Source organism: Lepidochelys kempii, chromosome 9, assembly GCF_965140265.1.
Source record: "Lepidochelys kempii isolate rLepKem1 chromosome 9, rLepKem1.hap2, whole genome shotgun sequence".
In the NCBI taxonomy this organism is placed as follows: domain Eukaryota; kingdom Metazoa; phylum Chordata; order Testudines; family Cheloniidae; genus Lepidochelys; species Lepidochelys kempii.
The window spans coordinates 1,561,108-1,689,739 of NC_133264.1; the positions used below are offsets into that span (position 1 = coordinate 1,561,108).

General features: G+C 41.5%; 1 protein-coding gene across 7 annotated transcripts; it reads left to right on the plus strand.

Annotated features, from left to right (window-relative positions):
• The first annotated feature begins 14,196 nt into the window (after positions 1-14,196).
• ATP13A3 (ATPase 13A3) lies at positions 14,197-119,916 on the plus strand. Of its 7 annotated transcripts, none has more exons than XM_073358999.1 (34): positions 14,197-14,672; positions 20,266-20,373; positions 47,396-47,492; positions 50,219-50,392; positions 54,420-54,590; positions 55,011-55,081; positions 61,930-62,010; positions 66,626-66,695; positions 67,692-67,826; positions 71,740-71,812; positions 74,691-74,822; positions 75,865-76,044; positions 80,119-80,276; positions 81,029-81,217; positions 82,388-82,449; positions 83,333-83,483; positions 83,996-84,112; positions 85,225-85,242; positions 85,357-85,510; positions 85,601-85,721; positions 90,298-90,422; positions 93,170-93,348; positions 94,690-94,812; positions 94,901-94,980; positions 95,901-95,943; positions 96,050-96,159; positions 97,784-97,880; positions 99,151-99,223; positions 100,977-101,154; positions 102,644-102,831; positions 104,062-104,150; positions 107,746-107,826; positions 113,592-113,717; positions 115,401-119,916. In XM_073358999.1, the coding sequence occupies exons 2-34, from the start codon at positions 20,366-20,368 to the stop codon at positions 115,596-115,598; spliced, it is 3,852 nt and encodes a 1,283-aa protein (XP_073215100.1). In that variant the 5' UTR covers positions 14,197-14,672; positions 20,266-20,365; the 3' UTR covers positions 115,599-119,916. The 7 variants fall into 7 exon arrangements, with proteins under 7 accessions (XP_073215100.1, XP_073215096.1, XP_073215099.1 ...); XM_073358998.1 differs by lacking the exon at positions 14,197-14,672 and adding an exon at positions 19,307-19,460; XM_073358995.1 differs by lacking the exon at positions 20,266-20,373.
• The last annotated feature ends 8,716 nt before the right edge of the window (positions 119,917-128,632 follow it).

Here is a 128,632-nt window from a genome sequence, read left to right on the forward strand (position 1 = left end):
CTGTTTTTCGACATGTGTTCACGTCCATTCCAATACCCTCCCTATTATCCCACTGTCGGAGTAGCTGGCAAGAAGAAACTGAAGGGGGGTCGGGGCGGCAGGGCCGATATTGAGCGCAATGAAGGCACGACTCCAGGGAGTGCCCAGGCCAACCCTACTGGTACTGCTAGGGAAATCTTTCATCTGTTGTGTACGTGGTGTGCACACACCTGATTGGAATGGACGTGAACAACACATCTCAAAAAACAACAGTTACGAGAAGGAGAGTAATTGTTTTTTAGAAAGATTGAAAAATAGATGGATTTTTTAAAAAATCCATGTATAATTTTAGTATTTCCCCAATGTGAAAGTCATGCTCTAAAATTGGACTTTACAGTATTCTAGGGATCAGAGCCTTATTTTTGTTAGAAGATGGAGGATAACTTCTCCTTACCTGTCAAAGTATATTACTAAACAAAATTCATTGCTCAGGATGCAGAGTCAATCACATACTTTCTCTCTGCTGGATAACTAAAACTAATTTTATTTACAAAACCTAAACAAGAAATGCAGGTAAATATACCTTATGGAATTTTGCTAGCTAACCATTCCAACCCACAGAGACATTGAGACCCCACTCTTGTGAAACCTGAGACCCAAAAATCCCTTCCAGAGCCAATAGATCACCTGTGCCAGTAGCAGATGAGAGAGGCAAAAGAGGGTACGAATGTTAGCCCTTGTTTGGAGATGAGTGGAGAGAATTGTGCAGCATCCAAAATCCTCTGTGTCCACAGCATGACCCAATCACATGAGAGAAATGAGACCTCACACAGACAGTTGAACTATACTGCTTGTATTTCTTCTGCTCTTGGACAACTTGCACAGGTGTTAGAATCAGGAGACTATATCTTCCACCCTTCCCTCCTGGCCAAGGCTGCTTGTTAAGTAATTTTAGTTAATGTGCACTCAGTTGAGCTGTCTCCACGTGATGCAGAAGTTGAAAGCGAATTAACTGGCCAGTTAATACATATTCTGTAATCTACTTTAAAGTGTATTAAGATTGTTGTGTTTTGAGTTAATGTGGACTAATGTAGTTGCAGAGATGCATGTGGCTGGAACCCAATACACAGATATAAAACAGACTACGCAATAAATGGCTGTAATTGTTCACGTTATTAATGGATGATGAGTCTGACATGTACCGGCTCAGGTGTAAATTAAGTTGAGTGTTCCTTTGGAGCTGACCGATTCTCTACAATCTTTTGGCATGTACTTTGGGATAGCAGATTGAACCTTTAGTATGGTCTAGAACAGCCTTTTGTGGGACTTTAGTAAGACTATTGGATGCAGCCTAGCACACAGATCTAATTTGAGACATTTGATTAGTTGTGCCCATTAGACTCCCTTATAACTGACTGGTAATTAGTGGCCAGTACATCATTGCTGGCAGCATTAGATGTGCTGGACCCTGCAGTGTGATCCATGGCAACATCTGCAGTCTTCAGAGATACAGAAGGTGGTCCAGACAACAGTTGAGGACCTCCCTTTTGAAGGTTGTGACCTGTTTAATGCAAAAACAATGTAACTCTGTACTCTCTGAAGGATTTGATGGCCACTCTGTGATCCTTGGGAGTCTGTATGCCAGCTCTTAGGAGAAACCTGGCAGGGTCACAGAGTTACTTGAGACAGTAGCTATCTACCTATTTCAATGCAAAAAGATTCCTGGAACCATGAGGAAGAAAGAGAGGTTTCAACAAAGGAGGCCTTCTGGCTGTTTGCCTGCAGGTGTACAGCTGCCCATCTCATTACTGCAAAATTGATATAATCATTGAGAGCGGCACAGAGGATTTGGAGAATCTTTACCTTCTCTCTCTCTCTCTCTCTCCCAACCCAAAATTGTTGGCAAACAGATCATTCTCCTATTCTGACCTAATATAACTGTCAACTCAGCTCCTGACATTACCTGTCTCACCCACTGGGATCTCTCAAATGAAGGTTAGAGCCTACATCCAGACCCAGCTTTGTTGTATCTGGCAGAGTGGATGCTGGCTGGTTAACTATAATGAGAAGAAGCTGCTCTGCTGAAGTCCAGCATTTATTGTTCCAGCACTGGAAAGACTGAAGTAGGCTGACTTATGCAGCCAAATGGAAGAGGTTTTCTATTTAGACATCTCAGTGCTACCTGTTTCTCCTAGGGTTTGTCTATATTGCATTACAAGCCCAGAGTTTTACCTTGCTTCCATCTGCACACAAATGTCACTAAATCCAGGGTTCAGATTTGGGATCCCAGAACTCCACAGAAGTGGAGGGTCTGAGCCTGAGTCAAGCTGGGACCCAGGATTCAAGCCTTATTGCTTTGCAGTGTAGAGACAGCCTCTCTGGACTCATGCTCTGGGAATCCACCAAAAAGTATCCCACAATCCCACAGATCAACTTTCTCTGTCCTTTGGACAGTCAAGTTTGGCAGACAGTCATGTTTTCCCACGCTGCACCACAAACAAAGGGCTGGAATGGCCAGATTTTGGGAGGCGCTAGGAAGTCTGGGATATGGGCGGTGGGACTTAGGCTCTTATAATACAGTGTAGAAGCTGGAGCCCCAGTTTGGGACCCAGGCTTCAACAATTCTTAACTTGGGGTTACAAATGAGAGTAGACTTCTCAAGCCCTAAATTAACAAACCACGGGTTTGCTAGCTTGAGATTTATTAACCCTGGCGTACATAGCAGAGTAGACGTACCCTAAGAGACCCTGATTCCTGGTATTCTGGACTGTCTGCTGTCCCTACTGAATTCAGGGTTATCCGTCAACACCATGTGGGTACACCTAGTAGCATCAGCACATCATTCCACTGCTCAGGATTACAACATAGTTCCCGTTGCTAGATTCCTTAAGGGAATCCTTCATGAGTTTTCCCCATTCTGAGAGCCCCCCGCCCTGAGATTTTTAATGTAGTTTTATCTGGGTTATTGGGTTCTCTTCTTGAGCCCCTAGCAATGTTGTCACTACAATATCTATCAATATGGCCTTTATTATTATTTATTATTTTTTAAGCTATACGAACCCATTCAGAGTGTCCGAGAAGTACAGGCATTTACGGCTGGTCCCCCTGACACGTTTGCGAAGGATAAGGTAGTCCTTAGGCCTCATCCTAGGTTTTTACTTAAGATTGTTTTTCACTTTCGTTTGAATCAGATAATTCACCTGTTCATTTTCTTTGCCAAGCCCCACTGCAACTAAGGGAAGGCTAAACTACCCACCTTTGGTGTAGTTAGGACTCCTGACAGAACAAAGCCATTCAGGAGTTTCCCCAGACTGTAGCATTTGCAGGCAGAGGGAAAGACTGACTAAACGGGTTCTTAGTTGCCTTAAATCATTCTACGAGTTAATGTGACTTTATCTCTTAGACAGGTTAAAGCTTACTCCACCATGGGTCAGGCAGCTTCTGCGGCTCTCCTCAGAAACACATCAATTTCAGAAATTCGCAGGGCAGCTACATGAGGGTTAATTCACTGTTTCACACGGCATTATTTCCTCCTGAAGATCTGATGCCTACTTTGGCAGAATTATCCTCTAATCAATATGTAAATACACACAAGGTACTCACCTGCTGTCCATGAGGTTGCTGTTTGTAAGTCATCAGAAGTGGAGTATGTGTGGCCAGTCACTCAGAGAAGAAAACTGTTACTTACCCTACAGTGTAACTGGTTTGAAATGTGTTGCCTGCATGTATTCCAAAACCCGCCATTCTTCCCCACTACGACAGTCCAATAACACCTGGATTCTGTATTGGCAAAGGAACGGAGGGGCAGTTGGGCTCATTATGTCCTTTAGTGATGGTGTGCAAGCTGAGCCAAGCTGCAGGCATGAGCCCAATAAATACTGCTGGCCAAAATAATTGGATTTGGTGTACATGTGCACAGAGTGGACAACATGATCTCAAAGAACCACAGTTATTGCAGGGTAAGTAACATTTCTTTTAGGTTTGGTATTAATAGTAAATCTGTAGAGCTCATGCCCTAGTGGTATAGTGTCCCTTAAAGATCTGGGACGTGTGGATGTGCAACTGAAGGGATGGTCAGTTCCTAGTGTCTCATCAAAAATGAGGAAAAATACTCTATTTTAGAACAATTTGCCTTGCAAGTCTCATAGTTTGTTTCTTTTCCTTTATTCTTTGTTAGGGACATCTGCCTGTGTTGTCGTTTGTTTGTTTTTAATGGAATATTTCAGTTTTCATGATGTAGTTGGTGGTATTTAACAGGTTTCTTTTCCATGGACATGCTTACTTTCTTGCATCAAAATATATGGTACAATAACTAGAAAGTTACAGAAAATACATGCAGCTTTTCTTGTGTTGACTTGCAAGGACCAAATGTTATCAGGAAGATATCAGAAATTCCTGTCTGTAATCTGAGTTTATTACAAAGCATTGTCAGAAACTGTAATAGTGCAGTCACTTTAGCACTTACAGTATTCTAGATAGAATATTGTATTCTTTTCCCAAAGAACCACAGTGATGGAAAAGACCTATTATGTCACCCAACCAAGCTCCCAAAGGGATAATTCATTGTTTGTTTGTATTCTAATAGCACCTGAAGTCCTCAACCAGGATTCTCCTTCATGGGTCACATTTTTACCCTTCATTCAGATCATCCAATGGTCTTGATGAAGGGAGTGTAGAAGCTATTTGTGTTAGTCTCTAAGGTGCCACAAGTCCTCCTTTTCTTTTTGTGTAGATCAGTGTGCATCTTATTTTTAAAAATAGCCTCCAACTTAACTTTTCTCAGGATTTCAAGTGCTCAGCACCTCTGAAAATCAGACCCCAGATAACTCAAGTTGAGAATAACAAATAGAGGTGTCCAAATATAGAGGTTGCTTTTGAAAATTTAACTATGGATTGGTATCCCTGGGTGAATAAGTTATTAATGTGGACAGCAGAGAAAGAACCTTACTGTCCTCTGTGTTTCAGACTGTTTTCAAGAAGAAAATTTTTTGTTCTAGCAGCAGCAAAGGAATAAAATTCCGTCTTTAACAGAGCCCATGTGAAGAGGAATTTCTTTCCTCCTGCACACAAGTTTTCTAAAGTTAGTTAGCCTTAGAACTACAAAATCCTTATATTAGGGCAGTTAATATTTGTAAGGACAGTTTCACTACATACACATTTGAGTATGAGGAAGAATTTAAAAGAAGTGGACTTGTGATTAATAGCTCTCGTTCTGAAAGAAATAACTATTCCAGAGCTGAAACTGAAGGGCCCCTTACCAACTGTAAGGATTCACTAGTTTGGTGATAGAAACTGCAACAAACTCAGACTGTTAATAATTCAAGTTCTGAAGTTTTAATATTTCAGTTTTACAAAAGGTGATTATTTGCATAGCATCAACAGCATGAGGTACTCCACAGATGTATCCACTTACATAAATAAACAATGACAGAAGTCAGATTTAGAAATAACCGTTTAAAGGTGGGGATGAAATGTGAGTATTCCAGCAGGTTTCTGTCAGGATTTAATTCCAGCTGGCTGTAAAATCTAAGGCTTGGTCTGCATGAGAAAATTAGGTCGGTTTAACTACGTTGGTGAGGGATGTGAAAAATCCACACCCCTGAGCAATGTAGGTAAGCCGACATAAATCCCTACCTAGACAGTATGCATCCGATGAAGTGAGCTGTAGCTCACGAAAGCTTATGCTCAAATAAATTGGTTAGTCTCTAAGGTGCCACAAGTCCTCCTTTTCTTTTTGCGAATACAGACTAACACGGCTGTTACTCTGAAACCTACCTAGACAGTGCTAGGTCAATGGAAGAAGTCTTCTGTTGACCTAGCTACTGCCCCTCGAGGAGGTGGATTACTTATGCCGATGGGAGAATCCCTCCTGTCTGCATCAGTAGCGTCTACACTGAAGTTCTAGAGTGGCAGAGCTGTGCTGCTGTAGTGTTTTAACTGTAGGCAAGTCCTAATTGTTTAAGATGAAGGATAAGTTACTGTTATGAGCTGGGTGAAACCCTGTTATGGGTTAAAAGAAAAGGAGGACTTGTGGCACCTTAGAGACTAACCAATTTATTAGAGCATAAGCTTTCGTGAGCTACAGCTCACTTCTTCAGATGCATGCATCTGAAGAAGTGAGCTGTAGCTCACGAAAGCTTATGCTCTAATAAATTGGTTAGTCTCTAAGGTGCCACAAGTCCTCCTTTTCTTTTTGCGAATACAGACTAACACGGCTGTTACTCTGAAACCTGTTATGGGTTGAGTTAAAATCACATTGCGATTGGGCGTGAATGCCCCTTTCAGTTAACATACCTATTAGGATAGATTAATCACAGCCCCCTCCTAAGACAAAGCTTTTGGACTCTGTGTGTGTGTGTGTGTGTGTGTGTGTGTAAACCTTGGGGCTGTAAGCTAAGAAACTGCTCCATTGGTTCTTGTTTCCTCCTCTGTTTGGAGAAGCAGTGCTCTGTACATTCCTTGCAAATAAAGAAGATTGCATACAAGAAAATATCAGATTCCGTCAATTTCTACTGCCAGCTGCAACATCCCAGGGCCTTGGACTTTGACTAGCTGGTTGGGTGAAAAAGGGGTAATGTTACTTAACTTCTGAAGCAAATCCAGATTTGTATGACTACTCTGAATAACTCAGAAGCAGCTAGATTGACCATGGCTTGAACCTTGGCAGCAATGTGATGGCACTGAGGGTAAATTTCAGCATGATGAGTCAGATCTGTGTTCTCTTCCTGTCTGTCAGAAACTTGCACTCTGGACATGTACAAGTGACCTTTTCCTCAGTTTCCCCATCTGCAAAATGAGGCTATTTTCCCACTTCATGGGGCTGTTGTGAGGCTAAATTATATAATCATAGCCATATACATTCCTGTAAATAAGTAAATTGTCATCATCAGCAATCTCTCAACTGATTTATGGACTGGTATTTCAGTGGCTTTTTACATACAGTAGAACCTCGGGAATGGAGGTTGTTCATGACTCTGAAATGTTTGTAACGCTGAACAAAAAGTTATGAACATTAGCTTAATACAGCTTTGAAACTTTACTATGCAGAAAAAATGCTGCTTTTAACCATCTTAATTTAAATTAAACAAGCACAGAAACAATTTCCTTACCGTGTCATTTTTAAAAAAAACTTTCCCTTTATTTTTTAGTAGTTTACCTTTAACATAATACTGTATTTTCTTTCTTTTTTGGGCGGGTGGCTCGGTTGTCTCTGCTGCTGCCTGATTGCATGCTTCCAGTTCCAAATGAGGGGTGTGGTTGACTGGTCAGTTCATAACTCTGGTGTTCGTAACTCTGAGGTTCTACTGTAGTTTGTTTGCTTACATTTAAAGTCTAATGTGGTGGTGGTGAAAGACAAAGGGGGTAGCTTCAGCTAACAAGCACATAAACTGTGTATAACTTAAACTATATAAGCCTACTAGTTTTAAAATGTATAACATTCAATAAAATGAATGTTTACAGATGTTAAAAATGAGCTATCATCACTAATTCCCTTAACATGTTATTTGAGGGCTCAGTGTGCTAGGCGTATATTGAAAAGACAGCCCCTACCCCAAAGAGTTTACAGTCTAATTAAGGTGAACATGACCCACACTTCAGGGTATCAAGATATCTTTCATATACTTATGTTGCCGGCACCCAGTGCCAGAGGCCAACAACAGCAGGGGTTCGTTGCCCGGTGTGCGTCACCCAATAATCACAACGGGGTGGAGAAGCAGAAAAGTTTATTTGTAGCTGCAAACAAGGTACAGGGAGAATAGAATCTCAAATCCTGCACACAGAGCAGGAAGTTACACAGGCTTTTATACATTCTTTCTTCAGCATACTTATCCAATAGCAAGCTGCCCTAGGTATCCATATAGCCAGCCAATCCAGTTACCAGCTAGTTCCCTTGTTCTCTGTACCATCTGTTAAACCATACATAAAGCTGCTTTATTCAGCATTGTTCTTCCATATCTACCCTGTTTGGCCTTGCGGGGGGGGGGGGCAGGCGCAAGGACACTTGGGCCTAGTGTGAGGGGGCTTCATCGACACTTGTGGTCTTCCATCCCGTCAAGTTACCTAGTGGTCATGCCCAGTGTCCCCAACACTTAAATTTAGATTACCTTGGTTTGAGTGGGTAAAGCATTCTCTTAATGGTAAATGTAAGAGGTTTTACTAAAGTTAAAAACTTGTTTTCAGGATTCTAGAACAGAAAAATAGGGCATGTTTAAAATCAACTAACACACCATATAGTAAAACATATTACACATACTGTAATCTGTGCAAAAAAAGTCTTTTACTCATCTTTCAGATTTGAATGCTGTGGTGCGGCTGTGTGTGTATTATAGTACCGTGACGTCGTCATTTAGAAAATATACATTACATTTACTAGTACAGAAATAACATTCTATAGAACATATAGGAAGCCATGTTCTTTCTTGCCCTTGGAGTTTATGATCTAAATGTCAACAGCAAAACTACAGTTATCAGTTATTGTCCCTGGTTGTTTATCTTGTACTCTTTGTGATTCACGATGGACCTTCTGATTGGTGCAAATTAGTGAGGCTTTATGGTATTTTAACAAAACTATTGCACCTCGCTAAGAAGTCTGAGCTGTGGATATCTTTGTTTCTAAGAGTTAGTGACATCACACGTACCATAGAAAAGAGAACGCAAATGTGGGAGGGAGGATTAAAATCACACCTGGTACCATAAATGTATACAAAGTATTTTAAAACATCTGACAGTTTCCAGGTGCATATTCCTTTGAGAGGTCATCTTTTCCTGCCTTGAGTTTATAGATGGCTAAGGAGGGTTTGGGATTGCTGCACCCTCTCCATTAACTTTTTTCTTTAATTTTTGAGTCCTTCTGTTGGATTTTATTTTGTTGAAACTAATGTGAATCCATTGACTTCACTGGAGTTCCTTCAGATTTATACCAAAGTATCTGAGCTCAGGATCTGTCCAATAAGTTCTTTAAGTTCAAATGAAAAATTTAAAGTTCTCAAAATGACACATTGTGAACGACAGCTTGTACACCGAGAGTGACAAGTCAGTTCATTTATTTTCATCAATACTGTTCCAGCTGATTACAATTGTTAGTTTATCTGTTCACTTGTGGAATCAGATGAGTAGGTTTAAAAATGTAGTATTTTAGCATCACTACTGTTTTAGATTGTAGTTGGATTTGTATAACAAAACCCCAACCTCTGCATTCCAAACAATAAATTTGTTAATGCATGTCAGTTTATAAAATAGGCGTTACAATCGACTAGTTCTTTCAGATAATTGCATTTGGTACTTGTGATGGTTCTTTGCTTTGGCAGAGAAATCAGGATGTCTATGGCTCACATATCTCAAGATCTCATGGAGGTGCAAATTTTGTCTAAAATCTTATTGGAATACCACACTAATTAATTTTTGTAAACTGTGCCAATGTCCTTTAGAAAATTACAAACCAGTTTTGTTTTTAGCAGTGACTTTGGTTTACCTTATAGGGTATGTCTATACAGCAGTTAAACACCCATGGCTGCCCTGGGTCAGCTGGCTGGCTTGCGCAGCTCGGCTGTGGGACTGTTAAATTGCTGTGTCGACATCTGGGTTTGTGCTGGAGCCCAGGCTCTCAAACCCTCCCCCTCACGGGATCCAGAGCTCAGGCTCCAGCCAGAGCCGAACGTCTACACAACAATTTTTAGTCCTGTGAGCCTGAGCCCTGTGAGTCCGAGTCAGCTGACCCTGGCCAGCTCGGCCATGCCACGAGTCTTTTACTCCAGTATAAATGTAACCTAAGGTTGTTTGCCTGCTCATCACAGCAAACAAGATTGCTTCCATAGTACAGATTAAGAGATCACTGGCAGGTGTTTGTATCCTGATGATTTGTTGCCAGTGACCCAATGTTCTTATGTGATTGCTTTCTTAGTATTTGATATTACAGTAACTAGCTGCTGCCTGGGATATTTTCAGTGTATAGTGGGGGTGCCCACTAGAGGGCACAGATGGCTTTCTTTCTCTTCACTTCTTCAAAACAAAAAAAGTGTACATTCTTGGAAATGATTTGTAAGATTAACTCATAAAGACTTGAGTCAGACTTTGTGATTACTCTGTGCATAGATTACCAAATAATAGTATACCGAGAGTCAGTAGTACATACAGAGATACAAATCTCCCTGAAGAGATATCATCTTAAACTTCTTGTTGCCTCAACAGTGGATGCAGTTGTGAGCACAACTTATTCAAGGCAATTGGTGACATTCATTACAAGTGGTCCTTGTCTCATAGCATAACTATTGGAATTTTCAGAATATGTTTTGTAAATAGATATTTGTGTTTGTTTCAGAAAAAGAGGTGAGGACAGCCAACTTTTCATTTTTTCTGGAAAGACTCTCCTAGTTGATATTAAGAGGGATGTAAATCTTCACATTCTTAATACTGATGACATAGACCATATAACAGTGTTTCTATACTTGGTGTTTACTTTGGAAATGTCACCTGCCCTCGCCTATGGAAAGTTATAGGGGTAGGGGATATGTGTGTGTGACTTTTTAGTATTCCCTTCTCTCTGGAAACTAGGAGTTATTTTTAGATTATTTTTAATAATGGCCTCTTGTGGCTGTGACACTTGTTGATCTGCAACTAGTTGGTCCAAAATTTTTGTTTTATCAAGATAATTTTAAATTAAACATTCCCTTGGAAGTACAACACTTAGTATATTATATAGTGATGTTTTCTTTAAAATCCTTTTACAGTAGGGTAACTTAAACAATTTTAAAGCTAGAAAATTAACAGTCTTTCTAAATATTCGGGAGCCTTGTTTCAAAAAGACAGTTGCTCTCTTGTATGCAGTGTTGTTGTAGCCATGTTGGTCCCAGAATATTAGAGACAAGGTGGGTGAGGTCATCTCTTTTATTGGACCAACTTCTGTTGGTGAGAGAGACGAGCTTTTGAGTTTACCCAGAGCTCTTCTTCTGGCCTGAAGAACTGTGTGAACTCCAAAGCTTGTCTCTCACCAGCAGAAGTTGGTTCAATAAAACATATTGCCTCACTCACCTTGTCTAATTGCTGTCTTGCACATGAGAGCACCGATATTTAAATAAGAGAAATAGCTTTTAACAGGAGTTTATGTGTACATTCCCATGGAAGCCTGTAGATACAAATAGATGCTAAAATACTGTCACCTTGAGTGGTCCCTTAGAATATGTGTTAACTACTTATGCTAAGTTGTCTGTTCCGTCTTGTATTTAGCTGTGACATCTCTGTACCTTTCCTGGACCTGAGGAAGAGCTCTGTGTAGCTTGAAAGCTTGTCTCACCCACAGGCTGTAATCCAATAAAAGATATTACCTCACACACCTTGTCTTGCTAAAATACTCGGTAGGTTAGCTTGACATGCAAATGAGGTGGTATGGCTATAGGGAATTAAAGCACAGGCTGATGTTCAGCTGGTACTTTGAGCTTGTTTTGATATCTAGGAAGGAGACTTTTCATCACTAGATCATTGGTGTGAATCCGGACTAGGTCAGTGGCAAGCAGAAATGAACTCATTATCTGCAATTCATTTCCTAGTAGATTATTTTATACAAAAACTAAAAGCATCACTGTCACATATAGTATGTTGGTGACTCTGAGATGAATGGGCATGAGAACGTCTCAGTATCTCATAGGTTCAAAAATTCATAGCGTTTAAGGCCAGAAGATCATTTAGTCTGACATTCTGTACAGGGAGTCCTCGGACTTACAATACAATCAGTTCCTCAGAATTGCGTTGTAAGTCGAAACCGCTTTTCCAATAGGAATCAATGGTATGAAGGGGGGATTGGTTTCTGAACTAAGGCTTGATACACTATTTTCACCACAGTAACCCAGATTTTTGAACTAAATGAATTATAGATGACTAATGTTGCAAAATCAGTGTATTTACTGTACACTGTATTTTGTAAACAGCATTCAGATAAACATATAAACTCACATATGCTGCTCAGAAAGCCAGGGAAAGCTGCACACATGCTGAGCCTCAGCCAATCACTGTTCAAGCTTTCTGATTGGCTCTCGGCCCCGAGCTTAGCCAATCAAAAACAAGTGGCAACCCTACCCGGCAAAAAGCTTCCCTGCTGCCTCAAAGCCAATCAGAAGTGACCCCTTCCCGCTCCCTCCCAGTACAGACGCTCCCCGATTTACACAATTGTTCCGTTCTGGAATGCCTTGCGTAACTCGAATTTTGCGTAAGTTGGAAAAGTATACCCCCCCCGCCCTCGAAAAAACTCTTATTTCTAGCTTACGGAACTTTTTCCGTAAGTGCGGATTTGCATAAATTGGGTCTTGAGTAACCCGGGGAGCAGTCTGTATAACGCAACTAGGAGGTGATTTCAAGCGAACTTATGCAAATCAAGCATCGTAAGGGCGAAAAAAGCGTCGTGGGGGCGAAACGGGCAGTCAATTGAAAAGTGTCGTAAGTGTCATCTGACATAAATTGGGCATCCTAAATCCGAGGACTCCCTGTATATCACAGGCCATTACATTTCACCCAGTTACCCCTGTATTGAGCCCAGTAACTTGTGTTTGTTTGGCTAATTCAGATCTTCCAGAAAGGCAGAGATGGAGAATCTACCACTCAGTGGCTAATCAACCTTGCAGTTAAAAACTTCTTATGGCTTATTTCCGGTTTGAATTTGTCTGGCTTCAGCTTCCAGCCATTGCTTTTTGTTGTACCTTTTTCTGCTAGATTAAAGAACTCTTCAGTACCTAGTATTTTCTCCCCATGAAGGCTCTTAGATACTGTCATCAAGCCACCTCTTAGTCTTCTTTTTGATAAACTAATCAGATCGAGTTCTTTAAGTCTCTCACTGTAAGACATTTTCTCCAGCCCTTGCATCATTTTTGTCACTCTTCTTATCCCCCTCTCTAATTTTTTAACACTTTGTTTAAAATGTGGATACTAGAACTGTACCCAACATTCTAGTATCGGTCTCACCAATGCTGCATATACAGGCAAAATCCTGTCCATATTCCTACTTACTACTTCCCTGTTTATACATCCAACGATCACACTAGCCTTTTTTGCCACCTGGTATTGGGAGCTCAGGTTCTGTTTGTTCACTGTGGTCCCTCTTTCAAGGTTTTTCAGGTAGGCTTGACATGACCTGTTTTCTGTAAAACGATGTTGACTGGCATTAATTATATTCCTATCCTTTCATTTGTTATTAATTGAATCCTATACAATCTTTTATAATTTGCCCTGTCTTAATGTCAAGCTAACTGGCCTGTAGTTCCCGGGTCAGCCTATTTGCCCTTTTAGAATATTGTGACATTAGCTCCCTTCCAGTCTTCTAGAATTTCGCTGATATTCCAAGATTTATTAAAAATATTCGTAAGTGATACAGACATCTCCTCTGCCAGGCAACTGAGGGGGGATATGATAAAGGTCTATAAAATCATGAGTGGTATAGAGAAAGTAAATAAGGAAGTGTTATTTACTCCTTCTCATAATACAAGAACAAGGAGCCACCAAATGAAATTAATAGGTAGCAGGTTTAAAACAAACACAAGAAAGTATTTTTTCATGCAATGAACTGTAAACCTCTGGAACTCCTTGCCAGAGGGTGTTGTGAGGCCAGTACTATAATGAGGTTCAAAAGGGAGCTGGATAGATTCATGGAAGGTAGGTCCATCAATGGCTATTAGCCAGGATGGGCAGGAATGGTATCCCTAGCCTCTGTTTGCCAGAATCTGGGATTGGGTGACAGAGCATGGATCACTTGATGATAACCTGTCTGTTCATTCCCTTTGGGGCACCTGTCATTGGCCACTGTCAGAGGACAGGATGCTGGGCTTGATAGGACCTTTGGTCTGACCCAGTATGGCCATTCTTATGTTCTATGCCAGTTCTGTTAGGATTCCTGGGTGCAGGTTATCCAGGGCTGCTGATTTAAAAATCTTTATCCCTAGTAGATATAGTCTAACTTCCTCCGTTACTAATGGACTAGAAAATACATCATCGTTCCACTTCTTTCTAAATACAGAACAAATATTTATTGAACACTTCTGCCTTTTTTTTTCTTTTTTCTGCATTATGAACAATTTTACCATCTCCATTTAGTAATGGGCCTATACCATTGCTACAATTTCTTAATATAGTCTCTTATTGCCTTTCAGTAATGTTGAAGTTGGATAACTCATGAAGCTGAAGCTAAAAATTTAATACTTGGTTTGTTTTGTAAAAATTATAACATTAAAACAAATCAGATTGGTACGTTCTGTAGTTTTAAAGCTATAAACATATGAAGTTGGCAAGTTCACATGTGCATGAGAGGAGAGGATAAAACTCGACATCCCTCTGCTGATTTAGTCATTTAACAAAGGTAGCCATTAAAATTTTTAACTGTTCAGTTATGATTCAAGAAACTTTCATAAGATCCAGGGTCAAAGCAAGCAGTGCTCATGGGCTCCACGGATTAAAAAAATGGGGAGGAGGGGGATTTCCTTGTGTGTACGTGTGGTTGGTTTTAGACAGCCCCAGGAACGTTTAAGGAAAAACTGTTGTTTTTCTACGTAGTTAACCTTTGGAATTTAAATGTGATTTCTTAACGTTTGATCCCATGACATTTACTCTGCCACACTTCACATCTGATGGTGGAGAATAATGCATTTAATAGGGAAGAGAGGAATAGAAATACATATGTCTATGCTGTGTCGGTCCCAGGATATTAGAGAGACAAGGTGAGTGAGGTAATATCTTTATCAGACCAACTTCAGTTGGTGAGAGAGTGTTTTTGGCAAGCAGAAGTTGGTTCAGTAATAAATACTATATATATGTCTAAGCATTTGGGAACAATCTAACTTTAGGAATTTTTAGCTTTGAGTGTTGGATTTCTCAACCACAGATCTTCATTAATATGTGACTGTCTGCAGTTTAAAATAGTAAAAATATGAGAGTTCAAGAACTACAGGTGATAATTAGATACTTCCCCAGTTGATAATACTATTTTTGTTTTTCCCAAGTTACTTTTCTAACAAACGTTAGCAAGTTGTTGTTAGGTACGGTTATAGTTAACAGTAAAAGTTTTTGAAACTGAAGATACGCAGGCAGATACACTAGAAATGGGTTTTTCAGTACAGCATTAATTATAGAACTTTGTTTAGTTATGATGTGTATGGTTTTGAATGTAACATAGGACATAAAATTATCTTGACTGTGACATGTATTTTACTATAAACATTGAAATCTCTATTGCAGCCTACAGACAAGTATAATTATACAAAGAATACACTTTACAAATATAAACACAGTTTTGGTTTAGTATATGTTGGATACAATGGTCTTCCTTAAGCCTAAGCACAGAAACAAAAGCCTGCATTATTATAACAGAAAGCCCAAGATGGGAAGTGATAAAATCGGTATTGAGTAGAGGGCTTTGTTAAAACTTAGCTGGTGTACTTGTGAAATTTCCATGTATTCATTAAATTCTTATGTCATTCTTATTGTTAGGGGTTGGTTAGTTGACTAAAGCGTTAAGCTTTGTTTGCCGTGACAAATTATAACCCCAACTCCTTTCAAAATGTAGTTGGAAGATTCTGAACTTGAATAGTTCTTACAAATTGTATGCATTATCAAATATTTATTCTACATTATGGAGATAAAGAATGATATTTAAGGGTGTCTATCTACAGAAGAAATGTTGCAGAATTATAAATGGCAGGGCCTTAAATTTCTGTAAAGATGTATTACTCAGTTTAGAAATGTCTTTCTGTAAGAGTCCCATTTGCTCTCTTTATTTTAATTTAATTATTTTCTCTGGAACTTGAGACAAAAATCAAGATGTTAAAAACAACCTTTTTTGTAATGCACCATAAACAAAAAAAAAGGCATTTAATTTAAATTTATAACAGGGTATATTGGACTGACATTTTTTGGCACTAGAAGAGCATCTTCTGAAGATGAAACATCACAGGAATTTCAGCTTCTTGTGATAAGGAATATAATGGAAGTGAGGAGAAGATGACCTCTAGTCCTAGATCTGAAGTTTCTTGAACGTCCAACCAGGAACACTTACTTTTCTCATACAGTATAGTGGACATCCACTGATACTGACCCTATGGAAATAGCATTGGAGCATTGGTGATCAACTCTACTTCAAGTCAGAGCAAAAATTCTGGGTTAGACATTTGTACTAAAGGAGTGCTGCTTGGAGAAGGCATGAGGGAGGTTTTGGAAACAGCTTTTCCTTTGCGGACATCATAGGCAAGGGATTTGAGGAAATTGACAGGTCCCATAAAAGAGAGTGGCTACAAAGAGAAGGGGCATGTGGAATCCAAGTTTCAGTGAATGCTTTTTAAAATATCTTTTGGTATTGAAGTCCTACCACGTGCAGTTCAGAGTTTGTGTGCAACTGTCATATAATCAAGCCTCCTTAGTTTAAAAGGAAAAAAAAAAGATTTTAAATTTAGCTGCAGGCTCTGCCAGCTATTTCAAAGTCAGTTAATAGGGAAAATAGGCTTCTTTTTACTTGGAAAAGATGCTGTATAGTTCTTTTGCAATATAGTTTCATAAGATTGTGTTTGCAAATGTTTCCATAGTCTGTCTTCGGGCCTTATGTTTTTTCCTTTCACCCTCTTCCATGATTCTATTGTGCAACAGTTTTTAATAATAAAACTTGACAAAGGTTTTGTTTTATGTACCCAATTCTCCATCTGTCCTGTATGTAGAAGGCCCACTGGAATTCTGTGTCTGCAGCAGCTGCAGGATCAGGCAGTAATTGCTGATAAGTTTTCTTTTCTTTTCTTTTCTTTTCTTTTCTTTTCTTTTCTTTTCTTTTCTTTTCTTTTCAACAGAAATTAAAAAGAATAGTCACAAGAGTGAAATGCCTACAAGCTGCATGGAAATTATTTTAAAAACACCATAATAGAGAGACAAACTAAATGTATACCCCAAATACAAAACAAAACAGTAAGAGGACCAAAAAAATGCCACCATGGCTAAACAACAGAATAAAGGAGGAAGTTAGAGGCAAAAAGACATCCTTTAAAAATTGGAAATCAGATCCTACTGAGGAAAATAGCAAGTCAAGTATAAGTAGGCAGGCCAAAAAAGAATGTGAAGAGCAACAGTTTGTGTGTTTTACTAATCAGGAATTATTTTTTTTAAAGTACATCAGAAGTAGGAAGCCCATCAAACAATCAGTGGGGCCACTGGATGACCAACGTGGTAAAGGACCACTCAAAAAAGACAAGGCCATTGTGGAGACACTGAATGAATTCATTGCATGGGTTTTCACTGCAGAGGTTCTGAGGGACATTCCCATACCTGAGCCATTCTTTTTAATTGACAAATCTGAGGAACTGTCCTGGATTGAGGTGTAAATAGAGGAGGTTTTGGAACCAGTTGATAAACTAAACAGTAGTTAGTTACCAGGACCAGATGGTATTCACCCAAAAGTTCTGAGGGAACTCAAATATGAAATTGCAGAACTACTAATTGTGGTATGTTAGCTATCACTTAAATCATCCTCTGTACCGTATGCCTAGAGGGTAGCTAATGTAATGCCGATTTTTAAAAAGGGCTCCAGAGTTGAACCTGGCAATAACTGGCTGATAAACCTAACTCCAGTACCAGGCAAATTGGTTGAAACTATAGTAAAGAACAGAATTATCATACCCTAGATGAACATGATATGTTGGGGAAGAGTCAACATGGCTTTTGTCACCAATCTATTAGAATTCTTTGAGGATGTCAACAAGCATGTGGCCAAGGGTGATCCAGTGGATATAATGTACTTGGGCTTTCAGAAAGCCTTTGACAAGGTCTTTCACTGAATACTCGTAAGCAAACTAAGCAGTCATGGGATAAGAGGGAAGGTCCTCTTGTGGATCAGTAACTGGCTAAAAGATAGGAAACAAAGGGTAGAAAGAAATGGTCAGTTTTCAGAGTGGAGAGAGGTAAATAGTGGTGTCGCCCATGGGTCTGTACCGAGACCAGTGCTGTTCAATATATTCATAAGTGATCTGGAAAAGGGGTAAACAGTGAGGTGGCAAAGTTTGCAGACAATACGACATTACTCAAGATAGATAAGTCCAAAGCTGACTGCAAAGAATTGGAAAGGGCTCTCTCAAAATGGTGAGTGGGCAACAAAATGGCAGATGAAATGCAATGTTGATAAATGCAAAGTATTGCACATTGTATGTATAGTTGGGATTATGTTTTCCAAAATGATGAGGTCTAATTTAGCTGTTACCACTCAAGAAGGAGATCTTGGAGTCATCATGGATAGTTCTCTGAAATGTCTGCTCAACGTGCCTCAGAAGTCAAAATAGCGAACAGAATGTTAGGAACCATTAGGAAAGGGATAGATGATAAGATAGAAAATACCATAATGCCACTATATAAACCTATGGTACACCCACACCTGGAATACTGTGTGCAGTTTTGGTCACCCCGTCGCCAAAAAGACATATTAGAATTGGAAAAAGTACAGAGAAGAGCAACAAAAATGATGATGGGTATGGAACAGCTTCCAGTGGAGGAGAACTTAAAAGGACTGGGACTATTCAGCTTAGAAAAGAGATGACTCGGGCGGGGGGATATGATAGAGGTCTAAAAAAATCGTGAATAATGTAGAGAAAGTGAATAAGGAAGTGTTATTTATTCCACATAACATAAGAACTAGGGGTCACCTGATGAAATTAATAGGCAGCAACTTTAAAACAAACTTAAAGAAGTGCTATTTCACACACTGCACAGTCAGAGCATGGAACTTTTTGCCAGGGGATGTTGTGAAGGCTGTTGCCTGATTCTGTAGTGGTTATTGATTATTATTGATTTCCAGTTAATTACTCATTAAAGAGCTGGGGACTGTAGGGTTCTAGGCCCAGAATCAAGGTTATCAGGTTCAGTGTCTGGTTGGGAACCCTCATGTGCACAATGGAGACACTCACACTGAGGACAAAGCAAAACTTTGCAATTTTATTAGTACAATTAGTAAAGACTCAAATGTTCCATCCAAACCACATAAAAAGATAGCAGTAGTGTAGAGTTAAGGTAGTATCTTGTTATAATTACTTACATATGTTCACACCCTTTCTTGGGGATCTGGTGGTAAGAGACGAAGGTCCTGCTATGTCCCTGGCATGCCAAATGAATCTTATGGTCCAAATCTCCCATTTAATGGTGGTCTGACCTATTACCGGGACTAGGGGCTGTTATGAATATTCATAGAAATGCCTAGCCTCCTTTGTCCATATCTAACTTCCTCATCCTAATAATGTTGGGGTGTCCTTGTCCTATTGGTTAGTATATTAATGATCTTAACCTATTATTGTATAAATCAAATCATTCCTAAGGCAAGTTCGTGGTTAAGCATCTGTCAACCTTTCTGTCTTAAAATATCCAGGCCTTGTATCCGTTCAGTGTTTCTGCAGTTACCTGATATCATTTTGTACAGACTGCTGCCTCGAGCCCCCCAAAGCACAATGTTCCCAGTTCCCCAAAACTCAGAGTGACTCTTGGGCCAGGTATTTATGCTCAAGTTCATCGGCCTCAAAGCCTTTTACTAACTGCTTAAGTTAATGTGTTACAGGATATAGGCCTGTAGATATCTTGCATTACTGTTAAATAAAATACTAAGTTAGCTCTATGGGCTGCAAGGCCAAAGGTATAAGTGGGTTAAAAAAAGAATTAGGAAAGTTCATGGAGGATAGGTCCATCAATGGCTGTTAGCCAAGATGGACAGGGATGCAACCCCATGCTCTGGGCGTCCCTAAACCTTTGACTGCAAGAAGCTGGGACTGGACAACAGGGGATGGATCACTCAGTAATTGGCCCTGTTTTGTTCATTTCCTCTGAAGCATCTGCACCAGCTGCTGTTGGAAGACAGGATACTGGGCAAGATGGATCATTGATCTGACCCAGTATGGCCATTCTTACGTTCTTATAAATAGACTTTTCTAAAGACTGTGGCATTGTATTAAACATTTCACTATACCTAAATGGATGATGTTTTTGCTGCTGCTAGAAACTGCATGTGCGATGACAATGTCCTTAAGTGAAATGCCTTTATCAAATACATTAAATAAAGCTGTGTTGTGTGCTATCTGGGACGCTTGGCCACATGAGACATGCATGCATAGTGAGTGTATCTTGTTTGGTAGTGAAGGAAGTCAGAGGTGCAGTGCAGACCCTCTTGTTACTGTGGAGAAGTACTCCGGTAGCCAGGGTGGAAAGAGGTCTTCATACTCTTCGTGCCTGTGTTTGGTTTTTGTCAGTCCTGTTGTAAATAAGGGTGACACGCTAACTTTTCTATCTTGGAATCTCTCACAGATCTGGCAATATTACTGAGACCTGATTGGATGATGACAAAGGCCTTGTTCTGGCTGAGGCTGGTACCAGCTAAATATTTGATCCGCTGGCCTTGTGCAAAATGAAAAGGTCAGGAAGTAACTGATACATATTTATTCCAGATGCCATGTGCAAGTTTGCAAGCCACAGAAACTAGTTCGTTGTTTTAGCACTGTCCATTCCTATTTTCCTTTGGTTAGGATCTAAATTTATGCTTCTCTTGGTCAATAGTCAATGGAGATGATAACACCAAATATGAGCCCCAGGAGGATAGGGGATGGGTTGCAGAGGATTGCAATGGACAATAGGAATCAAGAGGACTTGCGGCCAGATGGAACAGGGGATAGACTGGAGAATCGCACCATTGCCAGGAAAAGGCAGGTCTATGTAGTTGGGGATTCATTACTGCGAAGAATAGACAAGCCTGTAACAAGAGCTGATCCAGAGAACAGGAGGGTGTGCTGTCTGCCAAGTGCTAAGATACGGGATGAGGACCTGAGGCTGAAGAGGATCCTAACGGGAGCGGGAAAGAATCCATTGATTATCCTTCATGTGGGAACAAATGATTCAGCTAGATTCTCGCTGGAACGTATCAAGGGAGACTATGCCAGGCTGGGGAAGATGCTTACGGAAATCAAGGCTCAGGTGATTTTCAGTGGGATTCTGCCTGTTCCTAGAGAAGGGCAACAAAGGTGTGACAAGATTATGATGCTCAACAGATGGCTCAGGCAGTGGTGCTATAAGGAGGGCTTTGGGATGTATGGCCACTGGGAAGCATTCATGGACAGAGGACTGTTCTTTCGGGATGGACTTCACTTGAGTAAGGAGGGAAATAGACTTCTAGGATGGAGGATGGCACAACTGATCAAGAGAGCTTTAAACTAGGAATTCGATGGAGATGGTTGGGAGATGTCCAGGTAATCTCCACACCAGATTTTCTCTTTGAGAGGGAAGAAAACGAAGTAAGAAAGGATACAGCCGTGGGTAGGAGAATGGACATAAGGTGGAAGGGCAGTGTACATACCAGTCTAATAGGTAATATTGGATATAGAATGACCGTGCCTAATCGGGTGAGCGAGGCCAAATGTGAGCGAGGCCAAACAGCAAAAATGAAGATGTTTGTACACGAATGCGAGGAACCGAGGTAACGAAATAGAGGAACTAGAGCTACCGGTGCAGGAAGTGAAACCAGATAGTCTAGGGAGAACAGAAGCAGGGTGGAATAGCCGTCAGGACTGGAGTACGGGTATTGAGGGGTCTGTGCTGCTTAGGAAAGATAGAAATAAAGGCAAAGGTGGTGGAGTAGCATTGTAGATCAATGATGAGGTAGACTAAAGAAATAAGAAGTGATGGAATGGATAAGACAGAGTCTGTCTTGGCAAAAATCACATTGGGGAAGAAAACTACTAGAGCCTCCCCTTTGATAGTGCTTGGGGTGTGCTATAGACGGCCGGGATCCGATCTGGATATGGGTAGAGACCTCTTTAATGTTTTACTTATGGGAATTGTGTGATCATGGGAGACTTTAACTTCCCAGATATAGACTGGTGGACAAGTGCTAGTAATAATAATTGGGTTCAGATTTTCCTGGATAAGATGGCTGATGGATTCCTTCACCAAGTAGTTGCTGAACCGACAAGAGGGGATGCCATTTTAGATTTGGTTGTGGTGAGCAGTGAGGACCTCATAGAATAAATGGTTATAGGGGACTACCTTGGTTCGAGCGATCATGAGCTAATTCAGTTCAAACTAAACCTGTCAAAAATAGAACTGTGACTTGGGTTTTTGATTTCAAAAAGGCTAACTTTAAAAAATTAAGGAAATTAGTTAGGGAAGTAGATTGGACTGAAAAACTTGTGGCTCTAAAGGTGGAGGCGGCCTGAAATTACTTCAAGTCAAAGTTGCAGAAACTATCAGAAGCCTGCATCCCAAGAAAGGGGAAAAAATTCATAGGCAGGAGTTGTAGACCAAGCTGGATGAGCAAGCATCTTAGAGAGGTGATTAAGAAAAAGCAGAAAGCCTACAAGGAGTGGAAGATGGGAGGGATTAGCAAGGAAAGCTACCATACTGAGGTCAGAACATGTAGGGATAAAGTGAGAAAGGCCAAAAGCCATGTAGAGTTGGACCTTGCAAAGGAAATTAAAAGCAATAGTAAAAGGTTCCAGAGCCATATAAATAAGAAGAAAACAAAGAAGTGGGACCGCTAAACACTGAGGATGGAGTGGAGGTTAAGGATAATCTAGGCATGGCTCAATATCTAAACAAACACTTTACCTCAGTCTTTAATAAGGCTAATGAGGATCTTAGGGATAAGGGTAGCATGACAAATGGGAATGAGGATAAGGAGGTAGATATTACCATATCCAAGGTAGAAGCGAAATTCAAACAGCTTAATGGGACTAAATCGGGGGGCCAGATAATCTTCATCCGAGAATATTAAAGAAATTGGCACATGAAATTGCAAGCCCATTAGCAAGAATTTTTAAAGAATCTGTAAACTCAGGGGTTGTACCGTATGACTGGAGAATTGCTAACATAGTTGCTATTTTTAAGAAAGGAAAAAAAAATTTATCTAGTTTGACATCTGTAATATGCAAGGTCTTGGAAAAAATTTTGAAGGAGAAAGAAGTTAAGGACATTGAAGTCAATGGTAAATGGGACAAAATACAACATGGTTTTACAAAAGGTAGACCGTGTCAAATCAACCTGATCTCCTTCTTTGAGAAGGTAACAGTTTTTTTAGACAAAGGAAACGCAGTGGATCTAATTTACCTCGATTTCAGGAAGGCATTTGTTAGGGTTCCACATGGAGAATTATTAGCTAAATTGAAAAAGATGGGGATCAATATGAAAATTGAAATGTGGATAAGGAACTGGATAAAGGGGAGACTACAGAGGGTCACACTGAAAGGTGAACCGTCAGGCTGGAAGGAGGTTACTAGTGGAGTTCCTCAGGGATCGGTTTTGGGACCAATCTTATTTAATCTTTTTATTACTGACCATGGCACAAAAAGCGGAAATGTGCTAATAAAGTTTGCGGATCACAGAATATCAGGGTTGGAAGGGACCTCAGGAAGTCATCTAGTCCAACCCCCTGCTCAAAGCAGGACCAATCCCCAATTAAATCATCCCAGCCAGGGCTTTGTCAAGCCTGACCTTAAAAACTTCTAAGGAAGGAGATTCCACCACCTCCCTAGGTAACGCATTCCAGTGTTTCACCACCCTCCTAGTGAAAAAGTTTTTCCTAATATCCAACCTAAACCTCCCCCACTGCAACTAGAGACCATTACTCCTCGTTCTGTCATCTACCACTGAGAACAGCCGAACTCCATCCCCTTTGAACCCCCCTTCAGGTAGCTGAAGGCTGCTATCAAATCCCCCCTCATTCTTCTCTTCTGCAGACTAAACAATCCCAGTTCCCTCAGCCTCTCCTCCTAAGTCATGTGTTCCAGTCCCCTAATCATTTTTGTTGCCCTCTGCTGGACGTTTTCCAATTTTTCCACATCCTTCTTGTAGTGTGGGACACAGTACTCCAGATGAGGCCTCACCAGTGTCGAATAGAGGGGAACGATCATGTCCCTCGATCTGCTGACAGTGCCCCTACTTATACATCCCAAAATACCATTGGCCTTCTTGGCAACAAGGGCACACTGTTGACTCATATCCAGCTTCTCGTCCACTGTAACCCTTAGGTCCTTTTCTGTAGAACGGTTGCCTAGCCATTCGGTCCCTAGTCTGTAGCAGTGCATGGGATTCTTCCGTCCTAAGTGCAGGACTCTGCACTTGTCCTTGTTGAACCTCAACAGATTTCTTTTGGCCCAATCCTCTAATTTGTCTAGGGCCCTCCGTATCCTATCCCTACCCTCCAGCGTATCTACCTCTCCTCCCAGTTTAGTGTCATCTGCAAACTTGCTGAGAGTGCAATCCACACCATCCTCCAGATCATTAATGAAGATATTGAACAAAACCGGCCCCAGGACCGACCCTTGGGGCACTCCACTTGATACCGGCTGCCAGCTAGACATGGAGCCATTGATCACTACCCATTGAGCCCGACAATCTAGCCAGCTTTCTATCCACCTTATCGTCCATTCATCCAGCCCATACTTCTTTAACTTACTGGCAAGAATACTGTGGGAGACCATGTCAAAAGCTTTGCTAAAGTCAAGGAACTACACGTCCACTGCTTTCCCTTCATCCACGGAGCCAGTTATCTCGTCATAGAAGGCAATTAGATTAGTCAGGCATGACTTGCCCTTGGTGAATCCATGCTGACTGTTCCTGATCACTTTCCTCTCCTCTAAGTGCTTCAGAATTGATTCCTTGAGGACCTGCTCCATGATTTTTCCAGGGACTGAGGTGAGGCTGACTGGCCTGTAGTTCCCAGGATCCTCCTCCTTCCCTTTTTTAAAGATTGGCACTACATTAGCCTTTTTCCAGTGGTCCGGGACCTCCCCCGATCGCCATGAGTTTTCCAAGATAATGGCCAATGGCTCTGCAATCACATCCACCAACTCTTTTAGCAGTCTTGCATGCAGCGCATCCGGCCCCATGGACTTGTGCTCGTCCAGCTTTTCTAAATAGTGCCGAACCACTTCTTTCTTCACAGAGGGCTGGTCATCTGCTTCCCATGCTGTGCTGCCCAGTGCAGCAGTCTGGGAGCTGACCTTGTTCTTGAAGACAGAGGCAAAAAAAGCATTGAGTACATTAGCTTTTTCCACATCCTCTGTCACTAGGTTACCTCCCTCATTCAGTAAGGGGCCCACACTTTCCTTGACTTTCTTCTTGTTGCTAACATACCTGAAGATACCCTTCTTGTTACTCTTAACATCTCTTGCTAGCTGCAACTCCAGGTATGATTTGGTCTTCCTGATTTCACTCCTGCATGCCCGAGCAATATTTTTATACTCTTCCCTGGTCATTTGTCCAATCTTCCACTTCTTGTAGGGTTCTTTTTTGTGTTTAAGATCTGCAAGGATTTCACTATTAAGCCAAGCTGGTCGCCTGCCATAGTTACTATTCTTTCTACACATTGGAATGGTTTGTCCCTGTAACCTCAAAAAGGATTCTTTAACATACAGCCAGCTGTCCTGGACTCCTTTCCCCCTCATGTTATTCTCCCAGGGGATCTTGCCCATCAGTTCCCTGAGGTTGTCAAAGTCTGCTTTTCTGAAGTCCAGGGTCTGTATTCTGCTGCTCTCCTTTTTTCCCTGTGTCAAGATCCTGAACTGGACCATCTCATGGTCACTGCCTCCCAGGTTCCCATCCACTTTTGCTTCCCCTACTAATTCTTCCCGGTTTGTGAGCAGCAGGTCAAGAAGAGTTCTGCCCCTAGTTGGTTCCTCCAGCACTTGCACCAGGAAATTGTCCCCTACCCTTTCCAAAAACTTCTTGGATTGTCTGTGCACCGCTGTATTGCTCTCCCAGCAGATATCAGGGTGATTGAAGTCCCCTATGAGAACCAGAGCCTGCGATCTAGTAACTTCCGTTAGTTGCTGGAAGAAAGCCTCGTCCACCTCATCCTCCTGATCCGGTGGTCTATAGCAGACTTCCACCGCAATATCACCCTTATTGCTCACGCTTCTAAACTTAATCCAGAGACACTCAGGTTTTTCTGCAGTTTCATACCAGAGCTCTGAGCAGTCATACTGCTCCCTTACATACAGTGCAACTCCCCCACCTTTTCTGCCCTGCCTGTCCTTCCTGAACAGTTTATATCCATCCATGACAGTACTCCAGTCGTGTGAGTTATCCCACCAAGTCTCCGTTATTCCAATCACATCATAATTCCTTGACTGTGCCAGGACTTCCAGTTCTCCCTGCTTGTTTCCCAGGCTTCTTGCATTTTTGTATAGGCACTTGAGATAACTTGCTGTTTGTCCTGCTTTTTTTGTATGAGACAGGAGCCCTCCCCTTTCGCGTTCTCCTGCTCATGCCTGTCAGGTGGAGCCTGTCTCTGCCTAGCACTCCTCCTTCTTGGAACACCATCCCATGGTCAAAGAATCCAAAGCCTTCTCTCTGACACCACCTGTGTAGCCATTCGTTGACTTTCACAATTCAACGGTCTCTACCCAGGCCTTTTCCTTCTCCGGGGAGGATGGACGAAAACACCACTTGCACCTCAAACTCCTTTATCCTTCTTCCCAGAGCCACGTAGTCCACAGTGATCCGCTCACGGTCATTCTTGGCAGTATCATTGGTGCCCACGTGGAGAAGCAAGAAGCGGTAGCGATCTGAGGGCTTGATGAGTCTCAGCAGTCTCTCCGTCACATCGTGAATCCTAGCTCCTGGATGACACAAAGCTGGGAGGTATTGCCAATACAGAGAAGGACTGGGATATTATGCAGGAAGATCTGGATGACCTTGTAAACTGGAGTAATAGTAATAGGACGAAATTTAATAGTGAAAAGTGCAAGGTCATGCATTTAGGGATTAATAACAATTTCTGTTATAAACTGGGGATGCATTTCTTGGAAGTAACAGAGGAGGAGAAGGACCTCGGAGTATTGGTTGATCACAGGATGACAATGAGCCGCCAATGTGATGTGGCCGTGAAAAAAGCTAATGAGGTCTTGGGATGCATCAGGCAAGGTATTTCCAGTAGAGATAAGGAGGTGTTAGTACCGTTCTACAAGGCACTGGTGAGACCTCATCTGGAATATTATGTGCAGTTCTGGTCTCCCATGTTTAAGAAGGATGAATTCAAACTGGAACAAGTACAGAGAAGAGCTTCTAGGATGATCCGAGGAATGGAAAGCCTGTCTTATGAAAGGAGACTCAAAGAGCTTGGCTTGTTTAGCCTAACTAAAAGAAGGCTCAGAGGAGATATGACTGCATTCTATAAATATAACAGAGGGATAAATACCACAAAGGAAGAATTATTATTTAAGATCAGCACCAATGTGGACACAAGAACAAATGGATCTAAACTGGCCATCAGACAGTTTAGACTTGAAATTAGACGAAGGTTTCTAACCATCAGAGGAGTGAAGTTCTGGAACAGCCTTCCAAGGGAAGCAGTGGGGGTAAAAGACATGTCTGGCTTAAAGACAAAGCTTGATAAGTTTATGGAGGAGATGATATGATGGGGTAGCCTAATTTTGGCAATTAATTGATCTTTGACTATTAGCGATAGATATGCCCAGTGGCCTGTGATGGGATGTTAGATGGGGTGGGATCTGAGTTACTACAGAGAATTCTTTCTTGGGTGTCTGGCTGGTGAGTCTTGCCCACATGTTCAGGGTTTAGCTGATCACCATATTTGGGGTCGGGAAGGAATTTTCCCCCAGCACAGATTGGCAGAGGCCCTGGGGGTTTTTCGCCTTCCTCTGCAGTGTGGGGCACGGATCACTTGCTGGAGGATTCTCTGCACTTTGAAGTCTTTAAACCATGATTTGAGGATTGCAGTAGCTCAGACATAAGTTAAGGGTTTGTTACAGGAGTTGGTGGGTGAGATTCCGTGGCCTGCGTTGTGCAGGAGGTCAGACTAGATGATCATAATGGTCCCTTCTGACCTTAAAGTCTATGATTCTATGAATAGGCCACTGTGGCCTATAAGGGATTTCACGAATGGGTTTTCTGCTCTGGTGTCAGAGGTGCTTTGAAGTATTAAAGGATCACTGTCTGTTTTATTCCATACCTGTATTTTAGTGTCCACACTGGTGGCTCTGTATAAATACTGTCAAGCTCTCACTTCTTTAAGCACCTAATTGATTTTGCTTAAATGTTTAGATGGACTCATTTTATTTTAACATGAAAATACATTTTATTTTTTTAATTCTACACCACATTGATAGGAGGTGCTTAATTTATAAAGTTAACTATAACATTCTAGTATTGGAAATATGAAGAAAACCTTACTTAAGTTAGACACACTTTTAACACTCAAAACTTCTCATGAAGTACCTTTTAGTATAATTTACTTTCATGTTGTCTTCCCAACTCCCTCTCATCCCAACTCAAGTGTTGTACCAGGTGTCCTTCAAGGGGCTCTATGCTCCCGTTTGTGGGATTGCCACTGGTGTGAGTGGCAGAACCTGCTTCTAAAGCCATTTTCCATGGGGTGTGCAAGCACTCTCATGCTGCATTTTACGCCACGACCATGATATAGTGATTGCGAAAACCGGTTTCTGAGAAATGTTGTGCGGAATAGTCTTTCCCTCCTTTAAGATTTAATGGCAACTTTCCTTTGCTAGCTCCCACCCTCCATCCCAGCCCCCATGAAGTTACAGAACCACAGATTTGGTTCAGCAGCTTTACCGCCTTTTCAGATGCAGCCTAGCATTTTGATCTCTTTTAAGAACTTGAATGTGGCACTTCCAGAAGACCTTTTACCACAGTCAACCCGTTATGCCAAAGGTGCCATCTTTGGATGCTCATGACTGCCTTTACTTTGAACTTGACATCCATTTGCAATTTTGAATTTCACAAAAGTTTGAACAGCCATCGTGGCATAGGAACTGAGCACTAATTAGTTTTTTGCATATGCATTAGTTTTTTGCATATGCATCCATTTTGCTGCAGGTCCAAATTTTTTCTGTCTCTCAGTAGGTCTTTCATTATATGTTTTTATATAATGTACTTAGTTTGCTAAAACTGTCCTCAGATATTTGCAGTAATCTTATGGGACCTAAACAGGAATAAAATCTCGTAATGGCTGTTTGTAGCATTTGGTAGCTGGTGGTAGGTTACATATTTTGCAGGAAAGTAGTCAGAACCATGTCTGAAATTCCTACAAAACTCAAGAACATCTCTACTTTTTGTATTACACCTCGAGAAACATATTCAGTCCTCAATATTTGGAGCCTGTCCAGTCTCTAGAATACTATCACTTACTAGAAATCTGCAAGACTTTTAATGACTTCATGTCCTTGGCTCTTGAGGAGTGTTGCTTTCAACACCTGGACACCCATCAGTTTGTTTTATTCAGAACCATCCTGTTCTTTATGTTCATTAAGTCTAGGAGTAATTCTTTAGCTTTCGACCTCTGCAGCCAAGAAATGTGCCAGTTCTCCAACAGCTGGAATACACTATCATGTCATTGCTTTCCTCCCCCATGTTTTACTGAATTCAGAAGACTTTTAAAAACCTTCAGGATACCAACATCCTATTGAATCCATTTGGATCCAAAGGCAAGGATGGACCAGTGGTTAGGGCACTGATCTCGGCCTTGGGACTCTGGTTCAATTCTCTGCTCCACCACAGTCTTCCTGTGTAACTTGGGATAAGTCAGTTAGTCTCTCTGTGCCTCAGTTCTCTATCTGTAAATGGAGATGATAATATTACCATACTGAACAAGAGTATTGTGAGGATAAATATATTAAAGATTGAGGTGCTCTGATACTTCAGTAATGGAGGCCACATAAACACCTTAAATCACCCCCCTCCCCACGTTTAGAAAGAGATCCAAATCACATTCAGTGATCCCATTTGAAAACACAGCTTCAGCTATGAACTCTATACTGATGACTCCATTATGGACCTGTCTCCTTCAATCCAAACTAAGTTGTTGGTCTATTTTTCTGACATCTCCTCGTGGATGTCCAGACATCAGTTAAAGTTCAACCTGCCCGAAACAAGAGCTCTTAATCTTTCCCTCCCACATGTCCTCCCTCCCTCTCTCCCTCCATTCTCAGTCACCATAGACAACATCACTGTTCTCCCTGACTTATAGGCCCGTAATGTGGTTGTTATATTCTACTCTGCCTTATCTCTAAATCCTCACACCCAGGCCTTGTTTAAATTTTGCAGCTGCTTTCTGCATAATACACCGGACCCTTGCTAAAATGCAGGATTTGGGATCCATGCGCGGTACCACATTAACGCGGGGACCTCATTAAAATGAATTCCAATTAAAGTAATTAAATTTGGGATTCATGGCCGTGACTGCGTTGTATGCGAATTTGCACTATGTAGACGTGTGTTCTAGTGAGTGTCCAGTGTATCTCTAAAGTCTAGTTTTCTCTCACTGCCTGCAAAGCTAAATCTCTCATTCATGCCTTCATTTCATGTCTTGATAACTGCAACATCCTTATGTTCAATCTTGACAAATCCAGTCATTACCTCATTTATAGGCATTCAAAGTGCCGATGCAAATAAGTTTCCTCTCTCATTGCTTTGACCAGATCACCTCCCCTTTGCGTCTTTCCACTGGCATTTGCTTCTCCTCTTGAGTCATTTATGTGCATAGGCCCTTCATGTCCTATCCCCATCCCACCTCTCATCTTCTATATGTTAGCAAGACATCAACCCCTGCTTCTGCTCTGACATCGATGCCAGCCTAAATCACCCATTTGTTGAATTTTCAGACAGGCATCTTCATGCTGTCTCTCATGCCACCTGCTGTTCACGGGAGAGATTTCCCGTAAACATTCACAAAGCCCTCTACTAAAAAGTATCTCCTTAACGTCTTTGACATTACGCTTACAAAAAAAACTTGACTATAGTTATTTGCAGCATTGTTGTAGCTATGTTGGTCTCAGGATATCAGAGAGACGAGGTGGATGAGGTAATATCTTTTATTGGACCAGCTGCTGTTCATGAAAGAGACAAGCTTTTGAGTTTACACAGAGCTCTTCTTCAGGTCTGGGAAAGGTACTCAGGGAAGATCTACACTTAAACGGCTGCAGTGATGCAGCAGCAGCAGAGTGTTAGGGAAGACGCTACTATGCCAACAGGAGAGCTTCTTCCATCGACATAGGTTATCCATTGCTGCTATGTCAAAGGGAGCTATGTCAAAGGGAGAAGCCCTCCAGTCAACATAGCACTGTCTACCCGGGGGATTAGGTTGGTATAACTGTGTGGTTCGGGGGTGTGGCTTTTTCACACGTATGAGCAATGTAATTATACCAGTGCAAGTTTATAGTGTAGACCTGGCCTCAGAATGTCACAGCTAAATACAAGGTGGAACAAATAAGGAGTTAATGCATGTTGTAAGAGACCATTCAAGGTGCAGTGGGCAGTTAACGCCTCCACAGTTGTAGGACAAGGGAAGGTTAGTGGGTTTTAGATAGTTGTAGTGAGCCATAAATCCAGTGTCTTTATTGAGTCCATGGTTTTGTCATCTAGCAGGGTTATGAATTGAAGCTCCCAGGCTTGACTTTTGCAGGTGTTGTGCAGGTTTCCTTTGAGGATGAGGACTGAGAGATTGATATGGAAGTAATTATTTTATGGAAATTTTTCACTCAGGGGTAATATAATGTTTTTGTCTTATCTCATTTTTCTGTGTAAGTTCATTTGAGAGCATAGTGCCAATATTCCAGGCAGGACTGAATCTCCATTAGACAAAACTTAAAGAAGAGAATGACCTAAATGGCCACCTGTGAATGTTCCCTTAATAATATTCCCCCTTTTCAACCAGGTGACCATGAATGATATCACTCTCCTGAGGATAACACAGAGAGGTAAAGAATGGATGTTGCTTGAATGCCAGCAAACACCGGGACCATACGCTGCCATGCTTTGTTACGCAATAATTCCAGACTACGTGCTGCTGGCTTGCCGTGGTAAAGTGTCCTACCATGGAGGACGGAATAAGGCTGCCCTCCCCAGAAACCTTTTGCAAAGGCTTTGGGAGTACATCCAGGAGAGCTTCATTGAGATGTCCCTGGAGGATTTCCGCTCCATCCCCATACATGTTAACAGACTTTTCCAGTAGCTGTACTGGCTGCGAATACATCCCAAGTCTTCGGGGCAAATTAATCATTAAACACGCTTGTTTTTAAACCGTGTATTATATTTACAAAGGTACACTCACCAGAGGTACCTTCCCCACCTTCTAGGTCCGGGAGCCCGCCTTCGGTGGGTTGGGAGGGTACTAGATCCAGGGTGAAAAACAGGTCCTGGCTGTCGGGGAAAATGGTTTCTCCGCTTGCTTGCTGTGCTTCAACCTCCTCCTCATCTTCCTCATCCCCAAAATCCACATCCCTGTTGTGTGAGAGTCCATTGACAGAGTCCACACACAGGGCTGGGGTAGTTGTAGGGGCACCCCCTAGAATGGCATGCAGCTCATCATAGAAGCGGCATGTCTGGGGCTCTGACCTGGAGTGGCTGTTTGCCTCTTTGGTTTTTTGGTAGGCTTGCCTGAGCTCCTTAAGTTTCATGCGGCACTGCTGCGCGTCCCTGTTATAGCCTCTGTCCTTCATGCCCTTGGAGATTTTTTCAAATATTTTGGCATTTTGTCTTTTCGAATGGAATTCTGATAGCACGGATTCGTCTCCCCATACAGCGATCAGATCCAGTACCTCCCGTTCGGTCCATGCTGGAGCTCTTTTGCGATTTTGGGACTGCATGGTCATCTGTGCTGAAGAGCTCTGCATGGTCACATGTGCTGATCAGCTTGCCACGCTGGCCAACCAGGAAATGAAATTCAAAAGGTCGCGGGGCTTTTCTTGTCTACCTGGCCAGTGCATCTAAGTTGAGAGTGCTGTCCAGAGTGGTCACAATGGAGCAGTCTGGGATAGCTCCTGGAGGCCAATACCATCGAATTGCGTTCACACTATCCCAAATTGGACCCAGCAAGGTCGATTTCAGCACTAATCCACTCGTCAGGGAGGAGTACAGAAACCGGTTTTAAGGGCCATTAAAGTTGGGGAAAAAATGGCTTCGTAGTGTGGACAGGTGCAGGGCTAAACCAATCTAACGCTGCTAAATCCGTTTTAACTCATAGTGTAGACCAGGGCTAAGTGGTGGTTGGATGTCTAGGACTGCATAGCTGTCCGCTAGGGAATGGAGCGATTGTGGCAGCTGTGATATTTAAGGATTTCACAGTTGTTTTTTTCCCCCCCTGAAGCAATCGATGTAATGATCAAGCGTATGGTTTCGTCTGCTGTAGGGTGTCCAGTCAGGTGGTTCTTTTTTCTTATGACTGTTCATAGGGACATGGTGGTTGTGGGTGGTAGTGTCTTTGTTGTGAAGGAATTCTTTGAGGTGGAGTCAGTGAAAGAATTCTTCTAGTTCTCCACATATTAGTATGCTATCCGGTTCTGTGGTGGGGCAGAAGTACTGTTTGTTTGAGAGAACAGATAGTTCAGCTCTGCTGAGGGGTAATCTTGGTAAGCTGATGATGTTGAAGTGCCATGTAATGTCCATGTGCTGAGTCCCAATGTCATGGTTTCTCCTGGAGATACTGTACTGTAGGTTGTGGAGTTGTTGTAGTTGGTTCCACTTTATGTTTTTGTGTTGCATGGCTGTTATCAGGGTTTTTTGATAGTTATTTTAGGTTTACAACAATCTGTAACATACTAACCCTTCTTTGTCCTATGACTTAGAGATGTTATCTGCCAACTTCATCTTGAATGGCCTCTTGCAACATGTGTTAAGTTCTTATTTGTTCCACCTTGCATTTAGCTGTGACTTCCATCCCAAATCCAACTTGTATTGAGCTCCACTTCCATCCCAAATCCAACCCCTGGCTATTTTCCAATTACCTTTCTCAGATCTAAAGAAATAGCTATGTTTATGCTCAAAAACTTCTCTCTTTCACCAACAGAAGTTGGTCCCATAAAAGATATGACCTCACCTACCTTGTCTCTCTTAACGATAATTAGACAGGTGGTGTTCTGTGACACCCCCCCCCCCCCCCCCCGCTTTTCTTGCTGACCAGTATTCTTGTTGTTTTGTGCTCTGCCTGTGTGTGATAGCCACCTATTGTTTTATTTTTAGGTTTAAATAGGTCGTCTGTTATTACATGCATTCAGCCACGAACATAAGTTAATACCCCTGCCTTTTGGTGTTCCTTTAGAATCTATTGAGAGGTTTCAGAGTAGCAGCCGTGTTAGTCTGTATTTGCATAAAGAAAAGGAGTATTTGTGGTATCTTAGAGACTAACAAATTTATTTGAGCATAAGCTTTCGTGAGCTACAGCTCACTTCATCGGATAGTAACTTGACTTCTATATGTTCTATGAAAAGTGCACTTCCAGCAAGCACAGAGTCCTTTAACACCATGCTGGTTTATTTCTGACTCCTAAGGAAGAGTGCTTTGTAACCATTTGAATTATGAACTCCAGTTTTTGCAGCACTTTGAAGGTCTTCCTATTCAGGCATTGATCAAGCCAACTCCCATTTACCTCACTACAAGATCTAATGGGTTTCTAATTGGGTGTACCATGGCCATGTCATTGATTAACTTTTTTTACAACATTTTTGTGGAGCAAAGAATAATAAAAAATATATATTTTTTGACTTCACCTGTGCCCACTGATGAGTTGTGTGTGTGTGTGTCTTGTATTGTGTACTTAGTCATATAAAAATGTTGAGCTCAAAGCTGCTCACTGTAAATACAAGGAAGGGTTTGGTCAGAAGCATAATATCCTATATGTGTGTAGCCATGCAGATAACATCAGGGCTCATGCATGCACATGAAACTACGTCCTAGGACCCTAGTGAGCTGTTGTACTGGTTTGAATAGAGTGAGCTGTACCAACAGTCTGGTGGCTGGAGGCATATCCTCTGTACAAATCCAATTAAAGTTTTTCAATTGTTCCCCTTCCCTCCCTTCCCCCCCCCGCCAAAAACCCCCCCATAAAAAAACCCAAACCCAAGCAGTGCCAAATGTACTGTGATATTTTAATCTTTTGATAACACAGTTTGAAAAGCCCTTGGAGACTTTTTTAGATTTTAGACAAAATAGTTCATTGGCAGGACTTCCCTTGTAGATAGGGTCTCGGTTATTAAGAACTGCATCGTGGAACTTGTGATAACAAAAGCATTTGGAGTTGACGGTTGATAGACTGCTACTGGTAAGAGAAACTTTTTTTTGTTACTTAGATGTTGTTCCAAAGATCTGTGAAGCAGTTGAACAAAAGATGTTTAAGATTTAACTACTTTTTTTCACCATTAAACTAAGAAAATAAAAATACTTACATAATTAAACAGACTAAGAAGGGGATGATATTGGAGGATCTATAGTAAGTAGACCTAACTACATGGCAAAACACTTCAAACAAACAAAACGATACCCCCCCGTCCCCATACTGGTGTCTATGTTGCTATCTTAGAACGTAGTATTGTATACATCAAGGCACTGGGAATGTCTCTCTTCAAAACTTCATTCTTTCCTCTTATGTAGAGATACCCTTCCCAAGATTAGGGGTTCTCTCATTTTCTCCTACCATTCTGCAATTTTCAGTGAGCTTGGTTTTTCCAGTTCTTTAACTTATGGCAACTGCTCATGCTTTCAGCAGAAACTTTTTTTTTTAAGGTTTACTCATACGGGTGACAAATGTTCAGCATTGTTGACTTAAAATCCTTTCCATACAGAATTGTTACAGATGTTCTCTAAAAACTATACAAAATCTTAGAAGGTTGATTTAGAACCAAAGGAAATAGTCTAATAATGGTCCTCAGGAATCTCATTCATTTCTAAATGAGTAAAAAAGTGTTTTTGAAATGTATAGTTTTTTATATTTTTGTTATGTGTCTAGTTTAAAAATATGCTGCTTTGTTACGTTGATTCTAGCAACTTTCATCAAGTGCTCTCTTCAAACAGTTATGCAGTTAAGTAAGAAAAATCTTTGTTATTTATACTATTTGAATGTTTATAGCTTTCAGTTATTTTATTATAAATTGCCATACTGGCCAGTGATCTTTCCGTATTCTGTCTACAGCCAAGGTTGAAATCTGATGCTTCAGAAAGTGTTTCACCCCATCCATCCACCCCCAGTAATGCACATAATTTTACTATGCGAGAACTTTCTTCCTGACCCCAGTTGATAATTATTTTTTGTCCTGAAGAATGGTTACTAGGCCTTTTACCTTAATTAGTATAACTGCAGATGTCATTTATATACTGCCTTAATCCTTTTAAAAATCATACTGCTGAACTTGAGGTCAGTGTATTTCAAAGGCTGGTTATGTGTTGCACAATCATTATTTACTTCTATCTGTTTCGAATGTGTTGCCTTTAATTTTCAAGGGATAGTTTAAGCAATATTGTCCAAATGTCCTTTTTTATACCATTCATGATATTGTTTCTCGCTTGTCTTCTTTCCAAATTTTCATAAGTATAATTCCATTGTCTTTTAATCTTTGGATGAAAGGTTCCCTTTCCCTATATTTTGTTGCTCATCTGTTTATACGTTCCATTTCTGTTGACTCTCTAAAGATGAGGTGACCAAAACTGCACACTCTAGTACAAAAGAGGAGGGTATCATTAACTTACATAATGGCTTATTTTCAGTATTAGTATATTAAACAGTTTGCCTGTTACTCACCATTGAGCTGTCCAGTGATACCTGTGCTTATCTCCTGAGGATGCAATTAATTTGGAACCCATCTGGGTACACAAGTGGTTTAAATTGTTCCTTCGAATTAGCATTGCCTGACCTGTTTCTGTGTTGAATTTCATGTTGCCTATTTGTCTGGTTTTGATGGATGTTTGCAATCGAACTATGCCTGTCACAATGGTGACTCAGTGAACAAAAATTACATAAGCATACAAGAAATCAAGATAGTATTTTCAATTTCTTCCTGCATTGTGGTTTTTTTGTTTGTTTTTGGTCTTCTTCATACTTATTTTACCATGACTTCTCACTTTCCTTTACTGCTGATCTTGGGCTTCTGGTGGGAGTGAGGGTATACAGAAGGAAAGGCAAAGAGAGATTCAAACAAAGGTGGAAGACCTTTGGAGAGAGCTGGAATCATTCTGATGTCTGGAGTTCCATACCTGTGAGCCAGCTATTGAGACAACCCAGTCCTCTGCTCCTACCAGTCTTGTTCTTGCTATGGTAGGTGCTTGGATACTGTGGTGATGAGGACCGTATAAGTCCTTAGATAACTGTAACCAGGGCATGAGTTAGGCTGGTACACAGCGGCATGGCCTACTAGCACTTCTCTCAAGCTGCTTTGTTCTCCAGGATCTCAGCTTTCATTTCAAAATAAAGTATTCTGACTAGATTGTCGGGCTCAACGGGTAGTGATCAATGGCTCCATGTCTAGTTGGCAGCCGGTATCAAGCGGAGTGCCCCAAGGGTCGGTCCTGGGGCCGGTTTTGTTCAATATCTTCATAAATGATCTGGAGGATGGTGTGGATTGCACTCTCAGCAAATTTGCGGATGATACTAAACTGGGAGGAGTGGTAGATACGCTGGAGGGGAGGGATAGGATACAGAAGGACCTAGACAAATTGGAGGATTGGGCCAAAAGAAATCTGATGAGGTTCAATAAGGATAAGTGCAGGGTCCTGCACTTAGGACGGAAGAACCCAATGCACAGCTACAGACTAGGGACCGAATGGCTAGGCAGCAGTTCTGCGGAAAAGGACCTAGGGGTGGCAGTGGACGAGAAGCTGGATATGAGTCAGCAGTGTGCCCTTGTTGCCAAGAAGGCCAATGGCATTTTGGGATGTATAAGTAGGGGCATAGCGAGCAGATCGAGGGACGTGATCGTTCCCCTCTATTCGACATTGGTGAGGCCTCATCTGGAGTACTGTGTCCAGTTTTGGGCCCCACACTTCAAGAAGGATGTGGATAAATTGGAGAGAGTCCAGCGAAGGGCAACAAAAATGATTAGGGGACTGGAACACATGAGTTATGAGGAGAGGCTGAGGGAGCTGGGATTGTTTAGCCTGCAGAAGAGAAGAATGAGGGGGGATTTGATAGCTGCTTTCAACTACCTGAAAGGGGGTTCCAAAGAGGATGGCTCTAGACTGTTCTCAATGGTAGCAGATGACAGAACGAGGAGTAATGGTCTCAAGTTGCAGTGGGGGAGGTTTAGATTGGATATTAGGAAAAACTTTTTCACTAAGAGGGTAGTGAAACACTGGAATGCGTTACCTAGGGAGGTGGTAGAATCTCCTTCCTTAGAGGTTTTTAAGGTCAGGCTTGACAAAGCCCTGGCTGGGATGATTTAACTGGGAATTGGTCCTGCTTCGAGCAGGGGGTTGGACTAGATGACCTTCTGGGGTCCCTTCCAACCCTGATATTCTATGATTCTATGATTCTATTTTAAAAAGGCACTGTTATGATTATTAATGAAACTTTGGAAAAGTGAACAGTATGTCTGTTGAGCTCCAGCAATAGCTCTGAGAGGGGTGAGCTGCTTCCTTTCTTTGAAAAGGAGTTAACTCCAGGCAAGTGATACGTTAGAGTTGGACCCACTAAATTTCAGTGAGTGTTGGGTGCCTAACTCCCTTACACTCACTTGAAAATCCCAGCCTTACACATCAGCATTGTTAAATATTTCACCGCTCATTTCAAAATATGGGAGGAAGGATCACATTATGCAGATCAGCATAATGTATTGACATTTTTACTGAGTGGATGGGTTATTTCCCTACAAACAAGAAGGAGCTAAGGCCAAGGAGGCCAGCCCAGAAGAGCATGTGGCTATATTGCTGAGGCACTAAACTCATCAGAGGAGAGCTGAGCCTAGAGAGCCTGCATGATTCAATATTTTGAATTAGTACATAGTCTGAGTGGTATCAAGTGGGCAGAGTTTATTTTGTGGGCAGACGTTGAAAGAGTGCCAATATTTCTCCCCTCCGCTTCCATCGCAAATCCAACCCCGACTATAATTACCATGGCTAGTCAGAGAAGTGACCCTTGATGTAGCCAGAGCTCTGCATATTAGAACTTATACTCCATACTGAACAGAAAGTTAAGGACAGTATGTGGAACACTGGGTGATATGTACAGTAGAACCACAGAGTTATGAACACCAGAGGTATGAACTGACCGGTCCACCACACATTGGAACCAGAAGTACACAATCAGGCAGCAGCAGAGATTCTCCCCCTCCCTCCCCCCCGCCAAAAAAAAAAAAAAAGACAAATACAGAACAGGACTATATTAAAAATAAACTACTTTTTAAAAAAAAAAGGAAAGCAGAATTTTTCTTCTGCATAATAAAGTTTCAAAGCTGTATGGAGTCAGTGTTCAGTTGTAACTTTTGAAAGAATAGCCATAACATTTTGTTCAGCGTTACGAACATTTCAGAGTTACGAACAACCTCTATTCCCGAGGTGTTCGTAACTCTGAGGTTCTACTGTACTGGTTGAATGTGTTGCTCAGGAAATGAGGTAATTGTATTAAAAATTATTGCTGGATCTAACAATATGAGTATAATTGTGGCCCTTCTGGTGTTCCTCACAGTATTTCCTAATTTTGACTAACCCTAACCCCACTATTCAGCCTCTCCTCTGTGTGGCTAACTTGTTAGAACATCACTGATTATAATAGGGAGATTGAGATACCTCAGTGTTTACTCTTGGCTTTTCCTAACTCTTCTCTTATAGCTCTGAAAGGATCAGGGGTTAAAACTGATCTGTATCTCTAGCCCTATGGTCACCGAAGTTCCTTAATAGCCTCTTCTGAGAGACTTTTATTTGGTGATTTACAGTTCACTGATCACCTTGCTATCTTGACAGGTTTCAGAGTAACAGCCGTGTTAGTCTGTATCTTGGTGAATCACAGATAAAAGCAAACATTAGTTATACCTGAGACCAGAATAAAAGAAAGGACAGGGACAGTTTTCCCCCCAGCTTTCCTCCTGTTCATCACAGTTGTTTTACATGAAGTTGCACAGGATGCAAATTGGGGCAAAATTTGTTCATTTGGATTCCACTATTTAATGTGTTGATAGATTAGTGATCTAACAAAGCAAAGTAAAATGGGCAATAGGACAGCAGATGAAATGTAGCACAGTAAAGTGAAAGTTAATGGTTGTTAGAAGGAATTAATTAAAATAATCATCCACTCTGATGGGTTCCAAAGTAGTTCCCACCTCTCAGGAACCTTTGGTTTGGCAGATGCACAAGATTCAAGTCCTTGTAACACATAGTTAGATTTTAAGGCCAGAAGGAACGACTGTAATCATGTCGACCAAACTCCTGCATAACACTGGCTACAGGACTTCCCTGAATTAATTCCTGTTTGACTTAGAGCAGATCTTTTAGAAAAACATCCAGTCTTGATTTAAAAATTGCCAATGATGAAGAATCCACCACAACCCTTGGTAAGTTGTTCCAGTGGTTAGTCACCCTCGCTCTTAAACATTTGCACCTTATTTCTAGTCTGAATTTGTTTAGCTTCAACTTTCAGTCACTGGAGGTTGTTTATACGTGTGTCTGCTAGACTGAAGAGCCCATTAGCAAATATTTGTTCCCCAAGTAGGTACTTGTGAACGATGATGTGAAGTCACCCATAACTTACTTTTTGTTCAACTAACTAAATAGGTCGAGTTCTTTGAGTCCATTTTAAGGCAGGTTTTCTAATCCTTTAATCTCATGGCTCTTCTCTGAACCCTCTCCAATTTATCAACATCCTTCTTGAATTGTGGACACCAGAAGTGGAAACCCCAATCCCCCCCCCCCCCCCCCCCCCCCCCCCCCCCCCCCCCCCCCCCCCAGAACCGAAGTAATATAACCTCCTTACTTCTTCTTGGTAGTCCCATGTTTATGCATCTAAGAAGTGCATTAGCCTTTTGGCCACAGTGTCGCACTGGGAGCTCATGTTCAGCTGATTATTCACTATGAGCCTCGCCCCCCATCCCCACCCCAAGGCTTTTTCAGAGTCACTGCTTCCCAGATAGTCCCCCATCCTGTAAGTGTGGCCTGCTTTCTTTGTTCCTAGATGTATGACTTTCTATTTGGCTGTATTAAAATGCATATTGTTTGCTTGTGCTAGTTTTCCATGCAATCCGGATTGCTCTGTATTAGTGACCTTTTCTCTTCATTATTTACCACTCCCCCAGTCTTTGTGTCATCTCCAAACTTTCAGTGATTTTGTTCTCTTCCAGGCCATTGATAAAAATATTAAATAGCATAAGCTAAAACTGAACCATATGGAACCGCACTAGAAACACACCAGATGATCATTCCCTATTTATAATTGCATTTTTGGACTTAATGGTTAGCCAGTTTTTAACCCATTTAATGTGTTCCATGTTAGTTTTGTATCGTTTTAGTTTTTCAATCAAAATATCGTGCAGTAGCAAGTCAAATTCTTTACAGAAGTCTAAGTGTATTATGTCAACAATATTTTAGCTAGTGTCTTATTTTAGTGTTACTTTGCAAGACAACTGAATATACAGGCCTTGTTCTGTACCTGGGCTTTAGACTTTAAAAAGGCTTTTGATAGATAAATTACCATGAAATGTTAAATTTAACAGATTATGTATATTTGTGCCTTTTTGCCTCGTTTGCACATTAGTGCAAATTAAAGTTTGAAATGAGGAATTGAGAATATTCGGAGGAGAATATAGTCACTTTGTATCATGGCTAGAACGCTTTTAACAATATCACATTTATTAATGTTGCCCAGCTTTGTAGCAGAGGACTATATTGGCAAGATGCTAGGAACATAAGCGCTTAAACCAGTTTGATACAATTTTTAATTTGTGTCTATGTGTATTCACTGTGATGCATTTAGAATAAGTAAAACATATTAATAAAACTATTCTTAAACTGTCGCTACTTGCTTTTTCTTTGCTTTCTCTTTCTCTCCACATCTGCCATCTTGTTTCTCATGTCATTTTTTCTCTCTCTCTTTCATTATGCCTTTTATTGGGTTCCCTCAACTTCCTTTTTTTTGGGGGGGGGCACTCTTCCTGTTCGCGCTGCTTTCCTTTATTCTCTTTCCTTCTAATCTTGACTCTCTTTTCTCCATGCTGTTGATAGAGCCAGCTGAACCTTGGCATTTTCCTCAGGTCCATGGCTGCCTGAAGACCAAAGTGCCTTGCTCTGTACCAGGGCCATGATTGGCAAAGAGGGGAGCTGATCCATTACCACAGCTGCTATTTGCAGGTGTCTGTTTCTGCTGATTTCTATGACTTATTTGTGCAGCAGGGAGTGGAGCAAGCTTCCACTCCCTGCTTTTGGAGGGCCTTCAGATTCCAGGAGCTGCTTCCTCTGGAGCACAGCTAGCGGGAGGGGAGATGTAGGGGGAGAGCAGCTGGTAGTGGTGAGATGAAGGAATTTTATCTGCTTAACATTAGTTCATGCTAGGAAAGTTTTGAGGACACACTACTTGTACTAACTGTTTGAATATTTGAGGTTGTGTCCTGGTCCCGCAAACTCTTATTCACATGAGTAGTTTTTACTCAGGGAGTTCCATTGGAAATAGTTGACAAGGTTTGCAGAATTGAACATTTAATTTGCAAATTGCAGCAGCTTTCTGATATTTGATAGGGTGAGGGCATGTTCATGTATTTACATTGGAATGCATATATTTATTGTTGTGGGTTCTGGTGGCTAGACAGCATGGTATGTGCATATTTGTATTAGTAAAGAAGATAGAACTTGTATGAGGGAGTAGTTTGTTATATTTTTATTAATTTTTAAAGTAACAGTCTTATTTCTGAAACAGGATTTTCAGTACCAAAATGAAAACGGTGTATCAGCATGCTTTGCCTTTTTTATTACTTTTTTGTCTGCCTAACAGTATAATAAAATACTTTGTTTATCTGTGCCATGTGGTTTGTGGAATGATTCCCAGTTTAAGAATTTAAACTGACCCAGTTTTGCAAACAGATATGCAAATATGAATAATCAAATTCCATTTATTCCTCTCCCCCTCAGTGCTTTCTCGGTGCCATTTATTCTTCTGCCCCTCAGTGTTGGCAACTGTTTGCTTTGGCTGGAGCTGTAGCCCACGAAACCTTAGGCTCAAAGAAATGTGTTAGTCTCTAAGATGCCACAAGTCCTCCTGTTCTTCTTGTTCTCATCAAGAATCGGACTCTGCCGTCGGGCACTGACACTGATAGTGCAGCAGAGTAACATGCATGTTTTGTTTAGGGATGGAGCAAGTTAGTTCCAGCATGAGAAATGGAAATCTTTTCTCACGACTGCTGTGAACTTTACTGTAAACTATAATTCATTACGTACCAAAAACTTTTCTGGTTATACAAACTGATTTGAAAAAAATCCTGTGACTTATCTGTGGTGCGTACATAAACTTGCATTTGACATGTGTTGTTATTCCAATGTTCAGTTTTGTTAGAAACCATTCATTAATTTAGGGCATTTTTTACTAATAACATTTCGAAGATGTTTTCCTCAGTTAAACAGACTTCAAAATTAATCTGCCGTGTAGTGAAGAACGTGCATGTGACAATTTTAATAAACTCAAATACCTGGTTTTAGAGAGTACTTTAACTGTTGTGTACTCCATGGAGCAGTGGTGTGCATCTGAAATTAAAAAAAAATATATGTAAAGTCAAACTAGAGTAATAGAAATTTACGCCAACAGTTCGATTTTAGTTGGTCATGTGAAAATGTCAGTTTAGCAGTGGAATGGGAAATTGAGTTTGTCGTATTTGTATTTTTATGACTGGAAGCATTTTTAGCAATGTAGACACCTTGAATGCATGACCAAAGTAAGTAGTCCAACTGGACTTTTAAAATTCATATATTTTTATTAGGAGAAATCATTTTAGCTCCACAGTGTTCTACAGAGGCCTGTCTTGTGCAGCCATGTCAACGAATTGTGCTAAAGCATAGTTTGAAGACAAATGGGGACACTCTAGCTCTACAGTACACTAGGTGTTAATACACTTTTCTGAATGATTTGTTTGTTGAGATTCTGCTTCCATTGGAACTGTGACAACTAATATTGTAGAAAGAGGTTACTTACTTGGTTCAAACGAATGTGGGAGGACATTGACACAGTTATTCAGCTGACTAGAAGTGATGTTTATTTAAAAAAAGGATAATAGAGAAATTATTTTTAATCTTTATTTCTTAGTGAGTCTTGTATTATTATCTAAGAACCTGATCCTGCAAGGAGTTCCCTGCAGATGGACTCCTGGACCCATTTGGGTCTCAGTTGACTTCAGTGGTTGTCTGTGTTGGAACATGGGCTGCCTGCACTGTTCTCCATGAGGGATCAAGGCCTAAGCATACAATAATACATGTTCTGTTATAGGTGGGGATGCAAGCACTCCCAATTAATGCTGCCTGATGGTTCCCTTCACCCTGTTTTCAGTCATTTTTAACATTGCCAAACTTTAACCATTTGGGTTGATATTTCAGCTAAAATGGTTTAGTCGTTTCCGAGAATGAAGCTAGGGAAAAACATGGTGTTTTGCCCATACTAAAAAATTCCAGTGACCTTCTTTGAGAAGCTTTTGCATCCTTATGCTTTGGAGCAGTGACTTGAATTTTGGCCGAGAGGTAGCTTTTGTGGCAGGGATATATATGCCTTTTGCCTTCTGTCAAGGTTCCTTTCCCCACTCTGAACTCTATGGTACAGATGTGGGGTCCTGCATGAAAAACCCCCTACGCTTATTTTTACCAGCTTAGGTAAAAACTTCCCCAAGGTACAAACTATTTTACCTTTTGCCCTTGGACTTTATTGCTGCCACTACCAAGTGTCTAACAAATATATAACAGGGAAAGAGCCTGCTTGGAAACGTCTTTCCCCCCAAAATCCTCCCAAACCCTACACCCCCTTTCCTGGGGAAGGCTTGATAAAAATCCTCACCAATTTGCATAGGCGAACACAGACCCAAACTCTTGGATCTTAAGAACAATGACAAAGCATTCAGTTTTCTTACAAGAAGACTTTTAATAGAAGAAAAAGTAAAAGAATCACCTCTGTAAAATCAGGATGGTAAATACCTTACAGGGTAATCAGATTCAAAACATAGAGAATCCCTCTAGGCAAAACTTTAAGTTACAAAAAGACACAAAAACAGGAATATACATTCCATTCAGCACAACTTATTTTATCAGCCATTTAAAAAAACAGAATCTAATGCATCTCTAACTAGATTGCTTATTAGCCCTTTACAGGAGTTCTAACCTGCATTCCTGCTCTGGTCCCGGCAAAAGCAACACCCCACTCCAGCTTTGAAAGTATCTTGTCTCCTCATTGGTCATTGTGGTCAGGTGCCAGCGAGGTTATCCTAGCTTCTTAACCCTTTACAGGTGACAGGGTTTTTCCTCTGGCCAGGAGGGATTTGAAGGTGTTTACCCTTCCCTTTATATTTATGACACCTTCCACATGAAAATCTGCCCAAATTTGGCCAAGTGATAAGTTTTTGAAACATCGCAGTTCACACATGCTCAATTTTGACTTGCTAGGGCTTTGCGGCTACATTCACTGAAGATTCTCTCTTCACTGGACATGCTCCAGCCTAGGGCTGACTTTCACTGCAATTGCAGTTGGGGCTGGGGCTGGGCATAGGAACTGAGAGCAGGGCGCCTCTCAGCAGTGTGGAGGGAAAAGCTGCCTCATTCAAATGCAGAAGGGGCAAGAAATGGAAAGGAGTGGGGTGGGGAGAGGGGGCAGACACTGGCACTGCCTGGGCAAGGGGATTGGGACTGAGAGCTGGTGGGGTGAGGGAAAGACAGGGAGCAAGAGAGGGAAGCAGTTTGATGAGAACTGGGAACCCATGTGGGGTGAGGAAAGGAGTTGGAGGGGGCAGATACAGATGAATGCTGGAAAGGAGAGAACTGGGCTGGGCTGGGCAAAGAGACTGAAAAAGGAGGGAGATGGGGAGCCAGTGGGGCTGAGAAATGTGGGCAGGAGTAACTGGAGGCTGGGGTGGAGAGGTCCATCTAGCCCAGTGTCCTGTCTTCTGACAGTGGCCTGTGCCAGGTGCCCCAGAGGCAATGAACAGAACAGATAATCATCAAGTGATCCATCCCCTGTCGCCCATTCCCAGGGTCTGGCAAATCCTGCCCATCGTGGCTAATAGCCATTGATGGATCTATCCTCCGTGAATTTATCTAGTTCTTTTTTGAACCCTGTTATAGTCTTGGCCTTCACAGCATCCTCTGGCAAGGAGTTCCACAGGTTGACTGTGCGTTGTGTGAAGAAATACTGCCTTCCATTTGTTTTAAACCTGCTGCCTGTTAATTTCATTTTGGTGACCCCTAGTTCTTGTGTTATGAGAACCATGCCAGCAGACCTTGGGCATAAAAAGGTTGGAGACTACTGCTATGCAGTTTTTTCCACACTATCCCTTGTCATAGAATCGTAGGACTGGAAGGGACCTCGAGAGGTCATCTAGTCCAGCCCCCTGCACTCCTGGGGAAATAATCCTATGGCCACTACTTCTCCTCCAAGCCACTTCTCAATTCTTGATGTCTGGTGTGTACCCTGCAAGAAACTGTCCATCTGTTATGGCTAGGATGAATGTCCATTGGATAGTTAATATTTAATTGTAAAAGAAAGCACCTTTCTAATGAGACAGAAACATCAATGTGGGCACGTAATAAACTCACATAACTGTGTGACCAAACTACTGTTACCCTTGTCACCCTCGACTTTCCGCCTTCTCTTTTGTTTGTTACTCACTTCTTGTCTTTTTTTGAGTCTGGAAATGGTTTGTCTGGGCAGTGACTGTCTTTCTGTATATTTGTTCAGCACCTAGAGTGGTGTGGGGCCCTTGGGTGCTGTCACAATATCAAAATAAATAAATAAATAAAAATAAGAATTTCTAATTCTTGTGTTCTGTTTAGTACTGCTCTCCAGCTGTGCATTTCCATCTCCATAAGAATCTAAAAATACAGTTCATACTAAGGATATATAATGGTGTGTATGTTTATTGAGGTGCTTTAGTTTTGATGTTGGAATATAATAATAATAAATTAAAATGCAGTTAGAGGTTTCAGCCAATTTCAAGTAGAAATTAAAGGACGGCTTTATGGCCAGGGCACTGAACTTAGAGTGAGGATATTTGGGTTCAGTTCTTGGTTCTGCCACAGATTTCCTGTGTGACCCTTGGGTAAATCATTTAATCTCTATATATCTTGGTTCCGCATCTTTAAAATGAAGATATTTTCATACGTTACAGGGGTGTTGTGAGAATAAACTCACTAATATTAGTGAGGCATCTAAGTGGCTAGAAGTGCATTTTTAGTTATATCTGTTTCCATTTGTCAAATAACAATTTATAGACTTCTAGACTAAGATTGGGTTTTGAAATATTTTTTTAAAGTTAACTATTTTAGTGGACATTTTTGTCTATTGAACAGCAAAATACTTTAACATATACTATGGTCACATATTCTGTTAAGAATTAGATGAAAGCAGGTTGGGTGTCCGTGCATTTCATGTACATGCATGTTGTGAATGTAGTTATGCCAGTGAAACATCAAAAGTTAATGCATGTGCACAGTAGTCAAAATATGGCTTCAACTGGGTTTTTTTTAATACTTCTCTTGCTAGAGGTCTTCCGGTATCTGAAGTTGAGAAGTTCCACATCTCAGTAAACATGGAAAAGGAAGAAAAGAAGACTGTCAATACAGGCGAGGAGGATGAGATGGTAATCAGTTTTACGGTCTCGTTTCACAAATTGAAGAAAATGTTGCTTTTCTGTTTGGGGCATATTGCTTTAGGCACAGTCCTCATGAGCCCCTTCTGGAATCATAGAGGACTAATCTTGGGGTACGAATTTCCATTTATTCAAACTCCTAAAGAGAGTATGAAGAACCAAGCAGATCTGTACAGCCAAAACTCTAACCAGTCCCACAGTGTATTTTACTTCTCAATACCCTTTGAAAGGAAAATTGCAGTGAAGTGTTTCATAAAAACAAATTGTGGCCCTGCTCCCTTGTGGTAGGGAGCCTGGCTAGAGCTGTGGGCCTGGTTGTGCTCTGTGCACACACTTGGCACACTTACCCAGATGCAGTTCCTGTCCCAAGAATATGGTGACCATATTTCCCAAAGGGAAAACGGGACACTGTGTGGGGCTAGACTGACCCAACCCCCCCGCCCTTGTGAGGGGCTGGCCCGAGCCACTTGCCTGAGCACACCTGCTCCCCGTGCAAGGCTGGGGCTGGCGTTGCTGCTTGCCCGAGCCCTGCATCATTCTCCCCCCTCCCCCGACCCCCATCCCCTGCACCCGGGGCTGGCATTGTAGCTCAGCCCCACCCAGCATGTTCCTCTGCATCCAACTTTTTTGACAAAACTGAGCATTTGTCCCATTTGTACGTGTCCCATTTGCATTGGTCCCGTTGGCACTTGCCAGCTGATCACGTTGGCAAGAATAAATGGGACAAACACCCATTTTTGCCAAAAAAGTCGGGATGGCTGGAACAGGGCTTAAAGAAGGGACTGTTCCGGTCAAAACCCTAAAAAACCCCAACCTTTTGACGAAAATAAATGAGTTCTAGCAATTAGAGTGTGATGATGTTTCAAAAAGAGATTTTGCAGATACCTTTAGGTGTTAATATTTTCATAAATGTGAATGATGCTGGTGGGTCTCAAAGATCGCTTCCATTTTACTGATACTACAGAACAGGAAATTTGTTCCATGTAATATGAGACAGAGGAAATACCGCTCAGCATCTGAAAGTTTCCTTTGAGTTACTGCACGGAAACACTCAGCCAAATTTTTGTGCCTCAGGCTGTACCCAGATAGTGATAGGACTTACCCTTGATTGTTAATTTATTATCCTAAGAGGCACTTCATATTTTTGTGTAATTTGTTCTTCATTGTAACAAGAGAGTACTCTGAATATTGCTTCCTACTAGGAGGTGAGTGGACTTTCTCCAGTTGCCACAGTAACTGCTGTCTTTGGAGCGTGGTTGGGGTTTTTTTTGGCTGTGTCTCATGCTAGTGTTTCACCAGCTGTACATAAGCGTTACAGTGGGTAGCCCTACTTCCAAAACAATATGTTCCCAAGTATCATTTGGGTGAGAAGTACCTTCTTACGATTAGAGGCTTGGCTGTATTACATTTTAAGATGAAATAAGAGTAACGTAGTTCATTCCTTCCTCCCATTCCCAACTACCCCCTTTTTATTTCCTCCCCAGAGAATGAAAACCATTTGTCAGTCAGCCTGATTTAAATCAGCAATTTAAATCATGCATTAAATCTCCAAGTAGACAATGTTGATTTAAGTCCTCGATTTGGATCAACTTCTACTTGTTATTTTCTAAAGAAGATGCTTTTTCGTTGATTGCATAATAACTGTTAAAACATGCTAATTTACAGCTAAATAGAGCCTTTACACGAGATTTGGTACATCTTTTTGCGGCCTGGGAGGGTACACTATAACTATATACATTTACTGAAGCAATTATACAGCTTAATATGTTCAGATTATTATTAATTGCACATTTTAGTATGTTAGAAAATGGTGAATGATATGCTATTTTATAGATAATTAACCTTTTGCTCATGATTTGTGTCAAGTTGCATTAGGATGGTAACTGAAATTTAAGTAAACACCCAAAACAGCATCTAAAATTTATTTTTATTAAACAAAACAAGCCCTTACTACAATACATGACCTATAGTGCCCTATCTATAAAGCTTGACCTAAAAATTAGATGTTTTACCTGTGATTCTTTCTTCATATAGAAAAGCAGTCTTTAACTCAAAGATTTTGATAGAGGCTCATGTATTCAGCATATTTTTTATTGTTTTAAGATATTTTAGTAAGTTTAGGTCTTAACATATTTTATATTAAATTCAGATGTCATTTTAACAGGTTTATTTTTAAAAACTATGCAATTTAAATAAAATAAAAAAGAAGATTTAAATCAATTTTTTTTTCAAAAAATTATCAATTGTATCCACCCTAGTTTGTTGTCTGATTGTGAGCAGAAAGAAGAATACTAAACTGTTCACAGCTGTTGTTGGGGCGTAGAGCAGGCTTGCATGCCATGTTCCCTTACATCTTCAGAACCATGGACCAGAACTGGGTCCTTAAAAACTAAAGGTTAGATTGTAACGTAAGTTTCCCTGCATAGCTCCCTCAGCAGTCTGGGGAGGAGTCTGTTTCTGTATTGCAGTGTTTTTAAATTGGGTTTAGCACTTCTATGGGTTTTAATGAGTCTATGTGCATCAGACTGAACAAAGCAGTTGCCACACTATAGTAAATAAACTTTTTTGAACCCTCCCCCTAGCAAAGAAAAGGAGGAAAAACCTTTGAAATATGACACATTTATCTGCCACAGTTTGTAACTGGTTACTACTGAATTTTTCAGCCAAAGCAATTAAGGATATCTTTGTTCATTATTTGTTTCCCTGTTTCCGTACAGGAGATTTATGGTTATAATCGGTGCCCCTGGAAGCTAGTTTTAGTTGCTATAGGGGTGCTTTGTACTGGTGGCTTCCTCCTCCTCCTCCTCTACTGGATGCCTGAGTGGCGTGTGAGAGCAACGTGCAAAAGGACTACACTTAAAGACTGTGAAGTGGTGCTACTGAGAACAACTGTAAGTTTGTACACTGAATGTGCTCTAGTTTTGTAAATGCAGTGATTGAACAGAAAAGTTAGAGGTAGTAGTTATCAGCTCTTGGGCTAGTGATATTACTTTCTTTGCATCACGGTTTATAAATAAATGATGGGTGTAGTTTGCCAGTTGTAAGCAAATTGAAAACTTGAAGGAGGCTTTGGGAGCCCTGGAGCTGCAGCTGCTTCAGAGGCTGTGGGGGAGAGCAGCGTGGCCGGAAGTGGAGAGACTCTGGCCCCACCTCTTCCCTTCTGGCTCTGCTGGCTGTGCTGCCTCTCCTTGCCCCCTCTGTTGTGGGGCAGGGGCATGTTCAACCTCTCCATCTCTATACCCGTTCATAAGCCAACCCCCTTCTCCGACGCTTCCCTTTTTTACCAAAAAAATTCGCCTTATGAATGAGTATATTCAGTAGTTTTCTTTTGTATAGAAGATTTCAGGAACTGATTAGACCTAGGTTTTGGAAGGCCGTGAGCTGAGGCTGTTGATGCACTGGCCTTAGAGTTTTGTATAGCATAATATAGAGGTTCTCAAGCTACCGTCAGTGGTGTGCAGAGCAGCTTCTGTCACAATGGTGCAGCATCCATCACGCATCTAACAGTAATGCTTTCTTCTAGTTGTGGCCCTTGTTCAGGACTGCTGGGATTTCCAGCAGTTTTTTTGCTCATTTCTAACCCTTAAGAAAGCTCTGGACCTCTTTTCATGTCTGTCTTTCTCCAATGTTTCTTTTATATAAATTCAGCAATGAACAGTTGTGCAGATAACACCAAATTGGAGAGATAGTCTATATGGAAGAGGACAGAAGTAAACTACAAAGTGACATGGAGAGGTTAGAGCATCAGGGATTGCAGGTTATGAGTGGATATCTGGTATTAATTACTTACTTAAATCAATGTCAAGTCCTGTAGAAAGGAAGAGGATATAAACAGGAGAAGTGCAAAACATGGGGACAAAGCTGTGCAACACTATCTTCATATTAAAGCAAGATTATTGCATCCATTCTACTTATTCCCACATATATTACATACGAAAATGTCTCTGGCACTCCAGGGGCTAGAAGTAGGTGTTATGGATCCCATTGGGAAACTGGAAATTTCCCTCTTCCAATGATATAAAGCTTGTGTATAGAAAAGCTTGTTACGACCCAAGGCTAGATCTTGCTTGTCTTGGGCTTTGGTCCGGTGTAATTTTAGGGAAGATGCCATGTTTTTCAGGATGAAGTTTCTCTGGCAGATTAATTTCAAAATAAAATGGTACCTGCTGTCTGTTAATGAATTTTGGAAGCTAGAATAGGGCCCAGAGTAGTAGGTTTCCTGGGCAGGAGGAGGCAGACAAAGGTGTGGAGTGAATTTATCACATAATTCTGCAATTTATCACATGGCTTTGCCACTTCACATGGACATTGTGACGGGTTGGGCCACAGAAACCCCCTTTGTGACTGCCACCTGATGTGCTGAGACTACCTCTGAGCCTGTTTTCCCGGCCAGCTTGGGACGTCAGTGCCCTGCCTGGATGTGCCAGACACGCCAGCCTGCTGCAAACACAGACCCAGGTCTGAACCCTGTTCCCCAAAAGCTGCAGGCTTAACTGAAAACAGCTTAAGAAGTGTTCCTGTATCCAGCACTCAGATACCCAACTGCCAATGGGGTCCAAACCCCAAATAAATCAATTTTACCCTGTATAAAGCTTATACAGGGTAAACTCATAAATTGTTCGCCCTCTATAACACTGATAGAGAGGTATGCACAGCTGTCCCCCCCCCCCTCCCCAGGTATAAAGACATACTCTGGGTTAATTAATAAGTAAAAAATGATTTTATTAAATACAAAATTTAGGATTTAAGTGGTTCCAAGTAGTAACAGACCGAACAAAGTACATTGCCAAGCAAAATAAAATAAAACACGCAAGTCTAAGCCTAATACAGTAAGAAAGTGATACAGGTAAATCTCACCCTCAGAGATGTTCCAATAAGCTTCTTTTACAGACTAGCCTCCTTCTAGTCTGGGTCCAGCAATCACTCTCACCCCTGTAGGTACTGTCCTTTGTTCCAGTTTCTTTCAGGTATTCTTTGGGGGTGGAGAGGCTACCTCTTGAGCCAGCTGAAGACAAAATGGAGGGGTCTCTCAGGGCTTTATATAGTTTCTCTCTTGTGGGTGGAAACCCTCCCTCCCCCTGTGTAGAATCCCTCTACAAGATGGAAGGCGAAAAACCTCCAGGGCCTTCCAATCTGCCCTGGAGGAAAATTCCTTCCCGACCCCAAATATGGCGATCAGCTAAACCCTGAGCATATGGGCAAGATTCATCAGCCAGATACTACAGAAAATTCTTTCCCGGGTAACTTGGATCTTACCCCATCTAAAAACCCATCACAGGCCATTGGGCCTATTTACCATGAATATTTAATTACCAAAACCATGTTATCCCATCATACCATCTCCTCCATAAACTTATCGAGTTTAATCTATCTTGCTTTAAGATTAAACTCGATAAGTTTATGGAGGAGATGGTATGATGGGATAACATGGTTTTGGTAATTAAATATTCATGGTAAATAGGCCCAATGGCCTGTGATGGGTTTTTAGATGGGGTAAGATCCAAGTTACCCGGGAAAGAATTTTCTGTAGTATCTGGCTGATGAATCTTGCCCATATGCTCAGGGTTTAGCTGATCGCCATATTTGGGGTCGGGAAGGAATTTTCCTCCAGGGCAGATTGGAAGGCCCTGGAGGTTTTTCGCCTTCCTCTGTAGCATGGGGCACGGGTCACTTGCTGGAGGATTCTCTGCTCCTTGAGGTCTTCAAACTACAATTTGAGGACTTCAATAGCACAGATATAGGTGTGAGGTCTTTTTTAGGAGTGGTGGGTGAAATTCTGTGGCCTGCATTGTGCAGGAGGTCAGACTAGATGATCATAATGGTCCCTTCTGGCCTAAATATCTATGAATCTATGAGTTTTGGAGTCACCTGGGCAAGTCACATGTCCATGCATGACTTAGTTCTCTACAGAACGTTCCCTGGAAATCTTAGATGTGGATTGGCTTCTATTAAAGTCTATTGTCAGATTAAGTGTTTCTTGATTGGGCACTTACTGAGAATAGTCTTTGCTCAAGAAGCTGACCAAATGCTTCACTGAGGCTACTTAAAATCAAACAAGTACACAGCCAATATTCAGAACTTTGAATACAAAAATGATACATGCATACAAATAGGGTGAATATATTCAGTAGATCATAAACTTTGCAGAGATATGTTACATGGCACATGTAGCATAAAACATATTCCAGTTATGTCATTTTTACATTCATAAGCATATTTCTATAAAGCATTATGGGGTGCAACGTCACAGACATCACCTCCACATTTGGGAGTGCTATGCATGTATTTATTAATCCCCCCACCCCACTTTTAAAAATTAAGGTTGAAAGTTTTTGCAGAACACTCACAAAAAATGCCATAATTTCTATACAATATATGTTATACTTCAGAATAGCTCAGAAATAGGAAAACATGGAGATGAATAGTTAAAGGGTGCGGCCGTTTCACTCATGCCGTTCCTTCTGTGTTTCCTATCCCCTATACAAGTGACACCTCCCCACTTAGCGTAAACCAGTCCCCCTTGTACTCTGAAATAATAAATTATTGTGGAATTTATGGAAGAAATACCATGCCATTTATTTATAAAAAACGAAAGATTTCAAAACTAAGTCTGAGGGTTCACTAGCACACACCAGAGCTTTGAAAGTTTTCTGCTAGTGTTACGTGGAGTTAGAGTGGTAAAATGTTTTATAAATAAAAGGGAAAACCTTGTCCTTGGGGTAATTTGTTATCAATCCCATGGTATCTTTCATTTCTGTAAGTATATGTGGACCTTGCTAATTGACTTGTTTTCCAACTGACATTGGTACTTATTAAAGAAAAGAAAAATGTCCCTAGGTTCACTTTTATGCATCCTTACAAGGTATTAAACAGTATTCTGCAATTTGTTTCTCTATTAACAATTTTTTTCTTTGTTAGGATGAATTCAGGATATGGTTTTGTGCAAGGATTCGTATTGTGCTTTCTCGGGGAGACAACCCATTACAGAATCCTCAATCTATTGAAGACAAAGTTTCAAATGGCCATAGTGATCATTTATGTGAAAGCCCTGCTGAAGAGAATAGAAACGACCCAAACAAATATTCTCCTGTAAGTGGACCTGTGGTATCTGAATCCTTAATCTTCAAGGCAGCTATGAAAAGAATATATATTATGCACACAGTACAATACATGTGACCTGCTTAGACTGCCAAAGAGGTCAGTTGGTTGAGGTAGGGAAATGTGCTCTTATATTTAAAGTCACAAAGTATAACAGATCTTGTGTGTCAGTATATTGTGGGATTAATGAAAGAATAAGACTATTGAAAAGTAAACTATCTTGTATAAAATATATTGTCAGTATAGCAGAGAGCACACAGGAAACATTTTGTATTTCATTTTTAAAACTTATAGTGTACCTAATTTAAGTTCAGTTTTGTTATAAATTTTTAACAGTGATACTAAATTAAATAGAAATCAGGTGTTGAACAGTGCCAGCTTAATACCTAAAGGCATGTATTTGCCTTACAGATTCGCTATTTCACACACCACAGCGTAAAATATTTCTGGAATGATGCAGTCCAAAGTTTTGACTTCAAAAAGTAAGAATACTTCTTTTTTACCCTTGCCTTGCAGAGCAAGTATACATATTTTTTTGGTAGCCATAACTGTGTTCCCAAAAAGCTTATAAAAATGACAGGTTTCAGAGGAACAGCCGTGTTAGTCTGTATTCGCAAAAAGAAAAGGAGTACTTGTGGCACCTTAGAGACTAACCAATTTATTTGAGCATGAGCTTTCGTGAGCTACAGCTCACTTCATCAGATGTTTACCGTGGAAACTGCAGCAGACTTTATATACACACAGAAATCATGAAACAATACCTCCTCCCACCCCACTGTCCTGCTGGTAATAGCTTATCTAAAGTGATCAACAGGTGGGCCATTTCCAGCACAAATCCAGGTTTTCTCACCCTCCACCCCCCCACACAAATTCACTCTCCTGCTGGTGCTAGCCCATCCAAAGTGACAACTCTTTACATAATCAAGTCGGGCTATTTCCTGCATAGATCAAGGTTTTCTCACATCCCCCCCACCCCCATACACACACAAACTCACTCTCCTGCTGGTAATAGCTCATCTAAACTGACCATTCTCCAGGTTTAAATCCAAGTTAAACCAGAACATCTGGGGGGGGGGGGGTAGGAAAAAGCAAGAGGAAACAGGCTACCTTGCATAATGACTTAGCCACTCCCAGTCTCTATTTAAGCCTAAATTAATAGTATCCAATTTGCAAATGAATTCCAATTCAGCAGTTTCTCGCTGGAGTCTGGATTTGAAGTTTTTTTGTTTTAAGATAGCGACCTTCATGTCTGTGATTGCGTGACCAGAGAGATTGAAGTGTTCTCCGACTGGTTTATGAATGTTATAATTCTTGACATCTGATTTGTGTCCATTTATTCTTTTACGTAGAGACTGTCCAGTTTGACCAATGTACATGGCAGAGGGGCATTGCTGGCACATGATGGCATAGATCACATTGGTGGATGTGCAGGTGAACGAGCCTCTGATAGTGTGGCTGATGTTATTAGGCCCTGTGATGGTGTCCCCTGAATAGATATGTGGGCACAATTGGCAACGGGCTTTGTTGCAAGGATAAGTTCCTGGGTTAGTGGTTCTGTTGTGTGGTATGTGGTTGTTGGTGAGTATTTGCTTCAGGTTGCGGGGCTGTCTGTAGGCAAGGACTGGCCTGTCTCCCAAGACTTGTGAGAGTGTTGGGTCATCCTTTAGGATAGGTTGTAGATCCTTAATAATGCGTTGGAGGGGTTTTAGTTGGGGGCTGAAGGTGACGGCTAGTGGCGTTCTGTTATTTTCTTTGTTAGGCCTATCCTGTAGTAGGTAACTTCTGGGAACTCTTCTGGCTCTATCAATCTGTTTCTTTACTTCTGCAGGTGGGTATTGTAGTTGTAAGAAAGCTTGACAGAGATCTTGTAGGTGTTTGTCTCTGTCTGAGGGGTTGGAGCAAATGCGGTTGTATCGCAGAGCTTGGCTGTAGACGATGGATCGTGTGGTGTGGTCAGGGTGAAAGCTGGAGGCATGCAGGTAGGAATAGCGGTCAGTAGGTTTACGGTATAGGGTGGTGTTTATGTGGCCATTGTTTATTAGCACTGTAGTGTCCAGGAAGTGGATCTCTTGTGTGGACTGGACCAGGCTGAGGTTGGTGGTGGGATGGAAATTGTTGAAATCATGGTGGAATTCCTCAAGGGCTTCTGGAATTCCTCAAGGGCTTCCTGGACACTACAGTGCTAATAAACAATGGCCACATAAACACCACCCTATACCGTAAACCTACTGACCGCTATTCCTACCTGCATGCCTCCAGCTTTCACCCTGACCACACCACACGATCCATCGTCTACAGCCAAGCTCTGCGATACAACCGCATTTGCTCCAACCCCTCAGACAGAGACAAACACCTACAAGATCTCTGTCAAGCTTTCTTACAACTACAATACCCACCTGCAGAAGTAAAGAAACAGATTGATAGAGCCAGAAGAGTTCCCAGAAGTTACCTACTACAGGACAGGCCTAACAAAGAAAATAACAGAACGCCACTAGCCGTCACCTTCAGCCCCCAACTAAAACCCCTCCAACGCATTATTAAGGATCTACAACCTATCCTAAAGGATGACCCAACACTCTCACAAGTCTTGGGAGACAGGCCAGTCCTTGCCTACAGACAGCCCCGCAACCTGAAGCAAATACTCACCAACAACCACATACCACACAACAGAACCACTAACCCAGGAACTTATCCTTGCAACAAAGCCCGTTGCCAATTGTGCCCACATATCTATTCAGGGGACACCATCACAGGGCCTAATAACATCAGCCACACTATCAGAGGCTCGTTCACCTGCACATCCACCAATGTGATCTATGCCATCATGTGCCAGCAATGCCCCTCTGCCATGTACATTGGTCAAACTGGACAGTCTCTACGTAAAAGAATAAATGGACACAAATCAGATGTCAAGAATTATAACATTCATAAACCAGTCGGAGAACACTTCAATCTCTCTGGTCACGCAATCACAGACATGAAGGTCGCTATCTTAAAACAAAAAAACTTCAAATCCAGACTCCAGCGAGAAACTGCTGAATTGGAATTCATTTGCAAATTGGATACTATTAATTTAGGCTTAAATAGAGACTGGGAGTGGCTAAGTCATTATGCAAGGTAGCCTGTTTCCTCTTGCTTTTTCCTACCCCCCCCCCCCCCCAGATGTTCTGGTTTAACTTGGATTTAAACCTGGAGAATGGTCAGTTTAGATGAGCTATTACCAGCAGGAGAGTGAGTTTGTGTGTGTATGGGGGTGGGGGGGATGTGAGAAAACCTTGATCTATGCAGGAAATAGCCCGACTTGATTATGTAAAGAGTTGTCACTTTGGATGGGCTAGCACCAGCAGGAGAGTGAATTTGTGTGGGGGGGTGGAGGGTGAGAAAACCTGGATTTGTGCTGGAAATGGCCCACCTGTTGATCACTTTAGATAAGCTATTACCAGCAGGACAGTGGGGTGGGAGGAGGTATTGTTTCATGATTTCTGTGTGTATATAAAGTCTGCTGCAGTTTCCACGGTAAACATCTGATGAAGTGAGCTGTAGCTCACGAAAGCTCATGCTCAAATAAATTGGTTAGTCTCTAAGGTGCCACAAGTACTCCTTTTCTTTTTATAAAAATGACAGTATTCCAGTACTGTTTTCCAATTCTGTTTTCTTGTGAATCTTTCTCTGGTTTGAGCCTTTTCCATCTCCCTAATGAACTTCAGGACTTTCTTGATTGCTAGCAGGGGTCTTGTATAATCCACTGACTAGCACACCACATCTCTAAGAGTATAGTTGATGCCTGGGGCTGGCCTGTGCCAGCTGACTTGGGCTTGCAGAATTGGGCTGTGGGGCTGGTTTATTGCAGTGTAGACGTTCCAGCTCTGGTTGAGCCTGGACATCTACGCTGCAATTAAATAGCCCTGCGAGCCCAAGTCATCTGGCATAGGCCAGCCATGAGTTTTTAACTGCAATCTAGACATACCCTAAGAAGGCTTGGTTTGTTGTTGGGGAAGGAGTGTAGCCTACTGATGTGTTCTGTGCCCCACTATATGTGTGTTCCTCCTTCCCGGCCCATATTGAGCCATCCTGCCCTGAGGCACTGCTGGAGTTGGTGAGAATTCTGCATGTGAAATGTGAGCAAGCTTAGGTCCTCTGTCTGGATCATGGGTCTAGGTGCTCAAAACTCTCTCAACCACTGTTCTGAATGACTTCCACTTCCTGGGATCACAGCATTGGGGCCTATCACTTCTGAGACTTTTTATTTACATCTTATTTTGAGTAGAATCTGGTTGTAAATACCTTAGCGATAACTCTGTTCTGGTGCCCTACAGAGCCGATAAGAGTAATTTCCTCTTTAATTTGAGTTAAGTTAGGAGAATATTTCTATAACTTTTGATTCCTGGAGGGTGTGCTCTTGAGTGAGTCCACTCTGATTTACTTCTACGTATCCCCTGTGCTCTAGGTCACCTGTGACTTTTTTGTAGTGATCTGCAGTCTAAATTAGAGATGTAGGGGGAAAATGTAGAGGTCAAAGAGAGTAAGAGGGAGCTTCACTCGTTTCCCAAAGGCAGGCAAGCCTGTGGATGCAAGCTGTTTCAGAGGCCCAGCATTAAGTGACATTTCTTTTTTTTTTTTTTGCAACTATTCAATATAGAGCTCACAGTGGAAGAATACCCACCTCCTTATATTGCTGTTCAGTCAAGTCCAAAGCAGAGGTAGGGAGGGATTTCACCCCAGTGGCCAGTTATCCAGCTCTCCATAAATGTACCCCAGCCATTCCACATTAATCCTGCTTCTGAGCTGGAACTCTCATTAATAATAGAACGCGGTATGAGATTGGTCTGAAAATCGTTGACCTAACAGTGCTTCCAGATAGAGTTACAGCCCCAGCTGCTCTTACTGAGCGTTATTCACTCCACCGCCTCCCTTATTCAGTAGCAGTGCAGAAGGCATTGGAGTTCAAGAAGAAAGTTACCAATGTCAGGCTCTGCAGACAAGCTTTTCCTTTCATGCTGAAAGGCAAAATGAACACATGGTCCCATTTTTCCACTTTCCAACAGCAGCTTGCTACAGTTAGCAAAAATAACGAAACCCCCACTATTAAGGAACTTTGCTACGTAAGTGAAAGCCTGTCAGTCATGTTGCCCCACAAACACTTCTTGCTTTCTAAAGAAATCTGTAAAAAAAAGTAGCATGAAAAGTTAGCAAAACCACTACATCAGAGTACAAGTAGTGATAAAACTGTAAGGAAACTTACTGTCTTTTTTGGGGACAAAAATATATATCTTGGCTAATTTCAGTTGTGTGCAAAGATCTTGTAACTGGAAGTCTGTATTCAATCCCGAAATTTACCTTAATTAGAGGTAATGTGGCAGCAATGCCTACAGGTAATTGCCCAGCACTTTGCATTATAGGACCCTATTTTCCGTTGCTTGCAGTTTGCCAGACTTAAACTGCTCAGGGTGGATTTTCCGTGAGAGGTGTCTGCCTCAGGTGTGGGTGGCAGTTTTTGTTTGTTTTTACTTTCAACTAAAACAGGTTCATCTGTTTCAGACAATGAGATTAGGGGAAATAATTTTTTTCCTCCTCTGTTAAAAATCCCGACAAACAAAACTGCCAGTTGTTTGATTAAGAAGCTTTACCTCTTCCATGCTTTGGAGCAGACATATGAAATTGGCAGAGCAGGCCACCTGTGTGTCATGGATGTCTTCTGCTGTTTCTATGAAAAAGCCTCTGAAAAATCTGTTTGCATGTGTTTAGAAGAAGTTCGTTAGAGCTTGGCTGCTAAATTCTCTGAAGATTCCATCTGTGCCGAACATACTTCATCCCTGCACAGCTCCTACCTGCCGAACTGGACTGCGCATATGCCATTCCCACAGAGTACATTAGGGTGCTCCATCCCTGGGCTTCAGGAGCTGAGTAGGGTTTCTGTGCAGTTGCTCATCCCATCTGCCAGGACTGCTGTGGCACTAGGCACAAAAACTCTGTACATGAGACTTTCTCTCCTGTGCTCTGGGAGTGAAGCAGGGTTGTGTAGTGAACGAGGTTGTTGTCAGTGTAGGACCCCTGTCTCATTTGTTGCACAAGTTGGAAAGTGCATAGTGAATGTGGCAGGGAATTGCAGGAAGAGAAAAGATGGCATTGTTGTTAAGGCCTCCCTTGGGGAATTTAATTCTATCCTGGCCTCTGCCACAGAGTTCCTATGTGATTCTGGGCAAGTCACATCAACCAGAATTTCTCTGCTGGCCACCATGTGTTCCTCATTTTCCTTGTACCCAACTTAAGACGCCTGGGGTCATATTTGCAGCAGAGCTAAGCGTTCACAACTATATATGAGGTGCATGGGAGCTCTGCTGTCCAACATATAAAGTGCTATAAAATGCTAAGTATTTTGAAAAATCAGGCTGAAGTCTTCTTAAATTGATTGTCCAAAATTAATGGACAATTTTGGCCTTAATCTCTGTGTCCAATTCCTCATTTTGTACATGAGGAAACTTACCACCTCACTTCACAGGAATGTTGTGAAGATAAGGTCATTAATCTTTGTAAATAGGTAAAATGATACTATGAACACTATAGAAAACCCATGAGGAAACTAATAATTCTGTATTTAGGGTAGTGTTTGGATGATGTGCAGTAAATACATGGGGCCACACACTGAATGATGAAGATAAAAAGAAATATTGAATCCATCCTGTGCACTGAATGAGGCAGAGGCCCTGTGGGAAAATTGGTATGTCATATAATTTAAAAATGAGTCATATGCACAATGGGGTTGAGTTAAGGTTGTATGTGGGGGTAGAAGGAAACAATGAGACAATATTGGCCAGCAGAATGGGCTGTGGTTTCTCTGTACCAGTGGCTGTCAATTTTTGTAGGCCTTGTGGAAAAGAATTTTAAAGAGGGATTTGAATAATAATTTGTAGGTCAAACCTAATCAATATCATATCCATTTTATTAAATGCAAATTAATTCAATTCTTGCCTGTTTTTTTTGGAAGCGTCCAATACTCGTTACACGGGTGTTTAAAATAAAAGTTTAAATTTAAAAATAAGTGATGTAAAAGCAAAGGGCAGATGTGACCTAACCAAGCAGTGAATTCAGGGGCCTTCTGCTCAGTCTTTAATTTATCTTATTGATACTTGCAATAAGTAGGCAAAAATGAGTGGAATGACATTCATAAGGGAGTGTTTTTTAATATTATTCTTGTATAATGCAACTTAAACTTCTAATAAAAATGTCTGGTCTTTACAGTTCCTAAGCATCTTAATGGGGTATTTTAAAAAAGGATATTAGCTAAGAAGCTTGATTCTGAGAACTTGTTTAATTTCTACAATTATTTTAGGGGACTGGATGAGTCTACTTCCTGCTCTTCAATTCATAATGAACATAGTACAGGGTTGACGAAGGAGGTGCATGACTACAGGTAATACAATATTCAGACTAAAATATGAATGTAAGAGATGTCAGAAAGGTACATTGTTATTAGATAGCTGTGTTTATGGTATTTCTCATAAATGAATAAAATTAAGTGTGATCAGTGTGTGTGGTTTGGATGTTAAACTTCCCTTCAGAAGAACACTTTACATGTATAGCCTTGAATTGAGAAATCATATTAAATTTGAGTGGTCTCCTTTGTGGTTGCTTATATCAGCATTGAATATAGATAGAAATGTTTTTTTTCTAGTCTCTTAAACTGTGTTCATGTCAGATCATTTTTTCAGCAATAGTATTACCATTAACAGTGGAATCAGCAGTGCCTATTGTCTTTGAAAAATAAAGGCTTTAATTGCTTAATTCCTGGCAGGAAATTCTTGTGATGGTTAATCATCTTTTCAAATCCACAAATTGTCAAAAGATTCAGAAATCAATTGCGAATACAATAAGCTGGGTAAGAGATATGACAGGGCTGTTATGAGCTAGCGAGGTGAAGGTGATAAAGTTGGGAGGAAACTGGGTTTGGTGAACACAATGGAGCAAAGTGTATATATCTAGGAACAAAGAATCTAGGCTGTGGTAACAGAATGGGGGACTCTATCCTGGGAAGCAGTGACTCTGAACAAGATTTGAGGGCTGTGGTGCTGTCTCAGGGCCCTTTAAATCTAGCCCCTTTTCCTGGGCTTTTAACCTAGCCGTGTCCCCTTTTCAGGGCTTGGGACACTCCAGCACTGCCCAGAGCGGGAACCCAGGCCCACCCACTACTCAGGGTCTCAACCCAGGGACCTTATACACAGCAGCCACTTAGTGCTTCCTTTACTTGATTGCTGCTACATTCCCTAGGCCTCATCCCACCTGACCTCTTTACTTCTGTCTGGTACCTTAGGACTAGAGTTCTCAGAGCCTCTCACTCCCAGGTTTAGCAAATGCAGCCCATTGAGCTCCTTTGACCACAGAGGAGCACCCTTCTGGTCTCAGCCAGGGACTGGTCCTTTTATCTGAGCCTGCTGGGCTCTGATTGGCTGCTTCCACAAGGCCCATCTAGGTGGGCCTGGAGGACCCATCTCCGCTGCTCCTTCCTGGGATAGAGTGTAGTGGGACCTTGGGGCCTCCAGCAGGTGCCTCAGAGTGCCTGGTACACCCCATCCCACTTATCTTCAGAAAAACAGTAATTAATAAATAGGAATTTTGTTTCAACTTCTGACTTTTAAGTGTATTTTATAAGATAGGTAGGGTGTTTGCCCATTTCCAGTCCTCTGGAATGTCACCTGTCCTCCATGAGTTGTTGATGATTGCCTCAGCTAGTTCCTTAAAGTATCCGAGGATTAATTTTGTCAGGCCCTGCCAACTTGAATATATCTAACTTATCTAAATATTCTTTAATCTGTTCTTTCCCTATTCTGGCTTGTGTTCCTTCCCCCTTGTAGTTAATATTAATTGGGTTAAGCATCTAGTCACAATGCACCTTTTTAGCAAAGACCTGAAGCAAAAATAGGCATTAAACTCTAAGCAGACTTCTTGGTGTCATATTAGCTTGCTTTCCCCATTAAATAGTGGACCTATGCTTTCCTTTGTCTTTCTCTTGCTTATAAGAATATAAGAATGGCCATACTGGGTCAGAGCAATGGTCCATCTAGCCCAGTATCCTGTTTTCCCACAGTGGCTGGTGCCATATGCTTTAGAGGGAGGGAGCAGAACAGGATATTTTGAGTGATTGTTGCCCTGTTGTCCAGTCCTAACTTTTAGCAGTCAGAGGTGTAGGGACACCCAGAGCATGGGGTTGCATTCATGACCATGTTGGCTAATAGCCACTGCTGGACCTATTCTCCATGAACTTAATTAATTCTTTTTTGAACCCAGTTATACTTTTGGTCTTCACAACATGTCCTGGCAATGAGTTCTGTGTTGTGTGAAGAAGTACTTCCTTTTGTTTGTTTTAAGCCTGCTGACTGTTAATTTCATTGGATGATCCCTGGTTCATGTTTTATGTGAAGGGGTAAATAACACTTCCTTATTTACTTTCTCCACACCATTCATGATTTTATAGAGCTATATGATATCTCCTATCAGTTATCTCTTTTCCAAGCTTTAAGGGTCCCAGTCTGTTTAATCGCTCCTCATATAGAAGCTGTTCCATACCCCTCGTCATTTTTGTTGCTCTTTTCTGTACTTTTTAGAATTCTAATATCCTTTTTGGAGACGGGGTGACCAGAACTACGGGCAGTGTTCATGGTGTGAGTGTACCACAGCTTTATGTAGTGGCATCATGATATTTTCTGTCTTATCTGTCCCTTTCCTAATGGTTCCTAACATTCTGGTAGCTTTTTTGACTGCTGAGGCACACTGAGCAGATGTTTTCAGAGAACTCTCCACAATGACTCCAAGATCTCTTTCTTGAATGGTAACAGCTAGTTTAGATCCCATCATTTCATATGTATAGTTGGGATTATGGTTTCCAATGTGCATTACTTTGCATTTATCAACACTGAATTTCATCTGCCATTTTTTTGCCCAGTCACCGAGATCTCTTTGTAACTCTGCAGCATGCTTTGGACCTAACTATCTTGAGTAAACTCTTCTATTGTAAACTCCTAATGTATTTGTAGAGCCTCTTCTTATTGCCTCTAATGACCCTTGCTGGGGTAACTCATTTTGTGCCTTAGCCTTTCTGATTTTCTTCCTGTGTGTTTACACTATTCTTTTGTACTCATCCATAGAAATTTGTCCATGTTTCCACTTTTTGTGTGATTCCTTTTGATTTTCAGGTCATTAAAGAGCTCCTCATGGAGCCATATTGGCCTCTTACTGTCCTTCCTATCTTGCCTTCACATTTGAGTTACTTAGCTGTTGTGCCTTTACTGTTGCTTCTTTGAGGAATGCCAGCTCTTCTGACCTCCTTTTCCCTTAGATTTTCTTCCCACGGGACCTTACCTACCAGTTCTGTGAGTTTGTCAATGTCTGTTTTTTTTAAGTCTATTCTCACTCCTTCCTTTCCTTAAGGTCATGAAACCTATCATTTCAGCCAGGTTCCCTTCCACCTTCAGATTCGCAACCAGTTCCTCCCTGTTGGTCAGCATCAAGTCTACAATGGCTGTCCCCCGGCCACTTCCTCCATCGTCCGAAAGAAGTCCCCAGCACATTCCAAGAACTTACTGGACATGTGTTTTTCCATATTACTTTTCCAATAGATATCTGGGTAGTAAAAGTGCCATTATTACCGGGTCTTGTGTTTTGAATATTTCTCTTATTCTAGAAATGCCTAATCCGCTGTCTCCTGGCTTGATCCATAGTAGGTCCCTATCATGATGTCGCACCTGTTTTTCTCCCTTTTATCTTCACCCAGAGACTTTCAGTTAATCTGCCCCTCAGTTCTTTCGGGACCGCTGAACAGGTGTATATATTCCTGCTGTGTAAGGCAACACCTCCTCCCTTTTGTCCTTGCCTGTCCTTCCTGAACAAGCAATATGCCAGTTATGAGATTTATTCCACCAGGTCTCTGAGATGCCAGTTAAGTCATAATTTAGCTTGTGTACTGAGACTTCCAGTTCTTCGTGTTTGTTCTCCATATTCCTTGCATTGGTGTATAGACTTCTAAGATGGTGAGCAGTTTCTTGCAGAGATTTCCCTCTTGTTACTCCTATGACCCTATTGTAAATTTCCATTTCTCCTCCTCCTCCCCTGCTTCCAACCCTCTTCAGGGTCACCTATTTTAATACTTACCTATGGGCTTTTGTCAGCTGGCCCCTCTGCACCGAGTTTAAAGTCCTCATCACTAGATTGGCTAGCTGATGTCCCAAAAGGCTCTTCCATTTTTTTGTCAAGTGGACAAAGCAGTCCTCCTTCATGGAAAAGCATCCCATGGTTGAGGAAAGTAAAGCCCTCCTGTCAACGTAACCTGTGTAGCCATGCATTCATCTCCAGGATGTCTGTCCCTGCCTGGGCTTATGCCTTCAACTGGCAGGGTGAATGAGAACATCACCTGAGGTCCAGACCCTTTCATCCTCATTCTCAGAGTCCTGTAGTTGTTTTTATCTGCTCAGGGTCATCTCTTGTGCATGTGGTGTTGGCAATGACATCACACTTACATGTAGCTTGCTATCCACTGTTATCTCTAAATCTTTCTCTTACTATTTCCAGGTCACCGTTCTTTGGTTTTGTATGTGTTTTTTCTTCTCTACAGTTCTATGTTTTCATGTAGCATCACATATTATTATATGTAGATCATTATCTTCATCTCTTCAGGTCATTTTGTGTTTAGGGTTTTTTCTGTTGTATGCTTGGTAGCTCTCAGATTTTTTTGGCATCACCAGAAAATTCAGTTGTGGGTCAACGTATATCTAGATCATAAATACCTGAAAGTTCAAGGCCTGCAGTGTCTCCTCCAGACATAATTTTTTTTCTACTCACTGCTGATACGTTTGTCTATTATTCATCCTCACCTAGCATTTAAAAGGCTATATTGACTGTGTGAAAGACAATCTAACACTCTCAAATGAATGGGAAGATAAAGTGCTGTAAAATAATTGAGGTTAAAATAGCAGTAATGTGGTATAAATTATCTACAACCAGAGAGCAACTAACTTTTTGGCTCTCCCTCCATACAGAAAAGTATTCTATGGAGTAAATGAAATTGCCGTGAAAGTGCCTTCCATTTTTAAGCTTCTGATTAAGGAGGTAAGAACTTTTTTTGTTTTTAAAAAAAAGTACTATATAGAATTAATAAATATTTGGAGTGTCACTGAATGTGTGAGAGGTTTCAAATGGGGATTATTTTGTATAAAGTAAATTTTAGCCCTTTTCTTCACTAGTGAGATTGACCTTAGTATTTCTTAGACTTCCAGATCAGGGAGCGCCAACAGCTGCAGGCTTTGTGGGGCCCAGAGGCCAGTTCTGTAATGCTCTTGTTATTTAGACTCAGATCATGTCAGGGCTCTATAGAGAGAGTTACAGAGCAAAACCCATGCTGCGTCTGGCCCTTGCCAGGTCTCTACTCATGAGCACTAAATATACTTGTCACAAACTGTAAACGTGGTAAAGACTCGATAAGAGTATTCACCAGATAAGTGAGTCTAAACTGCATGTTTATCTTTCATTTTTTTTTGTATCTTCTCATGGAGGTACAAACAAATGACTAGAGTTGTTTTGTTTTATGGATAATGTGGTTTTTAAACTCACTGAGCTAGCAGTTACTCCTGAAGTTTGGGCTCCTTAGGAAAATAAACTTGCCAGACCTTCAGCTGTGCAGTTGTCTGGATACCAGTTCCCTTGTTAGTCAAGTTAAAATTATCTTTTTTTCTTGAGGCTGCTGTTAAGTGTTCAGTATCATTGGAAGTAGAGATAGCAAAAGTTGGAGAAAATGTTTTGGCCAACTTCTGCTCTTACTTGCACAGGCTACTCCCATTGACTTCATTGAGAACCGTTTGCCTTTAGAATTTGGCCCTTTTTAAGGAAATCACTCTGTGATTTTGTAATTTACTCTGGCACATGAAGTGAACTGTTAGTGGAAAACAGGACGCACATAGGCAAAACTTTGAAAACGTTTTGTAAGACAGAAGGAACTGAAAAGCCTAAGTTTCTCCCACTGAGAATAAGTTGAATTTATTTTGGACTAATATAGGAGAAGGGTTACATTTGATGTAACCTTAGTATGTTTTTTTTTCTCTCTCTCAGGTTCTAAATCCGTTTTACATTTTCCAACTGTTCAGTGTGATATTGTGGGTCACTGATGAATATTACTACTATGCATTAGCGATTGTGATTATGTCTATGATATCCATTGTTAGCTCACTGTACACCATTAGAAAGGTAAGTTCAAATTAACATAGTTGTCATCACAAATATGATTTTTACTAGAGTACACATTTCAAAATCATTCCCTGAAAACCCTACTTTAAAGTTTTTAACTTCATTGTGTGTGAAATTTTGAGATGAAATTGACTCCAAAGAACTCAATGTTTAAAACAACCTCCCCCCCGCCCCTCCGGCTTTTTTTTTTTCCAGAAAGGGAGATAAGACCATTTAGCTATGTTTAAAGTGTATAAGAATCCTTTACCTAAAGTCCTTCACATGCTCTGTGCTGTGGAGATACTGTTTACATCTGCAAAAATTTACCTAACTTATGTGGATTAGTGAGGGTAAGAGAATGGTCCAAGTTATGAAAGTTGGATGCAGTCAGACCTAGAGTTCCTGGGTGCTTGGATTTGGTTTCTCAGTTTGACCCCCATAAACAGATATACAGAGGTCAAACTGAAAAACATGTGGCCTTGGGGTTGGGTCGTGTTGAATGTTTACCTCCTGTTGGCCAAAGGGAGGAATGACACTACAACTCCTAGTTCAGTCTTATGGTTCATTACAATACTTACAGATTACTTGTTGATACTGGTTGCTCCACCTTGTATGGACGATTCCTTGGAAGAGAGAATGAAGGGGGTTGAGCCTCAGCACTGTCACACAGTGAACTGCAAATCTGGTGATCTACTTTTAGTGCAGAGATTGGGGTTGCAGTTTACTGAAGTTGAAATTAATGAGATTATCATATAGTTTGTGGGACTCTGAATTCAGAGCCAGGAAGTCTTGACTGAAGACAGAACTACCATGGAACCATTTAAAAGCAATGTTCAATAGTTCGAGGTCAGAGAAGACTTTTGGCTCTTTTTTTAAAAAGAGCAGCAATTAAAGTTCACAATCAAGCTCTGCATTTTTAAAATGTATAGAAATTAGTGAGTATGAAGTTTGCATTAGAATTAGAGCAGAGAGAATAATTCATTTTTCAGTTTGGGAGCTGAACCGAAAAATATGATGATAAAAAAATCAGTTTGGGTCAATCCAAAATTGAAATTTTTAGATTTCTGACTGAAACAAGAAATGCCCCAAAATTAATTTTGATTTTTACTCCCCAGGACCTGAAGCTGCTGAGTTAAGAGCTATGAAACTGACAGTGTCAGTTTCACTCAGCAGCAGAGGGCTCCTGCAGCTCTGGAGCAGCCCTGCCATGCCCAGCTAGGGACACCAGGACTCCAGGCCTATGGCTACACTGCAATAAAACACCCCCAGCTGATTGGGCTCATGGGGCTCAGGCTGCAAAATGGTAAAACTGCAGTGTAGACATTTGGGCTCCGTAGACGTTCGGGTCCTGCGAGCCCAAGCCAGCCGTGGTGTTTTATTGCAGTGTAGCAATACCCTGGAGTCCAGAGTTGGGAATCTGGGGCTTCCAGGATTGCCAGGGAGTGGGGAGCCTTGAAGCCCTGGCATGGCAGGTGTGCCCTGAGCCACAAACCCTAGAAATGCCGAAGTCTGCGGCTCTAGGGCAGTTCCCTGGTGGGTCTGCCCTGGAGCTGTGAACCTGGCAGCACTGGGGTCACCAGCACCCTGCTGTGGAAACACTGCCTTGGATTTGCTGAAATGTCATTGAATCCAAATATATTGGGTTCAGCAAATCGGCGTTTTCTGATGAAGCAAAGTTTCATCAGAAAATTTCTGATCAGCTTTAATTAGCATTTGTTCAGTGAATTTGCACTCCCTCTCAAGAAGCCTGGGTAAAAATATGGGCCTTGCACTGCTCCTTAAAGCTTGACACATTCCAGGTTTTTTGGTCCAAATTCATTTCCTAAAATATTCTATATGAATGGGTCCCATAGTACTATGCAGTTCAAGGTCATTTAAAGAAGCTTATTCTGTGGCATGATAGAGTATGGACCTAGAACATGCAGTGTCAACTGACAGCTCTCCGTCACACCTACTCTAAAGAACTCGGAGAAGAACCCACACCACAGTTTACCCAGGAATTTAAAGATATCATCAAATCTTTCCCCACACAACCCCAAGAGAAACTCTACAAACTCATTCCCCAAGAACCCACCCCAGGGACCTTCTACATCTTTCCAAAGACACACAATCAAAGAAACCCTGGCAGACCCATCATATCTGGCCACAGCACTCTTACTGAAGGAATGTCAGGACTCATAGAAACCATCCTCAGACCACTCATCACACAAAGGGCCAGCTTCCTCCAGGGTACAACCGACTTCCTTCACAAACGCTGCAACATTAACAACCTCCTTCAGAACACCATCCTCACCACCATGGATGTCACTTCCCTACACATCGATATCCCTCACAATGACGGCATGACTGCCTGCCTCAAATATTTACAAGACAATGGACAACCCTCAGTTATCCACCCCAAACACAAAGCCAAACTCATTCATTTCATCCTCACCCACAACAATTTTCCATTCAACAACAGTCACTGTGTCCAACCCATGGGTACTAGGATGCTCCCAACATGCCAACCTCTTCATGGGCCACCCTGAAGAGGAATTTCTGGACAAATGGACCACGAAACCAATGACATACCTGAGGAACATGGATTACATTTTCCTCCTCTCGGCAGACAGCTTAAACTCCCTCATAGATTTCCACCACAACTTCAGCGACGGGTGCTGGTTGCTCAAACTCTCTCTGGAGCACTTCCACATGAGCATCAGCTTCCTGAACACAACAGCAAGCTACAACAATGGAACCTGACAGACAACGATATGTAAGAAACCCATGGATCACCACACCTCCTTTACAGATCCCATAACCACCTCAAACACATCAAGGAATCTGTTATCTACAGCGTGCTCAGATACCACAGAATTTGCTCTGAGGAGAAAGTCCAGGATATACACCTTAACACACTCAAAGCCACCTTCACCAAACAAGAACACTCCACAAGAGAAATAGATCACATCATGGAATAGGCCACCAAAATACCCCAAGAGAACCTGCTTCAGTACAGAAATAAAACCCTCTCCTTCTGCACACTCCTACCACAACATGCTGGAACCCATATAGGGTATCATCAAACAACTACAACCCATGCTCGATGGGGACCTGATCAGGAAAGATTTCTTTCAGGAACCTCTACTTCTGGCCTTCAACCGACCCCCCAGCCTCTCCAAGCTCATCATCAGAGCAAGCTCCTCACAGACCAGGAAACACCAACTCAAAGCGGCACCAGACCCTGCCAGAACAACAGATGCAATATCTATGGTCATATGTCCACTGCCTCAATGCTCAACACCCCCCACAAGACATCTTTCGAGATCCATGTGTCTTACACATGCTCATGACAACATGTGGTATATGTTATCCAGTGCACTAAATGCTCAAACAACAACTATGTGGGTGAATCACTGAGCACCAGACAATCACTGAGCTCTCTAATAAATTCTCACAGGAAAATGATGAAAGACAAAAACACCCTATCACCTGTGTCACTTCACAAAGTGATCAATCTATATGTGATCTATCAGTCCTAGTCCTCAAAGGAAACTTGCACAGTACCTTTGAAATACGAGTCTGGGAGCTTAAATTCATAATCCTGCTAGATACTACAAATCATGGACTGAACAGAGACACTGGATTTATGGCTTATTACAACAATCTATAACCTACTAACAACCTCCCCGCCCCCAGCTGCCACCCTCCCACTTCCTTTAACACTTCCCCAGTCATAGGGGGAAAGAGCCACTTCACCATGAACAGTCCCTTGAATTACGTGTTAGCTCCTTCTGCTAACCTTAAAGAACTCTGTGTAAGCTTGAAAGTTTGTGTCTCTCCCCAACAGAAGTTGGTCCAATAAAAGATATGACCTCCCCTACCTTGTCTCTCTATGGATCTAGAAGACTGTTAATGCTTCTAATTAGTGACTTGTTCTTTTCCCCCCTTCCAGCAATATATTATGTTACATGACATGGTGGCAGCTCACAGCATTGTCAGAGTTTCTGTCAGCAGAGCGAATCAAGGTGAGTTGCCCTAGTTGAAAAGATAAATCTAAAACTGGTCCTTAATGAATAGTTAAAAATCAATACAGGTCATTGCGTAGTTCTATATGATTAAAGCAATTGGGTCCTTGTGATCTCTTAGCAACATTGCTCAATAAAAGGGGTAAGTGGAAGTTAAAAGTTGAGAAAATAATCTACTTGAGTGTCTTCTTCCAGATGATCAGCTCAATATTTATGCTGGAGCAGATCTAGACTAGCCCCTCGTGTCTCTCACCCATTTTCTTTTATCTACCTCTCCATGCATATAGCAAACATTGCAATATCCTACTTCTGGCCTAAGGATAAAAATAGAAACCCCACAGGGAGATATTTTTTAGTACCTTTCAGTAAATCAGAGCCGGAGCTGTAAACTCCTTTGGCAGCCACATCTCCAACTATTGCAGGTTCTGCTGGCATGGTTCTCATAACAGAAGAACTAGAGGTCACCAATTTAAATTAACAGGCAGCAGGTTTAAACCAAACAAAAGGAAGTATTTCTTCACAGAATGCACAGTCAACCTGTGGAACTCCTTGCCAGAGGATGTTGTGAAAGCCAAGGCTATAACAGGGTTCAAAAAAGAACTAGATAAGTTCATGGAGGATAGGTCCATCGATGGCTATTAGCCAGGATGGGCAGGGATGGTGTCCCTAGCCTCTGTTTGCCAGAAGCCAGGAATGGGTTACGGGATGGATTACCTGATGATCCCTCATTAAGTAACCGGCCTACCTGTTAGTCAGTGAGGGGGGCAGGGAAATAATAACAGAAAATGTGGAAATGACAGAGGTGCTTAATGACTTCTTTGTTTCGGTTTTCACCAAGAAGGTTGTTAGTGATTGGAAGTCTAACGTAGTGAATGCCAGTGAAAATGAGGTAGGATCAGAAGAGGCTAAAATAGAGAAAGAACAAGTTAAAAATTACTTGGACAAATTAGATGTCTTCAAGTCACCAGGGCCTGATGAAATGCATCCAAGAGTACTCAAGGAGCTGACTGAGGAGATATCTGAGCCAGTAGCGATTATCTTTGAGAAGTCGTGGAAGACGGGAGAGATTCGAGAAGACTGGAAAAGGGCAAATATAGTGCCCATCTATAAAAAGGGAAATAAGGACAACCCGGGGAATTACAGGCCACTCAGTTAAACTTCTGTACCCAGAAAGATAATGGGGCAAATACTTAAATCAATTTGCAAACCTCTAGAAGATAATAAGGTGATAAGTAACAGTCAGCATGGATTTGTCAACAAACAAATCATGTCAAACCAACCTGATAGCTGTCTTTGACAGGGTAACAAGCCTTGTGGGTGGGGGGACGTGGTAGATGTGGTATATCTTGACTTTAGTAAAGCTTTTGATACTATCTCTCATGACCTTCTCATAAACAAACTAAGGAAATGCAGCCTAGATGGAGCTACTATAAGGTGGTTGGAAGACTGTTCCCAGAGAGTAGTTATCAGTGGTTCACAGTCATGCTGGAAGGGCATAACGAGTGGGGTCCCGAAGGGATCAGTTCTGGGTCTGGTTCTCTTCAATATCTTCATCAATTATTTAGATAATGGCATAGAGAGTATACTTATAAAGTTAGTGGACGATACCAAGCTGGGAGGGGTTGCAAGTGTTTTGGAGGATAGGATTAAAATTCAAAATGATCTGGATAAACTGGAGAAATGGTCTGAAGTAAATAGGATGAAATTCAATAGGGACAAATGCAAAGTACTCCACTTAGGCAGGAACAATCAGTTGCACACATACAAAATGGGAAAGGACTGCCTAGGAAGGAGTACTGTGGAAAAGGATCTGGGGGGTCAGAGTGGACCACAAGCTAAATTTGAGTCAACAGTGCAACGCTGTTGCAAAAAAAGAGAACATCGTTCTGGGATGTATTAGCAGGAGTGTTGTAAGCAAGTCACGAGAAGAAATTCTTCCGCTCTACTCTGTGCTGATTAGGCCTCAACTGGAGTACTGTGTCCAGTTGTGGGGACCACATTTCAGAAAGGATGTGGACAAATTGGAGAGAGTCCAGTGAAGAGCGACAAAAATGATTAAAGGTCTAGAAAACATGACCTATGAGGGAAGATTGAAAAAATTGGGTTTGTTTAGTCTGGAAAAGAGAAGACCGAGAGGGGACATGATAAGTTTTCAAGTATGTAAAAGGTTGTTACGAGGAGGAGGAAAAATTGTTTTTCTTAACCTCTGAGGCTCGGAGAAGAAGCAATAGGCTTAAATTGCAGCAAGGGGAAGTTTAGGTTGGACATTAGGAGAAACTTCCTAACTGTCAGGGTGGTTAAGCACTGGAACAAATTGCTTAGGGAGGTTGTGGAGTCTCCATCATTGGAGATTTTTAAGAGTAGGTTAGACAAACACCTGTCAGGTATGGGCTACATAACACTTAGTCCTGCTATGAGTGCAGGGGACTGGACTAGATGACTGCTCAACGTCCCTTTCAGTTCTATGATTCTATGATTACCTGGTCTGTTCATTCCCTCTGAGGCACCTGGCATTGGCCACTATTGGAAAACAGGATACTGGGCTAGATGGACCTTTGGTCTGACCCAGCGTGGCCAATTCCCATTCCCCACCTTAACAGGAGTCTTGAGCTGCCTTAGGTTCCTTGTGTGGCAAATTGTTTATTGTATTATTTCTGAGGCACCCATCAGTGTAAAATCAAGGGTCCATAGAGAATGTTAGTGAATCATTAGTTTAATCATTTTAAGTCATACTATTCATAATAGAAACAGCAGCATAATTGCTGTAGCATGGGCCATGGCTGTTATATTCATGCAGGATTCTGTTCCTGGTGCTGATTTGCAAGACTTTACAGTTGCAGAAAAAGAGCTTGTTCTTAAATTCTTGCCTTACTTCCAGAAATAGAAGAGATCCTTTCCACAGACCTTGTGCCTGGAGACATCATGGTGATTCCATCTAATGGGACAATCATGCCCTGTGATGCAGTACTTGTCAGTGGTACTTGCATCGTAAATGAAAGCATGTTAACAGGTGAAGTAAAATTTACATCCTGGATGGCTGAACTATATGGCTAAAAATGCTAGTTGATAAAGTTATGTCATTGTTCTTTTTCTGAGTTGCAACTTACCTTATCAGAAGGAATTTGTTTACATACCCTGAAATGTGTATTTTTATAATGTACTCAAGACAGTATTGATAGTATTTATACAAATCTTGGCAATATTAATGTTATTTAATAAGCATTTATATTGTGGTACTGCCTATAAGCCAACTAGATCAGGGCCTCATTATGCAAGGTGCTATTCTCTTTATTTGTATAATTAAAGGGGTAATGAGAAGGTGTCTTCATCTCACTGTTCTTATTTAGCTCTCTTTTATTTTCACTGTGTTAGTTAAAATAAGCATGTTTCTGTTAAGTAAGGAATCTGCAAGCTGAGAGTTTAAGAATTCTCAAATGTAAGGTCCTAAAATGTGAACCGTACTAAAAGACACGTCCGTGCAAAGCTTTTGGATCGCCTTTCCTTTCGGCAAGATAAGTGTTGGTTTCGAGCTGGGTCATGTTTAATTGCTAGGCATGATAGTATTTTGGTTTTGTTTATAAGTGTTGAACTTGCTACATGAATAATTAGCAAGCCAATGATCAAACCTGGGTAAAGGTGGGTTGAGGGAGATGTGCGAGCACAGCTTACTAAGGGGAGCCTTGCCTGTATCCAGCGACTCTCCACAGCAACGGGTTGATGTATTGTGTGACGGGTTTTCACTACAACCAGCGGCACTTTTATGTTTTGCTACCCGATGCAGCGATTTACAGGAGGGAAGCCTGGGAGTCAAGACTCTTGGATTCCGGGGGAGGTCTAGAAGGTTAAAGAATGGGATAATGGGAATTAGGATTCCTGGGTTCTTTTCCCAGGTGTGTTACTGCCTGGCTGGGTTAACTTAAGCAGATCACTTTACTTCTCTGTTATAAAATGGGGATACCACTCACTATTACAGAAAGTGCTTTGAGAGCTGTGGATGAGATTATTATTTGTATTTGATTTGGACGAACTGAAGAGCTTTTTTTCCATTTAAGGTGAAAGTGTTCCTGTAACAAAGACTAATCTCCCAAATCCTGCAGAAGACCCAAAAGCAATGGGAGATGAAATCTACAGTCCAGAAGTACATAAGCGACACACTTTGTTCTGTGGAACCAATGTCATTCAAACCCGTTTTTATACTGGAGAACGAGTCAAAGCCGTAGTTGTGAGAACAGGTACAAATTTTAATTGTTCTAACTTATTTGCATACTGTTTGATTTTTATAGTTATGTCTATCTGCTGCTTTCTACCTTTTGTCGGTTAATTTAGCTGTATTAAATAGATATTTGCTTTAGGGAATAACAAAGTTACTTCTAAAACTTTTTTACAATGGTACTTGATAATGCCTTGCAGGCTATTGAGTTTTCAGCACTGACAAACCAATTAACCATTAGAGTCAAGGGATTTAAAACATGCCTAGAAACATTTGCAGTAGCATTAAACTCAGTTTGCAGTGTTTTTGCTCAAGAGTGTGTTGTGTCTATTTCTTTGATTTTTTTTTCTTTTAGATACACTTGCCTGTCTCTCACGTTGAAGAAGTAAATATATTTAAAAGGCAGTCTCTGCCCAAAAATGGCAGACACCTTGTTGTATATTCACTAGCTTTATTTATAAGACTATACTTAGTCATATTAATATTCTGGATTACAGAGCTATTAAAGTACTGAGAAGTATCATTTTAAAACTCTGCATAGGATTCCCCGGAATAGCTGTCAGTGTGTTGCAAGTCTGTTCCTTAAAAAGAAGCCTACCTATAGACCTATGCGTAAACCATAGTTCTAGACAGGAGAGCTAGATTTAGCTTGAATAAAACACTGTGAGCTTTCTAAAGGAGTTTCCCAGTAAAATCATTAAACCCCTAACAGCTTTTCATCAATGCCTGAATAAGATGCATGGATAGATGATTTTCATTTTTAATATAGGCATGGACTAATCATCTTCTATTCTAATCTTACTGCTGTGTGTTTTTTAAAAACATCTAACTCATTTTTTTCTGTAGTTTTATTTTAATCTTATTTCCTTTCTATTTTATAGTAGTTTTTTTCTAGTAGACATATGTTTGGACTACTATTAAAGACCAAAAATTATTTTCAAAAGACAAATTCTGATAGAAACACTGCATATGTTCAGTTTAAATTCTTCTTTTCTTTCTGATTCATTTTGTTTTTCATTTTCATTGATTTCTGAGTTCTTTAGGTAGTGGAGGGTTGGAACCTGAGGAATGTCAGTGCAGATATGTTAAATGTAAACATTCTTAAAATTATATATCGTTTTCTTTCTGCATGTAAAATATGTAGTCTACAAATAACCTCTGGCAAAGGAGCCCAGTAGTCTCACTTCCTGCCTTGACTTCAGATTAAAGGCAATATCGTAAATTGCCCTTCATCATACTGAGGTCTGTAGACGTTCATAGTTCTGCATAGTCCATAGTTTAAGTACCATGTTAATTCAAGTAAAACCTAGCTTTGAATTCTTTCAGAAGGGCCTCAATGTGGATATACCAATGTCCAAGCCAAAAGGTCAAGTCTCTGTAGTATAATTTTACCAGGAGCATGTTGAAGAAAAGGACATTTTGTACAAATCCTAACATTAAATGCTTCGTTAGGTCAACAACCTTATTCCAGACTCGCAAGGTCATAGAGCAAAACCTTGGAACTTCATTCTGCCTCTTATGGAATTATCCAGATTGAACCCCGGCCAGGAAGTGTCCTTATACTTTCTGTTCATTAAACAACTCCCAAGAGCTACTGTCTCTGCTTAGATACATTTTTTAAATTAGGAGCTTTCTCAGATTAGACCCAATATTGTTCTTTTAATTCTGACTGGTAGTCCTGTCATAGCACTCATTCCCTTAATATGTTCAAGAATATTATTTATTTTGAACATCAAAGTCCAGTTCCTAGAAGTTCTGACAGTGTCAGGCCAGAGAAGTCAAGTCTCATGTATTGAGATCTGCTATGTGGGCAAATGTCCACAAGTTCCTAAATTCACCAGATTTTACATATTGGCCATCCAGTGTTTAGCCAATGCCATTTTTGGGCAGAATTTTTCTCCATGCATTAGGGCCCAGGGGTCACGGGTTTCTTTTCTCACTGCTGGGATGCCTCATTGTGGCTGCATCTGGGGAATAGCTGTGACTGGTGTGATGCCCCCTTCTGTCTCTGCTCCTGGAGCAGCCCCTCTCATGGTCCAGGAGTTAGTGCTTCCTTTTTGAGAGTTGGGATACTCCCTCTTCATGGCTTGGCCTTCGAGCCAGGTCCCTATGTGTCTTCCCCCTTCTGAGGTATCAAAGACTCTCTGTAAGAATTGTCTCAGGCAGTCTTCCAGATCACTGCCCAGACTGTGACACGTCCCCCGTGGCTGATAGGGGAATCTGGGTCTGCTCTCTACTACAGGTTCCAGCTCAGAGACCTTTGAGTCAGCGGCCAAAGTCTTGCTACTGTTTCCCTCAGTCTTTTCCTACTCCACCTCTGCCAAACTTCCTTCTGCACCACCTTCCTCAGGGCCAAGATCCCAGGGGTTCCGCTTGTTTTCTCCTTTTCCCTCTCTAAGCCCAGAGAATGACTACAGGCTTCCATGCTGCAGCCTCCTCCTGCCCTTGCTAATTGGCCTTATACCAGCCCCCTCCTGCTCAGCTGGCCTCCATCCTCAGTCAGGGATTGCTTATCAAACCTAAATGTCCCTCAGATGTGACCTGTCAGGTTACTTAATGCCTCTTGGGCCACATTTACCCTTTTTGGGCTATCATGTGGGGCCCACACTCCATTATAGAAGATCAGGGTGGGAACGGACCTCAGGAGGTCATCTAGTCCAACCCTGTGCTCAAAGCAAGACCAGTCCCCCACTAAATCATTCCAGCCAGGGTTTTGTCAAGCCTGAGCTTAAAAACCTAAGGAAGGAGATTTCACCACCTCCCTAGGTAACGCATTCCAGTGCTTCACCACCCTCCTAGTGAAAAACTTTTTGCTAATATCCAACCTAAACCTCCCCCACTGCAACTTGAGACCATTACTTCTTGTTCGGTCATCTGATACCACTGAGAACTGTCTAGATCCATCTTCTTTGGAACCCCCTTTCAGATAGTGGAAAGCAGCTATCAAATCCCGCCTTGTTCTTCTCTTCTGCAGACTAAATAATCACAGTTCCTTCAGCCTCTCCTCATAAGTCATGTGTTCCAGTCCCCTAATAATTTTTGTTGCCCTCTGCTGAACTCTTTCCAATTTTTCCACATCCTTCTTGTAGTGTGGGGCCTAAAACTGGACACAGTACTCCAGATGAGGCCTCACCAGTGCCGAATAGAGGGGAATGATCATGTCCCTTGATCTGCTGGCAATGCTTCCCTGCTGCAGAAAGGGTTAGAGGGTAACCTATTTCCACTCAGGTTATCTAGTAAGTTTTGCACTGTAGTAAGACTTGGTATCAGATAACAAGCAAGGATTGTCTAAGTCACTTTAGAGCCCATTCCACAAGGGCACAGGCAGCTTCTGGAGCTGAGTTCATACATTTACCTCTAATTATGCCTTGGTTCAAGCTTCCATATCGGAGGCCAACTTTGGCAGGGCTGTCCTGCTGTTACTTTGAAAATAAGACGACTCCTTCCCACCTCCAGGTTTGAGATAACTGCTTGTTAGTCATCTAGAGTGGAATCTCTGTGAGCAATCGCTTGAAAAAAGAACAGTTACTTACCCTGCAGTAACTGTGGTTCTTTGTGATGTGTTGTCCACACAGATTCCATGGCTTCTTTCCCACTAATTCAGAATCCTTTCCTTTTGGAATTCTCATTCATTAAGGAACTGAGTGGCTACTGAGGCCACCCAGCTACGGTGGACACAAGGGCAGGTGGAGTGCAGGCATGGCCCCAACAAATACTGTTATGTAAAAAGAATCCAATCTCACGTGCTTATTAACCCGTGCATGCCTAGAGTGGAGTTTGTGTGGACAATAAATCTTGAAGAACCAGTTACTCTAGGGTAAATAACGGTTCTACGTGCAGGATTGCAGCTAAAGTATAAAGACTATCTGAGTGAAACACTGATAAAACTAAATTTGCTCTTCATCTTTTTAATGATTCAATTCTGGAAGTCAGAATTTGCAGATACAGCATGCTAATAGGTTTAGCACGTACAAAATCTGAGGATCAAAAGACTAGCTCAGGATTTTAGTCTCTCAAAGGCTTTTGGTGTATTATTGTATGACATTGCCATTGTTTTCACTTTTAATCTGATACTTTAAAATCCCTCTCATTATAGGCTTTAGTACATCAAAAGGACAGCTTGTTCATTCGATACTGTATCCAAAGCCAACTGACTTCAAACTCTACAGAGATGCCTACATGTTTCTGCTGTTCCTTGTGGTGGTGGCAGGTGTTGGGTTTCTTTACACAGTTGTCAATAGCATACTAAATGAGGTATGGTTACCATCTCTCCATCACCCTACTAATTTATTTTAACTGTAGAGGCTGATCTGTGTTTTGTTAGTAGGGCTGGGTGAGCTTGTGCAAGACAACTTTCTGCAAATACTAAGTCTAATTTTTAAATGAAACCTTTGTGGCTGCATTTGTTTTCTGTGAATGTTGTGGCAGACAAATTTACTGACAGGAATGTTCAGCAAAAAAGCAAAATTTAAGGGAATATTAGAGGAAAGTGAAATTTGAATTTATAATCACAAGCATTTGCACCAGAATACTGATTCTAGAAGTTACTGTGATCCAGAGAAGAAATAGGATACCATGTGACTTATATCTAATCAAAACGAATTAGTTATTGCATAGGCAAAACCTATTACACAGAAATGAGCTACATACCAAGGAGCAGTCATAGAAATTATTTGGTGAGATTATAAAAAATACAAATTTATCAAATTTGTTGCACATTATTCACTCACTTTAACTTTTAACTAATGTATGGGGAAAGATACTAAAGGCTTAAAAGTGTAAACCTTTTAGTACTAGATTGCTAAAATTGTATTGTGCAAGTAAAGTTTTGCTAACTTTCTGAGCACAGCAGAAGCTACCTGTGATAATCCAGGAAGAGATGAAAGGAGCTTCACCTCTGAAATTTGTAGTCCAATACTCCCTTAAACTTAATGTACTAAGGAGAGACTGGTGAATCCTTTGAACTCTGGATTTTTATTCACTTAGTGTACTTTCTTTAACTCTAGGTTCCTGCTCATATAATAATCATTGAGTCTCTTGACATTATAACCATCACTGTGCCGCCTGCACTTCCTGCTGCAATGACTGCTGGGATCGTTTATGCACAGAGACGGTTGAAAAAGATTGGTATCTTCTGCATCAGTCCTCAGAGGATAAATATCTGTGGCCAGTTGAATCTCGTGTGTTTTGACAAGGTTAGATACATTTTAATTCTTTTTTGCTGGTTATTGGCTGGGAAGTGTTGTGTGCAATTTTTAAAAAGCAGCAGTTATAGTTGTGGATACAGTGGCATTCGTAATCATGATTTAAGGGCTAACTTGTTAAAATAAAAAATTTCTATTCCAATAGTTATAGATCCTAAGTGAATTCGTTGGTGGTAGATGCTAAACATAGAAATAACCCTAGCAAATAGTTAAAAATGTGAGTGGAATGTTACTCTCAAAGCTCCAGACGCTATTTTGTCAATAGTTCCAAGAAAGTGTTGTGTGGAGATTGGGTCCAAACTGAAACTGTCTGATGGCCCCCAACCTTCAAGAAAATTCGGATTCCAACTGTGTAGCTCGGCCTCATTTCTCATTTAACTTTAATTAAAATGAAAGGCCAAGCTAATATGTTTAAGGTTGTTCCTTTTGTAGGAATAGGCACAATTAAAAGTCATAAATAGTGCAAGTAAACACAGCTAGTCTGTCTCTTCCTTTCAGCTAGTACTTAATCCAAACTTCTTTCCCCTCTAAATTTTTGTCCTTAAACTGTCTACACAACTGTTTTATTTCTGTTTGGCAGATGTATTCAAAATGGTGTGTTAACGCTGTATAAATAACTACTGCCACTGCTAACGGTTTAGTGCCGACCCTCCCTCTCCAGTTTGGGCTGTTGCTCCTTTGTCCATCTGTTGTCGTTTTCACTTAGAATTCTACTTAAAGGTTTAAGAATTTCCTCTTCCAAAAGGCCTTGTGAGCTCACATAATTGAGGGTTGAGCGGCTGTGTATTCCATCCTGTCCCCATGAGCACAGATAGCTGTAGTTTTTATTACAGACACTGAGCAGTGAATACATAGCACTGGGCCAGTGACATAGTCATATAATTCTGTTTTACAAAATGAATGTTTCCACAAAGCCATATGCAGTTATCAGCAGAATCCATGAGGAAATGTGCTCTTTTTTTTTTCCTCTGTAAAGGTCAGTTAATAAATATCAAATCTGTATTTTGGCTGGAAGGAAAAGTGCAACACTTACTGCTCAAGTGTAACTTCGTTCATTTTCTGCTAATATTTCTGCTGTATCCACTGGCACTTTTCAGAGCCTGCCTCGGCTCTGAAGGCTTTCCCTGTTGATACTGTTTTATTAATTTGTTTTTGTGGTAGACTGGCACTCTTACTGAAGATGGCTTAGATCTTTGGGGGATCCAAAGAGTGGAAAATGCTCGGTAAGGACAAATGTGCTGTAATATTTGCATGGGAGAGAAGTTTGGTTTCATTATTTGTGATTGATATGAGAGCAAATCTGTAACTGGCACTCAGAGACTACAGTGATGAGCATGATAGAAGAACCTGTATAAAGTAGAAAAGAAACTGCGATATTTTCTGTTCCTGAATGTGCACAAAAAAGTGTCTAGAAAGGGGTACATATCAAAATGTGATTAAGACTTGGTGAAAAGTCCATGACACTTTCACACAGCTCTAAAATGTGGGTTAGCTAGCTGAGGTGGGAGGAACCACAATGGAATTATGAACAGAGCACAGAAACCATGCAAACCATGGCTGGGATGATTTAGTTGGGGATTGGTCCTGCTTTGAGCAGGGGGTTGGACTAGATGACCTCCTGAGGTCCCTTCCAACCCTGATATTCTATGATTCAAAGTGATTTGTGAGCTTGGTCTATGCACTTGTTTTTGACTTTATTATCACTGGCTGGTCAGGCTGTTTTATCTGAGTTAGCATGAACTTGATTCAGGCAACCCACTTTTACTTCCTGTGTAGACAGGCCCCATGTGAAGTTACAGGTGATCAAACCAGAGGTGGTTGACTACTTACATAGTGGGGATGGGGATTTCAAAGGAGCCTAAAGGGTGTACATGCCTGTATCCCATTGAAATTCAATAGGAGCTGGTTGCCTAACTCCCTTAGGCTCGACTGTAAATTTCAGCCTGGAGTCTTAATCCATTCCCTGTGTTGTGTGGAAAGGATACGCTTCAAAAGGCTTGTGTATCCAGTGTTCTGCTAATATAACCCTTTGGAATTATCTCATAATAAACTATCGTCGCACAAAGCACATCATCACTTCATTGGCTTTACTGTGTTCTGTGTTAGTTTCCTTTTTCCAGAAGATAGAGCTTGCAATGAGAGCCTGGTGAAGTCTCAGTTTGTTGCTTGCATGGCAACTTGTCACTCACTCACAAAAATTGAAGGAGTGCTTTCTGGGGACCCGCTTGATTTAAAGATGTTTGAAGCCATAGGATGGGTAAGTCCACTGGTTCTTTCAAGGGAATCAGCATTTCTAAGTGCAATAATATGAAATGTCACATAGTCATATGATATATGATCTGTTATATGCTTCCTCAGATTGCAAGATTTAAATTCCTAGGTGTGCTACAGTACTGGAGTGTCACTCTAAAGTGAGTGTGTCAACACAGAAACTCATGTTTTAAAAATACTTATTTCTCATACTGAAACCTAAATTATTGAAACTGAAAGAATTCTTAATATCTAATTTACTTTTCTCCAATCTTGGGAGTGTGGGGTCAGTTTCTGGCACAGTGTGTGCACCCTTTTTTAGCTAAAACTTTTGAAGGGACCTTGGTCTATCTGCTCTTTCATTGGTATTTAATATTGTTGATTCTTAATAGAAATCCTGTTGAGAAAGATCAGTGCTCTTGATGTTGACTACTGGAATTTTTGTTGTTTTCAGAAATATAATTGTCTGATGTAAAGTTAGTTAATGAAAGAAGTGAATTAGGTGTTGTTTTCATTTAGATTCTTGAAGAAGCAACTGAAGAGGAAACAGCTCTTCACAATCGAATAATGCCAACCGTGGTTCGACCTCCAAAACAGCTTCTTCCAGAATCCAAACCTGCCACAAATCAAGAAATGGTACAAAATATCAAAGCAAATATAAACCTCTGTTCTGCACGCATTTTGTTCTTTAGCTTATTAGAGGAGTTAAGAATGGATGCATGTTCCCCATGTATTGTGGTCCTGCAGATCTAATCCTAAACAGGAACAGGACTGGTCACTACTTCTAAGGGAAAATTTAGGGAACACTCGGGTATTGCAGGAGTTGGTGATTGGGTAGAATGCACTACTCCCTTTGACACCAAATTAATGCATCAGTATGATGATGCTCTGACCACTTCTGGTCGTTTTAAAGATACTATGATGCTTTTTGAAACAATTAGGTACCCTTACCTGGTAACTAGTTTGCCTCTGTATGCTCCCCATGTAGTAGCTGCAATATTCTCTGCTTACTTCCTGTCCTTAGGTGTTGAGTGGAGTTGGGAGTGCATTGTTAAACTCGTACCATGTTTCACAACAGGGGTCTGCATTTTAATTCGTATAACAGCGCTGAATTTATAGCAATAAGGAATAATACTTAGCAATTCTCTAGCACCTTCAATCCATGAGTCTCTAAGGGTCTATGGAGAGGGTCCCAGAACCCAACCTCCAGCCTGAGCCTGGAAGTCTGCACAGTAATGAAACAGCCCTGCACGCTTGAGTTGGCTGGCATGGGCCAGCCACAGGGTTTCTTTGCTGCATAGACATACCCCAAGTGCTTCTCAGCCTCTAATGAGTTACACCTCACCACCGTCTGTGAGGCAGGTAAGTTTTCTCCCCATGTGGAAGAACTGAGGCACAGGGACACATAGCACCGCTGTGGCAAAGCTGGGAATAAAATTCTTATCTACTGATGCCAGGCTCATCCTTTCACTGTTACACCCTATTTGTGAAGTGCTTTGGGATCATTTGGGGTGAAAGGCACTATAGAAATGCAAGACATTAATATCAAACTTATTAAGCCTTATTACAATGCAATGCCATTTAAATTGAAAATCTATCTTGTGGATGCAACTGGCATATTATATTCTTCAGGTGTATTACTGATATGATACATACCTGATAATAGCACTGGAAATACAGCTTGGAAATGAAGCTTTGTAGTAGATTGTTAGAAACAAAGTTGTTTTTTTTTTTTTGGTCTTTTTTAGGAACTATTTGAGCTCTCGGTAAGTGTGAATATTTTTCCCTTTCCTAAGGAAATGGCTTTAAAAAAAATAAATAAAGGGGATAGATATGCCCAGCAACTCTTCCTCCTTTGTTGTCTCTGATCAATTATACAGGCCAGTTATGAGATTGGAATTGTACGTCAGTTTCCGTTTTCTTCTGCTTTGCAACGCATGTGTGTAGTAGCAAGAGTGCTAGGGGAGAAGAGAATGGATGCTTTCATGAAAGGTGCCCCAGAGGTGATTGCCAGTTTGTGTAAACAAGAAACAGGTAAAGGAATAAACTGACTTTTCTCATAGAGTTCAGATGTGGTATGGGAGGTTTTAATAATTTTGTAATTGACTTTTTTTTTTTTTAAAGTTCCTGATGATTTTGAAACCATTTTGGAAGACTACACTAAGCAGGGCTTCAGAGTTATCGCTCTTGCTCACCGAAAATTGGAATCAAAACTTTCATGGCACAAAGCCCAGAATATTAACAGGTAAGAGGGGCTACTTTTAATTGAGAACTAACTTATTTAAGACAATTAATACTAAAACATGCACTATTTACATTCTTTGTACTACTTGAATCGCCTGAAGGCTGCTTATTTTGGTTTTACCTAAATTACATCTACTGTCTATCTCTTTCTTCTGTGTCTACTCACCTGCAGTACTGTGCAGTGGGGTTGATATCCTGGACATTGGGCAGAGAAGCCTAAAGCAAACAAATGACTTTTGGTGATAAAGTGTGTGGTGTCGAACAGCCCTGACACTACAATGTACCATAACTGTTGTGTTGTGGTATCTGATGCAGGTCAACATGACAATCCCCACTTTCTTCACTCTGATGATATAAGCATATTTATGTAACAGAAGGTAATGCGTCCATTAAAGAGTCACTGGGTATGGTGTTCCTCACAACAACCAAACATGGAAGACATAATGGGGATTGTGAACCTGAGTCTACACACTGTTGCACAAGGTCTGCACCCTGTTTGAGTAAGGGAGTTACAGCAGCTCAAAGCTGATGTACCAGAATAGAGAATCAGATTCCATGCTTCAGATGTGGAAGAATCAATAGAAGTAACTGAACATTCACGAAAGATGCCAGTGTCTTGCATACTTCCATGTTGTTCTGTCACAAAAGTGACAGAAGAAAATATGGAAAGTATGGTAGATCATGTGTCTATTTAGAAATCTCCAGAGCTTTGTGATCATTTTCATTTATTACCTGCACCTTTCCATGCAAGCTGCCTGGGAAAGTAATTAAAGTTGTGGCTTTGAAACAAAGACACAAAATTGGCTATAATTCTAATGACTTAGTATTCCATAAGATGTGCTCTTTGTAAAGCCAAAATTTAGTTTAGAAAGTTTTTCTCAGGGAAGAAGCTAGACATGGATATTTTAAAAAAAGTTTCTTATTCTTCTTCGAGTACTGTCTCTGTGGGTGCCACACATCGGGTGTTTGTATGCCTTTGGAGCCCTTGATTGGAGATTTTCCATTAGCAGTGTCCGTTTGGCCCAGACGCGGTCTATACAGCCCTGTGCTGCACACTGCAAGTATATAGGGCTGTGTGGGTGAACCGCCCTCCATTTCTTCTCTACTGCCTCTGCCTGAGACAGGCTCTAGTGTGCCCACCTTTTGCGTGCCTCAGGGTGTTTTGTAGTTGATCTGTAGTTAGTTTAGTGTTGGTTAGTTGCTGTTAGTATAGAATTAATTAGACACTAGTGAGAGTTGTGGGTATTTCCCTCTCTCTTCCCCCCCTTTTTTTCTCGGGAGCTCATTTGGCCTGGCTGGCATGCCTGCCTTGCCAGGTTTCAAACACTGCCTCTCTTGTTGGGAGGCTATCCCAGTCAGTGATGGCCACTCTAAGTGTGTCTGTTGCTTGGGAGAGTTCCAGAAGGGTAACTTCTGCCTGGCTTTCAAATCCTAGAGCACAGAAGAATTGGGAGACCAAATTGAACCTTCCAAAGATGGAATGCTCCCTTCAACCTGCTTCTGAGTAAGGTCAGCAGATCCCTGCATACATCTGTCTCCGGACAGACCCAGTGCCCCTTCAACTTTGTCCCAGGTCTCCCACCACAAGAAGCTGGCTCCCAAAAGGCCTCAATCCCCTGCTAAGTCTGCGGTGTCAGTCTTGGACCTCTCGACTCAGTACCGTGGACATGAATTACTCTTCTTCCTGTACCAGTGGGGGCCGGGCGATGCCAGAGCACTTCGGAGCATGGCACTAGCAGGCCCCGGGGTACTGTGTGGAAGGACAGCAAGGCCCAGGGCATGTACTCCTCTAGAACAGCACCATCTACATCAGACTTCTTAATGGTGCCTTCACGCATGGCTCCATAAGCACGAGCAAAGCCACAGTGCCAGACACTTTTGGCTCCGGTGCCTACATGCTCGAGATCAACAGTACCATCCACCACTTCTGCTATATCAATAACCCATTTCGCACAGGAGGAAGTCTGCTACTGCCAGGACTTGTCAGTGTTAGGCAAGTCGGTGTCCCCACGGCTTATGTGTACCGAACAACTCTTGGTACCTAGACCCTGGTGTCTGGATTGCCATTGCTTCCCAGTACCACAGGATTCTCTGCTGTTTTCTATTGGGGGGCCCTCCATTGGAGGACATTGAGGAGGGTGAAGGAGACATTCAGTCAGTCTCCCACTCTCAGTGTGGGGTTCCGTCCACATCGTTACAGGAACCCCTACTTCAACAAGGGTTCTTTCCCCATCAGGGATGGTGGGATCAGTCCTGGGTACCATCCCCTCTGTTATGTGGGCTCCCCAGTGGACATGCTGGGATTCTTGGGCAGTGTATAAGTAGCAATTTGCCAGACATCTGGCTCCATTGCACTGGGAGATGAGTTACACAGTCTCCTCCACCAAACCCCCAACATGAGGAGACCTTTGAAAAACAAGAGGCAAGGACAGACAAAGGCTACCCCTCACACTCCTATTTCGTCGTCATCTCCGGACAATGCAGTCATGGCTCCGTCACCACCGATGGCCAGCGATTTTCACCAGTTCCAGAACCTTCTGAAGAAGGTGGCTGACACCCTCCAGCAACCTCCTGAGGAGGTTAAAGACTCACAGCACAAACTCCTGGACATTTTACAGTTGGCTACACCCACCTGGATTGTGCTACCCATTAACGAAGTGCTTCTGGATCCAGTAAAGACTGTATGGCAAACTCCTGCCACCATCCCGCCAACTGGTAAACAAGTAGATAAGAAATATTATATCCCCCCACCAGGGACTTAAAATTTTTGTTTTCCCATACCCCATCTATTTCCCTGGTGGTGGATGCCATAAATGAGAGCAGGGTAACCAGTATTACTCCAGGTTTACCCCTTATGATAAAGACCAGAAGAGATTAGACCTTTTTGGCCAAAGGCCTATTCATCCGTTACTCTCCAATTTCATATTTCAAACTATCAGTCAGTTTTGCAGTCTTTATTGCACATCTTCCACAGGAGCATAGAGAGCACTTCCAGGCCATCATTAAGGAGGGTCAGTTATTAGCTGGAACCTCTCTCCAAGTGTCCTTACGTACCCCAGACGCTGCCACCAGAACCATCTCCACAGTAGTTGTCGTGCAAAGGGCATTGTGGCTCCAGCTGTCAGGGTTCCCAAGAAAGGTTCAGAATACTGTTGAGGACCTGCAGTTTGATAGTCAGAAGCTCTTCTTGGAAACTGTGGACAAGTCTCTGCACTCGCTGAAGGACTACAGGGCCACAATGACATCTCTTAGGAACAAGAGGAGATTTAGCAGGTCTCAGACTGCACAGAGACTGTGCCGAGTCCAGTTCTCTGGATTTCACAGAATCACTGAACCCTCTTGAAAGAGACAAATTCCAGAGGAAAAGAGCATCCCAGCCCCTTCAGTGAGTACCCAGTTATCATTGAAACAACACTTTGGGTTGGTTGAGGGTTGACTCCTCCCCCGCCTCCGAGTTTGCAAGCTGCAAACTTTTGCCACCACTTTTGGACACTTTTTTGCCATTAGCACCTTTCCCATCTGACAGGCCTGGCAGTATATTACAACAGACACGTGGGTCACGGAGGCTCTAACATCAGGCTATGTCATCCGCTTCGTGTCCCTTGCTCCCTCCCACCCTTGTTCCCCCTCCCTCTTCTGGGACCCCTCTCACAAGACTACAGATTCAAGAGGTAGACTCGCTCCATGATTTAGGAGCCACAGAATTGGTCCCATCCCCTCACGGGGGGGAAAGGGTTTTACTCAAAGTATTTTCTCATGCCAGAGAAGGACAGAGAGTTGAGACCAATCTTAGAACTAAGATGACTGAACAAATGTGTAAAGTCTCAAAAGTTCAGGATGGTGACTCTGGCAGTTATAATCCCTTCTCTAGAAGCGGGAGAATTGTTTTTTGGCTCTCACTCTACAGGGACACCTATTTCCATACAGCAATACATCCCACACAGAGGAAACACTGTGGGCCAGGATCATTTTCAATATCAAGTACTTCCTTTTTGTCTCTGTTCTCAAAGGATCTAGCAGTAGTCGCTGCTTACATTTGGCAAGAAGTAATTTGAGTTTTCCCATATCTCGATGACTGGCTACTCAAGGGTTGATCTTACAAAATGGAACTAACTTCCCCAGACAGCCCCTCCCTCCCCCACCCCGATTTGGATCTCCAGCTAAATGTAAAAGAATGCGCAGCCCTATATGCCCTTGTGCGTGGCACGAGATTGTACAGTGCAGATGCGTGGGCTAAACAGACAGAAAATCTCCGATCAAGGACTCCAGAGCTGCACAAGCACCCACAGAGAGACGCACCTCAAAGAGATGCAGGTACTGCACAAAATGAGTGACTTCTTTTCCACTTTTGTGATTACGTTTTATTTTTCCTTAAATAAATAAACTAATTAAAAATGAACAGAAATTATTTCTCAGATCACTTATGAGGCTGAATCTTTTTATTATTTTTCACGATTAAAAATAAAACCGTTCTCTTTGCTTTGCCAGAATAGCAGAGTCACATTGTTTTAAAAAAACGTCCATCCTACACCAATTAGCTGTAATTTTTCTGAAAATGATTTCCCTTGTTCTTACAGAGATGCCATTGAAAGCAACATGGATTTTATGGGGTTAATTATAATGCAAAACAAACTAAAGCAAGAAACCCCGGCTGTACTTGAAGACTTGCATAAAGCCAACATTCGCACAGTCATGGTCACAGGTTAGAATATAGTTAATCCAACATTTTGGGAACAAATAAATGTATTGTTTTGAAAGGGTATAATGCTTTTTTCCCCATCTATGTGTTCTATAGTCCATGTGGGTTGTTATATTTAACATCCAGCATGCAAAGCTGAGTTGTATTTAGTTTCTCTGGTCCAAGTTCACTCTCTTGTATAGAAAAAGTTTGATATTGTACAGAAACAAGAAGAGAAAGGGACAATAACATTTCTGCTTTTGGTATCTGAGGACAGGAAGTATGATCTTGTGACAACCCACAAGACTAAGAGCCAGAAGATCTAGATTCTGTTCCTTATTCTGCTGTATACTCCCTGTGTGGCTTGGGACAAGTCGTTTAACTGATCTGTGCCTCAGTTTCCCCATCAGTAAAAGGAGGGGTGTATAGGGGTATGAGGCTTAGTTCAGTAATATGTATAAAGCACTTTTGAGATGCTTGGAAGGAAGATGCAATGGAAATTCACATCAATCTGAGTTGTGCTATTTGTTAAAAATTATGCATTTATTTGGGGTGAAAAAAAGAAAAAAAATTAAATTGTTGTATAGATGTACCAAAATTCTACCTTACTGTAATAATATCCAAGAGTGAACTGTGAACAATGCTGGGGTGATTCTGTGCTTGTTCCTGTGGTTGATTGATAGTTATTTTGATTGAATTAATTGATCTGACCTGTAGTCCTTCTGAATAAGCCTTCCTGCTCCACTGTATTTCAGTAGAGTTAAAAGTGGTCTGTCCATCTGCCTCTTTTTCATTGTTTCTCCAGGAATATTTCTGTTTCTAGCTTTTACATCTTGGTAGGTATGGAGTAGACCTGAGACTTCTGCTGCCTATGAAAATGGGTAGTGGACATCTTGCAGAAATTAAACTCAGACACAGAAGATACCGTACCAACTGACATTACTACCCTGGAAGAGAAAAGGGAAAAGATTTGGTTGTGAAATAGCAAAGTGGGTCACTCAGGGTTAGTTTTGTGAGGTTTGCGCAGACTAGAATGATACTGCAACTGCTATGCAAGGAAAGCTAGAAATATAGTTGTAATTTAAAATGTTTGGCGGATTAGTCACAAGACGCAGAGCGCAGAGACACAAGTAGGTGGAAATGTGCATATATAATTATATCAGGTTTCAGAGTAGCAGCCGTGTTAGTCTGTATTCACAAAAAGAAAAGGAGTACTTGTGGCACCTTAGAGACTAACTAATTTATTTGAGCATAAGCTTTCGTGAGCTACAGCTCACTTCATCGGATGCATAAAAGTGGAAAATGCAGTGAGGATATTTTTATACACACAGACCATGAAAAAATGGGTGTTTATCACTTCAAAAGGTTTTCTCTCCCCCCACCTCACTCTCCTGCTGGTAATAGCGTATCTAAAGTGATCACTCTCCTTACAATGTGTATGATAATCAAGGTGGGCCATTTCCAGCATGAATCCAGGGTTTAACAAGAAAGTCTGAGGAGCGGGGGGAGGGGAGGAAAAAACAAGGGGAAATAGGTTACTTTTTATAATGATTCAACCACTCCCAATCTCTATTCAAGCCTAAGTTAATTGTATCCAATTTGCCAATGAATTCCAATTCAGCAGTTTCTTGCTGGAGTCTGGTTTTGAAGTTTTTCTGTTGTAATATCGCAACTTTCATGTCTGTAATCACGTGACCAGAGAGATTGAAGTGTTCTCCGACTGGTTTTTGAATGTTACAATTCTTGATGTTTGATTTGTGTCCATTTATTCTTTTGTGGAGAGACTGTCTGGTTTGGTCAATGTACATGGCAGGGGGGCATTGCTGGCACATGATGGCATAGATCACATTGGTAAATGTGCAGGTGAGTGAGCCTCTGATAGTGTGGCTGATGTTATTAGGCCCTGTGATGGTGTCCCCTGAATAATTATATATTGTCCTGGAATGAAAGGTGCTATATAAATGCAGGGACAAAGAGTCAGGACCTGGATTTTATTGCCTGCTATATGGCTTGCTTTTCATATGACCTTGCATAAGTCACTTTGGGTCATATTTTTAAAAGGATGCATGCTTCCTAAGTACCCCCAAAACAAACTGTATACCCCTGCACAAGACTGTCAGGGCTGTATCTCTGTCCCCCCACCCTCTTCTCCCCCCCAGTACAATGAAATGGATAATAGTAGGTATTTAATAATCATAGAAGATCCGGGTTGGAAGGGACCTCAGGAGGTCATCTAGTCCCACCCCGTGCTCAAAGCAGGACCAATCCCCAACTAAATCATCCAAGCCAGGGCTTTGCCAAGCCGGGCCTTAAAACCCTCTAAGGATGGAGATTCCATCACTTCCCTAGGTAACCCATTCTAAGTGCTTCACCACCCTCCTAGTGACTAGTAACCTAGTTTTTCCTAATACCCAACCTAGACCTCCCGCACTGCAACTTGAGACCATTGCTTCTTGTTCTGTCATCTGCTACCACTGAGAACAGTCTAGATCCATCCTCTTTGAAACTCCCCTTCAGGCAGTTGAAGGCTGCTATCAAATCCCCCTTCACTCTTCTCTTCTGCAGACTAAATAAGACTAAATACCAGGAGGTACAATATCATGATTGTCTGCGGATTTTAATTGTTGTAAGGAAGTAATTGATGCCAGTGAGACAGATCTGCTGCTCCTGCTATTTAAAGCAAGTTTTAATTAAGTATGATCCTTTCCTGATGATCATCTATATTGCCATTTGTTTAATGAAACCCTTTTTTTACTTTACTTGCTTAACAGGTGATAACATGTTAACTGCTGTCTCTGTGGCTAGAGACTGTGGAATGATTCTACCTCAGGATAAGGTCATTATTGCTGAAGCACTACCTCCAAAGGATGGGCAAGTTGCCAGGGTAAACTGGCATTATGCAGATACCTTCACAAAACGCACTAATTCATCACCAGCCATTAACTCACAGGTAATTTCTGCATTGCTTTATCTCGACAAGTGTTAGCATGAGTTTAATACTAGGTTCGCTTATTTCATTTCCTTAAATTATTCTAGTACATAGTTGTACAAGTCATAATAAATGCACTACTTAACTTACCAAGGAAAATGCAACAAAATGCGATCCCATAAGTACAGCACAATTCTGCCATTCACAATGTGGGGCTGGCTTAGAACTGCAAACTGTTTCAAGAAACAAATTCCTATGATTTGATCTTTCACTGAACTCTGCTTGATTTAATTAACAACTAAAACTCAGAGTTGATTCATTTTCAGTCTGGAAAAATTGTCTGAGACCATCTGAGGAAATCTGGCTCAGATGCACTCAGCTGGCCAGCAGGGTGTGCCTCTCTATTGCAGAAGCTGTCCATTGGCCAGCACACCGAAATCCTAACCCTCGGCGTAGTTGGGAAGCCATCAGCTTTACCTGTGGCAGAGCAGCCTCATTTTAAGGCCCTTAGTGTAAACTACACCTGTGAGAGAGATTGTAATGATAGTAATATGTATACTGCTGTTCTCCTCTTCACACCACTGTGCACACATTAAAATCATGAAATTACATTGAAACAGAACTTTGCTCTTGAGGGAACAGATCTACTCAAGTGCTGGGTTTTGTCCTCTTCGGGGGAAAAACGTAAATATATTGAAACCTGTCTCAAAGACAACAGCTTTACTGAACACTGGCCTGCATAAAGATACCACCCCAAGATATATTATACCGTGTTAAATTGCCTCCATTTACGAGCTTGATCTTATTCCCATTTGAGTCAGCTAAGGAAAACCCCATTTGTCATCAGTGCTGCAGGGGAGTGTCCTGAACGACCACCTTTCCAAAGCAGCAAAACACTGCCCAGTTGCAGAGACCGGCCCCAGACACAGCAGCATCCTCACATGTGAGACCTGTGACTCCATGTCATTTGTGCCCGGGGGCTCTGCATGCTCTAGTTCCGCTTATTGCGTTACATTTTAAAACACCAACCTGCAGTAAAATATCAAGTGTTACTGGTAGAATGGTGCTGCAGCTGCAGGCGACTTTCATACATCAAAAATCTGTTTTTATTAAAGGGCTCGTTCTAAAATATTTATTTATAATTAACTGTGTAATAAACCGTAGAATTTTTGCTATTAAATAAGTGTGATTTAATCTTACAAGGTTTCCTGCACCTCAAATTAAAATTCTCAGCAACCTTTATTAAAGCTATATTTCCAAAGATACTACTTCTGTTGGTCCTTTGTGTAGTGTCTTGAAATATAAAGAATATGGGTAAGTATATTATGACTAAAATCACCAAAGTTCCTTGTTTTGATACAGGATATTCCAATTAAATTGGTCCATGAAAGTCTTGAGGGCCTCCAGCTGACTAAATACCATTTTGCAATGAATGGAAAGTCATTTGCAGTGATCCTGGAGCATTTTCAGGACCTTGTGCCCAAGGTTAGTAACCTGACAGGTGTTTGGCCTTTTGGAGGATGTGCAGATTTTGCACTGTGACTAATGCTGTAAGAAATCTGTTGTCTTTCAGCTGGTGTTGCATGGCACTGTATTTGCCCGCATGGCACCTGATCAGAAAACCCAGCTAGTGGAAGCATTACAAAATGTGGAGTGAGTATTTGTTTGTTTCTGAAAACGTTGTGTGTTTAGTGTGTGAGAAAAATGTTCTTAGGTGAAAACAGAGCATTTTACTGTTTGAGCTGTTTATATTTAGCCTGATAAAAAGGCTAGACTATGAAATCTTAGTTGGCTAATCGGACCGTTAATAGGGCTGTTTCCAAAATAGTGTCATTTTTCGGAGGACTGTGAAACACAGTTTTTTTAAATAGCTGCTTTTTCAGGAGGTTGCAACGGAAGGATTTAATTTGGCACCGCATCAATTTAGCCTAAATTGACCAGTGTGTTTCTGAGGCATAATCAAAAATCTTGTTACTTGGTTTAGGATGAACTGTTCAGTAGAAATTAACTGAGGATCTTATTAAACAAGTAAATATTTATGGGATGAATTCTGCGTGTTCCATCATTCATGTCCCGTCAAATTGGCCCCTACTTTTTCTTTGTTTTTTAAAGGAGATTAGCCAAATGGCTGGTTTACTTTTGCCACTGTATTTTTTTTCCCCTGATGTAGGTTTTTCTAGTTTTAGTGATAGTTTCCATCTGATACCTTAGAAATAATTTGTTGAAAAAATATGTAATAAAATATTGCAAGATGCACCTTACCCAAGCTCTAGAGGCAGCATGGTGCAGTAGATGAAGTATGGGAAAGGTGGTCGCAAACTTCTGAGTTTTAATCCTGGCTATGGCATTGTCCATAGCTTGCTTCTTGACCTGGGGCAAGTCACTTAACTTTTCTGCCTCAGTTTCCCTATCTACATAATGATAATAGTAATAATCTGCTATCCTGAGGATTTGTTAAAGTCTGTACAGCACTTGGAAAGCGTAAGGTTGTATAAAAGTGTTCAGTATAATTGGAGTTAAGTATTACAGTTATGGAATGAAGTAGAATGCTGACACTTGTCTGGTTTTTATAGTTACTATGTTGGCATGTGTGGAGATGGTGCAAATGACTGTGGTGTAAGTACACTTCTATTTTGTTTAAGGAGTTATTGTCACATTATTGTGAATTGTAAAGCTAAAAGATTATTAAAAAATCTCTAACTATCCTCATGATAACTGGCAGGCACTGAAGAAGGCCCATGGTGGTATATCACTGTCTGAACTTGAGGCTTCTGTGGCATCACCATTCACCTCCAGAACCTCTAGTATTTCCTGTGTGCCAAACCTTATCAGGTAACACACCTCAGAATTTTCAACAAACTGTTTTGCATAAGTAGATGTGGTTGATAGAGCACGGTGTGCCTTGCAATATCCTACATGCCAGCAATATGAAATCAAAGCAGTGTGTGCCTGTTTTTCTCCATACACAGTTTAACTTGCTGTTTGATATGAGAGGGGCCCAGTTTGGATCCTGAGGATCAGACATAACCCGTAATGTTTTTCGCTTTTAGTAAAGGCACTCTGGGAGTAATGTATTGTATTTCCACAGAATGATCCCATATGTTTTTATCCCAATTTTTGTCCATGTAAAATTAATTTCTTCCTTAAAGTTGTGAGTGAGCCTTTAGCCATCCAAAGTAGTCTGAAGGTATATTAAATGTCCTAAGAATTAATTGATTTTCTGCCATTAGAAATCAGGACTAATTTTTTGGAGTTTACGGGCAGCTTTAACAACAATTCTAATATCTGTGCTCTTGGAGAGAGACCATTCAGGACTGAAAAAGCTGTGGTTTGTGCCACAGATTTTGTTCATGCCCTGAAGTGCAGTTCTGCTCCGAAGAGTGACAGTAAAGGAGGCACTTGGGGTTTCATGTTTGTCTCAATGATTGCTGGACCAGATTTACTCTGTTTACATTTATAAAGGTGTCTCTTTCTAGGTGTTGTCAGTCCCTGCAAACTTAACCTGGGGTCTGAGAGGCAAGCAATGTTCTTTCCTGCTTGTGCATAATCACCAGCACTAAAAATTCTTCTGGCAACTTCTGCCCTTAGCGATAACTTTGGGGGAAACCCATTGAAGTTTCAAATGGAGATGCTGAGAACTGATTTTTGTCCCAGTAACTGGAGCTTGGCTAACAACTTTCCCGATGCACAAGCCAGAATAGAACCCGGTTCGGTCTACTGCAGCTGTGCAGGTCTGTGATAAGTGCTCAGAAGTAATGTAAAAAGAAAGGGAGTACTTGTGGCACCTTAGAGATTAACACATTTATTTGAGCGTAAGCTTTCGTGAGCTACAGCTCACTTCATCGGACGAAAGCTTACGCTCAAATAAATTTGTTAGTCTCTAAGGTGCCACAAGTCCTCCTTTTCTTTTTGGGAATACAGACTAACATGGCTGCTACTCTGAAACCAGAATCATAGAATATCAGGGTTGGAAGGGACCTCAGGAGGTCATCTAGTCCAACCCCCTGCTCAAAGCAGGACCAATCCCCAATCAAATCATCCCAGCCAGGGCTTTACCCAGAAGTAATGTGTGTCCCCGAAGTCAGCAGATGGGATTCTGGGTGCTCCCAGAGAGCGTGTCTGTTGAGTAAAAAGGTGCCACCCTAGAAGAGAGGTGCATTTTAATTTATTGATTGGTTTTCCAGTAAACCTTTTTAAAATTAAACAGCATCAAAATGTGGTGATTCTCTGTAGATGGCTTGTTCACAATTGTGATCAGCTAGCAAATGTATTCTCACCCCCCTCCTCCCCTTTTTTTTCTTTTCAGTTTCTTTTCATGTTTCTGACCTTTCTATCTTTAGCTGAAAATATCTCACTGCGTTGGCTATTCTGTTCAGTGCTAGCTATCTTTTTGCTAACCAGGCTATAATTGTTGGCTTAAATGGCTTTAGTTATGTGGATGTATTTGTTTTTACAGGGAAGGCCGTGCTGCTTTAATAACTTCCTTTTGCGTATTTAAGTTTATGGCTTTGTACAGCATTATCCAGTATTTCAGCGTTACCCTACTATATTCTGTGAGTATTTGACAATATAGCACTTGAAACATTATTAAATATAATTCAAAGGGCTTAAGATAAGCAAATTAACCTCTGGCTGGTGCAAATTAATGTACTGTCAATTTCTTTGGGAGCTTGGTGATTATGGTAAGATTCATCGTGTCTTTGTTCTCTAGATAATGTATATAATGGTCATCGAAAAATATTACAGTTTTGCCTTTGATGACTAGCTAACTTTACCACGGTATTCACAGTATTTCATAAAAAGCAAAGGAGTACTAGTGGCACCTTAGAGACTAACCAATTTATCTGAGCATAAGCTTTCGTGAGCTACAGCTCACTTCATCGATGAAGTGAGCTGTAGCTCACGAAAGCTTATGCTCAGATAAATTGGTTAGTCTCTAAGGTGCCACAAGTCCTCCTTTTCTTTTTGCGAATACAGACTAATACGGCTGTTACTCTGAAACCTGACAGTATTTCATGTCCTTCTCAGTAGTTAGTATAAGGTATACTGTGGTAACATTTTCTGTTTGTTAAAGGCAAAAAAACCAAAATCAGGTTATAACGGCTCTCAGAACTGCTGTGATGGAGGTATGTACCCAGAGAGAGCAATAAAATACTAAAATCTAACAGAACGTGTAGAATGAAGACCTGTTTTTCCATTGGTTACCATGCCATGGTATCAACAACTACTAAAGGAATGGTACTGTAAACAAAATGGCACGTCAGTAATGACATACAACTGGAGACAGAGCAACTGGAAGATACTGAGTTGTGGGGAAGAAAATGGGTTGGGTGTATTTTGGCAGAAATGACCTAATTTAAAGGCCCTCAGTGGAAATTCCTTCCACTTTAACTGTTGGCTAATTCACCTCTGTATCTTTAATTCAGAATACCAGTTAGTAGTAAGGGAGTTTTGGAGTGGCAGCTTTTGAGCCATATGCTATGTGATTAAATTATTGGGATTTTCTGGTATAGAACCCTTGGGGAACTTCAGGGTTTAAGATAGCCTTTGTTTGCTGGGTGTAGGCAGCATTGTAATCTACTCATTTGGCCAAAGAACAACTTACACTTAAAAACTACCTAGAAATTGATGTGAATCTGCATGCTTTAGTGTCATACAGTACATTGGTACCACAGGGTTTGATTCTGTGCACAGTACTCCTGACTCCCACAGTCTTTGGACACTCACCCATTGTTTATAAAGTTTCGGTGCAAGTATTCATGTAGATGAATTTTTTTAAAAAGCTGTAAAATGAGTAATATTGTCCTTGTGTTTTCTGTATAGATCCTGAGTAATTTAGGAGATTTCCAGTTTCTTTTCATCGATCTGGCAATCATTTTGGTGGTTGTCTTTACCAGTGAGTATTGTGCTGAATTACTTCTCATGCTTTGCTTGATTAGCAATCAGCTGTTTAATTAACTAGGAAAAAAGAGCAAATGTGTGTCTCAGGCACATACTTTTTAGCATCTTGTTAAATATTCCTATTAACCATCAATATGACTTGTGGTTTGGTAGCTGTAAAGGCTCCATCTCAAAAGTATGAGTCAACTAAATGATAAAGTACACACATTTCTGACAGGTGTCCCCCTGCATCTTTCTTCTACAGTTCTGCATGTAGCTATAGTATAGGAGGGAGATGGGGTTATTTAAAAAAACCCCGAAGGTAAAAAACCTGTTACTTCTTGTTTTAAATACCATTGTTCATGTAAATGGTCTAAATGTACATTGTTAGTTATGTCTGCCATGCCAGTAAGTATTTTCCTGGTTGTCCTTGGGCAGCCACAGGTCTCTTGTGGCCCTTGTGCTTTTTTTGTGTGATTTCTGCTTTCGTTCAGTAGTTACTGTTTCATTGTCAGATGTTCTCCCAGTCTCTGCGCACTGGGGATGGGTAGGAGAAGGGACTGACCTTCCTCCCCCCCACCCTGCCTCCCACCTGACACACACCAGCAGGCAAGGGGCACAGGAACCTCCTTCTCTCCTTCCCTTCCTATCCCACGAGAGAGAGATGCCACTTACGTCGGTCGCTCCTTAAGGGAATGTAGGAGAAAAGGGTGAACAAACCGTGGGAATAATCCCCAAAACAGTGTATGAATTAGAAAATCTAATGCTGAAGTATTGCACTAAATCGGAGTGAGCTCAGGTATGTGATGTTGTGTCACCACACAGAGTTGATTAGCAGTCATGATGTCATGAATGCAGCTTTTGGCAGTACAGTGAGGCTGAAATTTGACCAATAGCGAGTAGGCATTATTTAAAGAGTTACGGCTCATTTCATCCAAAAGATCATGGTGCGATTACACTTTGTTGTTTACATTTTCACAAGTGGATTTTTTTTTATGCACAAGAGATTACAGTCTCACTTGTGCTGTAGGCATATGTATTTATCCACACTTGTAAAGCAAGCAGATAGTGATTAGCTCAGGGGATTTTAGCAGAATTATTATTGCTCTTGAAATTGAAGTATACTGTCTCAAGACAAAGACCAGGAACCTGTAATTGCTGCTGATTTTTACAGGTGCCATGAAGATGGGAAGGCTGGTCTACCTCTGCTGCTACTCTGGCCCCCTGTTCCTTGGCTGCCCTGGGTGCCACAAGGCTGGGTTAGCCAATGGGAGGCTGGTTTTCTCCATCTCTGTGGCAGCAGCCTATTGAGATGCTGCCTTGTGCAAAACTGATGCACGTTACTAGGACTCAGAACCACCAAAGCAATTTGGGACAATGCAAATATCTGAAAGTCTCAAGCAGAACATTCTGAAGCTTTGTCTAGGCTACGAGGTAGGGGTGAGAGTCCCCGGTTGCATACACATACTTGCACTAGCTCTCATCCAGCCTGTGTGCGTATAAACAGCTGTGTAGTCATGGTAGCCCAGAGGCATGGCTGAACCAGGCCAAGTGCTTACCCCCCGGTTTTAGGCAGCTACTACTTGTGCTAACGTGGCTACTTATCCTCTTGCGAGCCCAAGGAGAGCTAGCGTGGTATGGTACGGGAGCAGGGGAATCATACCCAGACCTCCTAGCGTACACACAGCCTAATTCCATAGAAGTTAAACAAAATAATACTTGGAAATGTGCAGATTATAAACTCCTTGATTTTCTTTCTCCCAATACAGTGAGTTTAAATTCCGCTTGGAAGGAGCTTGTTGCACAAAGGCCACCTTCAGGTCTCATCTCAGGTCAACTTCTCTGCTCAGTTCTGTCTCAGATTATCACCTGCCTGAGTTTTCAAACCATAGGATTTATTTGGGTCAAACAACAACCCTGGTATGAGCCCTGGACCACAACGTCAGAGTAAGTTGTACACTGGTAAATACAGAATATGGTAACACTGATTAGGGGGAATGGTTTATAAATATTTTAATGCCCTTTGGTAACTAGCAGATTCCAAGGTGCCTTTCACATGGCAACTGGCTAATGGGCAGTTTTCCTTGCCATGGAAGGAGAAAAGGCTTCTGATTTCTTGGAATCAAACTACAACAGGATTCTTGCCTTGAGTGGGCCTCAGCTTGCCCTGACAGCCTCTTTCACAGAACTGGAGGTCTCCCTCTTCCCTGCTGCCTGTAAGATTCATGTGGGGACCAGTAGGGAAAGGTGGGGTCATGTCAGATGATCAGGATATGGTGTGTGGAAGAATTGGCAAAGGGTTGGGGATGCTGCAAGGTGAGCAGAGAGTGAGAGATGATTTGCCCTCTTGGAGGAAGACGAATAATCTTCTCATGCTCAGGAAGTTACATCAGGGCAAGCGGCCTAATGGACTTCATTTTGTCCGGGGTAGGAGGATTAGTGAAGCATGTGTTATGGGATTGGGATGCTAGAGGTGAAGTACAGAAGAAGTTTCACTGAGCTGCAGTACCACCGTGTAGAACACTACGGTACCATATTCTAAGGGTTGAAGATAATGTACTGGGGGAGTTCTATGAGCCCCTTATAAGGAATGGCTGGAGGGACCACAAGAGACCATCAGAGATGGACTATCAACGTTTACATCACTGTGTGGAGGGTGGAAAGGAAGGGAAAGTAATCATCTTTGTATGATAGTCTGATGTGCTAAGATAGAGTCTTAGCAATTACTTCCAGTTGTTAATGTTAGTAGAAGTGGGTCTGCACTGGAGCCCTGAACTTCAGAGCAATTTTCAGATCCAACCTTTTTCTGCTCTGTATAGAGAAGTTCTATCATCCTGTTATGAAGCAGCAGCGTTATCTGCCCTGTCACAAAGAGTCGTGTTTAAGTAATAAAATAGGAGTTAGAATTCAAGGTTTACAACGAAGCTTGTTTCAAACTTGCTTTATTTCCTATGTACACAATTTTTTGTGTGTAGCTGCTCAATGCATACAGTGGACAGTGTTCACCTGTGATAACTTCGTCTTGCCGCTAGCTTGTGTACCATGTCAGTGGCGTATAAATAACGGCTACAGGCCGTTATTTATACCAGTCTCGCTTCGTTTATTTTTCAGTTTGTAAAATTCACTTACTGCAGCCTCTACAGGCAGTAGAACAATAAAAGTCCTATTCAATTTGTATCACTAGCTGACACAATGGAAACACAGAAGAATTCAGAACTCAAGGGGCACAAAAGAAACCCCAGTTCATGACCTCAGTCACCGCCTGACACAAAGGCCTTTCTGAACTACTTCATCAACTGTTGTAAAATGTCTAAAATACACCCACCATAACCTCTGTAGCCATTTATACTGGAATTATTTTCACAATAAAGACAAGGCTGAAACTTACTGTAATCCTCAACTTTGACTCCGTGTTGAATGTGCTTCTGCATTGCAGTGCATGTAACTTATCAGCAGCCACAAACACCCGTTCCTCGCAACATGAGAATGAGACTCTTCACGATGAGCACAATATCAAAAACTATGAAAACACAACAGTGTTCTTTATCTCCAGCTTTCAGTACCTCATAGTGGCAATTGTCTTTTCTAAAGGGAAGCCCTTTAGACAGCCTTGCTACAAAAATGGTAAGTCTCCTCTCATTATATACAATTCCTCTGTATTTTTCTAAGTAAGAATCCAGATTACAGGAGGCATGTTTTGTTCACTTAGCACATTTGTTTAGGTGCAAGTTGTGCTGCTTTTTCAGTAACAGATTTGCTGCTGCAAGAATGTGGGGTTCCCCCAAGAGAAGAGGGAGGGGATAGTTTCTCAGGTGAAAATAGATGGGGCAGTATTATAGAATAGTCAAGATTTCCTCTGGGAATTTGGGAAGGTTAATGCAGAAATTCTCACGTGCTACAAATTTTAACTTTTTTTCCAAAGTAAAATGCATGAAATGTGAATGGTATGCTCTCTCTGGGAAAACCACCTAAATACAGTCATTACCACTGTATTGAATGAGGTTTCTCTATTGACTCAATGATTTTGGTAGCAGAAAACTCCTACATTCCACTGCTGTTTTGTTTAAGACATGGAATAATAACATTTTTCACTTCTTAATCTGTGGGGACTGTGTGCTTGCTGCATACACTAAAATCTGCTTGCTAATATCCTTAAGATAGTTTTATGTGTTTAGAAATCTCACAATCAGATTTTTTAGATTTAGATTCAGGTGCTTTAATGTTTTTCAGAATTCTGAAAGATTCTGGTCTGCATTATAGGCCTCAAAACTTACATTTTAAATATGGTCTTTTCTTGGGAGAGCAAAGAAGTGTAATCTAAAATCTGTAATTTTTTGTTGTTAGGGCAGTGGTTGATTTGAACTCCTGTAATTTAGTCATTTTATATTTATCTAAAATTATGTGTATGGGTATATATTGTTTTAGAAGGTTAATGGAGAAAAAATATACATATACAGTTAATGAAGTAATATATACACGTGTGTGCACGCACACTACAGTGAAATGAGGATTATATCCACCATTGCAATGTGCTTTGAGGTTTATATTCTGCTGTTGTGAAAGGGGAAAACTTCTTGTAAGTTAAGTGTCACATAAGATGCATTGTTTTTATAAATTAATGAGAATTAACCAGATGTTTAAGGTGGCTTTTTTGCATATACAATAAAATCATTGCAATATAATTTTACAGGAGAGAAATCCAAAACTGTTCAATGTAATATGTACTTGTATATGGTCTACCGATGAAAAATACATTTTGTGAACTATTGTTTAGGGGTTATTGTAAAAGATATATATGCAAAAGCTAAGAGTGACAGTATGTTTAAAGTTGTATTTCTCTTTTTCTTTTTACAGTTCTGTTTGTTATATCTGTGATAGTTATTTATATCTTCACATTATTCATCATGTTGTATCCAGTTGAATCCATTGACAGGTTTCTTGAGGTAAGATTCAACAAGCAGGTGTATACACTTTATACCTCATAAACTAAGTTGGCTGGTTTCTCTTCCAATCTAAAGTTCCCATTGGATAGATTGAAAGTTAGAGTTCAAATTCTACCAGAAGGCTAGCCTAATGAAAATCTGGCATATACCTATAGAGTCAGATGAGAACCAGATGTAAATTTGGTCTCTCCATTTTTAAATTTTTATTAAAAAAAAAAAATCCCTTTCGATCTAATTAATGCAGAAGAATCATAGAATCATAGAATATCAGGGTTGGAAGGGACCCCAGAAGGTCATCTAGTCCAACCCCCTGCTCGAAGCAGGACCAATTCCCAGTTAAATCATCTCAGCCAGGGCTTTGTCAAGCCTGACCTTAAAAACCTCTAAGGAAGGAGATTCTACCACCTCCCTAGGTAACGCATTCCAGTGTTTCACCACCCTCTTAGTGAAAAAGTTTTTCCTAATATCCAATCTAAACCTTCCCCACTGCAACTTGAGACCATTACTCCTCGTTCTGTCATCTGCTACCATTGAGAACAGTCTAGAGCCATCCTCTTTGGAACCCCCTTTCAGGTAGTTGAAAGCAGCTATCAAATCCCCCCTCATTCTTCTCTTCTGCAGACTAAACAATCCCAGCTCCCTCAGTCTCTCCTCATAAGTCATGTGTTCTAGACCCCTAATCATTTTTGTTGCCCTTCGCTGGACTCTCTCCAATTTATCCACATCCTTCTTGTAGTGTGGGGCCCAAAACTGGACACTGTACTCCAGATGAGGCCTCACCAATGTCGAATAGAGGGGAACGATCACATCCCTCGATCTCCTCGCTATGCCCCTACTTATACATCCCAAAGTGCCATTGGCCTTCTTGGCAACAAGGGCACACTGCTGACTCATATCCAGCTTCTCGTCCACTGTCACCCCTAGGTCCTTGTCCGCAGAACTGCTGCCTAGCCATTCGGTCCCTAGTCTGTAGCGGTGCATTGGATTCTTCCGTCCTAAGTGCAGGACCCTGCACTTATCCTTATTGAACCTCATCAGATTTCTTTTGGCCCAATCCTCCAATTTGTCTAGGTCCTTCTGTATCCTATCCCTCCCCTCCAGCGTATCTACCACTCCTCACAGTTTAGTATCATCCGCAAATTTGCTGAGAGTACAATCCACACCATCCTCCAGATCATTTATGAAGATATTGAACAAAACCGGCCCCAAGACCGACCCTTGGGGCACTCCACTTGATACCGGCTGCCAACTAGACATGGAGCCATTGATCACTACCCGTTGAGCCCGACAGTCTAGCCAGCTTTCTACCCACCTTATAGTGCATTCATCCAGCCCATACTTCCTTAACTTGCTGACAAGAATACTGTGGGAGACCGTGTCAAAAGCTTTGCTAAAGTCAAGAAACAATACATCCACTGCTTTCCCTTCATCCACAGAACCAGTAATCTCATCATAAAAGGCGATTAGATTAGTCAGGCATGACCTTCCCTTGGTGAATCCATGCTGGCTGTTCCTGATCACTTTCCTCTCATGCAAGTGCTTCAGAATTGATTCTTTGAGGACCTGCTCCATGATTTTTCCAGGGACTGAGGTGAGGCTGACTGGCCTGTAGTTCCCAGGATCCTCCTTCTTCCCTTTTTTAAAGATTGGCACTACATTAGCCTTTTTCCAGTCATCCGGGACTTCCCCGGTTCGCCACGAGTTTTCAAAGATAATGGCCAATGGCTCTGCAATCACAGCCGCCAATTCCTTCAGCACTCTCGGATGCAACTCGTCCGGCCCCATGGACTTGTGCACATCCAGCTTTTCTAAATAGTCCCTAACCACCTCTATCTCCACAGAGGACTGGCCATCTCTTCCCCATTTTGTGATGCCCAGCGCAGCAGTCTGGGAGCTGACCTTGTTAGTGAAAACAGAGGCAAAAAAAGCATTGAGTACATTAGCTTTTTCCACATCCTCTGTCACTAGGTTGCCTCCCTCATTCAGTAAGGGGCCCACACTTTCCTTGGCTTTCTTCTTGTTGCCAACATACCTGAAGAAACCCTTCTTGTTACTCTTGACATCTCTCGCTAGCTGCAGCTCCAGGTGCGATTTGGCCCTCCTGATATCATTCCTACATGCCCGAGCAATATTTTTATACTCTTCCCTGGTCATATGTCCAACCTTCCACTTCTTGTAAGCTTCTTTTTTATGTTTAAGATCCGCTAGGATTTCACCATTAAGCCAAGCTGGTCGCCTGCCATATTTACTATTCTTTCGACTCATTGGGATGGTTTGTCCCTGTAACCTCAACAGGGATTCCTTGAAATACAGCCAGCTCTCCTGGACTCCTTTCCCCTTCAAGTTAGTCCCCCGGGGATCCTGGCCATCCGTTCCCTGAGGGAGTCGAAGTCTGCTTTCCTGAAGTCCAGGGTCCGTATCCTGCTGCTTACCTTTCTTCCCTGCATCAGGATCCTGAACTCAACCAACTCATGGTCACTGCCTCCCAGATTCCCATCCACTTTTGCTTCCCCCACTAATTCTACCCGGTTTGTGAGCAGCAGGTCAAGAAAAGCGCCCCCCCTAGTTGGCTCCTCTAGCACTTGCACCAGGAAATTGTCCCCTATGCTTTCCAAAAACTTCCTGGATTGTCTGTGCACCGCTGTATTGCAATGGTCAGTTTAGATGAGCTATTACCAGCAGGAGAGTGAGTTTGTGTGTGTATGGGGGTGGGGGGGATGTGAGAAAACCTTGATCTATGCAGGAAATAGCCCGACTTGATTATGTAAAGAGTTGTCACTTTGGATGGGCTAGCACCAGCAGGAGAGTGAATTTGTGTGGGGGGGTGGAGGGTGAGAAAACCTGGATTTGTGCTGGAAATGGCCCACCTGTTGATCACTTTAGATAAGCTATTACCAGCAGGACAGTGGGGTGGGAGGAGGTATTGTTTCATGATTTCTGTGTGTATATAAAGTCTGCTGCAGTTTCCACGGTAAACATCTGATGAAGTGAGCTGTAGCTCACGAAAGCTCATGCTCAAATAAATTGGTTAGTCTCTAAGGTGCCACAAGTACTCCTTTTCTTTTTGCGAATACAGACTAACACGGCTGTTCCTCTGAAACAGGAAAATTAAAGTCACCCATGAGAACCAGGGCGTGCGATCTAGTAGCTTCTGCGAGCTGCCGGAAGAAAGCCTCATCCACCTCATCCCCCTGGTCCGGTGGTCTATAGCAGACTCCCACCACTACATCACTCTTGTTGCTCACACTTCTAAACTTAATCCAGAGACACTCAGGTTTTTCTGCAGTTTCGTACCGGAGCTCTGAGCAGTCATACTGCTCCCTTACATACAGAAACGTGTGTTTAAAACCCTTAACACTTTCTCCACAAGATACTGCAGAACGAGAGGTAATGCTACCTAGTGCACTCTGCAGATAAGCATTATCTGCCCTGTCACAAAGAGTCGTGTTTAAGTAATAAAATAGGAGTTAGAATTCAAGGTTTACAACCAAGCTTGTTTCAAATTTGCTTTATTTCCTATATACACAATTTTTTGTGTGTAACTGCTCAATGCATACAGTGGACAGTGTTCACCTGTGATAACTTTGTCTTGCAGCTAGTTTGTGTACCATATCAGTGGCGTATAACAATTCTCGTCATTATCATCATCAATGCAATTGTATCCATCTTGGTGGAGGTAAGTAGCTCAGATTAACAAGTGGGTTTTTTTCCGTGTAGCCTTTTCCTGGGGTACAAGTACATCCTATATAAAATGCTGATGGAGTACAGTTATGTTTGTATTTCTAATGTATTTTCAGGCAAGGTTAAGGCCACAAAGTTTAAAGTTTCATAATACAGATAATTAATAAAATAAGAAATAATGTGAATAATTGAGTTAAGCATTGTTATTGAATTCAGCGTAATGTACAGCACCAGTGAACTATGTTCAACACAGACTTCTGACATTTAATTTTTTTTTAGGGTGTGTGTCACTATCCTTATGCTGGGTCACAAGTGTGACTCATAGTTTAACAGTGGAAGGGACCATTAGATCCTCTAGTCTGACCTCCTACACATCACATTAAATTTCACCCAGTTACCCTTGTATTGAGCCCAGTAAATTGGGTTTGGCTCAAGCATATCTTCCAGAACTACTTCAATCTTGATTTGAAGAGATCAAGAGACGGAGAATCCACCACTTCCCTTGATAATTTGTTTTAATGGTTAATCATCCTCTGTTAAAAATGTGTGTCTAACTTCTACGTTGTGCTTGTCTGGGTTCCATTTCCAGCCATTGGCTCTTGTCTTGCCATTCACTACTAGTGTAAAGTCCTTTCATACCTGGTATTTTTTCCCCCAAAGGTGCTTACACACCGTAATTGTCACCTCTCTTCTTTTTGATTAGCTAAACAGATTGTGCTCTTTAAATATCTCATTGTAAAGCATTTTCTTGAATCATCTTTGTGGCTCTTTTCTGCATCATCTTCAATTTTTTAAACGTCATTTTAAAAATGTGGCCACCATAAATGTACGCCATATTCCAGTATTGGTCTCACCAATGCTATATACAGAGGTAAAATATCCTCCTTACTCCTGCTTATTGCTCCCCTGTTTATACATCCAAGGATCATATCAGTCCTTTCTTCCACAGTATCACACTGGCAGCTCATGCTCAGCTGTTTGTCCCCTAAATCCTTTTAGAGTTGCTGCGTTCTGTAAAGATAGCCTGTATTTCTTATTCCTAGAGAGAGAACTTTGTATTTGGTTGCATTAAAAGCTGTTTCATTTGAATGGGCCCAGTTTACCAAGTGACCCAGATTGCTCTCTAGGACTGTCCCGTCCTTATTATATACTACTCTGCCAATCTTTGTGTCATCTGCAAATTTTATCAGCAGTAATTTTATATTTAGTTTCAGATCATTGACGAAAATGTTGAAAAAATTGGGTCTAGTACTGATCCCTCTGGAGCCCCACTAGAAACATCCCATTTAATAATTATTCCTAGGACCCTACCAAATTCATGAAAAACGCATCTTGGATAGTGAAATCTGGTCTTTTGTGTGCTTTTACGCTATACTATACAGATGTCACAGGGAAGACCAGCGTTTCTCAAATTGCAGGTCCTGACCCAAAAGGGAGTTGAAGGGGGTCACAAGGTTATTGTAGTGGGGGTCGCAGTAATGCCACCCTTACTTCTGTACTGCTGCCTTCAGAGCTGGGCCGCTGGAGAGCGGTGGCTACTGACCGAGGGCCCAGCTCTGCAGGCAGCAGCGCAGAAGTCAGGGTGGCAACACCGTACCGTGCCCTCCTTCCTTCTGCGCTGCTGCTGGCGGCAGCGCTGCCTTCAGAGCTGGGCTCCCCGCCAGCGGCTGCCACTCTCCAGCTGCTCTGAAGGCAGCGCCGCTGTCAGCAGCAGCGCAGAAGGTGAGAGTAGCAGTACCACAACCCCTCCTACAATAATCTTGTGACCCCCCCTAACCCCCAACTCCTTTATGGGTCAGGACCCCTAAAATTACAACACCTATTGAATTTCAGATTTAAATAGCTGAAATTATTAAATTTATGATTTAAAAAAGTCCTATGACTGTGAAATTGACCAAAATGGACCGTGAATTTGGTAGGGCCCTAATGATTCCCCATTGATGACTACTTTTTAATATCTGTCAGTTAGCCACTTCTTAATTCATTTAGGTTGTGTTTTATTGATAGTGCCAATTTTAAAATCATATTTCCATCCTTTAATTCTTTATCAGTTGAATCCCATATCGGCTTTGCCATTATTTTACCTGAGTTTGATGTCAGGCTAACTAGTCTGTAATTACCTGCATCATCCCACTTGTCCTTTTTGAATATTGAGACAACATTAGCATTCTTCCTCTCTTCTAGAATTTCCCTGGTGTTCAAAGACTTGTTAAAAATGTACATCAGTGGGCCAGAATTCTTCTCAGCCAGATCTTTTAGTACTCTTTGGTACAAGTTATCCAGACCTGCTGATTTAAAATTATTTCTCTCTCATAGATATTGTCTGACATCCCCCTTCGTTTGAAAGTACTTCTTCATCCTCATGTGAAACATCATCTTCCTTTCTCAAATACAGAACAGAAGAAATTATTTAGCACTTCTTTTTCTGCATACATTTCATTATTAACAGTTTTACCATTTCCATTTAATAATAGGCCTGTACAAATGCTAGGATTTTTTTTTTGTTGCTAATTTTCTAAAACTCCTTATTGTCCTTAGCGCTGCTAGTGTTTTAGCCACAGAGTTTTCCCTGACATCTTTAGCTTCCCTTATCAATCTTCTGCACTTCATAACTTCTCATTTATATTAATTGCTATCTGCTTCCCTCATTTGCTATTTGTTGTTTGTTGCTTTTTTATTTTGAACTGCTGATGTACTTTGTCACTGAACCAGGATGGGCTTTCAACCAAGTTGTCATGTTTCTTGATAGTAGCATCATAACTTTTTGCCCATCTAATAAACTTCCTTAAGAACTCCCAATTTTCCGTCACATTTTTCTATCTAAAATTTTCCTCGCAATCAATTTTGCTCTATTGTCCTCAGCTTTGAGAAATTAGCCCTTTTGAAGCACCAAATATTTACATCACTGGTTCGGACTGTCCTCTGTTTGCTCATATTAAATGTAATCAAGTCATGAGCAGTAGTCCCTAGGCAACCACCAACTTCCCAGTCCAGTGATTAATTCATAGTTCTGTCATAACGAAGTCCAAAAGCATTACCTCATTGGGTGCAATACCCTTTGTGTTTAAAAAATGATCATCTACAATTTTTAGAAACGAATATGTGTTTTGTGACTGGCTGGAGGAGATCTCCAGTATGCAGGGACAACTCTAGCTGTAAGCAAACTAGGCTGCTGCCGAGGGTGGCTGATTTGGCCAGTCCTCCCTCAATTATGATGGAGGGGTGGCCGGGCCAAATTTGAGTGAGTGGCATTGTGACCTAACGCACAAGCTTGCAACACCACTCGCACAAATTTGGGCTGGCCACCAAATCTGTGGTCGTGATTGTGGAGCAGCCAGGCCAAATCTGCGTCCTGAGGCCAATGAGGAGGGGAGCCGCACACGGAAGTTTTGCTGAAGATGGCAGATTGTCTTGAGCGGCCTCTGCCGGCATGTGTCTCCCACGCTGAAGAACCCCATAACAACACAACTTTTATTTCCACACGTTAAAGACCAGTATTTAAGGAGGAATAACTCATCCTGTTTGCTGGTTTGATGTTCTGTAACAACAGATCCTCCACGGAGCCCTCCTGGGCTTTGTTAGTTAGCACATGGATCGATATGCTTTCAAGAGCCAATGTCTCTGAGTTAACAATAACTCTGAAACAGGTAATGGTTCCTTTAATGTAATATCGGATCCTCCCCTCCCCCCTTTACCCTCTTTGTCTGTCTTAAACAGGTTTATAACCTGTGATTTTAACCTTCCAATCATGTGCATCATCCAGCAGATTCCAGTAAAGCCACTTATCTAAAATTTCTTCTCATCAGTGAGAATTTCCACTTCTTCCTACTTTTTACCTTGACTCCTAGCATTGGTATATAAGCAATATGCTCTTCACATTTTCACATCTGTTTAATTTGTTAATGACACACTGAGTTTGAGTTAATACCGCATTTGCCCCCTTAGCACCTGTCCCTTGTCGTAATACCGCATTTGCCCCCTTAGCACCTGTCCCTACCCTCTCCCCCTCATCGGCTCCAGTTGGTCTCGAAGCAAGATGATTAGCTGCCTGTGAGATGCATGCTGGTCCCATTCATATAGCTCTGTCTCCCACTGGAATATGGCCCAGTCTTCCACAAATCCAAACCTTCAGCTTCATACCAGTTGCACTGTCTATGGTTCACATCCAATATTTTCTGCCTTCTGTTGCTTGTGGGACTGGAAGGCTCTCCAAGAAGATAACTTGGACGTTCCTCCTCTTCAGCTCCCTTCCAAGATCCCTGAAGTTTTCTGCAATCTGTGGGATGCCATAGCTTTGGAACCAGTGTGTATCCCCACCAGTGGAGACTTGCCAGAAGATTTAATAACCCCATCCTTTTTGCACTTACATTTCATATTTTCGCCCTGGGGTGACAGCATACCATCCTGCTCTCCTTGTGTCCTTTGCTAAATTCTGTGTCCACTCTTCATATGGAGTCACTGGTGAGGATTGTTTGCCTTCTAGAGATAGGTGAAAACCCTGTCTTTATAGCTGCTTGCTTCATAATGCAATGGTGCCCATGAGGCATGTCCCTTTTAGCTTTCTGTTCTGTTACTCCGGAGACAGGTTCCTCTGTAGTTGCTTCACTGTGTACCTGATACTGAATGAGGACTTTTAGCTGGGTTGAATACCTCCTGGTTTTCTCTCTGCTCTTGGTCAGTCCATTTCTTTGGTTTCTGTTCTTTCCAGTTCTCCTTTCACAGACTCTTCCCCTTGTCGTGTCTGTAGTAGTGATTTCCAAATGTGGTTGTCAAAGAGGTGTTGAAACTTGTGCTTCCAGACCACGTATTTTCTCCTGCAGTATGGCCACCAGCTTGCATTCATGCACTAGAGATCGATTTGGTCTTCTGACAGAAAAGTAAACATAGCATGTCTGAGGCAGGACACAGTTGTTTCCTTGTGGTCCATGTTAGCTACGTGGAGTAGAGCTATACCTTCAACAGAAGGAGCCAGGCTCCCTCCAGAACTCACCAGCTTGTCACTCTTATTTGCCTACCTCAGGAGTTCACCTGGCAACTGACTATATACTAAGCTTCACTGCTCAGCTCTACCCGCTCTTTAGCAGGCCAGGGTTAACCTCTGACACTTCAAACCCTGGGTCTGTTCAAAGACAACAGGGTTACAGCCACACTGCCCTCACTGCGACACAGACAGACCTGTCTCACCTAGCCTGGTCAGGGGTCCACAGCCCAGCCACGCAACCTTCCTGGAGAACAGACAGACCAAACACACCACTCACCAGTTTCCTCTGCCTCTGAGCACAGCATCCACACCTATGCCCCCTGAAACCTAATAACTAACTTTGGACTGTGATCAACACTGCTAAATATATACCCAAAAGATCAGACTAATCAGAATGCAAAACATGATTTGAGAAAAGAATCTTAATTCAAAGCTTCCTTAGAACTTGCAGTGCTTATTGGGGATTCTTAAAATAGTAGTGTCAAAACTTGTTTTAAAAAGAAATCCTATTTGTGTAAATGCAGTTGTCATAATTATTGCAGTTAATGTAAGGCATTTATTCATGCTCTTAAAACCCTCATGTAAGCACTTAAATACTGAAGATGGTTTCTCTCTTAAATACTTATTAAAATAAATTTTGTGAAATGAAAGCTGAGTTTAGTTCTGCACTGAGCTAATTATGCCAACATCACCGTTTCAGATTTTATTTCTATGTGCACACTAACAACAAATGATCATTAGTCTTTTTAATTCTTCCCACTCCCTGCAATGTCTCACAGAATATCCTCCTTGACATGATCCTTTGGAAGATTGTGTCCAGTCGAATTAAACAAGGGGAATATCGCCTCGCCAGGCTCCAGCCACCTCAGGTTGGAGACCAGTATTTTGCTGCTAATCATCCAACAGTATGCAGATTAATTTAGTTTTTTATCATGCATTTTGTGGTGGTTTCTGGGTGTGTTTGTTTTTCTGCTTGTATAAACCTGTTTTTAAATAATGTCTTTATCATCTTTCTGTAACTTTACAATTAAAAGGGATTTTAACAGAAGCATCTTTAAATATTATTATAAACATGTCCTAAGCAGGTAAGTGTACGTTAAGAAGTTTAGCTTCACTTACAGGACTTGAGAAACAGTGTGAGGCCTCTCTAATTTTTCCATTGGCTTGTTTTTTCACTCCAAAATGACACACTTAGAATTTCAGGGGCTAACGCATGCAGTGTCACCAGTGTCCATCCCAGACACTTAGTTGTAGTCTGCATGTCAGCAGATCAGTAGAGTGGAACTAGAAACGTCTTAATTCTCATGAAAACCGGGTTCTTAACTCTGGGTTCGATCCAGCTCCCAGTGAAATGAATTAAATTGACTCAGAAGGTGTTGGAGCATCCTCTGTGTGATCAGTAATTTATGGTACATACAAACAAAGGGAAACCAAATGAGACATGGTAAATTACTACTCCTTCTTAAGCTTTTAAAGCTGGTGTTGGCAGCTCCTCCTCCTCAAGAGATAGTCAACAAACTGCATTTGGTACCACCCAGAGGCTACAGTCTATGGAAAATGCAGTGCAGTAAAACACTGCTGGTTTGGTTATTCCCTTTAACGCCTCATAGCTTTTGCCTGCCTCTGGGCAGGGAACCGGCACAAGGCCCAGCCACTGCTTCAGTCAGAACTGAGCTTGATTGTGAGAAAGTCCGTGGTGCCTAGGGTTCTGCACGGGGGTAAATCTAAGCCAGGGAGCATAAGGGCAATCACTTATATGTATATCCACCAGCACGGCAGTCACACACAGTAGCTGAGGTAGACTGAGAAATGGGAGGAACCAAATACCTGGAGAATGTTAGCAGTGTGTTTGTCTATTTATTCCAGTTAGTGCAGTAACATTTCTAAGGTTTATGTATTGCCTATTTAGGATGAGGGGAGTGAGGAAGACTTTTAAAAAAATAAATAAACACGGTGTGATGTATGCGTACATACTAGGAGATTGCTTCTAATTCACTGTTTTGCATGCTTTTTAATAGCACACACTGTCAGATAGGCATAGTTAGTTTAAATTGCGTACTGCTTATTGTTGGTTGGATACCGTTGAACAAACCTGTGTATGTGTAAAATATTTAGAGGGTTTTTTCCCCAAACTTGGGCATCAAACAGACAGTTACATCACAAGAAGTGTTTTCAGGCCATTACTCCTCAATTGTATACTTTGGGAGTTGACTAGTTCCTCTGAAACCGTGCAGTTATAGGCAGTACTGTGAGTGCTTTGGAATGTGCATGAACGGGATTGCAGATGCAGGAGACCTGGATACTATGATGCAGAATCTTCTTTTCTCCTCGCGTTTGTACCTTTTGAGATCTCATTGCTGCCATACTGCAGAAGAGGGAGTAGGCACAGCCCTGTATGTAGATTCTGCACCACACTGTCTTGATCCTATATAATGACAACAATTTCTAAATGAGAAACTAAAACAATTCATAATGAAAGTCTGTCTCATTTCTGATGTCTCATTGTAAAATTTCTGATGTGGTTTTAAAGTATTTTGCTCTTGGCAGCCTGGTTTTCATATCTGTTCCTTTCCCTGTCCCTTCTGCAGGAGGCTTTGGATCGCTGGAGAGGATGCTTCCTTTCCTCCCTGTTTGGCTGCAGAAAGAAGATTCCAAAAGCCAAGTACATGCACTTAGCTCAGGAACTGTTGGTTGATCCAGAATGGCCACCAAAACCTAGAACTAGTACAGAAGCTAAAGCTCCAGCCCAGGAAAATGGTTCATATCCAATAATCACTATAACATAACAATGAATCTCAGTGGTATGTTTCTTTAGCAGTATTCAGAGCTATGTAATTGTATGGCTTTATTTAGTATTGCCGCATATTAAGTGTTCTCCTAGTACAAACATTTCTGGTTATTTTGTCTCTGAATACAAAGTTCAGAGCTGGACATCATACAAATTATACATCAAAAAACATTGAGCTAGATGACGTACAACAGAAGAAAAAATTTTTTACTAAATTTTGAAGCCTCACTTGCCCAAAGTGAGCTGTATTTAAAGGTTTAAACTGCAGGGCAGTTAAATAGGGTCCTTTGAATATTTGGGGAATGTTAATATTTGGTGGTAATTGTTCCACCCTGTGTACCAACAGCAATGTGAGCATAGTGTGCTGTCTGACACAACCTTTTCACAGCAGTACTAGAGACGCATAGAAACCACATGGAAAGGGTTGTCAGTTATTTCTTCACTTTTTATGAGAAAGCATCATGACTGTAAGATGATCCTGGAGTTTTAGTGTGTATCCCTCCTATTTCACATGGACTAAAAACAAGTTCATACCTAGTAGTGCAAGAGAGTTTCCAGCTGTGGGACAGGTAAGGGTTTGGACTTGCAGCTAGTCCTTAAGTCTGACCCTGCAGGTACTGGGAATGCAGTAAAAACCGTGTGCTCAGTCCGTAGGAGGAAGGAAGCACATTACTCTCAAATGAGCTCTTACCCTCCTCTTCAGCTAGTCGTAGGCTGCAGAAGGACAGGTTGTTGGGGTCTTTGAAGAACCTAGGCCAAATAATTCTTCTTCCCTTACGTCTCACTTCTGTTGCATTTAACTGACTGGTGGCTCCATACGCTCTCTGTGTCCAACAAAGGGATTAGATTACTCTTAGCAGACCAGGTTTTATTGGTATTGTGTGAGCGATTTTTAACACTTTTGCACCAGAAAGGCCAGAACTATCGCTAGGAGGCAGAAAATGGTTTTCACATGCCCTTAGCATTAGCAAATATTAATCCTGGACACCAAGGGCTTATAAATACCAAAGGATTGGTCTACCAGTGTCTTAATTACCATGTAGTTGTGTGCAGCAATGTTAAGATGGAAACAGATGAGCCAAAATCCAGGTCTTGTTATAAAATGATCGGGCTGCCGTGGATTTCTCTCTTTTTAAACCTTTTGCAGCCAGTGGTGCCATGAGTACTTGAAGTGCGAGTGCAGTTTCATGGTGAGGTGGTGCCAAAGAGCACTGTACTAGGCCACTAGGGAGATGAAATCGCAAATATGAGACAGCAAGCAGCAACAACGTCAAAAATACTGGGTTTTAGAAGCCTGTCAAAATGGGTAAAAACCCAAAGCCTTTGGCAACCAAATAACAATAAAACCTTGAGGAAAAATTCCTACAGTCAGTTCCTTTGCTCTTTTGAAAGAATAAAAAGTGCTGAGATTTGGACTGTCCTTTTTAACTCAGTGAAATAGACTGATCTAAGCAACTCTGAACTTTGGGAGAGGACACCAGAAATCCAGATCTGACCCTTACACGAAAACTCCTCTAGGATTGTATGTGGGGCTGAATGAAACCTGTGGAAATTACTCCACTCTAGGGAGTGGTCTCCTGCTATAAAATCCTGGGGGGTAGCTTGTTACGTTATCTAGAGAGGATATCATTCTCTAGGGTTCTTCTGTAAGAGGAGTTTTGCAGCTCAGGCCTATTTCCCTTGTGTTTTCATGTATGGCAATATCCTCCTGCCTGGACAGGGTTGAATGTGCCATGCCAACCTTGGCATTAATAATTGGGGCATAAATGGTTTGGAGGGTTCTTCTAGGACTGTGAAAATTAGCAGTTACGTTAACAGTTACACCTCATGAATTAATGGGTGTACTATCCCCTATGCCAACTGACAGCTCTCTTCCTGTTTTATTTTGGGACGGCATTTACCAGCTTTCAATCAGTAGTGCAGAACAGAATTGTCCTTTTCCTGCCTTTCGTACTGTTGAACTTCAAACAATATTTGTAACTTTAGAAGAGTGTAAAAACTGGATCACTGTTACTGATGTTGCCACTGTTGAGTCTTTGAAATATCTCATTCATGTGGAATTGGGGCGGGGGAGACGGGGGGGGGGAAGAATATTGCTAGCTAAGTGAATATTCTTGATATCTCCCCTTTATAGAAAATATTTTACTTTAGTGGAAAGATTCCATGAAGCTATGCATCTTGGACCTTGGCGCTGTGACTTACGACCACATCCTAGATTTGTTTAAATGTTAACTTACGGGGGGTTTTGAGTTAGTTTCATTCATTTTGACTTGCTTGTTCAGTCAAAAGTGAAGAGGAAAATGTGCACGTGGTCTGCGTCTTTCAAGTACTGTTGCTTAGTGCTCTTCCCCCAAACTGCTAATCAGTCTGTCCTCGTTCAGATGTTAAAGTCAGTCTTTCATTTGTGATTATGATATTCTGTGTACCAGCCCATTAGAAATATCCAGATAATAAGGAGTAAACTATTTGCAGAGCAGTGAGTTTGTTTAAAGAGTATTCTAATTTTTTTAATTAGGGCCAAAATTGTCAAGTGTGTCCATTAATTTTGGGTGCATGGTTTGTGAAAAGGCGAGCGTGATTTTCACTGGTCCTGAGCACCTGCAGATTTCTTTGACTGCAGATGGAATTCTGGGTGCTCAGCACCTCTGACAGTTGGGTGCTCAGCACCTCTGACAGTCAGGTGCTATGTTCTTCAAGTTGGGCACCAAAATTAGTGGATGCTTTTGACATCATATGACTGAGCAGCTAGGGTCTTTGACCAAGAACAGTTAGTTATTGTTCAGAATAATAGATCAGCTGTCTTTTTTGGGAAAAAAAATCCTTTTAAACTTTTCTTTTTGTTGCAAGGTTTTGTACTTCTGAGGGTTCAAATACAGCCATGGAAGTAGGCGCAGCTCCTACTGAAGTCCCTGGGAATTGCACCTTCTTACCTCAGGGCAGGGTTCAGCCCTATTTGCCTGTATATCACTTTGAAAGGAAGATGTGATTTTTTTTGAAGTGTACAGAAAGATAGCAAACTAGATCTGGCCCCAAATTAGCAAGTTCAGTTCATACGCTGAAGTAAGTTGGACTTCAGAGTTTGTGATTAAAAGAAACCTTCTGTAAATTTGTTCTTGAAAGCTAATGAATTCAGATGAACAGAACTATTTAGTGGGCCCTACTAATTACTCTTGATGGTCTTTTTTCTTTCTATTATATAATTCAGCCTCACACTGAGGAGTTTGATTCAGATTTTCTTATTAAATTATTTAAGTGTATACAGACCTAAATTTAAATCTGTATACATCTTACTTCAGTGTGTTAGGATTTGTAAATATGACTGATATAAATATTATTTATGCACATACTTAAAGGAATGGTCTACCCAGGAAAGCAATTGTTAAATAATAAATGTAACTTTTAAATTTGTTTAAATAAATAACCAGATCTTTAACATGTGTATCCCTCAGGGTTGTTTTTAAAGTTCTCCTTCCCTTCAGATACAACTAATGGCAACTGTAGGTTTCCTACATTATATCACTAAGTCTGCTGTAAAATGACCTGCAAATAATGCTTGAGTAAAAGTGGCGAAGCCAGCCACAAAGCAAAGATTATTTCGATTAATTTGTAAACTTTAAATTGGGAACTTTTACAATTGCACTTTCAGTTTTTAAAATGGTCACCGTTTTTATTCTATTTATTTTATTTCTTGTTCTGTGTTTATGAAGATTGTGCTGAATCAGTTCATCTGAAATTGGGTAAATAATCCTCTACTGTATTATGTATATATTAACATTAAACACATGCAGGATGCTTTTTTATGCTGCAAGTTTTTTAGTATTTTCCTTGGTCATCTCAACATTCAAGATTTAGGAAGTGCTTTAGAATTTCTCCCATGAAATTTTGAATGATAAAATTAGATTTTTATATGTCTGAGGGAAAGGGGTGGTTTTCTGACAATTTTTAGAGTCCTGGATATGTTAATTTTATACAGTATAGCTTCAGGTTTTTACAGCTATTTTCAATGAATTGCAGCTTGTTTGATAATTGTGAACCAGAAACTACTCTTGGTTTCGGTGATGACTTCCTTGAATCTAACAAAAATAGAAGGCTCATGATTTTAGTGTTCTCTGGAAGCTCACCTTCCTCTTGTTTTTAAAAAGCTAGTTTAAATCAGAAGTGACTCTGCATCTTTATATTTAAAACCATGCACTGCTGCTCTAGAATGGTACCAGGTGTCAAAGGGGCACACATGCGTCACTGTACATTGCAATTGTAAATAGCCTTGTAAAATCATTTTTATGATTGAAGCTATTTGAAATAAAAATGTAAATGAACAGCGTGTACTTTCATAGCTTTTGTTATTTGTGTTCAGGAATGTTTCTCTAATTCCCTCTGTCACACATTTGGGGCTCAATTCAGAGCCCACTGAAATAGATAAGAATGACGCCCATTGGCTTCAGTGGGCTTCGGCTCAGCCCCATCTCCATGCACTCTTGCTGAGTAAGGGGCATGTGTGCGCATATACACACACCAGATTAATATCTGGAAACAGTGACAGTGACCTCAGTCTTCCATCATGGATTGATGAAGGCCGTGTTGAGGCTGTAACTTGTACCTTACGAAGGGTAGTGATGCATTTCTGCTTCATTATTGAGATCTTCCCGTGCTGCTTCCTTGCAGCATGGTGTGCTGATAGCATTTCTTCTAAGGTGACACTTTCATTTCTTGCCAGTCTTCTGCCTGCAAACAATGTTGTTCCTGACACTATCATATCTATCCTGCTCTGAGTCTGGAAACATCACTTCATGAGTGAGGCTGAGACCCTTTCCATACTCCAGTATGGAAATACATTTAAATATTCCAGGACAAAGAACTTTGTTTAAGAAAAGTTAAGGTAGAATGTGTTTGAGAGGGGTCCAGCCAACACCCAAAAGCTTGACCGTTTTTTTAAAAACCCAGGCACAAACCTGGATCCAAAACAATATTTTATGAACCTTTTGCTTTCACCAAGATCCTTATGGACTTAAGTTTTTGTTGCAGACAGTTCATGGAGGCAAGGGAATTAAACTGTGGAGACACAGAAAGGAGGTAAAAAGTGCCCAATCTGGATTGCTTCATCTAAGTCTGGAGCAGAAAGGTGCCCGTTCCCTACTGGTGCTGCCGCGATTCTAGCTCTGATGCAGAAAAGCCTTGTGATGGAGAAGTGGCTGGAACTGAAGGACCTGGTTTCCCTTTTCACTTACACTTTGGCAGAAGTACAGGGGATTTAAAAATAAATACATACATGAATCTGAGACTGATGTTCCTTTGGGTCTACTACAAGAGCCTGTATATCCAGTTATGTATTGGACAGGTGACATAAGCGAGACATTCTGCTGCTCTTGGGCATGTATTTCTCCACCTTATTCATGATGGGGGATGGAATAAAGTATTCCGGCTCTACTCAGACTTCTACTGGGTTGGTGGGGCACTGTGACAGGGTCGGGCCAGATGGCTATAGGAGAGTCTTTTGTTTAAAAAATTTAAAAAAAAAAAATTTTAACCAGTTCCAAACCCTTACAGCTGGAATGGTGTACACTGTTGCTTGGGGGGAGGGATAGCTCAGTGGTTTGAGCATTGGCCTGCTAAACCCAGGGTTGTGAGTTCAATCCTTGAGGGGGCCATTCAGGGATCTGAGGCAAAAATTGGGGATCGGTCCTGCTTTGAGCAGGGGGTTGGATGGATGACCTGCTGAGGTCCCTTCCAGCCCTGATATTCTTTGATTCTATGATTCTTAAATGACAGCAGAAAACAGCTCTTCTCTGGTAGTGAAATCTCTCCACTTTTCACTTCCATCTTATCACAAAAGATGTAACAGTATTTGTACCACACATTTTCAAACTGTATATTCAAATAAGACAACAACACAGGGTCAGTTTTACTTTATGCATGCAAGTCACATGGAATTTAGAGCAGTTGCCTTTCCTTTTTTGACAAAAATAAACTCCAACCATTTAATAAATGGGAGAATAAAGAACATGTGTTACCAACTACCTGAACAGAGTTTATTACATTAGTTATCCAATTAAGTTTTAACCACAACTGAATTGGAGAGTAATAGAAGGCAGATATATTAGCCCCAGGCTAAGTAGGTCCCTTTTCCCTGGGTAAGGTAACAGGGAAGGTTCCGGAACAATCAGGAACCTTCTGGAGACAATTAAGACAGGCTGATTAGAACACCTGCAGCCAATCAAGAAGCTGCTAGAATCAATTAAGGCAGGCTAATCAGGGCACCTGGGTTTTAAAAAGGAGCTCACTTTAGTTTGTGGTGTGCGTATGAGGAGCTGGGAGCAAGAGGCACTAGGAGCTGAGAGTGAGAACGCATACTGTTGGAGGACTGAGGTGTACAAGCATTATCAGACACCAGGAGGAAGGTCCTGTGGTGAGGATAAAGAAGGTGTTGGGAGGAGGCCATGGGGAAGTAGCCCAGGGAGTTGTAGCTGTCACACAGCTGTTCCAGGAGGCCTACTCTAGACAGCTGCATTCCTCAGGGCCCTGGGCTGGAACCCGGAGTAGAGGGCGGGCCCGGGTTCCCCCCAAACCTCCCAACTCCTGGTCAGACACAGGAGTCGTCGACCTGGACTGTGGGTTCAGAAAAACGGCCAAGCTGAGGGCTGCCGTGAAGCTCCAAGGCGAGTAAATCTGCCAATAAGCGCAAGACCCACCAAGGTAGAGCCAGAAATTTGTCACAGGCACATATGCCACACTTTCTGGTAGACCACATCCACACTGACCACAGCTGTCCTCCTTTTTTGAATGCAGGTTTCTATGTGTATTCCACTGTGGGAATGCATGCACTCCATGCCCCTGGGGTCAGAGAATTTTTGAAAGCAGTATTTGTTGCTCTGTGCATGTGCCTTTGCCTTCCTTGATGAGTCCTTACATAATTTAAAGAACTCCGGTGCCACGCTCTGCTCCATGGGAATATATACAGCTGCCCTAAAAGGGAAGTATCACAGGCAGCCTTACAAACCTAGACCGGCATCTCAATAATTATTTCACCAGCAGTCTTATGACCCTCCTGGTAAGAGACAGGGTACAGACCTCTCGTTTTCCTTCACCTCCCATGCCTACAGCACCGTCTCAATCTTATCCCCCCAGTAAAAAGATATTTTGTGACAGGAACTCAAGAGCTGCAAACCATTTATGATGCCTCTTCGTGACCCCCACATACCCTCTGGGGGTTGTTCAGTACTCTAGTTCCACAACTAGAGTGCCATAGCAGACAAGTGGGTATTAGATATCATCTATCCCAGCTATGTGATCGAGTTTACTTACCTACCTTCTCCAAAACCTGCATTCTCACGAGGAATCCCTCTTCCAGCAAGTAACAATACAGTGCACACCTCTTCAACACCAAGGAAAAAGTTTTTACTCTACATAGTTCCTAGTCCCTAAAAAGTTGGGTAGTTGGAGACAGAGATGTATCCTCGATCTCTGTAATCTCAACCACTTTATTCACCAACTGAGATTTCACATGGTCACTCTGGCATCAATACCCTATCCCTGGAAAAAGACATATGGTTTACAGCTCTTGATATGAAGGTCACGTACTTTCACGTGGATATTCACCCCATCCACAGGCATTTTCTCAGATTCATGGTGGGCCCTGACCGCTTTCAATACACGGTCCTCCCATTCGGCCTCACCACTGCCCCCATGGTCTTTACCAAGATCTTTCTGGTAGTAGGAGCTCTTTTCAGACAGAACGGCTTCACTGTTTCCCTTTTATGTTGATGATAGGCTTCTCGTTGCCAAAACATATCAGGAAGCCTATGGGTCAACCTCATCAATGCTTCAACGACTTACTTCCCTAGGAGTCAGTGTGGACTTGGAAAAGTGTCCTCACTCCATGCAGACTACAGACTTCATAGGGGCCACTCTAGATTCGGTCATGGCAAGAGTTCATCTCCAAAGATTTTGGATCTTGGATTTTGGAGTTCATCTCCAAAGGTTTTGCACCAGGAGTATGCTAATAGGTCAGGTTAGATCAGGTTATAGACAACCTTTGAGTTCCAGTCAGAACTTTGTTTTCCTTCTGGAGCCAATGGCTTCATGGACTTATGTTATCCCAGTTGCCATACTTCACCTACATCACCTTCAGACATAGCTCCAGAGAGTGTATTCACCAGTCAAATACAGCATGAATACCTTGGTAATAATTCCGTCCACAGTAACATCTTTCTTGATGTGGTGGAAGGATCCCCATCAGGTATGTGTGAGCGTCCCCTTCCTATTATCCTTGTCAGACAAGATGATCATTAGTGACCCCTCTCTCTTCAGCTGGGAAGCCCACATGGACAACCATACGGCGCAGGGTACTTGAATGTCCCAAGAGACCAGGATGCACATCAACCTTCTGGAACTCCAGGCAGCATGAGAAGCTTGCAAGGTTTTTCTACAATTCATCCTATCCCACCATGTCCTCATAACGTCAGACAACCTGACAACTGCCTTTTAAATCAATAACCAGAGAGGAGTGAGATCAGTCCCCCTATGTGTAGGAGCAGCCACCCTGTGGTGTATCCGGAATCAAAGCACCCTGTTGGCCGCTTATTTTCCAGGAACTCAGAATGTGTTAGCAGACACCCGCAGCAGGTATCTCTCCATCAGTTACGAGTGGGAGTTGCATGATTCAAAATAACATTTTTGTTCAGTGGGTGGCCCCTGATCGGGTTCTGTTTTGCCAACTGAACAAGTGCAACATAGGTTGCTCCAGAGGAGCTCTTTGACTATGCCCTCAGAGCGATGCTGTCTTTCTCCCCTGTTCAGACCATCTGAGCATGCCTTTCTTCCCATACTGCTCCTACTTTGGGTCTAACAAAGTCACGACAGGGTACAATTCATCTCCATTTCCCCCCAATTGGCTCCCAAATCTCCTACAACAGTCATCTCATCATCCACTCATCATCCAGGCCTTCCCTGATCTCTTGATCCAGGAGAAACGCAGGATCAAGCATCCCAACCTCAAAGTACTTCATCTCATGGCTTGGATTTTGGATGGGCATCAACATTAGAACATTCCTGATCAGAAGCTGGACAAACGACCCTTAATAATAGCAGAAAGGGCTCCACTAGAAAATGCTATTCAGCCAAATGAAGCGTTTTTCTGTCTCGGGCACAGCAGAAACATCTCCTGAGTCAGCAGATATTCCCCTATTTTGGACTATCTTCTTTCTCTCACAACAGCTGGGCTATCCCTTGGTTCTATATGAGTCCACCTGGCAGCAGTCAGTTCATGCCATCCGCTGTCAGGTGATTATTCAATTTTCATTCACCCATTGGGGAGCAGATTCTTAAAGGGCCTGATCAGAATTTTCCTGCCAGTAAGAAAACCTACTCCTCATTGGGATGTAAGCCTTGTATTTCCAGTACTCACTAAGCCTCCTTTTGAGCCTTTAGGTTAGACATGGAACATGTAGCTATCAATGAAAGTTGCATTTCTTGTGGCCATCACCTCAGCCGGAAGGATGGGTGAGCTGGGAGTCCTAGTGATGGGTGTGGTACACACTATATTTGATAAGGCCAAGTCTCTTTACAACTACATCCAAAGTTCCTCCCCCAAAGAAGTTTCGGAGTGTCACATGAACCAGTCAGTCCACATATCTGTTTTTTCTGAATCTGCATGCATCTGAAAAATGCATCTGAAGAAGAGCAGAAACTTCATTCTCTCAATGTATGGCATGCTTTTACCTTCTATTTGCAAAGGTCAAAACAAATTAGAAAATGACCTACATTGTTTCTCATTATAGCAGAATGAGTCTGAGTTCAAGCTAGATCCTCCCAGAGGATCCTTGAGTGGATTTCAGGCTGTATCCTGTTGTTACTAGTTGCTTCTTCCTCCTGATGGGGTGAGAGCTCATTCTACAAGAACACAAGCAACTTCAGTGGCCTTGCTTCAGGAAGAGCCCTTACTTGACATTTGCAAATCAGCTCCTTGGAGTTCCATCCATACGTTTGTGAGGCCTGGTGCTATAGTGCAGACCTGCCCACTGACGCTTCCTTTGGGACAGCGGTTCTCCAAACAGCTCTGCTGCCTGCATCTTCACACTCTCCCCCTACTTGAGTACTGTTTGTCAGTCACCCACAGTGGAATGCACAGAGGGACCAGCACTCAGAGGCAGTTACTTACCTTATAGTAACTGGAGGTTCTTCAGGATGTGTGGTCCATATCTATTCTGCTGTCTGCCCCCGGCTTTGCTTCGGCTCTTTACTGGATTTGCGGTAGAAAAAGAACCAGAGAGGCAGGCAGACTACGCCGCCCTTTAAGCCTTTGGTTGGAAGCGCAAGGAAGGCAAGGGCACGGGCAAGGACCAATGGACACTGCTGGCAAGAATTTGCCAACTCCAGGCACATGGCACGCATGCATAACCACTGTGGAATACTGATATGGCCAACACATCTCCAGTTACTGTAAGGTAAGTATCCTCTTTTGTCCCAAAGCATATTGCTTGTAGAAGCCCTTTGGGGGTTTTGTATGTAAATGGGAGCTGTGGGTATGGGGAGCCTCTGAAGATCAGTCCACTTCTCTTACGTGACTAAATATGAATTTAACTGTTGGCAGTGAAGTTAAAATAAATTCTGGCCTTTGCCTTTAAAATACCACTCATTTTTGCATAACTATAAGTTGAGGTGTTATCTTGAGGATGCATTATGCTGTCAGCCTTCCCATGTAAAATGCAGAATCATTTGAGTCCTCACTTGTCTCCTGTACGCTTACTCGATGCCTCTAAAATGGCTCCTTTGCCTCTAAGATAAGACTCACGCAGCTATTTTTAGTTCAATTTTAGTTTATTTTATGTAACATTTGGCTGAGGGCTGGGTTTAGAATGTGCACAGGACAGTAATTCAGAATAAGGTAGATAACGTTTTATTGAATCTGGTATATTTGATTTTCGAATAATGTGGGTTCAAGTCCTGGTGTGTAAACTTGTCAGTCTGACATGTTCATGTGCTGAATTCCTGGCATTCCTGTACAACACACTGAGAAATCTTAGGAACCCAGGAATTGCCGCACTAGGTCAGACCCAGGATCCGTCTAGCCCATTGTCCTATTTCTGATGGTACCCATCACCGTGTGCTTCAGAAGAAGATGCAAGAACCCTGCAGTAGGTGGAAGTGGGATAATTGCCCCTCAATTGGTCTCGTCCTGATTCTCAACAGGGAATGGCTTAAGTCCTGAAGCATGAGGTTTAATGTCCCTTACAGAATTTTCAGCATAATTAATTATAACAACCCTGGATATTCTTGTTTTCCATATAAATGTCCAAGCCTGTTTTGAATCTTCTGACATTTTTGGCCTCGATCCAATCCTACTCTGCTTTCTGTGTCATGGCCAGCTTTTGATCCATGAGGATGCTTTGCCTCTCACCCAGTGATGAGATTCTTTAGCAGGCTTTTGTGTGGGATCTTAGGCCCTTGCGGGGAGGGGGTGGGTTCTGAATAAATTGTCAGCTGGTTTTCCTTTATGTGCTTCTTTATTGACACAATCAAAGAATTCTAGGATCCTACTTGCGACAGAGTTTTCTTTTGCAGAAGGCGAGCTGGTTACACCCTGTCAGATCAGGAACATCCAGGTGTTTTGTTAATGTCTGTACTGATCATTTCAAGCAGTTTTCCAGAGGCAGATGTAAGGCTTACGGGTCCATAGTTCCCTGAATCTTAGAGCCTTTTTAAGCAGATACAACATCTGCTTCCCTTCAGTCCCCTGGAACAGTGACTGTTTTTAATGAATGATCTGATGTTCCTGTTAGCAGCTCAGCTGCTTCAGAATTCTTGGATGGATCTGCAGGCCTGATGACTTATTGCTTTTTAAATTATCCGTTTGCATCAGCAACTTTTCTTCTGTCATCTCCGTCTCTGAGAGCAGCTCAGAGCAGGACCAGGATAGGAATCTCCCAAACATCCTCTGTGGTGAAACATGATGCCAGGAAATCATTCAGCTCTGTCAAAATGTCCTTATCTTCCTTTATTGGCCCCTTTTAACCTTGCTAAACCAGCCACCCCACCTTCCGCAGGCGGCCTACTTCTTATGTACTTAAGAATTTTGTTGTTCGTTTTTATACTTGTAGCTATTTGCTCTTCTAAATTTATTTTGGCCCTCCTAATTTCCCTTTTACTTAATGCCTGCTGTACGTATGCTCCTATTTATTGGCTTCACAAGAGTCAGATTTCCAAATTTTGAAGGATTTATTTCTGGCTTGTTTAGACTCTCAAACCTTGCCATTTCACCATAATGGTTCATTAGTTGCCATCCTAATTCTCTGTGTCAGCGATGTGTGTGTCTTCTAAGATTCTGTTGTTATTGGGGGTGGAGGGGCTGGTTAAGTATATTCCATGCCACTTCTAAGGATTTTACTTCCTTTACTTGTAGCATTAGGGCTTTTTTGACGAACCACATTGTACTGAAATCTCCTTTTGTAAAGTTTAGTACCACTGGTACCTTACCTCCCCCTTGGATGTTGAGTCTAATTATATTATGGTCACTATTACCTACTGGCTCAGCTCCTGTTACTTCTTGAATTAGCTCCTATATATTACTTAAGGCTAAGTCAAGAATATCCTTTCTTGTGTGCTCAGGAATTAGCTGTTCCAAGAAGCAATCATTTGAAGTGTTGAGAAATTGCTTCTCTCTACTTTGTGCTGTTGTACCATTTGATCAGTTTATGGGTGAGGTGTTGAAGTCCTCCATTATCATCACTGTGTTAGATTTTGTTGCCTCTTTGATCTCTCTCAACAGTTAAACTCCTACCCAGGTATGACAGAATCTAAAATCCTATTGTGCTTCTGCTAATACATACATTGCACAGCTAATTTCCAAATGTTAGATGACCTACAACTGGAAGAGAAATTTCGTATAGCTGTATAGATGTGGAGGATGGCTTACGCTGAGCTGTTTGGCCATATCTGTACGAGTGCTTGTTTTGTGTGATGAAGATAAAACATAAAAGTTGTAATCTTCAAAGAAGAGCATGCTTCAAAGAGCTTTAAAATATTAATAGTGATCACAAA

Bases quoted from the DNA above. Each gene is read 5' to 3' on its own strand.
- ATP13A3 (XM_073358995.1), top strand. From the start codon at position 14,596: ATGCATTTAATAGGGAAGAGAGGAATAGAAATACATATGTCTATGCTG. The intron at 95,944-96,049 runs GTAAGTACACTT...GATAACTGGCAG, and splicing joins ATGGTGCAAATGACTGTGGT to GCACTGAAGAAGGCCCATGG. The intron at 104,151-107,745 runs GTAAGATTCAAC...TTTGTCTTGCAG, and splicing joins CCATTGACAGGTTTCTTGAG to CTAGTTTGTGTACCATATCA.